At 43.5% G+C, this 132,993-nt stretch overlaps 1 protein-coding gene across 4 annotated transcripts; it reads right to left on the bottom strand.

Moving 5' to 3' along the window:
• Positions 1–16,060: 16,060 nt before the first annotated feature.
• TLK2 (tousled like kinase 2) lies at positions 16,061–101,161 on the bottom strand. 4 transcript variants are annotated; one of them, XM_073607664.1, is made up of 21 exons: positions 100,516–101,156; positions 78,109–78,194; positions 63,909–63,980; positions 61,370–61,442; positions 57,428–57,471; positions 56,422–56,523; positions 54,429–54,530; positions 49,395–49,487; positions 46,174–46,284; positions 39,205–39,341; positions 36,471–36,623; positions 36,191–36,257; positions 36,006–36,103; positions 31,803–31,884; positions 31,336–31,427; positions 29,135–29,224; positions 26,581–26,750; positions 25,951–26,089; positions 25,378–25,489; positions 20,906–21,013; positions 16,061–20,798 (listed from the first exon to the last, which is right to left on the bottom strand). In XM_073607664.1, exons 2-21 carry the CDS (start codon positions 78,187–78,189, stop codon positions 20,625–20,627), a joined length of 2,100 nt encoding a protein of 699 aa, XP_073463765.1. In that variant the 5' UTR covers positions 78,190–78,194; positions 100,516–101,156; the 3' UTR covers positions 16,061–20,624. The 4 variants fall into 4 exon arrangements, with proteins under 4 accessions (XP_073463765.1, XP_073463766.1, XP_073463767.1 ...); XM_073607665.1 differs by having other exon boundaries at positions 61,370–61,439; positions 100,516–101,150; XM_073607666.1 differs by lacking the exon at positions 56,422–56,523 and having other exon boundaries at positions 100,516–101,161.
• Positions 101,162–132,993: the final 31,832 nt, after the last annotated feature.

The raw sequence follows: 132,993 nt of genomic DNA, 5'->3' as shown, positions 1-132,993 counted from the left end.
TTGACACAAGTTGTGGGAAAGTGACACATTATTTATTTATTTTTTTGCACTAAGTTGTCACTAAATGATATATTGCTCACACAGGCCATGGGCATATGTGGAATTGCACCCCAAAATACATTTATCTGCTTCTCCTGAGTATGGGGATACCACAAGTGTGGGACTTTTTGGGAACCCAAGCGCGTACGGGGCCCCGAAAACCAATCACCGCCTTCAGGATTTCTAAGGGTGTAAATTTTTGATTTCACTCTTCACTGCCTATCACAGTTTCGGAGGCCATGGAATTCCCAGGTGGCACAAAACCCCCCCCAAATGACCCCATTTTTGAAAGTAGACACCCTAAACTATTTGCTGAGAGGCATGGTGAGTATTTTGCAGCTCTCATTTGTTTTTGAAAATGAAGAAAGACAAGAAAAAAAAATGTTTTTTTTCTTTTTTCAATTTTCAAAACTTTGTGACAAAAAGTGAGGTCTGCAAAATACTCACTATACCTCTCATTCCATGGCCTCCGAAACTGTGATAGGCAGTGAAGAGTGAAATAAAAAATGTGCTTGGCATTTAGGGTTCCGTGCGCGGCTAGGCTCCCAAAAAGTCTCACACGTGGTATCCCCGTACTCAGGAGAAGCAACAGAATGTATTTTGGGGTGTAATTTCACATATTCCCATGGCATGTTTGAGCAATATATCATTTAGTGACAACTTTGTGCAAAAAAAAAAAAAAAAAAATTGTCTTTTTCCTGCAAATTGTGTCACAATATAAAATATTCCATGAACTCGACATGCCTCTCAGCAAATAGCTTGGGGTGTCTACTTTCCAAAATAGGGTCATTTGGGGGGGGGGGGGGTTGAACTGTCCTGGCATTTTATGCACAACATTTAGAAGCTTATGTCACACATCACCCACTCTTCTAACCACTTGAAGACAAAGCCCTTTCTGACACTTTTTGTTTACATGAAAAATTTTTTTTTTTTTTTTTGCAAGAAAATTACTTTGAACCCCCAAACATTATATATATTTTTTAAAGCAAATGCCCTACAGATTAAAATGGTGGGTGTTTCATTTTTTTTCACACAGTATTTGCAATTTGCGATTTTTCAAAACGCATTTTTTTGGGAAAAAACACACTTTTTTAAATTTTAATGCACTAAAACACACTATATTGCCCAAATGTTTGATGAAATAAAAAAGATGATCTTAGGCCGAGTACATGGATACCAAACATGACATGCTTTAAAATTGCGCACAAACATGCAGTGGCAACAAAATAAATACATTTTTAAAAGCCTTTAAAAGCCTTTACAGGTTACCACTTTAGATTTACAGAGGAGATCTACTGCTAAAATTACTACCCTCGATCTGACCTTCGCGGTGATATCTCACATGCATGGTGCAATTGCTGTTTACATTTGACGCCAGACCGACGCTTGCGTTCGCTTTAGCGCGAGAGCAGGGGGGACAGGGGTGTTTTTTTTTTTTTCTTTATTATTTTTTTGCTTTTTTATCTTATTTTTAAACTGTTCCTTTCATTTTTTTTTTTTTTTAATCATTTTTATTGTTATCTCAGGAAATGTAAATATCCCCTGATAGCAATAGGTAGTGACAGGTACTCTTTTTTGAAAAAAATTGGGGTCTATTAGACCCTAGATCTCTCCTCTGCCCTCAAAGCATCTGACCACACCAAGATCAGTGTGATAAAATGCCTTCCCAATTTCCCAATGGCGCTGTTTACATCCGGCGAAATCTAAGTCATGAAATGCTCGTGTCTTCCGGTTTCTTAGGCCATAGAGATGTTTGGAGCCACTCTGGTCTCTGATCAGCTCTATGGTCAGCTGGCTGAATCACCGGCTGCATTCTCAGGTTCCCTGTTGGGACAGGAGAGCCAGAGAAAAACATGAAAGACGGGGGGCATTCGCTCCCACTGCTTGTAAAAGCAGTCTAGAGGCTAATTAGCCGCTAGGATTGCTTTTACATGAAAGCCGACCACTGGCTGAAAAGAATGATACCAAGATGATACCTAAACCTTCTGGCATCATTCTGGTATAACCACTCAAAGTCCAGCAACATACCAATACCCAATACGTTGCTGGTATTTGTTGGGCATATATTGTAATCTTTTTTTTTTCATGCAGCCTGTGGGCTGAACGAAAAAAAGATTGATCGGTGGGTATGCCCACCATTAGAATACCTCCCTTCATCCACCCACTTCTAATGATGGGCATACATGCACCATTTATACATGCCGAAGCAGGGGGGCATCCTCCCGCAAAAGGTAGGAGCAAATCGCTCCTCCGCCCCTGCTGCCCGGCATATATCACCTGTAACTTTTGTAACTGTAACCGGTTCCTGGTTCGGGTCTCTCAAAATGCGATGGCATCTTGGGAGACCCTGTGAAAGTGTGCCTAGTCTGTGCAATGCTGTACCCTACGCTAATACTCAACTAGTGAATGGTAGCGTTCAAAACATTCACCAATGCAAAGATCAGGATTGTCAGGACAGGAGGGACAATAATAGCGGGTGTCACACCTATATCCGCGCTTGCTGCAGACACAACATCTTTTTTCGGGGGGTTCGCTGGGTAGGGGTACTCGGGAGGACATAAAGAAAACGCCTCTCATGCACCCGACTGCATTTGGTTGGGGATGTGAATGGGGGAAGTACGGGTGCTGCAGAAGTGGTGGGTTCCCAATTAGGATTGGCGAATGCAGCAGGATGGGCACGATGGGCCTGTGTTTGTCTTCTTCTTGGTGGCAGCGGGACACTACTTGTGCTTGCCACCTCACCAGCTTGAACTGCACTTATGGGACTCGCCACGTCACCAAGTGTTACTGCAGTGCTGGTTTGACTACGACCGGGGTGTACTAGGCCGCTGGTGCTTTCCAGTTCACCAAAACGCTACCAAAAAAACTGTTAGCGATCGCAGGGATCAGGCCTGACTCTGCGAATGCTGCAGTTATGCGTTTAGTGTTTTGTAAGTGACAGTGATCGATGGATACTGCACTTGGGTGGGCTGGGCTGGGCTGGGCCGGGCGGAGGGGCAAAACGCAGGTGCTAGCAGGTATCTAGGCTGATCCCGCTAACACTGCATTTTTGGCAACCCTAAACTGCTGGGGACACTAGTATAGATCTGATCGGATCAGATATTGATCCGTTCAGATACTATTACCACTAAGGGAGGTGTATGCTGCGTGCGTGGGTGTTAGCGGTACTGGCGCTAACCTGACGCTGCCTGTGGCGACGCAGACCTTATCTGACCCTAAAACCTAAGTTATATCACCGCCGGGCGAACAGGGGGCTAAACCTTTATTTGGTAATAAACGGCGGGTGCCCTGACACTATAAAAAATAAACTAACTAACCAGCGTCACCCGTAACAGTTATACGGTGATCAATGGTAAAAGGGTTAACTAGGGGGCAATCAAGGGGTTAAAACCTTTATTAGGTAGTATATGGGGGTCTCTGACGCTATAAAACGCTGACGGCGAACCTATATATTTACCTCCCTAACTATCGTCACCTGTGACACTAATACAGCGATCAGAAAAATGATCGCTTAATGACACTGGCGACAGGGGGGTGATCAAGGGGTTAAAACTTTATTAGGGGGGTATCCAAGACCTAAAGGGGGCTAATACTAACTGCCCTACCACACTAACTGTCACAAACTGACACCAATGCAGTAATCAGAAAAAAAGAAAAATAACTGCTTGGTGTCAGTGTGACGGGGGGGGGGGGGGGGGGTGATTGGGGGGTGATCAGGGGATGATCGGGGGGTGATGGGGGGTGTAATGTATGCCTGGCGTGTTCTACTGTGTGTGTAGTGTTGTGCACTCACTCGGATGTCTTCTCTCCTCGGCGCCGGAACAGAAAATACCGAGCCGAGGAGAGATGACATAATTTCCTCTGCCTCTGTTTACTATACAGAGGCAGAAGAAGATTCTCATTGGCTGGGAGCGATCGCGAGGGGGGGGGGGCCACGAATGGATGGCCTCCCCCTCACCTCTCATCGCTCCCGGACACAAGCCGACTGCCCCGGGCACCGCGGGGGGGGTCCGATAGGACTCCCCGCCCGCGGGCAGGCAAGGACTTATATATAAGTCCTTATGCCTGCCCATGCCATTGTGCCGATGTACATCGTCGTGCGGCGGTTGGCAACTGGTTAAGGTGGAGCTTCTCTTTAAGGAACAATCTATATAAATTCTATGCCCCGTTGGGGGAGCACACTGCAATACGTACAGTAAGGGGAAAAAAGTATTTGATCACCTGCTGATTTTGCACACTGACAAAGAAATGATCAGTCTGTAATTTTTTTGGTAGGTTTATTTTAACAGTGAGAGACAAAATAACAACAAAAACGCATTTCAAAAAAGTTATAAATTGATTTGCATTTTAATGAGTGAAATAAGTATTTGATCCCCTATCAATCAGCACGATTTCTGGCTCCTACGTGTCTTCTATACGGGTAACGAGCTGAGATTAGGAGCACTCCCTTAAAGGGAGTGCTCCTAATTTCAGCTTGTTACGTGTATAAAAGACATCTGTCCACAGAAGCAATCAATCAGATTCCAATCTCTCCACCATCGCCAAGACCAAAGAGCTGTCCAAGGATGTCAGGGACAAGATTGTAGACCTACACAAGGCTGGAATGGGCTACAAGGCCATCGCCAAGCAACTTGGTGAAAGGGTGACAGCAGTTGATGCAATTATTCGCAAATGGAAGAAACACAAAATAACGGTCAATCTCCCTCGGTCTGGGGCTCCACGTAAGATCTCACCTTGTGGAGTTTCAATAATCACAAGAATGGTGAGGAATCTTGTCAATGATCTCAAGGCATCTGGGACCATAGTCACCAGTGGCGGTCCGTCCCTTAGGGGTGTCCGGGCGCCACCCCCTCTCTCCAGGCCACCCCCTATATGGTAATGGATAGAGTCATGCAATCTATTCATGGTCGCTGCGGCCACCCCCTATTCATGCGCCTGGCACCTTTCGGGGGACTGGGTGCATGAACTACAGCAGCAAGGGATTTTTTTTTAAGCACCTGATTAGAGCCAAAGGCTCTAATAGGCTGGGCTTGGGTCGCAGAGTATGCGACCAGAGCCCGCCCAGGTGTGTTACAACAGCAAATGAATATTCGCTGTTGAAACACTGATCCTCAATCCGGCCAATCAGAAGTGGGTGTGAGACCCGTTTTCCAATGGCCAAAGGAGAAGACTCCCGATTGGCCACCGAGGAGGAGGGAGTAAATGGAAGCCGCCGCTGTGGAGAACGGGAGGCCGCTGCCTCCGCCGACCAGGGGGAAACCACCGGAGATGGGGTAAGTGCCGCCCCCCAAAAAATGTTTCCACCAGCCTCCACTGATAGTAATCAAGAAAACAATTGGCAACGCACTACGCCATGAAGGACTGAAATCCTGCAGCGCCCGCAAGGTCTCCCTGCTCAAGAAAGCACATGTAAAGGCCCGTCTGAAGTTTGCTAATGAACATCTGAATGATTCAGAGGAGAACTGGGTGAAAGTGTTGTGGTCAGATGAGACCAAAATTGAGCTCTTTGGCATCAACTCAACTCGCCGTGTTTGGAGGAGAAGGAATGCTGCCTATGATCCCAAGAACACCATCCCCACCGTCAAACATGGAGGTGGAAACATTATGCTTTGGGGGTGTTTTTCTGCTAAGGGGACAGGACAACTTCACTGCATCAAAGAAATGTCTGACCTCTGTGATTGCCAACAAGAGTTTTGCCACCAAGTACTAAGTCGTGTTTTGCGACTTATTTCACTAATTAAAATGCAAATCAAATTATAACTTTTTGAAATACGTTTTTCTGGATATTTTTGTTGTTATTCTGTCTCTCACTGTTAAAGTAAACCTACCATTAAAAATTATAGACTGATCATTTCTTTGTCAGTGGGCAAACGTACAAAATCAGCAGGGGATCAAATACTTTTTCCCCTCACTGTATGTGTATATATATATATATATATATATATATATATATATATATTGCGACTTTTTGAAGTGATTATCAGCCATAACCTCAGTATTGGTTTTTACAGCCGGTGGCTGGTTTTCTCATGAAGGAGGCTCACCGGTGTTTCTCGGGCTTACCGTTTTCTCCAGCTCACCTGAGAAACAATCCAACGGGTAGAACCTCTTTGATCGCCTCTATTGCCTTGGAGGACCGGGAAGTCACTTTCGGGCAAGTAGACAATTGTAAAGGTAAAGTGGAGATTTAGGGTCTTCTTGACCCCGGATCTCCTCATAAAGAGGACCTGTCATCTTATTTCTTTTACAAGGGATGTTTACATTCCTTGTAATAGGAATAAACGTGATAAAAAAAAAAAGAAATTCAAGGGACAGTGTAAAAAAAAAAAAAAAGTAAACAAACGCATACATAAGTCGCACACACATATGTAAACGGTATTCGCACCACACATGTGATTTATCACTATGAACGTTAGAGCGAGAGCAATAATTCTAGTGCTGTAACTCTAAACAGGTAACCTGTAAAAGGCATTTAAAGAATTCCCTATGTAGATTTTTAATTACCGTAGTTTATCGCCAATCCACGAGTGTGCGCATTTTTAAAACATGGCATGTTAGGTATCTTTTTATTTGGCGTAACATCATCCATTACATTACAAAAACAATGGGATATATATATATATATATATATATATATATTTTTTTTTTTTTTATTAAAGTGTATTTTTTCCCCAAAAATTGCGTTTGCAAAACCGCTACGCAAATACCGTGTGACATAATAAATTGCAATGATCGCCATTTTATTCCCTAGGGTCTCTGCTAAAAAAATGTATAATGTTTGGGGGTTATAAGTAATTTTCCAGCAGAAAATATTGATTTAAACTTGAAAAAGCCAGAAAAAGCCCGGTCTTAAAGTGGTTAAACCCCCAAACATAATATATGTTCAGCAAGCTGAGACCCTGTAGAATAAAACAGTGGCGGTTGCACTTTTGTATGGTGTTAGAGCAATTGTTTCTTTATTTCCGGTAAAAATTACACTGAAGTTAATTGTAGTATACACAAACACAATACATTACTCGATTTTTGGGGGAAATTTACAATAACTGGCTGCAAACAGATCCCAAACATGCCTGCCCTAAAACTGCATGTGCCCGTGAAACCACAACAAACTGGGGGCAACTATTGATTTGTTAGGATTCTGTGGTGTATTGTTGTTGCTGAGGGTGAACCGATGAGGGGGAGGAACTTGTCCAACCTCCTCAGAAGGAGGTTCAAATCGGAGAGGTACAGAGCGCAGAGGGTGATCGCACGCCTGCTGGAATGCCAGCACCACTATACGCTACTGTGTGGGGGTTGACCAATACCAAGCTATAAAGATTATCCAAAAATGTGTGAGGTAACCCACCACCCCAGGGTTTTGTGTTAATTAGACAGGAGGAGGCACATCTCCCGGTAGAGTTAAGGGAAGGGGGAAGTTCAACTGAAAACTTAGATAGACTGGATAGGGGGAGGGAGGGGGTGAGCTAAAGAGCGGCCTGGTCTGGTACGGGTGTGAGGTGCACATATCACATTTAGTCTACTTGTATCTCTGTGGTGTGTGTCCCAATTTGTTGGAACACACATCATCTATTACCATGGGTAGTCCAGTAATGGGGACTGTGCGTCAGATGATTCTTGAAGTCATGAACCATACATCCATATTAAAGAAATATCTAAACAAACAGGTAACCATTAAAGAACTATGAGCGGTAAATCTAAGGAATAAAGAGCGACAGAGAATCATCTTAAACTCTATCAATTCTTGCCATACAGTTTATATACCTACTAAGAAAGTCTCTGCTCCAGTAACTGAAAGTCATTCAGCCTGCTTGTCATGAGACCTCCAATGAGAGGTGATTACCTAGCCGAAAAAAGGCGAGTGGTAGGAATATTGAGAGTCTTGTGAGGGAGAGGTTACGTCTCCGATTGATACAAAACAACTTTAGTGCATATCTGTGGTTGTTTCTGCCTTGCATTGTTCCTTCCGGATCGTGGGTGCATAGAGTCCCCCAAGGTGGGCGTCATGGATGTTAGTTTGCTCCGGTAACCATGCTGCAGGTAGATCTGGAGTGAGGGTGTCCTTTGCTGCATGTAGGTTGTACGTGGATGGAGGGGAGAAGGCAGTATTGTGGTTACTGATCATGAGGGTTTAGCCTTCAGAGCAAGTGAGTTTTGGGTGTATTTCCTTATCCTTGTCTTCCCCTTAGTGACAGTCAGGGAGACATGCACTCTGTCAGCAGGCAACTGGTACCGGAGGGAGGTATAGTGCCTTAAGTCTCTCACCTGTTCCGGGGGGGGTCCTTGCGCTGGTAATGGCTGTTCTGGTAACCGTTCTGTTCGTCAGGTCCGGGAGATGAGGGGCGTTGGGGCGGAGCGGTATCCGTCCTGTGCTGTGGCATTGTTGCGTAGCGTCGGCTGTTGATGACGGAGCCTTCGGTACGTTGCTTGACGTTCCCCAGGGGTCATAGCGAGAAGAGCGTTGTGACTCAAGTCATCCTTCAATCAGGCTCTGTTTGTGAACCGCAGGGAGGTATGGGTAATGTAGTTTTCCTTTGGAGACATGCGAGATCTGCGTTTACTGTCTGACAAGCAGGCTTGCATATTTCAGAGTACAGTTTTGCACAGTAGTAGTAAAATCAAAGGTTGTTAGGAGTGCAATTACAGTCCTCTGTAGGTATTGTGATGTATTAAACAAAAGTTATAAAACTGGGTTAATGGTACTCACGGGGAGAAAACTTATCTTTGCAATTGTTAACTGGGTTGGCGGTAACTGAGATGAGGAAGAACTTCAACAGGGTGATCAGCGGTCCCGGCGAGCTCTCCTGGATCTGGGTGAGATGGAAGGACTGTCATCCTGGTGAGGGTTGTGAGACATGGTGTGGTGCCTGGGTCCAGAGGGGGACCGTGCCCTGCGAAACCTGGTTTCCTGAGCCTCCATAGGTTCCTCTCGTGGTTTTTCTGTTCTGGTAACAGCATGTCTGAAATTAGCAAAAACCGATTGGGAACATCCACTTGTGGGATGCCTAGGGTCAGGGCTGGTGCAAGGATTTTTGACACCCTAGGCGAAACCTCATTTTGCCGCCCCCATTGGCTCCACCTATGATTCATCCCCCTTTGCCCTGCCCATGTGACAGAAGGCGCCGCTATACAGGAAGCACCGGCTCTGCTTCCTCTATCGCTGGCTCTAGTGCTGCGATGCACCTCTAATTACACTACCGGTCGGACTGGGTCAGTTACATACTGCAGCCTGCAGAGCATGCAGACACGGAGGGAAACCAGCAGCCGGGCGCCCCTAAGCAGTAGTGCGCCCTAGGCGGCTGCCTAGTTTGCCTAGTGGTAGCACCGGCCCTGCCTAGGGTATCACAAAAATGTGGTAGATCCTCTGGTACTTTGAGCAGTGCTGTGCGGCCATGAATTGTGGCGGACAGGCAGAAGGGGAATTTCCACCTGTAATGGATTCCTCTATTCCGAAGGGTATCCAACAGGGGTTTCAGGTCTCAGCGGTGTTGTAAGGTGATACCTGAGAGGTCTTGAAATATTTGAATTGTTGCCGTCTCATATGTGAGTTGCTGTCGCCCCCTTGCCTGTCGCAGGATCTCCTGCTTACACTTGTAATCCACTAAACAGCAAACTATGTCCCTGGGGGGATCCGTATCTCTACCCTTGGGTCTTAAGGCTCGGTGTATACGTTCTATTTCAATCGTTGTTTGTTATGGTCTGTTAAGCAAGCCATTAAAGAGGATAACAGCCGCCTGGGATATGTGATCCCCTTCAAAAGATTCCAGCATGTCCCTTATTCTCAAGTTATGGCGCCTTCCCCTGTTGTCCAGGTCCTCCATGTGGCGCTGCATAACCCTGAGCTGGAGAGTGTGGGCATCAATCGTTCTAGTGGCATGACGGATAACCGCATCTTGCCGTTCTATCACCTTCTCAACTGCATGTACTCTATTCACTAGAGCATGTATGTCTATTCAGAGTTCCGAAATGGCCACCGGTAGGGTGTCTTTAATGTCTGCGGCAATGGTCCGAGGATCTTGGATACTCAGGTGTGGCTGAGGGGGGGAATCCATTCCTCTAATACCCGTATTGCCCGGTGGGGAAGGAGCGGGTGATATTTCAGTCAGGGATATCCCTGTTGTAGGGAGGGATTGCACCTGAGAATGGCTCTGAGTGTGTACGTGGCGGGAAGACGCCATGTTTCCCCTATTGGTCCTGAACATCTCTGGGATGTTCTGGCTCAAACCCCTGTTCTGTTCGCGAGATCGGGTGCCGAAGATTGCCTGGGGGCAATCCCCATATTTTAAGCAAGATTTGGGGGTGAATGTACCTCTGTTATCGAGCAGTGTAATCCTGAGGTGGTGGGAGCCAAGAGCTCAAGCGTCCATCTTCCAGCTGGGTCAGGCCACGCCCCTGTTTTATAAATTTTTATATTTCCCATTTTTAAGTTTTTTAATATATATATGATTTCTTTTTTATCATGCGTTTATGATATTTATACTAAAAATACATTTTTTTTAGTGAGTTTCTATACCCACCTGTACTAATAAGCCTAGAAGGGACTAGGGACCATCTGGTCTGAGGTTTATACACCCACTAATGGAACCTGTCCCATTGGTGGAGTATTGATGCAGTATACAATTATGAGGTATCTCCCATTTAAGTTTAGAAACTTCGAGCGGTATTTTCATTTCTGAAGTTTTTAATTATTGCTGCTATATTTTATATATATTTACTCATATGTTTATATATGCATTGTACTATTATATGATGAAGCATCAGGTAGAGTATCTACTGATGCTGATCACCAGACGGGATGATATATTAATTCCTCCACGTTCATCCTGAATGCTATTTAAACTACCAAATTTGCGGCGGCTCAGGTGGATCATTTAGGACACCGTAGAGCTCAGGCATAATGGAGTAGATAGGTGATGAATGTGTACTGCCAATACCAGTAGATATATCCGGGCAGTAGAGTTCTATGCAGTACTCCCATTGAACACCATTGATACAGCACTAGGGTCCTTAGGCTACAACAAAATGGCCAAGGACGCTCCATATAAACTGACAGATTGACCATCCAAATAAAATTCCCCCTGAAGAAGATACGGAAATCCCTGTATTGATACGCGTTGGGGAGGGGACAGGACAGCACGTTAGGCAGGTGATCTGCTAAGGAGGAACTACATACCATCCCGATATCAGTCCGGTATTTTACCCGTTTTTTACTTGATGTAGAGTGGTGCACTGCCGCACCTGATCTGTGTGAGTACCCCAGATGGGGAGTTTTGCTTTCATTTAATAAAATCGTTTAAACTCTATTACACGATCAAGTTTTTATTTACTACTTACAGAGGTATTACACTGATGAGTCCAGGATTCTGCTATAGTTGCAAGAGCCCAAAGATGGTTCACAGGCATGTACTGACTGCGCTTAATTGCAAAGTCACACGCTCGGAGTTGAGCATTTAATACCTAAGGGGAACACCGGAGTGAGGAACACCACGGCATGCTAGGAACATCACCTAGCAGTTTCAGAATCACATGGACTTTAAGCACACTTAAATAGATTCAGCTGGATGTCACGCATATGCACAGGAGCACTTTTGATGCAGTAGCGGGGTCATTGTTAATGGATACATGGTCCTTTGTACACAGTCAGAAGTGGTATAATTTGTGAACCATTTGTATGCACACAAGCACTTTTTCATCACTTTTTTTTTTCATAATTTTTTTTTTTTTTTTTTTCCAGCTACCTGTTTTTTTATATTGTGGTGCACTAGTGTCACTTTTTACAGTCAATAGAGATGTATTGATTTACCACTGTAAGACATTCACATATACCTGTATGCACTTTGTTTTTCACATTGGTATTGTGTGTGGTCTATTGTGGAAGCATAACATATATATTTAATTTATCTACCTTTGCATGATTTTATGAGACATGTTTAATGCTTGCAGATGATTTATGGTAATTAGGCATTTTGGTTAGTGGAGGCTCACAGGACTCTATATAAATTTTGTTATTTTTTTTCTTTTCTGCAATCCCTAGTACATTTGATAGTTTCTAGAGGGCTGGCTTTCTTTTTCCTGGATGTCTAATGTATCATAAATAGCATCCAAAAGGTCATTAACATTCTAACATCCTCTAGAGACAACTTGAATCTGAACCCTTTACCAGCATCACTTTGAATGGAACTTCCGCTTTAACCACTTCAATACAGGGCACTTATACACCTTCCTGTTAAGACAAATTTTCAGCTTTCAGTGCTGTCGAAGTTTGAATGACAATTGCGCGGTCATACAACACTATACCCAAACTAAATTTTTATCAGTTTGTTTCCACAAATAGAGCTTTCTTTTGGTGGTATTTGATTACCACTGCGGTTTTTATTTTTTGCTAAACAAATTAAAAAAAAGACCGAAAATTTTGAAAAAATAAGTTTTGTTTCTGTTAAAAAAATTTTGTAAAAAAGTTTTCTCTTTCACTGATGGGCACTGATTAGGCAGCACCAATGAGCGGGCACTGATGGGCATTGATAGGCAGCACTGATGGGCGCTGAAAGGCTGCAAAGACAGGTTCCTATGGGTGGCACTGGTAGGCATTGTGAGAGGGCATCGATTGGCAGCTGCCTGGGCACAGATTAGTATTTCCCTGGTGGTCCAGTGTGAATGGCCAGCCTGGTGGTCCTGGGCCGCTTCCCTGGTGGTCCTGTGCTGATAAACAATCAGCACAGACACCCCCTGTCAGGAGAGCAGCCGATCGGCTCTCCTCTACTCGCGAGTGAGGAAAAGCAGATCACCGGCTCTTCCTATTTACATCGTGATCAGCCGTGACATGACACAGCTGATCACGTGGTAAAGGGTCTCCATCAGAGACTTTTTACCTAGATCAGAGTTGCGGTGTGTCACAACGATCGCCGCGATGTGGCTTAATATCCTGAGGACGTCATATGACACTCAGTCAGGGTATTGAAACCACTTTGCAGCCGTCATTTTGCTATATGGCGGGTGGCAAGTGGTTAAGGGAAGTGACCCCCTGACATGCCACTTCCTCCCCGCGGAACCGGAAGGGAGATCACCTCTCCCCACTCCCTCTCGGCAATCATTTGGGACACATCACATGTCCCAGATGATTGCCCGGCCCGTCACAGCACACGCATGCAGTTACAATGCCAGCACCACAAAGAGGAGGGGGAGACAAGCGGGGTTTTGTTCCCCTCGCATTGCTGGATCCTGGGACAGGTAAGTGTCTGATTATTAAGTCGGCAGCTGCTGCATTTGTAGCTGCTGACTTTTAATTTGTTTTTTTAAGCAGAACACCGCTTTAAGGTAAGATTGAAATACAGGGAACAGAGCGACTTGGAATAGTTATGGGACAGTCTGAAGCCATAACGTGAGCAATTCTTTTTAGGGGAAGGTTTTTCCTTAAATGCCTCCTTCGCATGCAAGAGAGAAAAGTCAGAATGTAGCCACTCAGCGATCCCAGCTGACCAGCCCGTACCTGACCACCAACAACTCTGGTCAAGTAGAGGTATGCAGGGATGTAAATTTCTCAATGAAGTACATGTATAATTCATATGAGCCTGTTCTGGAGAATGCAGATTGAGATATATGCCAGGCCTAGTCTTAAAATGGCATTATAGGCAACTTGGGAACAGCAATTTCCAGTAGGAAAAGTTACAAAGACAATTACAGAGTGAGCAGGATGTGTTTCAATGAAAATTTGTGTCCTCTGCATCTAGATGCAAAGCAACCGGTAAAAAGGGGACTGTACATTGAGAAAAGTGATATGAGAGGCTATAATTTGAAATAGTCTTCAATGCACTCCATAAAACCTTCAAGCCTGGGTCACTTCCATACTGCAAGGGGCACCATAACCGTCCAAGCAGTGGCACTTTCCAGAGTGCAAGTCTGCGCTCTACCCCTCAAGGCATTTTGGTGGAACTCCGCTTTATCTGCTTCCTCCCACCCCCAGGTGCCACATGTGGCATCTTTTATGGAGGGGGGGGAAGGGTTCCTGTTTTTGACAGATACCCTTCTCCACTTCCGGGAGACGGCGCCGTCTTTTAGAAGTTTGGCCCCCTCCTCCTTACCCTGCTGTCGGGCAAGTTAGAAAGTGCAATACTTCATGCATGCACAGTAGGGAACCCGCTGTGAAGCCAAAAGGCTTCACTGCCGGTTACCCTTACTAGGAACAGCGGCGGCAGCACCTGGGAGCTTATCTGAAGATTGGCTGGGGTGCTGACATCGTGGGCTCCCTGGCCTGGTAAGTGTCCATATATTAAAAGTCAGCAGCTACAGTATTTGCAGCTGCTGACTTATTTTTTTCTTCCTCAGGCTAGAACTCCTCTTTAAGATCCTTTCCACACAGGCATGCTGCTCCATTTTGCTCAGCAGGGGATCTGTAAGTAGATCCCCTACTAGTCCATTGGAGCAGAATGGACTAAGGTAACTTTCAGTATTTTTGTCTGCATTTTGACAGTGGACCTGTGTAGGATCTATGGGCTGCAAGATCTAAAAGGGACTTGGGTCTCTCTACATTAAAGGGGCTGTAAATCCTCATGGTTTTTCACCTTAATGCATTAAGGTGAAAAACCTTTTGTGATGCAGTAGCCCTCCTTTTACTTACCTGAACCTGATCGTTCCAGCAATCCAGCTGCTGGATTGGGTCCTCATTGGATAGATTGATAGCAGCGGGAGCCAATGGCCCAATGAAATCCAGTGACAAGAGAGCAGGGCCAAGTCCTGCTGTCTGTGTCAATGGAGGCAGCAGCAGGACTCGAGAGGACACCCGCATGGTTGCCCCCAGGGAAAGAGTCTCTTCATGGGGGCACTCGATAAGAGGAGCCAGGAGCGCCACGGGGGACCCACAAGAGGAGGATCGGGCCACTCTGTGCAAAATCACTGCACAGAGGAAGTATAGACAGGTTTATTTTTAAAAAACAAGACACAAAGGTTTACAATCATTCACTTTAAGGCTACCGCCAATCAGTCATATTTAGGTCTGGAAAAATGTAAAAAGGATTCAGACCTTTTCTGCATTTTATTTTCCCAGATTCCAGCGGACTCGGCGGTAGATCTGAAACTTACAATCAGGTCCGTCTGAAAAACTGACAAGTGGGCCTGATAGGAAAGACCACATGAAAAATGGCATTAGCCTACTTTTCATTTCCATCACACCACCTTGATATATTTTTCTTTAGGTGTCATGCAGACTTAATATTTAGCCTAGCTGGCACTATAAATATGTATATATGCACTTTTGTGCCTGCCGGGATCTTCCCAGTCTTTATTATACAGGATTTATATAACGCCAACAGTTTGGCGGCAGCGCTTAACAAAATGAAGGCAGACATTACAGTTACATTACAATTTAGCACAAGAGGAATCAGAGGGCCCTGCTCATGCAAACAGGCTGCCCATAAAGACCTGAAAACCAGAATAGTCAGCTGTGTCATGGCTGCTCTCAAGGAAATTAGAAAGGTCTGCCATACTCAGCATCTCTAGTACAGTAAGTGGACATCTCTTACTGGTTCTGCAAATCATCTATTGCTATACACACACAGCACCATCTAGTGGCTGGAAGATGATTCAGAGCTGTAAAGAACCAAGGATCGCAGAGGTGCTGACCTACAGAGGAATAGTAGCCATAAAGTTAAGCTGAATGTTTTATTTTCTGTTGGTGACTAATGAAGAAATATGTGGACCCAAAACACATCCTCTTAACAGACAGGGTAACTGTTGTGCTGAAAAACAGTTAAATCTTGTTTTAGGGAAGAGTTTAGACACCAATTCTGCTTCCTGCAACTCTTCTTTAGAGAACTTGTTCCAAACAATACCTTCTGTAAGAAAATTGTTCAAACTGCATATTAAAAAAAAAAAGGTACATCATAAAGCAGTCTTAACATTTCCAAATGTATTTTAATATCAGTATTTTTTTTTGTTTTTTGTTTTTTAATTCTTGGATGTTTCCGCCTAAACTTTCCAATATGAATTAATACACATTTGTCCTTCAAGTAAAAAATGAACAAAAAAAAAATAAAAATGAAAACAGTATTTTTATTATAATTATTCCTAGAGCAAAGTGAAACCCATATTAACAGAAACTAACTCAGGCAAAGATAATAAAAAAAAAAAAAAAGGAAGGAAGGGCAAGGTGGGAGTTAGACATTTACCAGATGAGGTTATTCTTTAAATCAGGTTTCATCAATGTTGCAGCACTGGTGTCACTACAAGTGATCATCCATTAAAAAGAGAAACATTTTAAAGACTTCGGTAAGCATACTAGCAGACACTACTTTCAAGACCACGTAGGAAGTTACACCCCATGTTGCAGTGTAGTAGTTTACATATAAAAAAGGTAGCGTACTACAAGGTCAAGGCTGCAGGTTTGTACTATATAAAGGCTTCTAGGGACTGTAGTCATGGGTGCTTCCATCATCACCCAGGGCCACGTGTGCATGGGAAAGTTTATTATGTTTAGTGGCAGTTCTTAATACATCCTTAAGAAAACAATACCTAGTCCATGGAATGAAAGTGTCAATGACCACTTGTATCTGCACAACATATTTTGCTCAGTCCAAGTAATGTCCAAAGCACAACCAGCATTTAAGGTGACCTTGTCTTTTTCCCATGCAGTGCAAAGCATAAGGTTATTGGATTTCTTCTCAACCCAGCAGCACACACTCCTTTTTCATTAGCACCTTTGCAGCATCAGTAGTAAGGAAAAACAGACCTGTGTACGCTTTAAAGCAGAAGTCTCTATCCTTTACAGCCATAATAGCTGCCATCTTTACCTCCGTTTGATCTGCAGTTGCCCTGGTGCTGCACACAGGTTAGTTATGGCTCCAGCCATTCAACGGCTTGACATTGCAGTCGAGAGCACAAGCAACTGAGACAGTTATCATTTATGGCATACCTGGAATCTATGTGTTTTGGGAAACAGCTAAATCAATGAGTTTAGTCCTACTTGAAGCTGTGTTAGTGCTTGCAGAGGGGCTGAGGTCTCTCTCTATGTCACAGCATTGGGCAACTCACCTGGCACCAGCGCTATCACATAGAGGAGAAGTACAACTGGCCATACATGGATCTAGACTGGGCCAGCAGGTAAAATTTCCATCTGTGTATGGCCGTTCTCATTCATGAGCAGTCAATCTCCATCTACCAACTTCTCATGATCCACCTGGTTGGAAAATTTTGCTTTGATCATCTCACGCAGCCAATCAACTGCAGCGCTCAGAGAATTCTGACAGCACTGTCAGAATACATTGACAAAGCAGAGAGGATTCTCTGATCCACCTTGAATGTATGATTGAGGGAGATGATTCAATTTTGTTTTGTTTAGCCAGCTGAAGGAAAAAAAACTGAACCATGTATGGCCAGGTTAGGTCACACATTCCAACATACACAAGTTTTGAGTATTTTATTACTCCAGGCAGCTGAACAGAGCAGAACAGTATATGCTGCTGGAGAAGTAATGGACAGTTATTAACACTTACATTTCACACAAAAGGATGTCTTCTATTGTGAACCACCATGTCCATACACACCAAGGCAGACCTAAGCTCTGCTGAAACCTCACTGCTATGGGGCCCTACCTGTAGGCTTCACCAGAATAACTGCTATAGGTGGAAATCTACATTTTGTTTTTATCGGTCTAGGAACCAAAGCATTCCCTGATGTCTGCTCCAGCTTTCAGGATTTGGACTGGTGGTCAGATTTCAAATGCAGTGCCATCCTCTACAACACAACCAAGCAAAAAGGCAAAGGTATCCAGCATTTGCATGGTAGGACTTTAGAATGCAAGAACGACCACTCGATTCAATAAACAGATAACTAAGCACTTTAGGAGAGAGTTTCTGCCAAATTTACATAGTTAAATGCAAATTATGTTTTATTTGAAACTGAAATAATGCAGGGTTAAGTACTGCTGCTGCACGATTTTCAGTATCAAATTAACTGTGTGAGGTTTTACAAATAAGGGCTTAGATTTGCGGTGTAGACATTAAAAATGTGCAGTGAAGACATTTTTTTAGCACTCTCCTTAAGCTGCAAAGGCAGTTGACAGGGGTGTTTACATGTTGTGGTCACAAAATTCTGTGCTATGTGCCCAAAACTACTACTTCTGTCGTGTTTGGTGGGTACTAAGCCACTGCCACCTATTCAAATGAATGGGGAAGCGCTGCAAACGCCCCACAACCATATGCAATACATGTAGCTGAAGTCAGAGTGGTAGTTACAGGGTTAAAATGTCACTGCCTCAACACCCATAGTAGCCGCTAGTGATAATCACAGGTAAAATCAGCCATGCTGGCTGTATCCAAGTTGATCGAAGGATCAACTTGGTACATTCAGCCTGCCCATACACGGTTTGACTCTCGGCCGGTTCCTGCTGAACCAGTCGAGATTCGAACCATGTATAGCCTGCCTTAGAAACCCTTTTGATGGACTGAAAACTACTAATAATCAAGACACCAATTATTAGCTGTGGCTCTGGAAAATAAACAATTATGCCCCACAAATACATGGCAGAGTAATCAAGTTATGCAAAAGACACAGTAATGAGCATTATATATGCAAAATGGGAAACAATTTTGGCCATGAAAAACCTTTTAGATGACCCTTTTCTGTTAGTCTAACCCTTCAACATCACTCAAAGACCAAGTTGGACAACCCTTAAGACCCAGGTCCTTTTGGTTAATAAATTTGTAAATACAGGTGTCAATGGATGCAGAAACACGTTACTTGGTACTAGGATTTGAATACCTCTACTTTTGTCCACTTCCCTTTAAAAAGGAAGAACACAAGCACCTTCCTGAACATATGTAACTGATGAAGGCCACAGATTTGCCTTGCCTTGATACAATGTGAAATATGCACTGCACTCCTACACTCATTTTAACCACAGATTAGAGACTATTTTGAATGATGCTGACACAGTTTAGGTACCGTTGTTTTTATATTGGACATACCACAGGAATGATCAGACATCTTGGGGTTGCAACACCTCCTACATGGTCTGTAAAGCCTCAACAACCTACTATCTGCAAGATCAAGATTAGTCACTACTGCTGTGACCCCAAACACAGATAGCCCATTTAGTAATAGTTGTTACTAAGGCATCTATATTATTTTGGCTAAGAGAAAAAATTTGTTGTTCATGATCAAAGCGCAAAAGGGAGAGTGAGCTTTTAAAACTCCTTTGGTTTCAGCCACTCACAATGTCTGTGAATGTATAGACTCAAATACCAACAGCATCGATGCCACAGCAGGCATTGTACAGAGGTGCAAGCAGGCAAGTTACACGCCAGCATTGTGTGAATGTCAGCATTTGCAAAGTTTTTTTTTTTTCTTAAGACATGTTTCAGCAAGATTCAGAAAAACCAGAAAGGCTAAAAGCAATTGCCACCAAATGTGAAGAGGTTTACAGTGAAATTAAATTTTTTTTTTTTTCTTTACAACAGTTTGCAAAAGCGTGGTATAACACACATGAACAATCGCCCGCACTATGTTCGCTGCAACTGAACCATAACCACGGGTCAGCCAAAATCATGGACTCTTCAGGTCAGCAGTTACTACAGCATGCAAGGTTGTCTGCTGCTGAAACAGACCAGATGTGAACCATGGTAAGGCTTCCTTCTCAGATCTGGATTACCATCTGTCTAGTATTTCAAACACAGCAAAACTCCAAAAAACAAATATTAAGACCCTTAATATTTAAAGCTTTTTTTTTTTTTTTTTTTTAAACTGCCTGGAAAAGTTGTACTGTGAAGATGAAAAGAAACGCTAACACTTTCCTCTGTCCCTAGTAATATGGATTTCACTTTAATAAAAACCTATGCTCTGCCAGATTAATCTTCAAAGTGGACCAATCGCCTACATAAAACTGAGGCAACTTTTTTTTTTTTGGTCTGAACCAATATTCTAGAACTAAAACTTAAACTTAAAGAATATCAGTCTAGACTAAAAAATAGATGTCCCCAGTCTCTGCAGGTGATGGATCGACTTTAAAAGGTAATAAAAGAGCTCCACTTCTAGGAAGGGCCTCTTGACTTCTTATTATGAACAAGGGAGGCTGCAGGAAATTGTACCTTTCTGGCAATCTCACTTGAATATTTCATTAAATGACGAAAGGGGTATCAGAACAGGTTTAAATATCAACAAGGAGGATGGGGAAGGGGTGACGGGGGCCCAAGTCCAGTCTACTAGGATCCGGCTCCTGAAAATCTTCTTAACAAAAAGTTTTTTCGTTTAACGGTTGTCAGCTGTGTAGAGGAATAAGAAGTTCACAGAAGGGGAAGGGAGAGGATGTATTGTCCAAGTTACAGATCCAAGTCTACTGCCTTGTCATCTTTTTTGAGGTCCTTGCCAACAAAGACTCAGGCTTCCACCCAACAGAGGTTGTGGATCTCTTGCAAGGCTCCATTTCAAATCCAGCTTTTTGTGGCTCCAATAAGCCAGTAATTGAAATGTTCCATGGAGCACTCGCTGCTCTCCGCCAAAAGGGAAGAATCATATTCCAAGGGAGCCGTGTAACACCTCTGCTGACATTAACACAATGTATAATGGAGCAGAGAATCAAATCTCATGCCTCATCCGTGCTCTCAGTTTGACAAGCTGTTGTTGGAGGAAGCAGAGGTTGATGCTACTGCAGCGGTGGCTGGGCTATTGGTGGAAACAGATTTACGAATGTGCGGCAGTAGGTAGGGGTCAGATGCTAGCTGGTGGACATCTATCCGATCCTCCTTCCTATAGGCAAGGCAACGGCGGATAAAAGCCTGTTAGAAGAAAAAGAGGGGAGATATTGTGAACAAGGCGGCAAAGAGCTACCTCCCATCCCTCTGAGTGGGCACACAAAAAATCAAGGGTGTAAGAGTATAGATACCTTGGCTTCTGGGGTCACAACTGGCTTTGGAGGAAACTGGACCTCTGTGGCTTTTAGGATGGTATTCTCTTGTAAGATGTCCTGCTGAGACTGGTTGTGACCAAATGGCTGCAAGATGAATCATAGCAAACATGTTTTAAGTCACTAATTTTTAATGCATGAAACAAAGATAATAAGAGTGTAATGTTTAGCCCAGTTCTGGATAGATTAGAACCCATTAAGATGAAAAAAAAAAAAAAAAAATTGTGTGTTCCCCACCTGGGGAAATTCACCCTGACTTGGTGATCATCGTTATTCAAAGTGATGGGGAATCCAAAAGTGTACTATTTGCAAAAAAAAAAAAAAAAAGCTATGGTTATAGCGAAACTTAAAAGGAGTTGTACAGGCAGAAGGTTTTTTTTTATCTTAATGCATTCGATGCATTCAAATAAAAAACCTTCTGTGTGTAGCAGCCCCATATCACCCCCCAATTACTTACCTGAGCCCCTTCTCTCTCCAGCGATGTCTACGATCCCCTCAGCCAACCAGTACACTCCTCCTGATTGGATGAGACAGAGCAGTGGTGCCATTGGCTCCCGCGGCTGTCGAAGTCAGTCAGCCAATCAGGGGACAGAGGGGCAGGGCCAGATCGGGGCTCTGTGTCTGAATATACGGAGCTTTGACTCTGCTTGTGTGCCCCCTGTAGCAAGCTGCTGACTGAGGGGGCACTCAAAAGGAGGGAGGGGCTAGGAGCAGCAAAGAGGGACCCAAGAAGAGGAGGATCCAGGCTGCTCTCTGCAAAACCAACTGCACAGAGGAGGTAAATATAACATGTTTGTTATTTAAAAAAAATAAATAAATAAATAAAAGAGCCTTTACACAATCACTTTAAAGCCCAACTCCAAGCAAAAAAAAATTTTTTTGTCCCCATGCAGTGTGGTGCACAGTCAACTGCTAGTTTTTTTTTCCTAGGGGTGAGCACAAAGATCCCTACACTAATTTGATCCGCCGATCCTCCAGAAAACCATGCTCCCCATGGTCCAGTGGTGGACTGTTTCTGTCTATGGAGTGTGCTGACGTTATGAACGGTCCACTTTCAGGAGTGAGGGGGTGCCAGACCACACCAGTCTTGTGCGAGGAGGATCGGCGGGTCAGGTAAGTACAGTGGGGAAAAAATCAATTAGATTCCCTGCAGATTTTGTAAGTTTGCCCACTTACAAAGAAATGAAGGGTCTATAATTTCTAGGTGTATTTTAAGTGAGATATAATATCAACCATAAATCCAGAAAAAAAAAAAACACAAAAAACAAATGCTTATAAACTAAGTTGCAGTTTAGTGAGTAAAATAAGTATTTGATCCTTAAGCAAAACATGATTTAATGCTTGGTAGAGAAACCCTTGTTGGCAAACAAAGAGATGTAAAATGTTTCTTGTAATTGGTTACCAGGTTTGCACACATCTCAGGAAGGATTTTGGTCCATTCTACTATACAGATCTTCTCTAAATACTTAAGGTGTCTTGGCTGTCGCTTGGCAACTCAAAGTTTAAGCTCTCTCCTTAAATTTTCTATAGGATTAAGGTCTGGAGACAGACTATGCCACTCCATGACCTTAACTTCTTGCCAACCAGCCGCAATCGTTATACAGCGGCAGGCTGGCTCTCTTGCATGAATACGGCGGCCGCTTTAAGGGGTACGGCGTGGAAGCCTATGCGCGTGGCTGTGATGTCCGCCGGCCACCCGCAATCGCTCCCCAGAGAGCCAGAACGGGGATATGTTAATGTAAGCAGACAGATCCCCATTCTGACAGGGGAGGAGAGAGAGAGATCTGCTGTTTCTAGTGATCAGGAACAGCGATCTCTCTCCTCCTCCTAGTCAGTACATTGCCCCTACAGTTAGAAAAATCTCCCTAGGGAACACTTAACCCCTTGATCACCCCCTAGTATTAACCCCTTCCCTGCCAGCGACATTTATACAGTTATCAGTGGCTATTTTTTGCTCTGGTCGCTGTATAAATGTCAATGATCCCAAAAAAAGTGTCAAAAGTGTCTGATCTGTCTGCTGCAGTCCCGCTAAAAATCGCTGATCACCGCCATTACTAGTAGAAAATTTTTTTTTTAATAAAAATGCCATAAATAGATCTTCTATTTTGGAGATGATATAACTTTTGCGCAAACCAATCAATATAAGCTTATTGTGATTTTTTTTTTTTACCAAAAATATGTAGAATACATATTGGCCTAAACTGATGAAGAAATTTGTGTTTTATTTTTGGGGGATATTTATTATAGCAAAAAGTAAAAAATATTGGGTTATTTTCAAAATTGTCAGTCTTTTTTGTTTATAACGCAAAAAATAAAAAACGCAGAGGTGAACAGATACCACCAAAAGAAAGCTCTATTTGTGGGGAAAAAGGATTTCAATTTTGTTTGGGTAAAGAGTTGCACGACCACGCAATTGTCAGTTAAAGCGATGCAGTGCCATAATCACAAAAAAATGGCTTGGTCATTGAGATAGCAAATCTTCCGGTCCTTAAGTGGTTAATGTTCTTCTTCTTGAGCCACCCCTTTGTTGCCTTGGTGGTATGTTTTGAGTCATTGTCATGCTGGAAGACCCATCCACGACCCATCTTCAGTGTTCTGGCTGAGGGAAGAAGGTTCTAATCCAAGATTTTACAATACAAGGCCCGGTCCATTGGCCCCTTAATGCGGCAAAGTCGGCCTGTACCTTTAGCAGAGAAACAGCCCCATAGCATAATGTTTACACCTCCGTGCTTAGCTTAAGGGTTGGTGTTCTTAGGGTCATAGTCAGCATTTTTCTTCCTTGGCGATAGCCAAGAAACCTTAAGGATTTAGAGAAGATCTAAAAGGATTAAAAAAAAATAAAATACGGCCAAGGCAACAAAGGATTGGCCCAAGAAGCATATTAAGGTCCTGGAGTGGCCTAGCCAGGCTCCAGACCTTAATCTCATAGAAAATATGTGGAGGGAGCTGAAGGTTCGAGTTACCAAACATCAGCCACGAAACCCAAATGGCTTGGAGAAGAATGACTCTGCAAAGAAGAGTGGACCAAAATTCCTTCTGAGAGGTGTACAAACCTGGTAACCAACTACAATTGTCTGACCTCTGATTGCAACAAGGGTTTCCCCACCAAGTCATGTTATGCTTGGGGATCAAATACTTATTTTACTCACTGAACTGCAACTCAATTTATAACATTTGTATCATGCGTTTTTTCTTGGATTTTTGGTTGATATTCTGTCTCTATCAATCAAATTATAGCTATGATAAAAAAATTAGAGACCCTTAATTTCTTTGTAAGTGGGCAAAATCTGCAGGGGGATCAAATAATTTTTTTCCCCCACTGTCCTCTAGCCTAGAACAAAACGAGCAAGTTAACATGTGCGGTGTGTGCATGTCTCCCCTCCTGCAAAGCAAGGTAAGGACTTGAAAAAAAAGTTGAGGCCTGCTTCAGCTTAGACCCACCCTCAACACAGGCCATAGTAATAGATTGGCAGAGGATTTCCTCCACAGTAAGCAGTGTTTAGAAACAGCTTACTTCCATAGATCAGAAGGAGCATGCACAGGGTGGTGAAAACAGTGCATAGGCTCTATGTGCCTGCAGATCATTGCCACCAACAACAAAGGACTACTAGTGACTGTCAGGTTGCCCAAGTAATTTATTTATAAAGCTGAACGAAGGATACAGAAGCATTATAATTATAAGGATGGGTTTCATTTTTCTTTTTTTTCTTGTGCAGTGTCACTTTGCACAGGAACATGGAGATCTTTACTGGTACATGACAAAACAGTGTAACATGATTTAATAGGATTTTTTTTTTTTTCTAAAAGCGCACTGAGTAGCGCACTGAGGGATGCGGCTCAAGAAGAATGGATCCTATGTACCCCAATGAACACAGAGAAATGTTTATATGTGATTCTTAATCCTATATAATCTATGAGAATATAGGACTGCACAAACAGCCAGTGACTCTGATATGATGCATGAGACTATTCTGCAAATGAATTACTTTGTACAGGACTCAAACAGCAGGCAAACTTCGCCAAATAATTTTCACTTTAAATCTCATGTTTTCTGTAAAATCTGAATGCTCTAAATCAGAAATTAAAAACAAAGCTTATCATCACGTCTGCAAGGGCTACCATATTTTAATATTTTACATTCCTGTCTGGGCGTGGTGGGGAATGTCACATCCATTTAAGGTCAGAACTGCAACAGCAGTTGCTGTGAACAGTGTATGCGTTTGCTTTGGAAACACATAGTGGCTACTTTGTGTGTAAGGGTTACCTGCAGAGGTAACTGTCCCTAGTGACAATCACTGTATGTTGGTGTCTAGATTGCTGCCCTGCAAGCAGGAAAACCTGTGCAGGGTGAGGCTGAAAGTGCAAACGTCAAAACACTGTTTTTTCCTCCGAAGGTATCTAGGTGAAAGGAGATCTCAGCAATTACATTGAGGGGTGCAAGCAAACATTACCTTCCGCCCATACAGACACTGGTAGAAAATGACTCCTACAGACCAAACATCGACCTTGTTTGAAATTTTTGGGGGCTCTTTACCAACCACAAAACATTCAGGAGGCAGGTACCTGGAGGAAAAAACACAAAAACAAACAGTCTTAGGTTTATAGAGTAAAGCCTTTTCAAACATAATACTCCACGTACCATTAACAACCATCATAGAATACCAATAGTAACACTGTCACATTACATTCACATGTCATCTTAAAAGACCAACAGTATTTATCGTCAATAAAGACATTCAATAAAGAGAATCTTAAGTCATTACACCTAAAATATATTTTAAGTCCCTCTATGCCATAGAAATACTATTCTAGGCAGTGCCATTTGACATGAAACTCCCTACTGAATTCTCCAATTCACTTGCCCTCAGAACACAACAAGAGATTGCACATTGACCCAAGGCCTGGAGGAGGGGTCACTCTGGGTTATGAATAAAATAAATTATGCCTAGGCTAGCAGTAAAAGATTTCTTAAATGCTAAATATATAGAAGAAAATCTAAAGCTGCACTCTTGCTTGTCACTTACCAGTAGGTTCCAGCCCCTTGTGACGTGAGCTCCATGCCATCCACTGAGTTATAGCTGTCATCATCCATTATTTTAGAGAGTCCAAAATCTGTGATTTTTATCTCTCCGCAGGCAGTACCATTAACCAAAAGGATATTACCTAGCATTTAGAAAGCATAGATTAAAAAAAAAATGTTCACATTTATTCCTAAAGAAATTATTTATTACAGCATGGAAAAGGCCGTAGTGTATCAGTTGCTCATTAGTAAACATTTCCTGAGCTGCCATGTGGCTTGGAGAACTATAAACCTGCTCAACATTTTTTCCATGCAAGATGGGAGAAAATCTTCAATATCCTAATTTAAATTTTTTTCTTATTCACCATCTCATGTACACCTACACAGGTTGAACCGGATGGACTATTGTCTTTATTCAACCTTACCTACTATGTAACAATCTGAGAGAGCAGTTTAACAGGTGTAAGACTGCAACTGACCACTAGGTGGGGGAACCTTCAAATGAAGGCGAACTAAATTCTATCTTTATGGCACAGTACACCTATTCTGAGTATGCCCGTCCCTACCGCGTCCAAAATTAATGCAACACCTATGTGTGTAAATTAAGCAAGCAGTGACAACACATAGTACCTACCTGGCTTTAAATCATAGTGTATTATTGGTGGCTTGATCTCATTCAAGTACTTGAGAGCATTTACAATCTGCATGATGATGGAGCGGGCCTCCTTCTCGGACATAAGCTTGTGCTGTTTCAAGTAGAAGTCGAGATCGTTGCCCTCGCAGTACTCCAGCACTGTGCAGAACCTGCATAAAATTAGAAACATTTTTTGTAGAAGAAGCCAACAGAAAATCAGGAGGATGCTGAAATCACCAATATAAACCTAATAACTATATATATTTCCCTATTTTTTTTTTTTGCAATTGTGGGAGTAGTTTATATATAATCCAGCGTTTGACACCTTCAACAAATGCGTGTACTACGCCATTTTGACTGCACAATTTACTGAATGAATTTAGATTCATCACTCAAAAATTGATTAAATATCCACTTCAATTATCCAATCACTTGAAAAGCATCTGCACATGATTGGGTGTTCAAAGTGAACAGGATTTTTTTTCCACACAATTGAATCATTTAAGAGAATAGTCGCATATTTTAATATATTTATCTACTTCTTTAGTAAATCAGTCATTATGTTGGAGCAAAGAACTGACCTCCATTGGAGTCCACTTCAAATTCAGTGCCATAGCCTGCCCAGCGTTCTGAGCATTATTAGGTATGTATTACTAGATATACTAGGTATCCTGGTGACATATAATAATCATAATGACACCTGTATTCTAACAATCAGCAGGGAGGTTGATATTTATTTATATGATCGGACATGCAACTGTGCAGCATCAATGGCTCCAAAAGAGGATAAGCTGCAACACCGTGAACTAGAATTAGTGTAAAACTCCATTTATTGAGGATCGATTTTGAGGGGGGTTAACTTGCTCATAAGGAAAGCTCTTTCTCAAGAATTTAGTTGCTCTCTTAAAAAATTCTCCTGTTGTAAAATACCTTTTATTATAGAAAGTCCGCCCCGCCTCCCCATGCAGGTCACTCGCCTTAGGTGAATTACGCGCACACTGCCCACTGTGCCTCCCGGCAGGGCCGCTAGTAGGGCAGTACAGCCAGCCCTCCTGTAGGGGGCCCGAGCTCTGTCACTTCAGAAGAGGGGCCCGGGGACCTGCAGAGCAGGAGAGCTGGCTGAACTGCCTTCTGACACTTGTAGATCGCCTTGCAGCGCTGCTAGCTTTCTCCCTCCGGCAGCTCTGCAGGGGGATCAGTACTACATACTGACAATTGGCAAAGTGTCCCAATCTGGAGCAGAAGACAGCTGCAGTCTCAGTCTGCCTGTGTCTCTGCTGGGTCCTGAAACTCCCCCTCGTCAGTGTTATCTCTGGTCAACGTGAGCAGAAAGCTTGCTTCACCACCTCCGAGTCCTGACCTCTGATCCCCCTCCCTCCAGATCGTGCTCTCACTGCTCTGTGTTCACTGAACACAGAGCAGTGCCCTGTCAGGTAGGTTGTAGGGGGCCCAGTGATTTCTAACCAAGATATGTATGTCACATAAACCAGAAGGCATAGCCGTTCATTCAGAAGGGGGGGACCGGTCATCGGGAGGCATTTCGGCTGAACCTGGAACAGCCGGCAGCCTAGCAATTGTGTCACCAGGAAACAAGGCAGCATGGAACCAAGCTTTGGTTTGGTGCTTAAAGTTTCGCTTTAAAGAACAGGGCTTTCAATAAATATATTATATGTATTTTTTTTTTTTTTTTTTTGAAGAACAAGAGGGCATTGATCTCTCCAATGGGAGCTCTGTGCTAAAAGCTACCACCAGTCTCCTGGTGCTGTGAGCCAAGTTATTTATACATATTACTGCTGGGAACACCAGGCCAAGCCAAAAGCAGTCATCTTCGGACCACATTTATCAGTATGACCAAACACTCATGCTCTTATTTTTGGAGAACCTATAAAAACCCTGTCCATTTTCAAGTCATGCATACCATTATAAAGCATGGCCACCAAACAATTTCAAGTCCACAATGTATCCTCAAGTCCTAACTTGAGGATAAAAGTGAACAAAGCATATTTTGCAAATGGAACACCAGGTTGCAAAAACCAAAATCAAACTTTTGGGAGGATGCAAACTAAGGAAAGGGGTCCCAAGTTGAGGATTGGTAGCCACAGGTGGTTCTCAACTACTAATGAAGTGGCCGGTTTTCCTGTAGCTGCACAGTAGCTATTTATATAAATACCTAGGACTTTATAAAGTGTTTGCTGTGCGATTCAGAATTTTACTTTGTCTAGTTTAGTATGTCTATTCTTTACAAAGAGGATTTGCCCTATTTGTCAAACAATCATTTTTAAAGAGGATTTACCCCCATCCAACCATATCCAGCATACAACCAAATAGAGAGATTCCAACAACAAACAAGATTCTCCAGTCATATTTAAATTCAAACAAGATCATTAACCTCTGAATTTCACATATAGTGCATTCTCCAAAAAGAGGATTGCAAAATCCTGTAAAACATCTTCATTTGACAGACATCACGTGGTACCGCAGCTGGCTCTGACATAACTAGATGCATGACTGTGTATAGTGCCACAGACACAAAAGCGCATGCATAGCTACTTACGAGTCTGTGTCGAGAGAAAAATAGTCATAAAGTTTGACTATCCTGGGATGATCAAGCTCCTTGTGAATACGATATTCCCTGCAGGCATGCCTAGAAGAAAAAAAATTGAAGCATATAAACAATGAAAACTTGAAAATTGGTAAGTAACAAGTCACAGACAGCTGCTGAAAAACAAGCAGATAAGCATCAGTAAAGTGCCCCTTTATAGGAAAATTACATTTGTGCTGACCTACCCGAACAATGAATTTCATTTACAGCCCTAGCCTAGAGGATAATGTGTTTTCAAAAAACCTAAGACGAGCGGGGTGGGGGGTCAAAAAATCCCAGTTCACACCATGAATCACACAGGAACGCGCTTGTGCATGCCTGTACGATTCACGTGTAATCCGGGTGCATTGCTGTTTCAGCCCACTCATAAATGGGCTGAAATCGCGCTGGACCACACCGAAATTAGAGCGTGCAGTAATCATGAGACAACTGTACCATGCGATACAGTGTAGGCACACACACTGCATTTGCGACCTGTGTTTGGGGTGTTTAACACTGACACCCGCTGCAGATCGCAAGTGCAGTGCATTCTGAACGCGGTGCGGGAAACACACATGGAACATGGGTTTCCCACAGCGTGTTCTGGTGTGAACTGAACCTAAGTGTGACTGCAAAGACCTTAATATGACAGACATGGCAAAACTAAACATGACATGAAATAGGCTGCCAGAGCCATTTTTGCACACGTTTAAAATTCCATTTTAGCCCTTTAGCCCGTGATGTTTCTACAATGCACGTGCCGTCGTGTCCCGCTCGTATACGTGGGAGTGACGTCATGCGACTCCGGCCAGTAACAGAGCCGAAGTCCACGGCCCCCGGAAGGAAGAGGGGTTGAAGATGGACACGGCCACACTGCGGGGACAGCGGTGATATCGCGATGCATACTAGCTCATTATGCTTTTACTTTGCAGGGAACAAAGAGGAAGTAAAACCCATCAGGGTTTACTTCCTCTAAGATTGCATAAACATTGCCCAAAACATTATATACTTTCTGAAAGCAGACACCCTAGAGAATAAAAGAGTGGTAGTTCCAAATTTCTGCGTTACACAATATAAGCGCAAAGGTCAAGGAAATGCAAAATTTCAGCAGAAAATACACTAAATTTTTTCTATCTTAATGCACATAATGCCTAATGCATGAAGATAAAAAAAAAAAAAAAAAAAAAAAACCTTTAATGTACAGCAGCCCCCTAATACTTACCCAAGCCCCATTTCGATCCAGCGATGTGCCTCGACTGTCCGGGACTCTCCCTTCTGATTGGCTGACACACAGCAGCAACGCCATTGCAGCTGTCAAGGTCAGTTCAATCAGGAGAGGGGGGCAGGTCCACACCGCCATCTCTGTGTCTGAATGGACACACAGAGCTGCAGCTCAGCTGCCCCATAGCAAGCTGTTTGCTGTGGGGGCACTCCACAGGAAGGAGAGGCCAAGAGCGCCGCTGAGGATGTGGGCTGCGCTATGCAAAACCACTGCACAGAGCAGGTATGTATACCATGTTTGTTATTTTTAAAGTAAATACTCAACTTGTCACACCTTAAAAATTGCATGTGCCTGTGAAATGTGGAAAAACTTCAGTATCTAGATTGCTGCCATCTGACAGCAATCAGCTTGTCAGTTATACACAGACACACAGTAATAAAAGGGTTAAAGTGTGTGTTTTTTTTTTTAAGACATGCAAGAGGTAGTTCATTGATTCTTCCGGTCAGTGTGAAACTGCCTATCTGTACAACGTATGGGCAGACAGCTCACACTGACAGTCTGCAGGAGACCGACATGGCATCAGTGACCTGCTGATCGCGGGTGCAACGGTTTACAGGCTCCTAATACAAAAAGTCGCAAATGCACATTTTTTTTACCTGCAAAAAAACGTGCAATTCATTTTTGCTAAAAGTTGAACGTATCCTTTAAGTGGCATCAAAAGCCATCGTGCTTAAACATTTGCCTTTGACAATTTAACATTCAAGTAGATCTCCATCGGCAGCAGGAATTTCTCACTTCTCCATACAGGGGAGAGGATAGTAAAAGTAGGCCTAATCTTTAACAGGTATTTGAGTTCACAAAATGTCACCAGTGTATTGATGTATTAATCCTCGTACGGTTACATTTAAGCTAAAGTTATGCATATAACAAGACTATGGTAAAACCCACTCACTTGTGGTAGTTTTCTTTCTTTTCATCCCTCCAGTTCTTATTTAACTGGTGGATTTTCACAGCTACGTATCTTTGCTCCGTTAGGTCAAATGCCTAAAGAATAGAAAGAAAGTGTTAGTGGACAGAATAGGCCAACTTTTCTGTGCTTTTATTTTAAATCCAACAACCTTAAGGCTGAAATGTCATCTTTATCATAGATTACCACCTGCATGTTAACAGACCTTTAAATGCACATGCAGCATGGTTCACATCTGTGAGTTATGTTGTGCTTAAATGCAATGACACCACAATGCACGGCATTTTGTGTTTTGTGAAAACCACAGGTTTTACACACTGGTGGGATCAGACAACTGAAAAAATTCTACATCTCATATGTAAAACAGCATTTAGTTTGGAACGTCAAGATAAAGCAACATCTTTTTTTGGTATCACATGTGGTGTTAGTGCACCCTAACAGCAATTACCTACCTTGTACACTTCACTGAAGCCTCCTCTACCCAAAAGATGTAGCAGTAGATACCTGTCATTTAGCGTGGGATGGTCTTTAAACCTATAATATTAAAAAGAAAATCAGATATTTCTAATTTAGGCCAATTTATTCATTTTGGCTACTAAAAAATGTTTTATAAGTGGCGAGCTCACAGAACACTTTCAATGCCTTGCCAATTCTTTATAAATAGACCCCCTATTACTGTACCTATATTAAAAGGAAGACAAGGTAGCAGTGACCAATCATAAGTGCATGTATCTATTATGTTTATACATGTTTGAATTTATTGCAGGGTTTTACCATGTACAAAAGTGTTTATCACTAATTTTGTGATACTTTTTATCTTTGTAATGAAATGTCCCACACTCCGAGTGCTTTCATCATATACCGATTCCTCCCAGTCTGAATATAGATATTGGATATTATTGTCGCATATGACAACCAGGAGCAAGGCAGGACTCGTTTGGCCGCAAGCTGGAACATGATCCATTTTATTTGAGATCTCACACAAATACATACACCAGGATGACAATACAAACTGCAACCATAAATCAAATTAACATGAGCTAATTATTAATCATTTAACCAGACTATGCGACTCAGAGATATGACCTTTCAGGTCAGCCTGGTTGTCTCCTAGCTCACTAACTACAATTACATTATCACAAAGATATCAGCTCAGAACTCCTTCACACAATAGCAGAGTTAATTAGCACAAACAATGGGTGAAAGTCCTTTTAGGCTTAATGTACACAGGACGCTGAGGCAACCTCATCTGAACAAATTTTTTTGACAGCTTGAAGCCAGTGTTTAAAAACGCCATTTCGCGGCTAGGAGCGTTTATTTAAGATATCATAGGACCCGCCCAAAACAGTATTATTTAACCATTTCAGCCATTCTGTGAGACCAGAGTGAGTAGCAACAGCTGAGAGCAGCAGTAGTGTACTTGTATCTACCTCAATTAAGGTGCTTTTACTATGGATCCCATAATGAGTATATGCGAGGAAAAAATGCTAATTTTTTTAATATAATTTTTAAATTGCGATTAGTATATATATATTTTTTTATAAGCTGTACATGTAATTTATTTTTATTAATTTATTTTGTCTTTTTTATGCAAAATGTAATTGCAATTTTTTAAATATATTTAATTTTTAAATTGCAATTGATTAGCATATTTTGTTTATTTTTTATTATAAGCTGAATATTTGTAATTTTATTTTTTTTTTGTCTTTATGCAAAATTGCAATTTTTCTTAATATGTTTAATTTTTAAATTGCAATTGATCAGAATTTTTTGTTTTTTTTTTTTTTTTTTTTTTAAAGCTGCATGTGAAATTTCATTTTTTAAATTAATTTATTTTGGCTTTTTCATGCAAATTTTAATTGCAATTTTTAAAATATTTTTAATTAACCCTATCCCTAATCAGAAACCCTAACTTGTTCTTCAAGGGGAAAACCCTAACCATAACCCCCTGACCCTAATGGGAAACCCTAACCGGAAACCTTAACCCTAACTTGTTCTTTAAGGGGAAAACCCTAACTATAACCCCCTAATCCTAATGGGAAACCCTAACCGGAAACCCTAACTTGTTCTTCAAGGGGAAAACCCTAACCCTAATGGAAACCCTTACCCGAAAACCTAACCCTAACTTGTTCTTCAAGGGGAAAACCCTTACCATAACCCCCTATAACCTCAATGGGAAACTCTAACCGGAAACCCTAACTTGTTCTTCAAGGGGAAAACCCTAACCATAACCCCTAACGGGAAACCATAACACTTACCATAACCGTAAACTTGTTCTTCAAGGGGAAAACCCTAACCGGAAACCATAACTCCCTATAACCTCAATGGGAAACCCTAACTTGTTCTTCAAGGGGAAAACCCTAACCATAACCCCTAACCCTAATGGGAAACCCTAACTGGAAACCCTAACAGGAAACCATAACACTTACCATAACCCTAAACTTGTTCTTCAAGGGGAAAACCCTAACCATAACCCCTAATCCTAATGGGAAACCCTAACCCTAGGCCTAACTAGAAACCCTAACGGGAAACCATAACACTAAACTTATTCTTCAAGGGGAAAACCCCATCCATAGCCCCCTAACCCTAATGGGAAACCCTAACACTATTAACATAGCAAGCAATTACAAGTTTTTAAAACATTTCTTTAGTGTTTTTTCATCATCTGCTATCATTTTTAAGTTTTGTAATGTTAAAAAATAGGGCACCTGTAAAAACGCTTATAAACGGCGGCGTTTTGCGTCTGAAACGTCAGGAACTTTGGCGTATGAACTAATTTTTTTGCCTTCAAAGAAAAGTCTATAAAACGCAACTGCCTAAAAACGACATTAAATGTACCTGTGTACATGTACACATAAGATAACATTGGATGAGTTTAGGGGCAGCTGAAAAAAGCAGCCAACTGCCTCTGAACGTCCGTTTACCAGCAGCAGTGTACATGAGGCCTTAGAAGCCACACTAGACTTATTTACAATGAACACATTATAGCAGACAACAGACAGGCGACTTGCTGATGACATCAACATCTGCTATGAGTCCCAACATTATGAAGCAGTCACTATTTCTAATATGACATATACAGGGCTCCCAGGGTTTACTTTAAGGGTCCCCAAGGCATACACCTCACAAAGAGTAGTGTTCCCTTAAAATCCAGGGCCCATAGTAGGCAAGAGGCTAGCATTCCATCCAGTTCAAAAGCCTCTGTCCATGGTGAGTATCACAATCTCTATGCGAATAATAATAAAATCTACATTTTTTTATTACGTTTTTTTGTTCTCATTTGGCATTTTTAAAGTCCCACTACTCTTTACCTTACAAATTATTCCCATTTACTTAGGGGATGATGCTAATGTGAACCCGAGATTGTTTTTTATGACATGTCAACTGTCCTATAACATACAAGACAAGGTAGCAGTCATTATGGAAAAGTCACGTAACTGTAGGTAAAAACGAGTAAGTTTTGTATCACAACTTGTTTCCACATTAAGGCAATATCTCTAATGGAGGTGGTTCTCAAAATCAGCGCTAGCAGAATTTGTTCTTTAGCCTAGGTTCACACTGTAGCGATGCGGGAACCAGCCCGATTCCATCGCCGATTCCTGCATCGCATCTCTCCTGCAGGCAGTTCACACTGCCCTCTGCGAACTGTCAATACAATGCTAATGACACCCCCAGATCGGTTCAAAGATTGCAGTGCAAACTGTGGATTCAGACAGGAATTGGATCGCATGGTTGAGAACACCTTTGGGATCCGATTTCAGTGCGTTAGGGGGGTGGGTGGGGGGTAGTCCCTGCATCTTTTTTTATGCAAATCCAATGCAAGTTCAGCCCGGGCTTAAGCTCCAAACAACTGATACACATTTTCTCTATTATCAGGCAGAGGCACAGCTGCATTAGTAACCTGTGCAGAACACCAACAAGTACTATGTCACAAATGTACAGCATATGCATTGCTATGGGGTTCTTCTTGCCCCACCCATGCTCTGCGTACCATGGTTCCTTCCACTATCCCTACATCCCTTTCTTCATTCTGTAGTGCCATAAGGTGCAATGGAAGTAAGCTCAGTGCACAGCCAGGAACCAGGCATCCACCACACTAGGAAGTGTGCTAGATGTAAAGAGGCCACTGCTCTGCAAGAGCAACATATTGGAGAACAGGTGGAGGACTAGGAGATTATAAAGCCTGGTCTTCTGCAGGTGGTGGTTTGCTTCATATTTTTAACCCTGCAACAGCACCCCCCCTGGAGACTGAAGGGGATCACTGTTGCTTTTCCAGACCAGGGCTTCATCATGAGTTTGCTTTTCTGGTACATCATTGAAGACAATTATACACTCCAAAACATGTGACATGACATTACAGAAAGTTTGTCACTTGCTAAACCAACATACCATTACACCAGGGGTAGGCAAGCTCGGCACTCCAGCTGTGGTGAAACTATAAATCCCATCATGACTGCCTCTAGGAGTCATGCCTGTGATTGTCAGGGTCTTGCAACGTCTCATGGGACTTGTAGTTTCACAACAGGTGAAGGGCCGAGGTTGCCTGCCCATATCCTACAGAGATAATACTGTGCATGGCATCAGTTCCACAGAAAGGGTTTAGCATTCGGGTGCCAATCCCAGAAAACCATCTCCTTTAAGTCTGGTGCACTTACTGTGAATTATCTTCATTATGTATTCTTTTCAACTCCCTAATGTGCAAATTTCTGACCCTTTCGAGTCTTTCTAGCTCCGCTTGTATCTCAGCTTCTTCCTGCAATACAAACACCATGAATTTGTTAGCGTTACCATGAAAATGAACACGGGTATTGAAAAGGGTAACTCGCACTTGGTTGCTTACTTTTTTAAGGTGACCTAATCGCAGTTTGAATATCTCCTCTTGTTCGTGATATTCAGCTAACGTTAACCTACAAAAAAGACAGACAAATAGTAACTTACAGCTGCTGATAAAGAAGACCAGGACACTAATCTGTGACAATATGGAAAGTCTGCAAACACTTGCTAAGAACAAGGACTTATCCTAAAAGGGAATCTGTCACTTTGCCCAAGGCCCCCCCCCCCCCCCCCCCCCCAACAGATTTTTGGGATTACAAAGAACAAACAGGCACCATCTTACTTACGCTTCATTCTCTGCACCATTGGTCTTATTTTTGCGCTGCTTTTGCTCATTGTTTGCCGGTGGTGCTTGCCCCATTGCTGGGGGCTTCCGTTTAGCCAGCAGCTTCCGTTGCCGTTCAATTTCTTCCCTTTGGGAGTTTATTCGTTCTTGTTGTCTAGAATGAAAAGGGAAAGATACAGTACATTAAAAAAAATGCAATAATAAGATTTATGGATACTGCACATACATAATGCTGCATAGCTAGAACAGAGAAATATTTCTGGGTATGGGATTGGGGGGGGGGGGGGGGGGGACATATGATATAATCACACAAACCTCCCCTGTAAGTGTTCCTGTTGGTATGCAATCCTAGGGGAAAAATTTAGGATATTTGGTTTACCTGTAAAAATCCTTCTGGAAAGGCAGGAATATTCATGACTACTTGGGATGTCCCAAAACACTGAACATGAGCAGAAGGCAACACATTAACAAGGCATTCTACAAACAAAAGGTGAGGGAACCCCCACTACAAAGCTGCATGAAAGGCCTATCCGCAACTGGAGTCAGCAGAGGAACATCACCTTGGTAGAACTTAGTAAACGTAAGAACGGAAGACTGGCTAGCAGCCTTCTAAACTTGAAAAACAGAAGCTTGATGCTGAATAGCTCAAGGAAGAACTGATACTCCCAATGGACCTTAACCAGGAAAGGAGGAACCTTGTCCTCAATCCCATATGCCTGAGAAATGAGCTGACAAACACACCTAGATATATGGGATTGACAAGCGAACTGAACCTTGCGAGGACCCTGGGACAGAACTTCAGGTAAATTGAACAGCTCGATCAACATCAAACAAGTGAAGCACCTTCTTAGGATGCCTAGGATAAGGAGAAAAGGATGGCAACACAATGACCAATTTAGGCGGAATGAAGAAACCACCTTAAGTAGAAAGATGCCTCAACACCAACCAAGCCTTGTGAAGAAGTAGGAGGTGTTCCATGCAGGAAAGCGCAGTCAGCTCAGAGACCCAGTAAGCCGTCAATTAACACAGTTAGTGTTGATGGGGGAAACCCTCCGGTAGTGATTGCATGAAAGAAATCCGACAGACTGGTGTTACTGAAGTCGATGGATGGATGTACTTTAGTACAGCCAGCCCATAGATGGATTGAATCTTGGCTGGTCTCTGCTGAACTGGCTGAGAATCAATACATCTATGCGGGGCTTTGGTAGCGAGCCATCTGGGTATCTGACAATGAGAATACCCTGGGTTCTCAACAACTACAAACTTTAAGCCAGTGATCTTCAAACTGCGGGCTGGGGACCAGATTCTCTCTTTTATCTGGCCTTTGGGCAACCATTTACACCAATGAAGGTTACAGTTCCTCCAAAAGACACCAGCGATGGGGACAATTCCAGCCAAGGACATCAATGATGGGGCACAGTTCCTCCCAATGACACCAACAATGGGGCCTAATGACACCAACGACGGGGCCCAATGACACCAACGACGGGGCCCAATGACACCAACGACGGGGCCCAATGACACCAACGACGGGGCCCAATGACACCAACGACGGGGCCCAATGACACCAACGACGGGGCCCAATGACACCAACGACGGGGCCCAATGACACCAACGACGGGGCCCAATGACACCAACGACGGGGCCCAATGACACCAACGACGGGGCACAATTGCTCCCAATGACGGGGCACAATTGCTCCCAATGACGGGGCACAATTGCTCCCAATGACGGGGCACAATTGCTCCCAATGACGGGGCACAATTGCTCCCAATGACGGGGCACAATTGCTTCCAATGACGGGGCACAATTGCTCCCAATGACGGGGCACAATTGCTCCCAATGACGGGGCACAATTGCTCCCAATGACGGGGCACAATTGCTCCCAATGACGGGGCACAATTGCTCCCAATGACGGGGCACAATTGCTCCCAATGACGGGGCACAATTGCTCCCAATGACACTAATGACAGGGCACTATTACTCCCAGTGACACCAATCATGCCCTGCGCAAACACAGAAATCGTTGGTGACGTCAGAAAATTGCCTACTTGAAGCAGAGCAATCACTAGCTGGGTGGACTTCATTTTGAATTTTTTCTCTTTTCAGAGACTTAAGACCTATGGGTACTGGTGAGCAAACCCCTTCTATGGATGAACCCAACTGGCATATATCTCTTCTAAGGGAGCTAGGGAGGGTGCGCCAGGAAGGAGCTGGGTCCAGGTGGAGCCTGCTGGCTGTAGTGGCCGATCCAGATAGAGCCCACCTCTGCTGTAGAAGGGTAGTAAGGAACAGGCTTGGAGATGTAAGAAGTCTCAAAAAGAAAAAGGTCTTCAGAGAGATGCATTAAATGGTAAATACCAAATTATCTAGAGGCTAGATGTACTGCCTTTGCCTATGGCCTTAATGGGTTCATAAATTTGTGAAATCAGTCATTTAGAATTTTACTGAAAAAATACATACAGTCCCCAAAACAATGGATAACGTATTCCTAGAGCCCCACAAGATGGTATAACGATACTTCAGATGACCACATAAAGCCTAAGGATCAATGATATACCGTCTAGTAGAGTTACAGCTCACCCAAAAGCAGCAGCTTTCAAATGCCTGGAGCTATATGCCCTCTCTCGGAGAACACGACATTTACACAATTAAGACCTATTCAGGTCATAGCGCTAGAAAAAGTAAATCAATATAGTTGATACATTTTAATCATATACAACAGCCCTCCTTACTTTATGAGGTTCTGAAAGGCATAACCATCGGTCCACTGCTCAGTGAAAGAGGCGCCGTGACGGACAGTAGTGAAATGGCCGAGCCGCAGGCGATCCTGCATGCTTTTATCCCGACATGCCATCTTTTCCTGTTTGGACTAATGAGAAAACACGAGATATATCAGATCCATATATTTCAAGAAAAATGTAAAAACACAGGGCATGCACCAACTGCACAGCAATAATAATGGGCAGAAAGCTCTGAAACTCAGGATGCCGTGCGCAAAGAGCTAACTTATGGTATAAAGAAGCTTTACGCAAAGCGGAACTAAACCCTACTAGCCTTTACAGCCAAAGAAGCTGCCACCTTAGCCTCCAATATGCAGCTGCCATGGTGCTGCATATGCCATCAGCTATGACGCCAGCCATTTGATGACTTGACAGTTTGGTCGAGAACCAACATTAGCATTCTAGTAACAGATAATATTCAAGGCAGCCTTCAGTCTGTTTTGGGAAACCATTAAATCTGTGGGTTTCATTCCTCTTTAAAATCATGTAAATTACCAAACAAGCTCCATCTCAATCTGCATTTCAAGTTTCATTATATTGTAACCTTGACAAAACACCTGTGTGTTGAAAACAAAAAGGAGAATTTGGATGTTCATCCCTGGATCACTAACTTAACCACTTGAGCCCCGGACCATTATGCTGCCTAAGGACCAGAGGTCTTTTTCCAATTTGGCACTGCGTCGCTTTAACTGCTAATTGCGCAGTCATGCAATGCTGTACCCAAACGAAATTTGCGTCCTTTTCTTCCCACAAATAGAGCTTTCTTTTGATGGTATTTGATCACCTCTGCGGTTTTTATTTTTTGCGCTATAAACGGAAAAAGACCGAAAATTTTGAAAAAAAATGATATTTTCTACTTTTTGTTATAAAAAAAATCCAATAAACTAAATTTTAGTCATACATTTAGGCCAAAATGTATTCGGCCACATGTCTTTGGTAAAAAAAATGTCAATAAGCGTATATTTATTGGTTTACGCAAAAGTTATAGCGTCTACAAACTAGGGTACATTTTCTGTAATTTACACAGCTTTTAGTTTATGACTGCCTATGTCATTTCTTGAGGTGCTAAAATGGCAGGGCAGTACAAAACCCCCCCAAGTGACCCCATTTTGGAAAGTAGACACCCCAAGGAAATTGCTGAGAGGCATGTTGAACCCATTGAATATTTATTTTTTTTGTCCCAAGTGATTGAATAATGACAAAAAAAAAAAAAAAAAAAAAAATATTTACAAAAAGTTGTCACTAAATGATATATTGCTCACACAGGCCATGGGCCTATGTGGAATTGCACCCCAAAATACATTCAGCTGCTTCTCCTGAGTATGGGGATACCACATGTGTGGGACTTTTTGGGAGCCTAGCCGCGTACGGGACCCCGAAAACCAATCACCGCCTTCAGGATTTCTAAGGGTGAAAATTTTTGATTTCACTCTTCACTGCCTATCACAGTTTCGGAGGCCATGGAATGCCCAGGTGGCACAAAACCCCCCCAAATGACCCCATTTTGGAAAGTAGACACCCCAATGCACTAAAACACACTATATTGCCCAAATGTTTGATGAAATAAAAAAAGATGATCTTAGGCCGAGTACATGGATACCAAACATGACATGCTTTAAAATTGCGCACAAACGTGCAGTGGCAACAAAATAAATACATTTTTAAAAGCCTTTAAAAGCCTTTACAGGTTACCACTTTAGATCTACAGAGGAGGTCTACTGCAAAAATTACTGCCCTCGATCTGACCTTCGCGGTGATACCTCACATGCATGGTGCAATTGCTGTTTACGTTTGACGACAGACCGCCGATTGCGTTCGCCTTAGCGCGAGAGCAGGGGGCGACAGGGGTGCTTTTTTTTTTTTTTTTTTTTTTCTTTATTATTTTTCTGCTTTTTTTATCTTATTTTTAAACTGTTCCTTTCATATTTTTTTTTTTTTAATCATTTTTATTGTTATCTCGGGGAATGTAAATATCCCCTATGATAGCAATAGGTAGTGACAGGTACTCTTTTTTGAAAAAATTGGGGTCTATTAGACCCTAGATCTCTCCTCTGCCCTCAAAGCATCTGACCACACCAAGATCGGTGTGATAAAATGCTTCCCCAATTTCCCAATGGCGCTATTTACATCCGGCGAAATCTAAGTCATAAAATGCTCGTAGCTTCCGGTTTCTTAGGCCATAGAGATGTTTGGAGCCACTCTGGTCTCTGATCAGCTCTATGGTCAGCTGGCTGAATCACCGGCTGCATTCTCAGGTTCCCTGTTGAGACAGGAGAGCCAGAGAAAAACACGGAAGACGGTGGGGGGGGGGGCATTCCCTCCCACGGCTTGTAAAAGCAGTCTAGAGGCTAATTAGCCGCTAGGATTGCTTTTACATGAAAGCCGACCGCTGGCTGAAAAGAATGATACCAAGATGATACCTAAACCTGCAGGCATCATTCTGGTATAACCACTCAAAGTCGTGAATGGCGTACCTGAAGACAAAAAAATGGTTAACAATAAAACACAGTAAACGGTAAAGTATAAAAAATTGCATACCTGAAAAAGCAAACATGATAAAACATAATAACAATAAAACATTGCAGAATAGAATACAGTAAAAAAGAGCAGAACAATAGAGAGAGAATAGAGAGAGAGAGAACAATAAAACGACAACTATTTTTTTTTATTTTATATATATATATATTTTTTTTGACACTTTTTTTGTAACTAACTTTTGTAACTGTAACCGGTTCCAGGTTCGGGTCTCTCAAAATGCGATGGCATCTTGGGAGACCCTGTGAAAGTGTGCCTAGTCTGTGCAATGCTGTACCCTACGCTAATACTCAACTAGTGAATGGTAGCGTTCAAAACATTCACCAATGCAAAGACCAGGATTGTCAGGACAGGAGGGACAATAATAGCGGGTGTCAGGCCTATATCCGTGCTTCCTGCAGACACAACATCTTTTTTGGGGGGGTTCGTTGGGTAGGGGTACTCGGGATGACATAAAGAAAATGCCTCTCATGCAGCCGACTGCATTTGGTTGGGGATGTGAATGGGGGAAGTACGGGCGCTGCAGAAGTGGTGGGTTCCCAATTAGGATTGGCGAATGCAGCAGGAAGGGCACTATGGGCACGACGGGCCTGTGTTTGTCTTCTTGGTGGCAGCGGGACACTACTTGTGCTTGCCACCTCACCAGCTTGAACTGCACTTATGGGACTCGCCACGTCACCAAGTGTTGCTGTAGTGCTGGTTTGACTACGACCGGGGTGTACTAGGCCGCTGGCGCTTGCCAGTTCACCAAAACGCTACCAAAAAAACTGTTAGCGATCGCAGGGATCAGGCCTGACTCTGCGAACGCTGCAGTTATGTGTTTAGTGTTTTGTAAGTGTCAGTGATCGATCGATACTGCACTTGGGTGGGCTGGGCTGGGCCGGGCGGAGGGGCAAAACACAGGTGCTAGCAGGTATCTGGGCTGATCCCGCTAACACTGCGTTTTTGGGAACCCTAAACTGCTGGGGACGCTAGTATAGATCTGATCGGATCAGATATTGATCCGTTCAGATACTATACCACTAAGGGAGGTGTATGCTGCGTGCGTGGGTGTTAGCGGTACTGGCGCTAACCTGACGCTGCCTGGGGCTGGTGCTTGCCAGTTCACCAAAACGCTACCAAAAAAACTGTTAGCGATCGCAGGGATCAGGCCTGACTCTGCGAATGCTGCAGTTATGCGTTTAGTGTTTTGTAAGTGACAGCGATCGATCGATACTGCACTTGGGTGGGCCGGGCGGAGGGGCAAAACGCAGGTGCTAGCGGGTATCTGGGCTGATCCCGCTAACACTGCGTTTTTGGGAACCCTAAACTGCTGGGGACACTAGTATAGATCTGATCGGATCAGATATTGATCCGATCAGATACTATACCACTAAGGGAGGCGTATGCTGCGTGCGTGGGTGTTAGCGGTACTGGCGCTAATCTGACGCTGCCTGGGGCGACGCATATCACCGCCGGGCGATCAGGGGGCTAAACCTTTATTCGGTAATAAACGGCGGGTGCCCTGACACTATAAAAAATAAACGAACTAACCAGCGTCAACCGTAACGTTTATACGGTGATCAGTGGTGAAAGGGTTAACTAGGGGGCCATCAAGGGGTTAAAACATTTATTAGATAGTATATGGGGGTCCCTGACACTATAAAACGCTGACGGCGAACCTAAATATTTACGTCCCTAACTAGCGTCACCAGTGACACTAATACAGCGATCAGAAAAATGATCGCTTAGCAACACTGGTGACAGGGGGTGATCAAGGGGTTAAAACTTTATTAGGGGGGGTTAGGGGGGTACCCTAGACCTAAAGGGGGGTAATACTAACTGTCCCAACACTGTAACTGTCACAAACTGACACTATGCAGTAATCAGAAAAAAAAAAAAAAAAAAACCTGCTGGTGTCAGTTTGTGACAGGGGGGGGGGTGATCGGGGGGCGATCGGGGGGGGATCGGGGTGTTTTGTATGCCTGGCATGTTCTACTGTGTGTGTAGTGTGTTGTGCACTTACATTGATGTCTTCTCCCCTCGGCGCTGGAACGGAATACCGAGCTGAGGGGAGATGACATCATTTCCTTTGCTGCTGTTTAGCATACAGCAGCAAAGGAATGTTCCCATTGGCCGGCGGCGATCGCGAGGGGGGGGCCACGAACGGATGGCCTCCCCCTCATCTCGGATCGCCGGGGAACAGAACGGGACCGCCTCGGGCGGCGGTCCGATCGGACCCCCCACCCGCGGAAGGCAAATCACGTACATGTACGTGATTTTGCCTGCCCGTGCCGCTTTGCCGACGTAAATCGGCGTTAGGCGGTCCTTAAGTGGTTAAAGGCCCTGTGCAAATCACTTCAATATCCACAAACTACTTGTATGTATAAAGGGAGGCTTTCCCCAAAGAGGTCTATGTGCTGTTTTACAATTTACGGGACATACATCAGAAATAATTTTTTGCAGAAATTTGTTGGATTTCCATAATCTTTGCAAGTCACAAAAACACCCAAATTTCCTCGAAATAAACCTTTTCCCTGTGGTCTCTCAAAAGCCTGAACAACTGGGGTTAGGTGAAAGTTATGTTTTATGTTTAAATCGTTTACATGGGTGAAAGAAGGGATGGCTTTCACTACCTAACCCCTTTCCGCCGCTGACTCCCAGTCCTTTAAGAGGTTCTAAATGCCGGGAGATGGAGGCAGGCATTTCGATCAAGTGAGCGCTGCGATTGGCACTCACAGCGGTCACAAGACCGGAAAGCTCCTGATCGCAAGTAGGCATCGGGAGCTATCCAGTGCCCACCGGTAACTGCTGGCAGCACAGAAATGTTTACATTTGGGACAGATATGCGGTCGCTCTGTATTATAGCCCACCCTAAAAACACACATATGAGAACGCAAATGCCTAGTGCACCACCGTAACCATTAAAAAAACACAAAGTTAAACTTACAAAAAAAAGGAATAAAATCAAGCTTTTCAAATACACAGCTCCAGCAGGTGAGATGAGTATCTACATCTGATGCCACATGTACAAGGACAAACTCCCCCTTCCTCAGAGCTAACCCAACCAAGTCTTGCCTTTGCTGGGTTAGTTCTGAGGAAGGGGGGGGGGTTCTGTCTCCCGAAATGCATAAGCTTCTCCATTGTGTAGCATCAGATGTAGAAACCCATCTCACCTGCTGGAGCTGTGTATTTGAAAGGCTTGAATGTATTCCTTTTTTGTGAGTATAACATTGTTGTGTCTTTTTTAATAAATGGTCATGATGGTAATGCACTAGGCGTATTCAGATGATCACCTAGTCTGAGGTGTGCATTGAAGAAACCATTTGTTTGCCATAGTCTTTTTGAGAAGTTCTTTGGACTGTACACTTTTTGGTCCTCGATTTGTTAAAGCCCACCCGCCTAGAGGCCGCATATGTGCGTATGGCTGGTGGGAAGAGGTTAGAAATATCATGGATTGCAACACCTTCCAAAGACTACCGCAGATGTTCCACATTCAATTGTATTTCAGAGAAGCAGCTAATGTGTGCCTGCACACTAATCTGTCAAAACACCAGAGGGGGGAAAAAAGTTTCTCTTTGCAGCTCCAAGGAGATCATATATGGCAGAAAACATATGAGAATACACACTACAAAGAAAAACACTGGGCACTGAAACTCACAACCCCAGAATGAAGTAATATGTTGCAATGGGATTTTATCTACAGTAATTTGTTATCTGCAAAGTCAGTCCTGGATGCACACAGTTTAGAACAGGCCTTGCCCATTGACCTTAGCGTATAATGGGCTCTTATAATTAATGAACTATTTTTTTATCTGAAGACACTGCTAAAAGCTATTCCTGTGTAAATGGGCAAGTGTTTTTTACGGAAATTACTGAAGTTCCTTAGCATACCTTAAAATATCTTACTAGGAACCTGACTTGGGTGCATAAGGGTTCTGCACTCCAAAAATCTCAGTTTTAGATTTTATGTTGAATGCTGAAGCCTCGTGGAGTCCCTTTTATCTCAGGTCCAGGCTGTAGAAGGGACTTTGACTTCTGCCCACTCTAAATAAATGACTCACCCTCTACTGACAGCAAGTCAAAAGCCAAAACTACAGTAAGCAAAAGCACTTTTCAACCTGACAGCTGGATTTCAAATGTAAACCACTGAAAGATGCAAATACAAGAAAGCTTCCTTTTTCCTCACTCTGCAGTCTAACAAGGTGTCGGATTAAGATTTGCGGCACATTGCAGGGCTAAGCAGAAGACAGATCAATATTACATGATCAGTAGAGGCTGGTTTCTCTACCAGACCACGGTTATTCTAATTCTCAATGAACGAGCAGCAAAGTAGGTTGAGCAAAATTGCTAAAACCAAATCAATGAAAAGAGATTAAAGTAAAATCTAAAAGTTGAAAAGGTCACCTTTTCTATAAGCAGTTTTTTGCTCATTGTCACACATCTGTTTAACCGTTCTTTGTATTTTTCCAACATTTTCTTCTGCTCATCCATTTGCCGTCGGAGGTCACAATTTACCTATAAAGATAATTATCACAAAAAAAAAAAAAAGGTAAAATTCAACTGTAAAATTAGGCTTTGCCACTCGATAATTTTCAGCCAACTATTAGGCCCCTTTCACACTTGTGCGACTTGGCACTGCAAAGTCACATGACAGGTCGTACCTCATTTCCAATGAGTACCATTCATATCTGTGCGACTTCAAGTCGCAACTTCAAAGTAGTTCCTGCACTACTTTGGTCAGACTTTGATGCGACTTGAGGTCAATAGACCTAAAGATTACAAAGGCATTGATTAAAGTTGCGCGACTTTTAGGTCGTACAAGTGTGAAAGGGGCCTTAAAGTGTAACTAAATCCACAACAGTAAAATCTGGCTGTATATGCAGCATAGCATGTTTGTTATACTCACTGTAGAACTTAAGGGGTTAATCCTCTGCATTGTGTAAAAAGGCCGTTTTATCCTGTATGCACAGATCCTCCCCCTCCTGCACTGTATATCTGGGGAAGGCCAGCTAACACAGGCAGAGTAGCCAACCAACATATGCTCAGTTGTCTCTTATGCTGGAGAGAATAATTACTTGTTCTCAGAGCTAGCCAGGTCACATGATATTGGCACCACACATGTGGGCATGTATATAGGCTGAAGTGGAAATCTCCTCCTACCTGAATTCTCAGCACTGGAGAAACTGTGCAGTTTATCACTGACCGTGGTATACAGATCTTCCAAAAAGGTATATTGTGGCAATATTTAAGAAGAATGACAAGCTGTAGGCACTGGGGGGGCAGAGGAACTATTTTCATATTACTGGGTTTAGTAACACTTTAAATCAGGGGTCTCGAACTGGCGGCCCTCCAGCTGTTGCAAAACTACAAGTCCCATCATGCCTCTGCCTGTGGGAGTCATGCTTGTAACTGTCAGCCTCGCAATGCCTCATGGGACTTGTAGTTTTGCAACAGCTGGAGGGCTGGCAATTTGAGACCACTGCTTTAACCACTTGCTTACCGGGCACTTAAACCCCCCTCCTATCCAGACCAATTTTCAGCTTTCGGCGCTGACGCACTTTGAATGACAATTGCGCGGTCATACAACACTGTACCCAAATGAAATTTTTATCATTTTTTCACCACAAATAGAGCTTTCTTTTGGTGGTATTTGATCACCTCTGCGGTTTTTACTTTTTATTAAAAAAATGTAAAAAACTGAATTTTTTTTAAAAAAAAAGTTTATTTTTTTATATTTTGTTTTAAAAAATTTTAAACGGGTAATTTTTCTCCTTCATTGATGTACGCTGATGAGGCGGCAGTGATGGGCACTGATAGGCGGCAGTAATGGGCACTGATGGGTGGCAGTGATGGGCAGCACTGGCAGGTGGCACTGATTGGCACTACAGGTGGGCATTGATAGGTGGTACTTGTGGGCACTGATAGGTGGTACTTGTGGGCACTGATAGGTGGTACTTGTGGGCACTGATAGGTGGTACTTGTGGGCACTGTTAGGTGGCACTGTGGGCACTGTTAGGTGGCACTGTGGGCACTATTAGGTGGCACTGTGGGCACTATTAGGTGGCACTGTGGGCACTATTAGGTGGCACTTTTATTGGGCACTGATGAGGCAGATGTGCCTCTTCCACTTGGGGACCGATGTCCCTCACATCCGATCCGGTGATCGGCTTTTTTTTCTACTCGCGCTGTCAGCGTGAGTAAAAAAAAAAACCGATTACCGATCTTTTGTTTACATCATGTGATCAGCTGTCATTGGCTGACAGCTGATCACATGGTAAGGGGCCGGGACCGGCCCCTTACACAGATCGGTGATCAGCCGAGTCTCAGTGACTCGGTGATCACAACGCGCCCGGCGCGCGCCCTGCAGGGCGCGCGCAGGGAGCGTGCACAGGGGAGGACGTCATATGACGTCCTCCCGGGAATGTAGGTCCGCGCTGTAGCCGTCATTCGGCTATAGCGCGGATGCCAAGCGGTTAAATTGATATTAAAAAGTCTTGTTTTTTTCTTTGCTTAAAAATAACAAACATGTTATACTTGCCTGCTCTGTGCAGTAGTTTTGCACAAAGCAGCCCAGATCCTACTCAGGTCCCTCGCCAGCACTTCTGGCCCCTCTCTCCTGCCAACACAGCAAGCTATGGGGGCACCCGTGCCGAGCCACTGCTGTGTGTCCATTCAGACACGGAGCCGCAGCTTGGCCCCGCACCCTCTCTCTCTCCTCATTGGCTCACTAACTGAGCCAATGGTGCCTGCTGCTGTGTCTTAGCCAAGGAGAAGGAGTCTCAGACAGCTGAGGCTCTCGTGCAACATCGTTGGATTGAGATGGGGCTCAGGTAAAGTATTAGGGTGGCTGCTGCACACTGAAGTTTTTTTTTCTCAATGCATAGAACGCATCAAGATTAAAAAAAAAAAACTTCTGCCTTTAGAACAACTTTAACTACACATACAGAAAGTAAAACAAAAACATCTGGGGCTGTTTAAAAAAAAAAAAATGCGTTGTATGCCTACCTTATGCCCAAGATATCTTGCCAATTTGTGAACCAGGATTTCCAAGTAAAGGCGACACAGACTGGGTAAAGGCTTTGAAGTTTTTGTCCACTATGAACGCATTTGATTATCAGAATACAGCAGAATGCTACAAAAAGTCAACTGGAATCTTCCTAAACCCTGAAAAACCCAGAACAGTGTAACCTTCAAAAATCTCAGGAAGGGTACTGGAAGGCTTAAAAACCCAAAAGTTGTTGCCATATTATTTTAGTTTTATCTCCAGATCGCCAATAAGTTTCCTTCAGTAATGCGGGCCTATTTATCTAAGTGGATATGACAAAGGCTTTATAAACTGGTGTTTTAAAAATGGAAAATAATCATCATACCGGAACCATAAAAAAAAAAAAAAAAAAAAAGTCATTAAAGTGGATCCCCAGCCAAAGCATGAAATGGTTTTGGATTTGCGGGGAAGGACTAGGAACACTATGAAGTTTTTATTTCCACCTGTGCCTGGCTTTTAGATTTTTTACATGTTTTGTCCAGTTACTTGTGCAGTATTATTAGCACTGAAAGGTAGACAGAGCAGTTTTGTAGTAACCTGAACAATGATTGATACTTTCACCCAAATCATTAGAACTCACCCTTAATAAGTCATCTATCCTCCCCTCCTTTTTCTCTAGGTCAGAGTTTTTGTTGTTTTCGAGAGCGGATATTTTATCCATCGTGAGGTCAGACTGAAGAGTAAAAAAAATTATAGAAGGAAAAAGAATGAAACAAAATGACATTTGGTAGTCTATACCATCACTCAAGCTCACCAAACAAATGCTCATGAATATGTAACAGTTCAACACTAAACAAAATCTTATTCAAACCTATTCATAAATAAGATTAAAAGAATGTAAAAACTGACTGAGCACCAAATTTCTTTGTAAACCCACAAATTACCTGGTACATGGAGCAGTGACATCACTGTGCTGTACACAACCTTGTGCAGAAAGAGCTGTGGGAGGGACTCGGCAGGCTCCACCTACTACAGGCTGCCTATAGAAAACTACAGAAGGGGGCAGAGACCAGACCAGTCACCCTACACAAGAAGAGAGCAGCAGTGACTGATCTTTATTACAGGAAGCTCCTGCACAGAGGCAGGAGGAGTTTCATGCTCCATCACTGCACAGATCTGAAAGAATTACAAAAAGAACACCACACGGCTCTTATAGATTTAAGGCTCCTTTCACACATGCGCCTCTGTTATAAGGATTCCGCTTGCTGATCCCCGATGAGGAGGCAGATGACAGATCTGTCTCCGCTCACTTTGCAGAGCGAATACGAACCCAGTACAGCGCTCTTCTATGGGGAAATCACGTAAAAGCAGACCACCTGTCCGTTTTCATCCAATCATATCCAATCGAAGGATGGAAAATAGGACCACCATCCGTCTGGATTTTGCAGCTAGGATTGGATGGCAGGGGATGTCAGTGGACATTTCAACGCTGACATCCGCTACTCCAAAGGGGAAACTATGATCAGGTCCGCCTGAAAAACTGACAGGCAGACCTGATTGGACAGCCCGTGTGAAAGGGACCTCAAGCTTTAAAGCTGCAATAGAATACAAATTCAAAATTTAAGAGCAGCCAGGCCAATAGAAGAGAACTGCTGGTTGGCTACTACTGTAGGATACTAACTTTAATCATTGCCATCTTTTGAAGTGAACGGCAGGAACCAAATATACATACACCAAGAGGATGCCCAGTTGCTGTTTTTGGGGGGTGAGCTCAACCTACTGCCATCATTTCTTCAGGTCATTAAGTGAAAGCCTTCCACATTCCAGGTGCAGATGGTAAATGTGCTTTAAGCTCAGCTTCACATTGAGGGCGGGTTTGAAATCGTGCGAGTTCAGCTGAACTCACAAGATTTCGAACCGGCGATACAGTCTGACTTCGGGGGACTTTTGACAGAAATCTGTGCGGGTTCATGCACAGATGTCTATTCAAATCGCCCTCGAAGTCAGCAAAAGTAGTGCAGAAACTACTTTTGGGAATCGGTGCGACGCCGTAAAGTCAGCTTCGCTCCTATTCAGACGGTGCCGTTGCCGGCATGTCAAATCGCATGCCAAAACGGCCAGATGTAAACGTGGGCTAAAGCAAACTGATAGAAGTAGAACTAAAACAAGAGCAGCAGGTATCCCACAGCAAATACCTTTAGCCTTAGTTCACACTGCTGCGATTTCCAATATGACTTGCTTGCGACTTGCATGTAACAGAGTTCATGGGACTCAGACACATTGGAGTAGCATCATGGTGCAGGATTTTTTTTAAAAGTCGCATTGATTTGAACAGCTGCGATTGAAATGAATGTGTTTTCACTTATGAGACTGTCACAAGTCGCACCAGTATGAACCAGGGCTTAATGTTAGAATTTGGGCCTCTTGTGTCACCTCAAGATCTTAACACAGCTTCTATACGTCCTAACTATGGCGATTAGACACAACCACACTGTCACAAGTCCCTACATGTATTTTTGAGACAGCTGATGCTGTCAGGTGCATGCAACTCCTGTTAGTTTATTTAGTACTTTATCCACTTTGCCTCTCCCACCAGTTCACCACCTATGGACCAGAGCAATCTTTACAATTCTGCTATGGACCTGTATGTTCAGCAATATCTCATTACTTTTCTTTTTTGCCATCCTTAGACACTAAAATATAACAAAAAACTAAACAAAACACACATTTTTTTGTTTTTTTAAGTAGTGTTAGTTTAAAAATAAAATGTTACTGCAGATAAAAAGTGTATATTTCATTCTGTAATGTGTCCTGCTTAAAATAACAATAAAATTATGATTATGGTACAAGGCATTGCAAAGTTATTTACAAATGAATTAAAGTGGTTGTTTTTTGTCAATTTTATACTTTTTAAACGTGTGAAAACGTATAACTGTATTAAAGGTGTAAAAATATTAACAAAACAAAGAAAAGTTTAAATATTAATCGTTCAGAACAAAAAAAATCATCAGGAAAACAGTGATTGAATGGGGAAAGAGAATAAGGATATAATTACGGCTACTAAGAGTAAACTAAGGGGTAATAAAAGTTTAAACAGAAATATATGATGTAAAAACACACTTTTTTCTCTCTTTTTTTTTTTTACTTGTCAGGTTGCTTGAACAGACATCATCGGCAAAATTGAAGTTAAAGTGGTTGTAAAGGCAGAAGGTTTTTTTATCTTAATACATATGCATTAAGATAAAAAGTCCTCTGTGTGTAGCAGCCACTCCAGCACCCCCTAATACTTACCCGAGCCCCCTCTCGATCCAGCGATGTCCACGAGTGCTTCAGCCGTCCGAGACTCTTCCTCCTCATTGGCTGAGACACAGCTGCAGCGCCACTGCTCCCGCTGGTGTCAAAGTCAGTTAGCCAATGAGAACAGACGAGACGGGGCCAAACCACGGCTCCGTGTCTGGATACACGGAGCTGCGGCTCGGCTCAGGTGCTTCCACAGCCAGCTGCTTGCTGTGGGGGCACTCAAAGGGAGGGAGGGGCCAGGAGCGTTGGCGGGGGACCCGAGAAGAGGAGGATATGGGCTTCCCTGTGCAAAACCACTGCACAGAGTAGGTAAGTATGACAGGTTTGTTATTTTTATAGCAAAAAAAACAAAAAAACAAAGGAGGACTTTAATATTACTTTAATCCCTTTGATCGGCATATGAACGAACAGAAAGATACAAAAGTAACAATATGTTGCTTGGTAAGTTTCTGTAGTGTCTGAACAAGTGTTATTTATAAACATTGTCAGACTGTTTACTAGAAGGGGGTCCTGGCAAACAGGCAGACAGACTGGACACGCTGCACATGTCCTGTGTACAAATGATGACTTTTTTGAGCATGTGTAGCACACCCAAAGTCTGCAACTAGTTAATTTTTCCCACAATTTTTCTTTAAATGGTGGTCACCAAGAGGCGGAATCAGTACAGACTTACAGTTACAAGAAGTGCAAGTTCTACCTCCCAGCATTTCAAAACAGGAGTGACATTACTGGAGAGATCCTCCTCAAGAGAACATTACCCAGCAACAGGACAAGGAATCAGTATGGGCTTACATGCCACAAGACGTAGTAGTGCTACATCTCTGGGCATTCCGGAACAGCCGTGATGTGAAAAACCTAAGCAGCATTGACACCAGAAACAAAACTGGTGCCAATTTTTGTACCGTCACCAGCTCAGCAAAGCCCAACTACTGGACGATACTGACCGCATGATTTCTCAGAGGAAGAAGCCAGAGACAGAATATGCAGGTAAAGGGAAACTTGTTACCTTGCAAATGCTTTTTAACCCCTTTGTGTCTAAAAGTTTAAAACAAAAATGAACCACTTCAGCCCCGGAAGGATTTACCCACTTCCCCATTTTTTGCGATACGGCACTGCGTTATTTTAACTGACAATTGCACAGGCGTGTGACGTTGCACCCAAACAAAATTTATGTCCGTTTTTTCCCACAAATAGAAAACATTTTTTTGGTGGTATTTGGCCACCTCTGCAATTTTTATTTTTTGCGCTATAATATTTAATATTTTTTGCGCTATATTTTGGGGGAAAAAAATTATTATAATATAAAAAAATGTAATCATAAGTTTAGGCCAATATGTATTTTGCTACATATTTTTGGTAAAAAAACACAACGCAATAAGCGTATATTGATTGGTTTGCGCAAAAGTTAGTGTCTACAAAATAGGGGGAAGATTTAGGGATTTTTTTTTTTTTAATTGTTTTTACTAGTAATGCCGGCAATCTGCGATTGTTAGCGGAACTGGGACATTGCGGCGAACATATCTGAGCCCAAGTGACACCAATACAGTGATCAGTGCTATAAAAATGCACTGATCACTGTATAAACGGCACTGGCAGGGAAGAGGTTAACACTAGGGGTAACCAAAGGGTTAAGTGTTCCCTAGGGAGGTGCTTTCTGTCAGGGGGATGGGCTCACTGGGAGTAGCGAGAGATCGCCATTTCTGTTGACTAAGAACGTCTCATCTCATCTCTCTCCCCTCCCTTTAGAACGTTTCTGACAGGGGAGGATCCCCGTTCTGACTCTCTTTCCTGCGATTGTGGATGGCCGGCGGACCCGCGCCTGCAAAAGCCAGTGCACGAACCAACGTACCAGTATGGTGATTCGCACAGCCGAGCCACCTGGTTAAAGCCCAATTTTGCAACGTTGACATGTGTTCGTAAAACAGTACCATGGGGCGCGTTCCGAGCACAAAGGGAGGAACGCAAATATGCGGTCCCACAGGAAAAAAAAAAAAAAGCCCAGTTTAGTGGGGCCGCATATTTATGCGACGTCTGCGCTAAGGGGTTAACTATGTTTAGAGTGTCCAATGGCTAAAACAGATGACCAAGTTAAAGGTTAAAGGTTAATAGCTATACAATTTATTTTGGTCACACTTGCGTTTCCTGTAAAGCCATCTCCTGAAGCTACATAACCAGCTAAAATGTTATTCTTGCAGTTTTATGAACGGCTGTATTATTCATGAAGATTGAGGTTGCTATCAAATGTATTATAGAACAATCTGACAGACATCTTTGTACTATTTTAACAGACAACTTAGATGATGGGAAACGATCGGCAGGTGTACAGAGACTCACTTCAGGATGCTTATTTAAAGCAGAAACAAGTGGTTCTAACCTGTATTTGTCTGTGCTGGACGGAAAATTGATGGGGTTTGTTGGGGACAGAGGAATGATCTAGGTTCAACGGTGTGGAGGAAGGAGGGCTGCTCTGCTGACTCTGCAAATAAAAGGAAACATCTATGTTAAAAGCAGAATTAAGATAATCCAATTTACAGGCATGTGTGCGAGAAGGCAAAATACAACATTAAAAAAAAAAAAAAAAAAAACCAACAGGAAAGAAAAAGGAAACACTGCACCAGTTAGTTACTCTGATAACCATGAATGTGAAGACTACAGACCGTTCTCCCCCATGTGCTGCACAGAGCTGTGCCAAGTTTACAAGATAAACTGAATCAAATGTTCACTAGATAAAATATCACTGAATGAAAATAACCAACACCTGCAAGGAAAACTACTAAAAACTAAGCAGATGTCAGCTACCTCATGAAGTAACATAAAATTAATTTACATCAGGCTTTCACAGCAGTTCTGAAAACTGCCCAGTATTCAGCCTCGTGCTTGTTTTGACAGAATCCCCACACCTAAAATGGCCCCAGAGTTGGCTGACAAACATGCCAAGCTTTCCCAGCAGAGGCACATGGTGAGGAATTTCCCTCAGACTGTACAGGCTATCTATAAGTAGGTTCCCGTTACCTTTAGGCCCCTTTCACACTACTGTGACTCCAAAGTCGTGTGATTTTGCCGCGATTCGCGGCCGCGATTTCAGGGAATGCCTGTGTAACTGGCATCAAAGTCGGACCAAAGCAGTGCAGGGACTACTTTAAAGTCGTACTAATATGAATGGTTGTCATTGGAAATCATGGGGAACGACTTTGTAGCATGACAAATCGTGAGAAAAGTTGTACAAGTGTGAAAAGGGCCTTGGGCTGCCTTACTGCACCAATCTATCCTAAGGCCCCTTTCACGCTTGTGTGACTTCAAATTCGCGTGATTTTACCGTGAATTTGCGCGATTTGGGATCAGTACTACTTTGTACAACTTTGCTATGAACAAATGAAAACATACATAGTGTGAGGCTTGTGCTTACAAAGTCGTACTGAAATCGTGTCTATATTATTAAGGTACGATTTGCATGCTACTTGAGGGTTAAACATTGAGGTCTATGGAGTACAAATCGCATGGAAGTTGGACCAAGGTAGTGCAGGGACTACTTTGAAGTCGGCACAACCTAAAGTCGTGCCAATATGAATGGTAGTCATTGAAAATCATGGAGAATGACTTGTCATATGATTATGCAGTACAAAATCATGGGACAAGTTGTATAAGTGTGAAAGGGACCTAAATAGTAACTTGCACTTTTTTTTATTTCAAGGAACCATAATGCACAGATGTTTCAATGATCAATAATTTACATACTGTCTAGCTTTAAAAGCTGGAGAAAAATGTTAACGAGCTGTATAGACTGTTCATCTATTGTTTTCACCCCATAACACTCCCCCAATCTCGCATATGCTAAACTGGTGCTGTCAAGACTACACTAAAGCCGGCCATACATGGATTGAAATCCGTCTGGTTCAGCAGGGATCGGCCGAGATTTGATCCATTTATAGGCAGGCTGATTGTACCCAAGTTGATCCATTGATTTCCTTGGGTACAACCAACCTGTTAGATTTTTTTTTTCTTACATACAATTACGCCCTAGGTGGAAGGAAAGAAAAATTGAATCATCTATGGCCTGCTTTATAGCATTGCCTTAATCTCTATAAACACATACTGTATACACTTTTTAGACTGGTTGGCTGCTATGGGTGTCGCAATGCTTTACCAAATAAGCTGAATCATCTTAAAAGAACAATTTTAATCTAGTAAACCCAAGCAAAATTAGAACAGTATTTTAGCCTTCTCTGTGGTTGTCAAAAAACATCCAGTGTATTAAAACATGAGAAAAATAAAAATAGTTTCATAATGAGTCAATGAGAATGCCACAAGAAAATAAAAAAAATTAGGTCAGAAAATTTCTGTGGGTGGATCAATAAAGAAAGATTTACCGTTAGGGGTAAAGGGTTTGATAAGGAATGTTGCGGTGAGGATCTGGCAACCGGTGGAACGCTTCTGCCAGGACTTGTCCCCGGGCCACTTCCCCCAGCAAACTGCATTAAAATATGAAATATACGTTACCATGTTACCTTTCAGAAAAAGTATCTGGCTTATATATTTTAAACCATATATCAGGGGTGCTCAATCTTTCGAAGAGCGAGGACCACTTAAGTGAATTGGTAACTGGTCGCGGGCCACAAGGAACTATGGTGTTTTAACGCCCCCCAAATTACAAATGTAAAAAAGCCCTTACTGTCTTGAGCCCCCTATATGGCTGCTTCCACACTGATGTGCTGCAGTTGACCCGCACCATGGGTGCAGTGCACCAGTAGATTTCCTGCAGGTTAGCTACACTGAGCCATAGACTTTTTACAACTTGCGGGTGTGGTGCATTTTCTGAAAGCACACGAAACAAAGGGAGGATATAATAGAAGTCTATGGCTCATTGCAGATAACGTGTAGGAAAGCCTGCGGATCAGTGTGAAAACAGCCTAATAACACTTTTTTTATAAGTTCTAATATGCCTATTGCAAAAGTGCAGAGCAAGCGATATTTACACTTACCTTTTCCTCTTCCAGCTTCTGCTCTCCAGGCTGCTAGAAAAGCCCCAGGCGAAGTGCAGTTGGCATCACTCCGCCTGGGACAGGAGCCGGAACTACAAAGAAAGCATTGGCTTATGTGTCTCCAGCTTCCTCCACCATGCACTCTGATGCTCCAGGATATGGGTCGGCAATCCATAGATCGCTATCTGGGCTTGCTGACCTGCCATCCCAAAGCATGGGCTCCCTGGTTTGTGGTCACAGGCCACATCAGAGGGCTCCGTGGGCCACATGCAGCCCACAGGTCATGGGTTGAGCACCCCTGATGCATAAAGTAAATCTTCCTTACATGGCTTCCAAACCCCAAACAAGCTGAGATATTTCAGGTTTCATATAAAGATCATTTTATAAAACTTACCTCAAAATAATCACTAATTTTATGTCCTCTAGGAGTGTTTTTCCCTAAAACAAACAGAAAAATTGGGGCTTTATTAAAATACAGCACATATGAAAGGTAAATTAACAATTGGTTCTATACATATTAAGACATAAAGGCTACCTAACACTTCTATGTTTTGGTGCAGGGTGTAAAAATCCTGCCTGCTGCATCTTTTACAGATTTTTCAGCAAAATACACCTTACATAGGTATGAGAAAAATGTGTATAAAATATGGTCGAAACACAGCACATGAAAAATGCAGAAGGTGCGAATGCAGTCCAAAGTATTCGACCTTCCAAACTGGACCCCCACTCTGCACTCCGGCGGATACGGAGGTAAGAATGAAATGTCACAACACGTTCATATCTACCTCCACAGTAATTCACAATTGCACTTCTGAAACATCATTAGACATCTACTGTGTGGGAAAATCACAGACAGCCCCCTTTTCCAGTTTGAAGAAGCAAATGCAGGAAGTCCTCCCACTACAACACAATGCGGGGGTAGAAGGTAACAGAAGGTAGGAAATCCAGTTCAGACATGTGGCCAAAATGTCACAAACATTTTCCAACAGTAGATCTATGTAGGTTATACAGCTTGGTGAATGTAACGCAAGGGATGGTGCCTTTAGCCTGTGGAGTGAACAGAACCAACTACCCCTTTCATAATAGAAACATTTCTGTGCATTTAAAGAAGTGTACCATGCAACATTTAAAGTGGATGTAAACCCGAATTTTTATTTTTTTTTAATATCATACTGTAGAGTATAAGGTTTCCTATCATTTGAGCCCAGTCTTGCCACACAGAGTTAATCCAGCTCTGAGCAATCCTCTTATTGCTCAGTGAGAAAAATCTTGACAAACTGAAAAAAACTTTGTCAAATACTCCCCCTTGCTGTGAGTGACAACCTAAGACATGCATTATTTTTTCATTCCCTCCCCCACTCCTTTCTTCAGCAGCTCTGCAAGGATTGGCTGTTCCACATCTCACCATGATTTGGCATGCTGAAGTCATGTGGTTACTTTCCTGTCTTTTCACTGGATGTTAGAGATCATAGCAGAAGTTCAGCAGAAGTTCAGTGTGAGAAATACACAGGACAAAATGCATATTGGCAAGGGGAGTGTAGAGGTGGGCGGGGAGTCTACTGACATCACGACTCCACCCACCGAGCTACAGACCCACCCACAGAATCTGCAGTTTTTTGGGTCTAATAACATACAGAGGGGAGACAATTGACAGGTAAAGATACATGCAAGAGGCATGTATATCCTTATAGATAACCCCTATGGCAGTAGTTTAGAAAGGATGACATTGGGTTTACATCCACTTTAAGTGGGTGTAAACTGCCCTCATTTGCAGACCGAAGTCAATTCCTTTGATCTAAAAGAACCAAATGATACAATGTTTCTTTTCATCTTGCTGAGCAATAATGTGATAAACATTGCCAGCTGCCTTTTTTCTTTTTTGACAGCTGTGAGCAGAGAATAGCTCTGCACTTGTTACATTAATTGTAGAAATGCTGGCTTAAGATCATAAGGGGGGTTGAATCGAGACTGATATTTTTTAACGATTAATCGTGCAGCTCTAGTGTGCATGAAAACACGTGAATACGGCGCATTATTTTTTTTTTGGTAGATTTTTTTTTTTCTCATAAAGACAAAAGCATATAAATGTACCAAACTAAAACAAAGAGAAGAGTAAAAAGTAAAATGAACTTGAGCCCACTCAATATATTACTGCCATACGGAGCAAGAATCCATGTCCTAGATTTCCAACAGCACATAGTATATAATCCAGTAAATCAGATATCAATGGGAGAGTCAAATTAACTCTTGTAGCTCATAGCATTACATAAACATGCACCAATACGGGCATTTACTATACCGCTCATCACAATTTCTATGGAAGAATTTTCTAAAAGGAATCGGATGTTCATAAATTAGAAGTCTGTGTGCAATTGCCCTAAAACAGTATATTCATGTCTGCTCTGCTTCAGTCTACAATCATGCCATTACACGATCATCCAATCAAGGTGGTCACAGGATAGGAGAAAAAAAAAAAAGTCTTTATGGTTGACAACTAGTCTGTGTCTAATGTTTTTTCCTCCAAGCTAAGTTAGCTTCAGAGAGAAAAAGTATACAGCTGCTTTAAGAATTCATCATTCAATAGATGAGAGTTCAGATTCAAAAAGATCCAAGGAAGTGTTTTTAGTTTTCGGAAACATACAGAATTATCTGTATAAGAAATTAGGGCGTGCCTCCATTGAATGTACACAAGTCAGTGGGAAATGGCATGTGGCATGAGCTCACTCCATTAAATCTAAGACAGGGGGAAGGACTGGGTTTCCTGCCCCAACTCCTGGAACATCAGACCTTAAAGCGGAGTTCCACACAAAAATGGAACTTCCGCTTTTCGGAACCCTCCCCCCCTCCGGTGTCACATTTGGCACCTTTCAGGGGGGAGGGGGGTGCAGATACCTGTCTAAGACAGGTATTTGCACCCACTTCCGGCATAGACTCCCATGGGAGTCTACACCTCTTCCCGTCCCCACCGCGCTGTCTCCTGGGAACACACAGCTCCCAGGAGAGAGCGGGGACCACTTGGGACGCGCAGCGCGACTCGCGCATGCGCAGTAGGGAACCGGGAAGTGAAGCCGCAACGCTTCACTTCCTGATTCCCTCTCCTAGGATGGCGGCGGCAGCTGCCGAGAACCGAGCGGGTTCTCGGCGTCCCCTGCCGACACCGCTGGACCCTGGGACAGGTAAGTGGCCATGTATTAAAAGTCAGCAGCTGCAGTATTTGTAGCTGCTGGCTTTTAATATTTTTTTTTTTTGGCGGTGTGGGTGAACCCCCGCTTTAAAAGGAGAACTTCACCCTAAAAGGGGAAGTTTTGCTTCTTGCACTCCTCCCCCCCCTTTTGTGTTTGGCACTTTTTTGGGGAGGTGGGAGTACCTGGTTTTGGACAAGTACCCACCCCCCTCTTCCAGTCAGATCGCTGCAGCCCAAACCCCCTCCAGCAACCTTCTGGGACCCATCAAGGTCCCAGAAAACTGCAAAAATATTCACAAAGTGCAGTGTGGCTCGTGCATGAGCAGTGGGGAGCCGGCTATGGAGCCGCAAGGAATCACAGCCAGCTGCCCACAGTAAACATGCTGGCATCAGGGACTCGAAGACCGGCAAAGAACTGGTTCAGGTGAGCCCGGCACTGGACCCCTGGACAGACAAAGGTCCATTTTTTAAGAATTAGCAGATACAGTATTTTTAGCTGCTGACTTATTTAACCACTTCCAGACCGCCCACCGTGTATATACATCCCTACTTTGTTATATAACGTTGTTATGGCAGCAGATAGCTACCATAACCCCGGTACATTTTTAAACAATGAGCGGTCCACTCTAAAACAGGGTAAAGAACCACTTTACTTTGAATACTTACCTGCCCTATCTTTTTCACAAACTTGCACTATATCAGGTTTACACTTATTAAAAGAAACTTTACTAAATGTGGTGATGAATTCTCCCATTTTTATGGACATCTTTTCCACAATTCAATGGTTTTAGATACTTGCACAGAATTGTTTTCTTTGTTTTATATTCTGCATGTATGCATAACAAATTCATCAAAGATTGAATCCTTTAATAATGTCTCCATTGTTACATGACTGTTTTATTGTCTACTTTGACGATGGATGGCATACATATGCAATAAAAGAAAAAAAAAAGGCGTAGTTCAAAAAGGCTTCTAATAAAAGGGACACTTGCTGCAGTCACTTTTTTTTGGGTATGCTTGACCATTGAATGTAATTTAATCTATTTCAAGTACCTCATGGAAGTTATTTGAGAGCATTTAAATGAAGAAGAGACCCCTTAACGAGCAACTGAAAAACATAACAAACATGAGAAACCAAGCCCACCAGCATACCTTGACTTGTTTCATACGGTTCTGCTTTTCTCTTGCGATTCCTCTGGTCATTCTGTTTTTTCTCTGGAGTCTGCTAAAAAAAGATCTTTTAGAATGACAGCAATATGCACATCTGCCCTACAGCACAGGGTGAAATCCTGCCCACATGTGATCAGCACACACATTTGTAAGAGGTTTGGGACATTGTTTTCAAGTCATCTCCTACTTTTTCAACAGATCACCGAGGATATGGTCTATAATGTCAATTCAAGTGAATGGCTGAACTATAAGGTCAGGTGTGTAATCAGGGAGGACCGACAGGGACAATTATGGCTTTATTCAGTCGTCAAGTAAACAGGTTTCAGCAAGCAAACATATAATTTTCCATGTTTCTAAGAGAAAAAAAAAAAATGAATGTATGCAGGTATGTATATATTTTTTTTTTTCAAGGGTGCCCACAAAAAGTATGGGCTTTTATGGGTCTAGATGTCATGATTAGCAGATTACTGGCATATATGTGAAGCTGTCTGGTGACTGGAAACCACTGGAGCAAATATTATACTAACCTTAACACCCCCCCAAAAATATAAAAACAAATCATATATTGCAGCTTATCACTCCTTAGATGTGGTGGTGACTATTAGTTTTTTTTTCAGACTTTTTTGTCTTCATGTACAGGCTTCATGTACACTGCTGCTGATAAACAGGCGTTTAGGAGCAGTTGGGTGTTTTTTCCAGCTGCCCCTAAACACTCCTCTATGTGATCTTATCAGTACATGTACACAGGGGCGTTTATAGTCATTTCTATGCAGTGGAGTTTAGAAGCATTTTTTGGAAAGCAAAAAATGCGTTCAGGACGGATGTTCAGAGGCATTCGAAACGCAAAACGCCTGTAACAGCTTGTAAACGCAGTAACTCGCATTTCATTTACAAGCTTTTTCATTTTTGACTATAAAAAAATCAAATTTAAAAACGCAAAAGCAGCTAAACACGGCATGTAAACACGGGAAAACGAACATTTTTAAACGTCAGTTACTATCTGTCAAGCTAAGTCGTTCTGGAGAGGTTTTTAAAACTCCTCGTGTACATTAAGCCTAATTCTGCGACTAGCACTTCCTGTCCCAGGGTGGCTACACTCATTACAGTGCATCTATGGAGGGAGCCATGGCTGTTACTAGATAAGTCAATGGTGCTCCAGGTGAGCAGAGAGCGAGAACGCTCTAAAAGAAAGTGTTCAGTTGTATGTATAGGGCCCCTTTCAGATGGGACGGACTCTGCTAGGAGTCCACTGCTCAGCAGACAATCTGTCCGCTGATCCCCGCTGAAAAGGCAGATGGCTTATCCGCGTCCACTCCGCTTACGCAGAGAGAACACAGCCCATTGTGTTGGGTGTAAACGGCGGTCCGTTTACACCCGACGGCCATCTGATCTGTTTTTGGCAGATAGGATCGGATGTTAGCGGATGTCAACGGACCCGCTGCTTGATAGAGGGCAATGGATAATCCAATTGGGTCTGGCTAAAGAACTGACAGGTGAACCCCATCAGTCCGCCCGTGTAAAAAGGGGCCTAAGGAATGTACACCAAAAAGTGTGAAAATTTCAGAAGGTTGCTGGATAACCATCCCAAGGTCAAGCAATCCATTTTAGCACACGTGGACAATATGGTCTCCATGCAGAATGTGGACAGTCAAACTATGCATGTCAGTCTTTTCTGGAGATTCCTGCACTACTCTAGGCTGGTTTAGGACTGGTGAACAATAGTAAAGGGGTTGAGGCTCTGAAATAGAACCAAATGTGTGGTTAGCAGTGGCACCCATTAAATAAAAAGGGGACTACAAGTGGAGTCTTCAGGAACGTTGGCATCTATTTATCATAAGAACAGTTTAAAACACACCATCAAACGCATTTCTTGGCTCTTTAGTGGCCTCTTCATCATGAAAAGGTGCACGGTACATTTTATTGGATCTGTGTGCATGCCCTCAGCCCAAAATATACTGCAACAGTATATGGGCGCTTCTGCTGACCACACGTTGGTTACATTTTTGGGGCCTCCTCCTTTACCATGGTTGTATCCTTTTGTTAATTTACAGAAGATAGCCGCGAAAACTGATAAGACTGTTCCATATATGTTGCACAAGATCAATAGGTTAGCCAGCACATCTAAAAACTGGTAATCTGTAATACATACATGTTTGCATCTGGATAAACTTTAAGGCTGCATTCACACCTAAGCATTTACAGGAACGTGCTAAAAACACGGCAAAATGAGAAACACGCTTGCGCTGCCATTATTTATTAATAGCACCCCAAGCTTGGGTAGAAGCAAATATACATTTACACAATTTCCATAACCAATTATACATGGCAACTTAAAATTTGGCATTTACAAAAAGCAAATGGTAAATATCGAGTAAAACTAACTTATACATTCCAGTGTTATTAATTTATTCCTAAAACATTTAAATTCCTCGGTTGTAGAATGTGGAGAGTGTCACTGAAACCCAAACTGACAGAGCAGGGACACAAAAACCAGCATATCACATTGGAATGAGCTTCTCACCTCAAGTTCTTTGTCGCTCAGAGAACCCAGACTACATAGACTTTGGTTAGAAGATTCACTGTTCAATTGTCCCTGAAAAAAAAAAAAAAAAAAAGGAAAATAAAGCTCAGTTTAAGTAAATGTATTGAATGTTACAATTAAATTAAATGAAGAAAATATGCTTTCACTGATTGAAACTGTCAATATCAGCACTCACATTAAGTTATATTTCACGATATTACTTGGGGCCGATACACAGACCAGCCATGACAATGAAATCAACATATCCAAAAAAACAAAATTTTGCATGTCGGGTGGGGGGAAGGGGCTCACTGCAAGGGTTTTTTGTGCCCAAGGTTGGACTTTAAGGACTTTGCTCTTAACTCCATCTTTGCAGATCTGCATTCTTGTTCCAGGTCATTGACTTTGAAAGCACTGCATGCAGTAGCTTGCCATAACAGCCAGGCAACTAGCATTTTTAGAAGGGAAGGTGGCCCCCTTATTTTACACTGAAACAACTTCCATATATTTAGCATGATTTTTAATAACCAAATAAAATGCTAAATATTTCTTGTATAAATGATGTCCCTTCATTGTTAACCAGAGAAAACAATTTAACCCCCCCCCAACTTATGAAGCGGATATCTTGGCAAAGACTATTTTGCAATGGTGTCAAACATCGGCCTTCCTATTAGCTGCCCTCCCACACTAAGAGGAGTTCAAGCGTTCATTGGTTCTCTTCAGAGATTTTACCAGCCGCTGATTTCAAAGCCATATCCTTCATTAATTAGATTGAAGCTCTTTAAGAATAGGGTCACGGGGGTGTAAACAATGAGAGCAATTATCCATTGCCAGAAGGAAGCTGTTTTTCTGACACAGAATTGTCAGTGGGAAGCGGCTCCTATGACATGCACTTTCTACCAGGCCTGTGAATTGCTCAATTTGGCGTAATGCTTTCAGAAACCGACTGGGTGAGCATGGCATGTGCCCTTTTCTTTTCATTATATCCCGTGAGGTAATCCTGTCTGCTGATCAAGAATACACTAAACAGCAACATCTAAATACTACATGGACAATGCAGAATCTCAACTCTCAGATGAAAGCAAGGTTCGGGCAGTTTCTGGATAAACAAGTTTAAAAAATTGTACGCGTAAAAAGATATATCTGCGCTAACCCAAAAAGATTACAAAAAAAAAAAAAACATAAGAAAGGGGCTGCTGCTATATAGAAAGAAAGCACGCATCCGCTGGTGAATGAAAATATATAACGATCAAAAATAAATCATAGGATTGACAATACTAATGAAGTTAGTATAAAAGTGATAACACAAAATCCATACAGTACTCCAAAGAGTGCAAGGTGATAAAAAACACGCAGTGGGGTTATTTACGAAAGGCAAATCCACTTTGCACTACAAGTGCACTGAAAATGCACTTGGAAGTGCAGTCGCTGTAGATCTGAGGGGGACATGCGAGGAAAATAAAAAAACAGCATTTTAGCTTGCACGATTGGATGATAAAATCAGCAGAGCTTCCCCTCATTTCAGATCTACCCCTCAGATTTACAGCGACTGCACTTCAAAGTGTACTTGTAGTGCAAAGTGGACTTGCCTTACGTAAATAACCCCCAGTGTGTTCATCCGGTGCTCTTGTTCATAAATTGATAAATCAGCGCCGCTTACCAGAACCATTGGATCTCAGGTTATAGAGATCAAACACGCTCAAGCAAATGCTTGCCAGTAGGGATAGTCTCCTCCCCGGATTCCTCCAGGGGAAAGCTACTTTTCCAATATAGCGGGCTATCCAATTAAGTGGAAGTCTCTGAGAAACGAATCACCAAATGAACACACTGGGGTTTATTTACTAAAGGCAAATCCACTTTGCACTGCAAGTGCAGTCGCTGTAGATATGAGGGGGACATGCAAGGAAAATAAAAAGCATTTTTTTTCTTGCACTTTATTGGATAAAAGAAATCAGCAGATCTTCCCCTCAGCTCTACAGTGACTGCACTACCAAGTGCACTTGTATTGCAAAGTGGATTTGCCTTTTGTAAATCAACCCCAGTTTTTTTTTTAAACACCTTGTACTCTTTGGAGTACTATATGGATTTTGTGTTATCACTTATATGAACTTCATTAGTATTTATTGGCAATCCTATGATTTAGGATTTATTTTTGATCACTGGATATTTTTGTTCACCAGTGGATGCGTGCTTTCTTTCTATATATACACACATATAGGTGGCACTGGAGGGCACATATAGGAGGCACTGGAGGGCAGCCTCCATCAGAGGCTCTTTACCTAGATCAGAGATGTGGTGTGTCAGACGGACACCACCAATCGCCACGCTGCATGTGATCACGGCTTATCCTGCTGGACGTCATATGACACCCAGTCAGGATAACTGAACCACTTCCCGGCTGTCATTCTGCTATAGGCTGGGCGGGAAGTGGTTAAAGTCCAGTACCCACTATAAGAAAATCAGACAAATGATACTATTGTATGAAAATTCTCGCACCACAAAGACCTTTTTTGTTTACGGTTTCTGATCAAACGCAGTCTTTTGTATCGGATTTTGTTCGTACGAAAACATTGCACATTACCACTTACGGATCGCCCGCCGTCGTTATACATTGGTACTTTGAAGAGGGATATAGTTGTTATGGCAGCAGCTAGCTGCCATAACCCCAGTATCCTCTTCAGCGGGCAGTCCGCTTTCAGATAAAAATGGTCTCTGCCGCGCTCCGGAGCAGTCGGTAGCAGCGGAGGCAATCAAGTCCTGTCACGTCTGTGGTATGGAGATGAGTGAGGGGAAGATGGCCTCCACCTGTCTCCATACCACTGCAGGGCAGAAGCGACGTCAAAACATTACTTCCGCCCATAGCTCTTAAAGACTTTTTTTTTTTTTTTTTATTACATTTAATTTTTTTATTGCATTTTTTTATTGCATTTTAGTGTAAATGAGATCTGAGGTCTTTTTGACCCCAGATCTCATATTTAAGAGGTCCTGTCATGCTTTTTCTCTATAACAATTTAACAAGGGATGTTTATATTTCTTGTAATAGGAATAAAAGTGACAATTTTTTTTTAAAGTGTAAAAATTAAAAAAAAAAAAATTTTTTTAAAGGCGCCCTGCCCCGCCGAGCTCGCATGCAGAAGCGAACGCATACGTGAACAGCGCCCACATATGAAAACTGTGTTCAAACCACACGTGAGATAGTGCCGTGATCGTTAGAGCGAGAGCAATATTTCTAGCCCTAGACCTCCCCTGTAACTCAGAACATTCAACCTGTAGAATTTTTTAAACGTTGCCTATGGAAATTTTTAAGGGTAAAAGTTTGTCGCCGTTCCACAAGCGGGCGCAATTTTGAAGCCTGACATGTTAGGTATCAATTTACTTGGTGCAACATTATCTTTCACAATATAAAAAAAAAAAAAAATTGGGCTAACTTTTCTGTTGTCTCATTTTTTTTAATGCAAAAAAGTATATTTTATCCAAAAAAAAGTGCGCTTGTAAGACCGCTGTGCAAATACGGTGTGACAGAAAGTATTGTAACGACTGCCATTTTATTCTCTAGGGTGTTAGAAAAAAAAAAATATATAATGTTGGGGGTTCCAAGTAATTTTCTAGCAAAAACAGTTTTTAACTTTTAAACACCAAATCTCAGAAAGAGGCTTGGTCCTTAACTGCTTCAGCCCCGGAAGATTTTACCCCCTTCCTGACCAGAGCACTTTTTGCGATACGGCACTGCGTCTTTTTAACTGACAATTGCACGGCCGTGCGACGTTACACCAAAACAAAATTGATGTCCTTTTTTTCCCACAAATAGAGCTTTCTTTTGGTGGCATTTGATCACCTCTGCGTTTTTTATTTTTTGCGCTACAAACAAAAGAGTGACAATTTTGAGAAAAAAAAAGCAATATTTTTCACTTTTTCCTATAAATATCCCCAAAAAATATATAAAAACGATTTTTTCCTCAGTTTAGGCCAATATGTATTCTTCTATACATTTTATGAAAAAAAAAAAAAAATGTAAGCGTAAATTGATTGGTTTGTGCAAAAGTTATAGCATCTACAAAATAGGGAATATATTTATGGCATTTTTTAAATTTTTTTTTTTTTTTTTTACTAGTAATGGCAGCAATCCGCGATTTTTATTGTGACTGCAACATTATGGCGGACACATCGGACACTTTTGACACTATTTTGGGACCATTGTCATTTATACAGTGATCAGTGCTATAAAAATGCACCGATTACTGTATAAATGACACTGGCAGGGAAGGGTTTAAACACTAGGTGTCCTAGGGAGTGATGGGCTACCACTGACATGACAGGGATCACTGCTCCCGATGACAGGGAGCAGTAGATCCCTGTCATGTCACTAGGCAGAACGGGGAAATGCCTTGTTTACATAGGCATCTCCCCATTCTGCAGCTCCATGACAGGATCGCGGGACACCGGCGGACAGAGTCTGCGGGACCCGTAAGCGCGCGCGCCCACTAGCCCCGCAAATTAAAGGGGACGTACAGGTACGCCCATTTGCCTACCGCTGCCATTGTGCCAACGTATGTCGGCAAGTGGTTAAACAAGCTGTTCACGTACGAGAAAAATTAAAGAGTTTGCTCCTTTGGAAATTATTTGGAAAGTCCAAAACCGAAATTTGTGTACACACTTTACAAAAATCAAATGATCATGCATCATACAGAATTTTTCTTCTGATTCTCTCATAGTGTGTATCCCACTTTAGAAGGGTTTGATGCAAAAATATTGATTATAAAAATAAGACATTTACGATGGGCATGGTAAGAGATCTCATAGCATTGCCAGTCCAATTGTTCAATGACATCATTCCAAGGTAGAGAACCGGTATAGAAAAGAGCTGGAAAGAATAAACAAGAGGGAGGGAAGGAAAGAGGGACCTAGGATAACTCATGGAGCCATCAAGGTCGGCCCTGAAGAAGGGGGTTAACTGAATATGCATATATTTATCCCAAGGGTCCCATGTTTTCTCAAATTGGTGGACCTTATTAATCTCACTGGCAATTTGTTCATGGACCATAATCCAAGTAGTCTTATGCTTCACTCTTCTCAGGGAAACCAAGGGTTTCTTCCATGCTCCTGCTATTGAAATTTTGACAGAAAGGTTAAAAAGAAAAAAAGGAACAGCTGTTGTGAGCTGCGAGGGATCCCAGAAAGAGGTTGGGGTTGCTGCGGTATGGAGACCCCTGTAACTTGGCGGAGCAGGGAAAAAACACCCTGAATTCTTGGACAATCCCACCAGATATGGAGCATAGTGCCCTGCATAGAACACCCTCTAAAACAATATGGGGATACATTTTAAACAAGATGGAAAGGGACTGGGTACCATCCAGTTAAAAGCTTAATATTAGCTTCTATCAGTAAAACTTTCAAAACACCCTGCAAAAAGGTTCGAAGACAAGGGCACCATGACTAACTGGGAGGTCCACAGAAAGATCTCAGTCCCATACACAATAGTTTATGGGATGGGGAGAGTAGGAGCCCATACATCAAAGAAATACCTCCCGTAGACCATCTTTAGCACACCAATTCTCAAATACTGTCAGAGAGGGAGGTTCTAATGATTATGGTATTAGGTTTTTCATAAAGTGGGAGATTTGATAAAAGTGAAAGATCTTGGATTGGGGCATCTTAAGAACTGTAAGGAAATGCTGTATGGCGATACGTCCCTTGCAAGTAAATAAGTGACCAATTCAGGCGTTTGATGAACCACCATCAAAAAGCTTTTGCATCCAGGTCCTTTTCCTTCCTAGATTCCCCCAGAGATTCTCCCCCTAGTGAGTAGATTGCATTCATATTTTTGCCACCCAAATGCATCATTTACATTTTTTCTACATTAAACCTCATTTGCCTTGTAGTTGACCACCCCATTAATTTGTGCAGTTCTTCCTGCAAGGTTTCCACATCCTGCGGAGACGTTACTGCCCTGCTTAGCATCGTCCGCAAACACAGAGATTGAGCCGTTTATGAATAAATGAAATAGGATTGGTCCCAGGGCAGAACCCTGGAGACCCCACTTTCCACCCTGGACCATTCAGTGTACTCCATTTATTACCACCCTCTGAACTCGCCCTTGTAGCCAGTTTTCAATCAATGGACCACGCCTTTCCAAGTCTGGATCCGCCAGCTGCCTTGATTGATGGCAGTCTCAGCAGTTTTCCTCTGGGAGATCTGTGCGAACCGAGCCATCGGCAATGTTCGGTGGCTCGGTTCTCAGTGCAGAGACAGCGGGGGGACAGCTGCAGCATCGGTCTGATGTGCCATCCACCAAGGTAAGAATGAATTAAAAAAAAAAAAAAACCCATACTTCTCTTTTAAGGTCATCTCAGAGGACTAGGGTCACTCCTTACACCTGGAGAAAAAGAGATTCCATCTGCAAATATGGAAAGATTTCTTCAGCAATAAGAGCTAGGAAATCTGGAATAGACTCTCAAGAGCTGCTTCTGGCCAGCTCAGTAGATTGCTTTAAAAAAGGCCTGGATTCTTCCCTAAATGTACATAATATAACTGGGTACTAAAATTTATAAGTAAAGTTGATCCAGGGAATATCCGATTGCCTCTTGTGGATTCAGGAAATCTTTTTTTTTTTTTTTGGATTATGCTTTGCTGGGGTTTTTGCCTTCCTCTAGATCAACTATTGGTATGGGATTGTGTATATAGGATTGTAAAAAAAGAAAAAGTACCCCCCCCCCACACCCCCCCTTTTATTGGTTGAACTTGTGTCTTTTTTTCAACCAGGCTAACTAGGCAATATGTATTTCCAAGAAACAGAATCCATGGCCTTCAGGAGGTCGATAGATAGCAGATCGAGACTGCAAGAGGATAATATTAATAGCTGTCTTTGAATTTGGTCTGGGCCTTGTCTACCTGGATTGACTACCACCTTATAAAACACAGGTTTCAATAAAGGAAGACAGTATGTTAGCTAAAATCTTGGTAAATAGCTTAAGATTTTTATTAATCAGAGAAATGGGGCAATAGATCCCTACTTCTCTGGGATCCTTATGGGGTTTAGGAACCACAGAATCGTGCTATTCTGTAGACATATTAACTGTCCCTTTTAAGCCCTGTGTGGCCTAAAATAGTTTTCAACCCAGAATAGGTTACACAACAAAAGGTGCCAAAATAGACATTATCCAACTCCTGTGTACACACAGGAGTTAGCTTTAATTCTTAAAGTGGCAGCATGAAAGTGGAAGTCCACCCTAACACTTAAATTCTCCCCTGCAATCAATGTGAGCGAAGTTCAGCCTTAGGTCTCAAAATAAAAGAATCCCAGTTTTTCTACCTTTAGGCCGCTTTCACACCGAGACGCTTTACAGGCCCTAGCGCCTGTAAAGCGCCTCTCCTCTCACTCCAGTTTGAAAGCCAGAGTGCTTTCACACTGGAGTGCTGCGCTGGCAGGATGCCAAAAAAAGTCCTGCAAGCCACATCTTTGAGGCGTGGTGTATACACCGCTCCTAAAGCGCCCCTGCCCATTGAAAACAATGGCCAGTGCTGCATTTAACCCTTTTTCGGCCATTAGCGAGGGTTAAAAGCCCCAGTGTGAAAGTAGCCTTATTTTTGCAGTAACCAGTGCCGTCATATGACTTTGAATCTACTTCCTTCTGAGACTAAAATCAGTCAGTGGGTGTGGTTGCTGAAAGCTAGCGACATCACTTCCTGGGAGGGACATTGTTCCTGTGTAGCCAGTGGGCGTATACAGGATGAGAGGAGCTGATCATACATTCCTGCCCAGTGTTCTCTCATTGTACATCCTAATTCATGAGAAAATTAAGAATTACAAAGCCCCATCCATACAGGTCGGGTGGGAGGTGCAGTGCACATATACAGTATAGCTGTGCACAGGAGAAGGGAGCTGGACACAGGGGGGGGGGGGGGGGGGACCTGTCAGTGTAGCTGGAAGTGCTCTGGGGTCTCAGTTCACAATGATCATAGTACAGGCAACCACACTAAGGCTCTGTTTCCACTAGTGCAACTTGTCATGCGACTTTGGACACAAAGTCACAGCCCATTAATTTCAATGGCACCCGTTATCTATGCGACTTTGAAAAAGTACCTGCAATGCTTTGATCCAAAGCTGCGCTCAGTTGCATCAAAGTCGCACTCTAAATTGTGCAACTTTGGTGTCGCAATAGTGGAAACGTAGACTAAGGCTCTGTTTCCACTAGTATGATTTTTCATGTGACTTTGGACACAGTCGCAATGACAAGTCACAGCCCATTGACTTCAATGGAACCTGTTCCCATGTATGCGACTTTGAAAAGGTACGTGCAATGCTTTGATGAGACTCTGATCCAGACAGTGTAAAGTTGGATCAAGGCTGCACTCAAAGTTGCATCAAAGTCACACTCTAAAGTTGCACTCCAGCCTTCGGCTACATTTCCACTAGTGTGAGGCCAAAGCTGTGCAATTTAAAGTGCGACTTTACACTCTGGATCAAAGTTGCATCAAAGTAGTGCAGGCACCTTTTGAAAGTCTCAGATGGACTGATTTGTCATGTGACTGTGTCCAAAATCGCATGAAAGGTCGCACTAGTGGAAACAGCCTTAAACTCATTACTCACATGTAGCTGGGTGTGTGCCACACCATGCACACAGTGCCCATCACAGTGCCATGCAAAAACAACCACGTGGTTGTATACTGTAGAAAATCTGCAGCATGTTGCATTGTAATCCTCTAGTTTCTAACAAACAGAACATACTTCCAAAGCCTGCCCTCCCCCCTCCCTCTCAGGAGAAACCGCTATCCAAAACGAGGCTATGAAGACAAGAGGAGATCTGAGAAGGGGTGGCGGGATGGGGGTGGGGCTGGGCAGGTCTAGGCATGTCTGTCTAAAAATGGAGGAGGGATGGGGGCGGGGCGTGTAGAAGAGAAGGAAGAAGCCGATTGTCTAGCTTTGATTAGACTTTCTAAGCGACACAAACCGCTATACAGAAAATATATAATGTCAAAGATAGATAATTTATATATAATTGATAGAATTTTAGGAAGAAAAAAAAAAAAAAAAAAAAGTTTAATATACATCTAAAAAGGTTATGTAGAAGACAAAAATAATCCCAACGCCTGTACTTAATTTACAAAGTATCACAGCAACAGGTATGAGCTAACCATCTATAAATACTGATCCAAATATACCTGCCATGCAAAGACAATTTAGTACACAGTCAAGTCACATGAAAAAGTGCATTTCATTCTTTGTCACCACATTAGTCTGTATGTGTGGAAAGGCGGTATCTAGAAGTACCTTGAAGGATGTACCAGAAGCGATAAAATCCAGGGTGCTTTGCTATGCAAATACACAGCATCTTATTACTGGTTTATTACCAAGATAGGTGACCCCAAGCGTGGGAGGCAAGAGGGTGTCAGAGCTGACTTTAATCACCTCCCGTGAAACTACGTACCTGTATGTCACTTTAAGGTGGTTATACTGGCGTGATGTCTGCAGCTGCAGGCTTCACCAGGTCAGCTTTCAGGTAACAACCGATTGGCTGTTAGCACAAGGAGTGGGATGGGGACATCCCCCGCCTTCCGCCGTGGTCTCCCGTCCCACCAGGAGACCAGCTGGCACATCCGCCGGATGGCCGGAGTCCCACACAAAGCTGGAATAGGCTTTGATCGGGTCTCTGATGTAGTAACCGGGAAGCTATATCATAACGTCACTATTTATATATATTTATTTATTTTTCAAAGCACCCCCCTTCTTCGTAAACCAAAGAAAAGACATACGTAAGTCGCGTCCGCAAATGTAAACAGTGTTCAAATCACACATGAGGTATCGCCTCTAACATCAGAGCAATAATTCTAGCAAAAGACCTCCTCTAACTTTAAAGTGAAGTGTATTTTTTCCCAAAAAATTTAACATGTTACCAAAGGTGAACTTATCCTTTAAGAACATTAATATAATACTACTTTATAACTGATGTGAATGTACATTTATATGTAGTGTACATTCACATCAGCCCCCCTCAAGAAGCTCACAATCCAAGGGCCAATTTAGGATCCAAATAACCCACCCTTTAGAAAGAGAGGAAACCCATGCAAGCACAGGGACAACTCCAGGCGGGTAGTATACTGGCTGGGATTCAAGGCGGAGGTGCTAGCCACTGTGCTGCCCCTTATTGGTTTAACCACTTCCCGCCTGGCCTATAGTAGAATGACGGCCGGACGGTGGTTCAGATATCCTGACTGGGTGTCATAGGACATCCAGCAGGATAACTGCCAGCGCGCACCCATGTGGCGATCGGTTGGGTGTCAGTCTGACACACCGCTACACCGATCTCCATAAAGAGCCTCCGACAGAGGCTCTTTACCACATGATCAGCAGTGTCCAATCACGATGTAAACAGGAAGAGCCCTTGATCGGCTTTTCCTCACGCGCATCTGTCTCTCCTGTCGGGGGGGGTCTGCGCTGATTGTTTATCAGTGCAGCCCCCCCATGGATGCCCACACTGGATCTCCAGGGATGCCACCAGGACCACCAGGGAAGCCCCTCAACACGTGGATGGCCAGGTATGTCCCCCATGGCCACCAGGGATGCCCCAGCATGCCTAATATATGCCAGTGCCCATAAATGGGCACTGACTGGCACCATTATGAATGCCTGCCAGATCAGTGATGCCCATCCGTGCCTGCCGCCTACCAGTGTCCATCAGTGCCGCCTTATCAGTGCCCATCAGTGCAGGAGAAAAAAAAAAAAAAACTTATTTACAAAATTTTATAACAGAAACAAAGAAAAATGTATTTTTTCTAAATTTTCGGTCTTTTTATTTGTTGCGCAAAAAATAAAAACCCCATTAGTGGGAACAAAATGATTAAAAATAAATAAAAAAAACTTTGTTTGGGTACAGTGTAGCATGACCTCGCAATTGTCATTCAAAGTGAGACAGCGCTGCAAGCTAAAAAAAATTGGCTTGAGCAGGAAGGGGATGTAAGTGCCTAGTATTGAAGTGTTTAAAAGGGGACTCCAGGTTTACTTAAAGTGTTTGTAAACCCCATTCATGAAATTTGACCTAGGCACTTATATCTGTAGTGTTTACTCATCTCTCTCCAAAGCTCTAAGTGCCACGTCTTTCTGCTGCTCCATTCCTCAGTTATCAGCAGAGTCACTTCTGACAAGTTCTCTGACACACGAGATAACAGCTGGCAATCAAAACTTTAGCCCAGCTTCACATTGGTGCGGCATTGAAATCGCGCTACTTTATCGTGATTTCAAAGCCGCACATCAGTGCAATTTGCACTGTCAATTTCATTGTGCCTTGCAACTTCATTTAACAGAAGTCTATACAAGTTGCAAAGAAATAGGTAAAAAGTAGTGCAGGAACCCTTTTTATAATTGTTGCGACATGAGCTGTGGCGATATGAACGATTCCATTGCCAGCAATGGGGTGCGACTTGACATGCGATTTGGAATTGTCAAATCACATGACAAGTTGCACCGGTGTGAACGTGGGCTAAATGCAGGTGAATCATCCAGGTGCAGGCGTTTAACATTACCAGGATTGACTCGGCACCGGTGAAGGTTATTGAAAATCACATTTACTGCTTTATAAATACACACACACACACAGTATCTCACAAAACTGAGTACACCACTCACATTTTATGTAAATATTTTATTCTATCTTTTCATCTGACAACACTGAAGAAATGACCCTTTGCTACAATGTAAAGTAGTGAGTGTACAGCTTGTATAACAGTGTACATTTGCTGTCCCCTCAAAATAACTCAACACACAGCCATTAATTTCTAAACCGCTGGCAACAAAAGTGAGTACACCCCTAAGTGAAGATGTCCAAATTGGGCCCAGAGTGTCAGTATTTTGTGTGGCCACCATTATTTTCCAGCACTGCCTTAACCCTCTTGGGCATGGAGTTCACCAGAGCTTCACAGGTTGCCACTGGAGTCCTCTTCCACTCCTCCATGACGACATCACAGAGCTGATGGATGTTGGAGACCTTGTGCTCCTCCACCTTCCGTTTGAGGATGCCCCACAGATGCTCAATAGGGTTTAGGTCTGGAGACATGCTTGGCCAGTCCATCACCTTTACCCTCAGCTTCTTGAGCAAGGCAGTGGTCTTCATGGAGGTGTGTTTAGGGTCGTTATGTTGGAATACTGCCCTGCAGCCCAGTCTCTGAAGGATCATGCTCTGCTTCAGTATGTCACAGTACATGTTGGCACTCATGGTTCCCTCAATGAATTGTAGCTCCCCAGTGTTGGCAGCACTCATGCAGCCCCAGACCATGACACTCCGACCACCATGCGTGACTGTAGGCCAGACACACTTGTCCTTGTACGCCTCACCTGGCTGCCGCCACACACGCTTGACACCATCTGATCCAAATGAGTTTATCTTGGTCTCATCAGACCACAGGACTTGGTTCCATAATCTATGTCCTTAGTCTGCTTGTCTTCAGCAAACTGTTTACAGGCATCATCTTCACAAGAGGCTTCTCTGGGATGACAACCATGCAGATCAATTTGATGCAGTGTGCGGCATATGGTCTGAGCACTGACAGGCTGACCCCCACCCCTTCAACCTCTGCAGCAATGCTGGTAGCACTCATACATCTATTTCCCAAAGACAACCTCTGGATATGATGCTGAGCAGGTGCACTTAATTTCTTTGGTCGACCATGGCAAGGCCTGTTCTGAGTGGACCCTGTCCTGTTAAACCGCTCCGTGCTGCAGCTCATTTTCAGGGTCTTGCCAATCTTCTTATAAACTAGGCCATCTTTATGCAGAGCAACAATTCTTTTTTTCAGATCCTCAGAAAGTTCTTTGCCATGAGGTGCCATGTTGAACTTCCAGTGACCAGTATGAGAGAGTGAGAGCGATAACACCAAATTTAACACACATGCTCCCCATTCAAACCTGAGACCTTGTCACATGACACTGGGGAGGGAAAATGGCTAATTGGACCCAATTTTCACTTAGGGGTGTACTCACTTTTGTTGCCAGAGGTTTAGACATTAATGGCTGTGTGTTGAGTTATTTTGAGGGGACAGCAAATTTACACTGTTATACAAGCTGTACACTCACTACTTTACATTGTAGCAAAGTGTCATTTCTTCAGTGTTGTCACATGAAAAGATATAATAAAATATTTACAAAAATGTGAGGGTAGTACACACAGTGTGTGTGTGTGTGTGTGTGTGTGTGTGTGTGTGTGTGTGTGTGTGTGTGTGTGTGTGTGTGTGTGTGTGTGTGTGTGTGTGTGTGTGTGTGTGTGTGTGTGTGTGTGTGTGTGTGTGTGTATATATATATATATATATATATATATATATATATATATATATATATATATATATATATATATATATATATATATATATATATATACACACATACACACATACACACACACACACACACACATATATACTTTCCACAAAGAAACCCAAATAGATCAGATCTGAGTGCATCTAAAAAAGGCAAATACTTTAAACCATCACTGTGCATAATAAGATAAATAAAAAGGTTAAAACACCCACTTCACAGAAAGTTAACAGCCTCTCACCAATCATCCCTACGACAATAATTAAACTCCATGTGCTGTATTTAGAACAAAAGAGAGTCAACCAAATCACACGTACTTGTCAGCTGGGACACAACCAACAAGGAGAGAGAAATGCTGGAGCCTATATATAATAAAATGGCGGTTGTCGCAATATTTTATGTCACACAGTACTTGAGCAGTGGTCTTTCAAAAAAATTTTGGGAAAAAATACACTTCACTTTAAAGTTAGAGGAGGTCTTTTGCTAGAATTATTGCTCTTGCTCCGACGTTTGCAGCGATACCTCACGTGTGATTTGAACACCGTTTACATTTGCGGACGCAACTTACGTATGTCTTTTCTTTAGTTTGGAAAGGGGGCTCTTTGAAAAATATTTTTCAGTCGCCAGTTTTAAACTTTAAAATACATCCCACAATTAAACAGCTCAGGTAGATATAATGCGCCATTTCACAACCTTAAGCTTGCTATAGTAAGAGCTCAACTCCTGTGCAAAGTGTAACACCCATTTGAATGACCCTTCAAAGTACAAACAGGGGCTATGCGAGTCTACTGGGCTTGCAACTATTGAAACTGCAAAAAGTAGCACTGAAACAGACATATTAAAAGCTACTATAGCACAACACCAAAATGCAATGTAAGCCAATAAGCTGTTAAAGCTTACCTTTGAAACCCCAGCTCCTGTAAATCGTGCTTCCAACAATTCCTGGCGCCGAGGGTCCAGGCTATGCAATTCTTCCATCATTTCCTCTACAAAATGATAAAATGCAGAAAATTAGATGTTATGGCCAATCAAAGCTTAGCAGACAGGTCATCATAAACAACTGCATAGACAATTATGGGATCAACCAACTTTCTGCCTACTGATTCTAGGCTTGTGTAACACTACAGTGCAAGAGGCACAGGTAAATGTCTGCTGCTAAAACAAAGTACTCACATTTACCTGAGAGACAGAGGCAGGTGATATAAACCCCCGAGCCTCATACAAAATGATTAATGGTACGCTTGGATGCTCAGTCCTCAGCTAACATCCCAGGTACCTTCAGCCTGAAGGTCAAGCTTTGCAACAAAGACTCAATGGCTACAACAACATTTCCCCATCACAAAATCTCAATTCTATTATCTTGAATAGAATTAGTAATGGAACAATTTGCATCAAATGGGTATATGGTGAACATTGTGCTCTTTATTTTATTATCTCTATTCTGCAAGGTCACCATGTCGCCTAGTCACACAAAAGCCATTAGCATTTAATAGGGTCAATTTTAATTACAACTGGCACCATAAGTGACAAATAAGCAGATAAATGCAAAACAAACAAGACCAGTCTGACTTAAAGCTGGCCAAAAATTATACAATTTTCTTGGACAATTTCCTTTAGATTTACCTTTAAAAAAGGGCAAGTTCACCTTTACAGAAAATCTGTAAGGTGAACTTTCCCTGGACCTCTAACCACCCCCCCCCCCCGCCCTCGTACTTGAAGCCGGCGATCACCCACTAGGAGACATCGGGTCGCCACTTCACACATCCGGGGGACGTCCGCGGCTTAATTTCCTAAACGTACGTATAGGAGGCATTCTAATTGTTCAGCGCTGACCAATCAGAACCCACCTAGCCGTCCTGTCAGTGGGGAAGAAGAGAAAAAGCCACAGGGATTTCAAATCCCCAGAACGATGAAGCGGCGTCCCAATGTCTCCTAGTGGGTGATCGCTGGCTTCAGGTATAGAGGAACTGGGGGGAAAGGGGAGCGGGTCCAGTGCAAGTTCACCTTACAGATTTTCTGTAAAGGTGAACTTACACTTTAACTATGTAGTGTAAGGGCTTGTCTGATTGCATACAAATTGAAAGTGTTTAGGGTTGACCTCATATTGTATAATTTTGGAAAATGTAAATGAAAAATGGTATAATGTATGGCCAGCCTTACTTTAAAAAGGATTTATATATTACAATGAACCTGGATGACATCAGTATGCCAAATCTGACTTCTAGGAAATGGAACCATCTATGGCCAGGCCGATTGTACCCAAGTCGACCCATCAATTGACCAGGGTACAACCAGCACGTTGGATGTTTACATCGCTAGCAATAATCACTGTGTTCCCCCCACCGGGAATACACAACACCTCCTGGGGAAGGAATCCCCATTCAACACAAAATTGCATCATCTATGGCCTGCCTAAAGCCTTATACACATTTCTTTTTTTCATGTTCATCCCAGCAGGTTGAATGGAAAAAAAAAAAAAAAATCATCAACTCCAGTCAGAGCCGCTGTACTAATGATCTGACATTAGTATAGTGATCTCCCCCGCTGAGCTGTTGTGTTCCAACAGGGGGACAGCCCCCCCCATCAGAACACTCCGGTTGATCGAGAGCCGGTCGGCTGCTGGTTTTTCAGCATGTTTGTCTGACAGAAGCCAAATGGCAGGCTTCTGTCAGACAGGCTGGCATAACACTAAACGAATGTCAGCCGTTTTATTAAACAGGTCGAACGGTTTTCATTGAACCGGACGATGGTGGACAGCAATAGGCCCGTGTGTACAGAGCTTAAGAAGGCAACAGAATGCAATGTGGAACCTCAACCAGTGTATGTATATATATTTCGAGGGTGCCCACAAAAAGTATAGGCTTTTATGGGTCTAGATGTCATGATTAGCAGATTACTGGCATATATGTGAAGCTGTCTGATAGATAGATAGATATATATATATATATATATATATATATATATCTATCTATCTATCTCTCTCTATATCTATCTCACACGCACAGTGGGATGTGATGGGGGGCCTTTCACTACTGAAGCAGAAGCTGCAGCCTGTAGTAACATGTTTTCGGGTGAATCAGAGAGGTGATAATTCTCAGGCCAGATGATAGGCCTTGTGCATTACATCCTGGGAGGAAGGGGAATGCTCTTCCCATACCAAGTTCTACTGAGTACTTTCAGCAGCTCCAATAGATGAATGGAATGGATGGGGAGTGGAGCAAAGCCAAGTATCATTAAGAGAACCTTTTAATTCTGCTTCTATAATGCAACCAAGATATGCAGAACAAGGCAGGAGAAGGTACATTTCTCCCACAACACCAACCTCTACACCCTTTTCTGTATAAAGACTGATCCCATAAAAAGTTATGACTATGCTTCAAACCAGAATTTACAAAGTTGCAAAATTTAACAGCCTTATTTAATATTACTAGAGGTCGACCGATATATCGGCCGGCCGATATATCGGCCGATATTTGGCGTTTTTTACTTAATCGGCATCGGCCGATTGTGCTGATAAAAAAGGCCGATTATAACTTCAGCCGTGACTTGCAAATGACTTCTGTAATAGAAGTTAATGCAAGTTTCCCTAAGTTATCTGTGGAGAGGATTCTCCCCTCCTCTGGGCAGCCTGCCAAGTACGATAAGAAGATACATTTGTATCTCTTTCAGGTTCTTTTTATCAATAGACTGAACTCCGCGTGTAGAAGTTTTCAGTTTAACCATTTAAAGACTAAATCTTTTCTGACACTTGTTGCTTACAAGTAAAAATCCTGTATTTTCTGCTATAAAATCACTTAGAACCCCCAAACATTATATATATTTTTTTAGCAGAGACCCTAGGGAATAAAATGGTGATTGTTGCAATATTTTATGTCACACGGTATTTGCGCAGCGGTCTTTCAAACGCAATTTAAAAAAAAAAATACAGTAATGAATTGAAAAAAAAAAAAATAAGCAGTAAAGTTAGCCCATTTTTTTTCGTCCAAAAGTTTTGATTACCTGTTTTTGTGTATTTATTATTTAAGATAGTTTTTTTTTTTTTTTTTTTTTTTAAGGTTTTTTTTCTAAATTATACATACAAGTGAACTGATTGAAGGTTTGTTTTGTTTAATGTTTAAATGAAAAAAAATTTCTGTATTACTTAAGGCTGCTTTCACACTGGAGCGGGCAGGCGTTGATGGTAAAACGCTGCTAGTTTTAGCGGCGCTTTACCGTCATTTTAGAGGCGCTATTCGGCTGCTAGCGGGGCGCTTATAACCCAGCTAGCGGCCGAGGAAGGGGTTAAATGCGCCCCTGAAGCGCCGCTGCCAAAACGCTTTGCAGGCGCTTCGGCAGCGGTGCGCATTCATTTCAATGGGCAGGAGTGGTGGAGCAGCGGTATACACCGCTCCAAAGATGCCGTTTGCAGGACTTTTTTTTACATCCTGCCAGCGCATCGCCTCAGTGTGAAAGCACTCGGGATATCACACTGAGACTGCAGGGGAGCCGTTTTACAGGCACTTTACAGGTGCTATTTTTAGCCCAAAAGCGCCTGAAAAACGCCCCAGTGTGAAAGGGGTCTAACTGTTAGATTTTATGAGATGAAGGGAAAAAAGAAAGGAAAAAAAAAATCGGCCAAATATATCGGCCCAAAAAAATCGGCATCACATATCGGCCATCGGCCACCGCGATTTCTAAATATCGGCATCGGCATCGGCCAGAGAAAAACCCATATCGGTCGACCTCTAAATATTACTGCAGTTGCTCTCAGTATCCGGTGTAAATGAGACTCTCCTCTGGCAAGCAATGCTACCTGGAATGTACAATAGAACTAATAAGGCAGAAAATTAAATGGAAGCAATGAAAATCGCAGGCTGTGCTCTAGGCAAGTCAGAGCCAAGATGTCTAAACAAGTCATTATTACTCTGAAACACAATCCACACTGTAGCGTCTACCCCCCCAAATACATAACTAAACAGTTATTTGGACTAAGGCTGCCAAATTAACATGTACCTGATCACAAGATAATGTCAGCTGAAACATGCTCGATTCTTAAGATATTTTTAGCGATAATCATAAAATATGCTATTGAGTTACAACATTGACAAGAGCACAGACATAATAAAACCCAGAGGTCAGATAAGTCAAAGCAACTCAAGCTATTTCTAGGTCGACCCTTGTAAAAGGACAAGTTCACATTACACCCATATTTGGGGGTTATGTGTAACATGCTCCAGAAGTCCCCCCCCCCCCCCCCAAAATTCTCCCCCTGTTAATGCCGTCACAATTTAAAAGTAGAGCAGCTGTGTGGAGCTCCACCCACAATGCTGTGCCAATTATTCACAGCAATCAGTGAATGAATGGAATACAAGTACTGTCTGCCACTGTGGTAGATGACTTGTAGACCTCAATGAATTGTGAGGGTGCTGGTGAGCGCTCTCATAGTTTAATAATCTACCGGTCTTCCTGTACGGGAGGTAGGGGCAGACAGATTTACTGAATCTGCAGGAGCCTGACATTCCATTTCCATCTACTGATCATGGGGGCAATGCTTCTCAGGCACCTGCGAGGAAAAATATAATAAATGCACATTTACAAAAATATGTGCATATATATATATATATATATATATATATATATATATATATATATATATATATATATATATATATATATATATATATAAAATAAATATACACACATATACATAGATATATCTATATATATCTCTATGTTACAGACAGCTATTATAACCTCAGGCTGCATTCGCACTTGGTCACACTGAAAACGCAGGCCAAATTGTGCATTTCTGCTCAGTTTCAGAATTGCAGCAAAACATGTGACGCACTTGCAGCACCATTATTTCCTAACGGCACCCCAAATGCAGTGTGATTTGGCGCATGTTGCCAAACACACCAGGCTCAGAGCCAAACGTTAGTATATGAGCTTTTTTTGGCACGCTTGTCACAAAAAACCTGACTGAGGTTGCAACACTTGCCCACTCTAATAAAAATGTTGTTACTGTTGTGCTACATCCATCGAATAGACAGGAAGGGAGCCAGGCTTAGCACAGGCAGTGGCAAAACTTGGGTATTCAGGCCTGTATCTATATATTGGCGTTATAATATTTTAGACTTTACACCCAAACTGTGAGTATTATTTTGGGATTAGCAAAGTGTCTCAATTACCAAAAAAAAAAAAAAAAAAAAAAAAAAAGGATTGGTCGCCGGACTCCCGCTTTAAAAGAGATTTTTTTTTTTTGTAGCTTTATACTTGCCTAGGTGGACACAGCATCAGACCGATGCTGCAACTGTCCCCCGCCGCCTTTGCACTGAGAACCGAGCCAAAGAATATCACCGATGACTCGGTTCTCTCACCTCACCAAGCGGAGAGCTGCTGACTGTCAATCAGCAGCTCTCCTGCTCTGCTCCTCCATGCTCACTGGAGCGCTGAACTGTGGAGGGGCGGGGAGCGGCCGTCTCTCAGTGGCTCGCTAAGAGGCTAAGACTGCCATCAGTCCAGGCAGCTGGCGGATCCAGACTTCCGAAGTCAGGATGACACGCTGCCTGGACCGATTCCAGTGACGTCAGAGGAGAGTGGACTTCAGACCGCTCTCCGCTGAAAACGGGTCACAGGAGTGCAAAACATATTGAAGTCCTGTGACCCATAGGAGAAGCCCAGCCTAAAAAGCTCAGGCTGGACTTCTCCTTTAAGAGAGTTGGACAGATCCATTTTAGCGTGTTGCAACACGTGTGTTAAAATGCAATATTAGGAGAAAAGAAAAAAGTGCTAAGTGTAGTAGAATATATGCAGTTTACTAAAGCCCCCCATAATGGGCTACTCACAGGATATAGGTAGTAAACAGACTCATCAATGTGGGTACACTTGGGGTGGTCTGTCCATCTGTATCTCAAGCGCTGAACAGTGGCGTTTGTCACTCTGCGAGGGAGACGGGTGCTGTGGCCGGAAGGAAGCCTTTGCGCCTATAACCTATTCTATTGAAAATGCAATATTGTAAATGGTCCTCCAAACGTTGAAATTCCATCTGCAATTTTGCAGAACTGCTTTGTATGTGAATTAAAAAGATGGAAGGCATTTTGATAAATGGCATCTAAGCCTACTTCAATATTCTGCAAGAATTACTTATATTCTTTACAGTGTCTCAAGACCTAAGAATATACAAATATTAGCCATCGATCTCAACTTTTCACAGTATAATATGGGTGTTCCTTAACAAGTATGTTCAGACCAGCACAGTTACTACCTGCAGAAAGATATAAAGCATGCCTCAGACATGCAGGCCTTAAACGGCTGACCTTTTCTCCTGCCTCAACAGTAAATCAAGGCGGACAAAGAGCCTTTTTCAGAAGAGGAAACCACATGTAAAAACACACGTTTCATGTAATTCATATGCACAGGCCTCTGCATTCCCTATTAGGAAAGTGTTTCATAAGCACCACACTCTGACCTCCCTCCCTCTATTTATTAAATGCTGTCTGTCTTTCTCCAGGAGCAGACTCCATTTTACCTCACTTGCCACATAACTTCAAAACAGCTGCTGCCAAAAGATGGAGAGGCCAAAAGGATTCATCTTAAAATAAGATTGGATTTCCTGCATCCCCCTCGCAACATGACAAGATCAACCAGCACACTTTTCAAGAACAGTCCGTTACCACCGCTGAAGAAAGTGTTGCAAGCATCAATAAAATTGAATTAACATATAAAAAGCACAGCGATCCTCGGATATTGCTTATGTCTGCAAGTCCAGCCAAACACCGTATTGGTAACCATACACATCAATGGGATTATTCGATAAAACAGCGGACAGAGCATTGATGAGCAAAGAGCAGCTTCGATCAGAAACCAGAGCTCTGTTTACTGTCAAATCTATTAGGCCCCATATACACCACTGAGTGTCCATATGGCAAGTCGTAGGTTTTCCAGATCAATACCTCACTGAATATGGACAAATGTTTACATAATCCATTTCTTCTGCTGTACAGATGTAATGAATAGGTTCATGGTAGGCCAACAGACCACGGCGTTACTACACCACATTACTACATAGCAAATAGGAAAATCAATGCTCATGTCCAAAGACTAAGAAATGTCAGACTTTTAAAGAGCCATTAAAAAAAATATATATATATATTTTTCATTAAAAACTTTATATCATTAGGTGCATTTTGTTTTACAACCTAATAGAGAGCCTCTGGACACTTTGGATTTTCTCTCTCTATACATATATATTTTTTATGCATTATATATAGATTTGGATGGTTATTTTGAGACTCACCTAGTTACTTACATACATAACTAGCTTTACCTGCTGTTGCTCTCCATCCTCTTGAATTATGTATTTTTCCCATTGTGCATGGCTTTGTTTTGGTCCGGAGCGTTTTTTGTTTAATACTGCTTTAAGTGCCAAAAGAGTTTTAATTTGTGTGTTCTTGGTTCCAGGATTTGTCCATCTCTGTGTTGGACCACAATCTATATCAACTCTTTTATTAATGGTTATACACATACTAAATCAGATCCATTGACTACAGGTTAAGCCAAACAAGGTGCATGCCACTTTGTGGACTTCTCTCATCTACTGATCAGTAAGGTTGAGCTCCGGCGTGTTCGCACAGCCCACGTGCAGAGCCCACCAGGAAGTCGGCACTGCGCTGCACTGATCACAGGCAGTGAGACATTTCCTGATCTCTGCAGCTGCACATCGGGACAATGTCTCACTGCCTGTGATTAGCGCAGTGCAGATTTTCTGGCGGGCTCTGCACGTGGTGTGTGCGAACACGCCGGAGCTCATCCTTAGTGATCAGTACACTCCCAGCACCTGACAGAAGAGACACTCCTGTCTCATACAGCAGCACCTCTGAAAATCCCACCCCTCTGACGTCCATTCACAGAAGGCTTTGTATTTTGTGAATGAGTTCACATAATACAAAGCGCTCTGACTGGGAGGGGGGGGGGGGGGGCTGCATATGACTCTGTAGCTTCAGGAGATGATACCAGACAACCATCTTCAGAGAGTCAGAAATATATTGATAGCTGCACTCCTGGCACACAGCAAAAAAAAATAAAAAAATTTAAAGGAGTTATAAATAAATGGCCATTTTTTGCAGGTATACAAAATAAACAATAAACGTGCATTTACTTTTTTTTGTTTTATTAGCCTGGAAAGCTTTGCACCCGCGATCAGCAGATCACTGATACCATGCAGGTCTCCTGAAGACTGTCAGTGTAAGTTTTGTCTGTACATCATACAGGCAAGCAGTTTCACACTGACAGGAAGAATTAATGGACTATGAGAGCGCTCAACAGCACCCTGGTAGTTCATTGAGAACTACAAGCCGACAGGCTGTTGGTGCTTGTAGTTTTCACGTTCACAGAATACCATGAATGAATGAATGGAGTGGGCGGAGCCCACGGTGCTACAGTAACATGTTACACCCTGAAGCTTACAAAAGAAGAAAAACAAAGGTATCCACCACATAAGTATTGAGAAGTTGCAAAATATAACATTTTGAGTTCAATACAGCTTTATTGACAACCTGTACTGACAAAAACTGTTGAGCACCTTCTTGAAATGATAGTTGCCCTGGCAACTGTACTAATCCGTTGACCGAAATATATCTGATTTACAGATCAGGAAAGAATGCAAAAAGTCAAGTAAAAACACCTGATCTGCTTCTTCTACTTGACTCCATAATTATCAAAGCCATTAGACTAGGATTAGTCAGTCAGTTTAAAAAAAGAAGTCAGGTTACTTATTTAGGTTTAAATTACACTTGCGATAGGGAAAAAAAAAAAAATTGGGAAAAAACAAACGTTCTCTGAAAAGTGATCCACCATGGATCACTCTTCAGAAGGTAACACTTGTGTAAACAAGTCCGAAAGATTTACTGTCGTTTTATTAGGCATTTTATAGCCTATCAATGAAAAAAAAATTAAACATGTACATGTAGCTGATGGCTATTTGAAATCCCTTGTTGGTTTATATGCAGGATTCATCAAAACCTTTTTTCTTTTACAGATCCACTAAAGTTGTGTACTCTCAAATATGGACAAAACAAATGTCATCTCTTGTTGAGGGAACACACAGTTCCTAAAATGTCTAAATAAAGGAAACCAGATCAGATTACTATATACTCTCTAGGTCAAAGAAGGGCAAGACATCTGGACCTAGCATCAATGCAAAAGAAAACAAATACCATGAGAATATTCACAGACTTAGCCCCCCCAAACAGGCCGAATGTCGGGAGACAGACCGTTAAAAAAAAAAAAAAAAGAAAAAAAGAAATGGCCAACATTCAGCCCATGTGTATGCCACCCCATCCGACAGAAGGCGGCCTTTTGGCCAACTTCTGTCAAACATGATGGAATACCAGCAGCCGACCGGCTCCCGATCAGAGCTCTCAGTCAATGGCGGAGAGCGCTGACCGGAGTGTCATGGCCGGGGGGCCGTCCCAACATCAGAACACAACAGCTCAGCGGTGGAGATCGCTATGCTAACTTGGCATAGTTAGTACAGCGGCTCTGACTGACAGTTTTTTCCATACAACCCGCAAAAACTCAGTGTGTACCAGGCCTAAAAGGCAGTTCCACCCAAAAGTGGAACTTCCACTTCTCTCCCCCCCCTTCTGTGCCACATTTGGCACCTTTCGGGAGGGGTGGGGGATGATAGCGCAGTGCACGTGCGCAGCAGGGAACCAGCTGTGAAGCCGAAAGGCTTCACTGACGGTCTCCCTGACCAAGAATCGCTGCAGTAGCACCCAACAGCCGACCTGAAAACCAGCTGGGGTGCCGACATCGCAAGAACCCTGGACAGGCAAGTTTCCTAATATTAAAAGTAAAAGTCAGCAGCTACAGTATTTGTAGCTGCCGACTTAATTTTTTCGTGTCGGGGGGGGGTGGGGGAAACGACGACAACACTTTACGGCTCAGTTCACCCTGCTGTGACCCCAAAGTTGTGCCACTTCCAGTATGACCTTGCATTGCGACTTGATGCAACGTCAATGTGACCTTCATGAGACTTCGGCAACTCACAACAATACAGTGCGACACATTACTGAACTTACAAAACCTCCCTGAAGTCGCAGCCAAAGTCACAAAGATAAGAAGAGAATGACTTCCTTGCAATATTTGTGATTTTAACATTGCAGTTTATGGCACTATCGTTGCAAGGAAGATGTAGAAAAGTAGTGCAGGAACTATTTTTTTTTTTTTTTGCTGTGACCTGTTGCAGCAATTAAGACGGCACCTATTGAAATGGATGTGATCTGACTTGTCATGCGACGTTGTGTTGCGTGCCGCAGCAAGCCATATGAGTAGTCACAGCAGTGTGAACCAGGACTAAAGCGGAACTTTATCCATTACCGTTCGATAACAATTTAACAAAAGAACATACATTCTACAATAAAAATTATGCTACCAAAATTAGTGTGTGCTGTAAATTGCCTCTAGCACTGCTCCTGTTTCTTCTTGCTGGAGGCTGCCATTTTGTTAGAAACTCTCCCCCTCTCCTTGGTCTCAAAAAACAATGTCACTTTCCTATTACAGGTACTTGTATAGCACAGTCAATTTATGCAGTGCTTTACATATACAGTATATTGTATACTTCTCTTCAGTTAAAATATGTATACATTTCCAGCCTTGATTGTATGTCCTGGCTCAGTTAGAGAGGAAGGCTGACAGAAGCTTTACAGTGCTGAGGTTCACAGGCTGCTGATGAGGGAGAAAGATGAGAAAATTGAGATAAGTTTAACTTTTGTTTCCCAGAAAGCAGAGTTTGTCCTGTCACCTCTGATCGGGCCTCTAGTGGCTCCGATTTCAGCAAAGTGCAGAGAATAAAGAGCAACAGAGCATGTGCAGAGCAGGATGAGCCACTGCATTATTGGATTTTAACCCCTTTGTGACCAGAGTCAAAACAAACCTTAAACACCCAAGCCCAATTTTGCAACTCTGACACGCGTTAGTATAACCGTACATATCGCAACTACTTAGTGTATCCAGTTAGATTATACCTTGTTTTTTTTCTTCAGGACAGACTGGGCTTACATTTGGTGGGACACGGTATTGGATTTATCTGTCTTTTGTTTTTTTAATCAAAGAAAAACTGGACCAAAATAGTAAAAAAAAAAAAAAAAAAAGTTTTTTTTTTCATTTTGTTGTATAGTTTGATGCCACTACGATGACCCATCACCACCATAAAAACTAAATTCTCCTATTCCTAACGATCGCAGCGATACCACATAGATGTGCGATTTGTTCTTTGTGCCCATTTGTCATACCTAAAAACACACTGACACTAAATCGAAAAACTTTTTTCTCCTACCTAAAAAACACACTGAAACCATCACTGCCATTTAACCCAGGTACACACTATAAGAAAATCGGGCAAACGATCGGACAGTTTTCCTCGATGTTTCACAGCAAGTCGGGACAGAGGATAGAAATAATGTATGAAAAGTCTCGTATGACAAGGGCTTTTTTGTTATTTATGGTTTCTGATCATGTGCAGCCTCTCTGATACTTATCGTCCGAAAACAGTACACGTTAAATAAAAATCGTTTGCTTTGTTCCCGTACTAGAAAAATTTGGGGGTTTGTCCATTCAGAAATATTTGCTTGGTATCGGCCGTCAAAAGTTGTATACACACTATCAGAAAGTTGTACGATCGTTCCTCGTGTGTACGAGCCATGAATAATATTTCACTGCCACCAACACCAACACTCACCAAGCTAGATAAAGCCTTATTGAGGGGATCTTCAAACTACGGCCCTCCAGCTGTTGCGGAACTACACATCCCTTGAGGCATTGTAAATCTGACATTCACAGACATGGCTAGGCATGATGGGAATTGTAGTTCCTGAACAACTGGAGGTCCATAGTTTGGAGACCCCTGCCTTATTGTGTTACTAAACCCAGGACCCTGCATTCACTATATCTGGTCTCCCATAGTACTGCAATCGTTTCAGTAAATAGAAACTGCTAAATACCTTTTTCATTAGGAGTATATAGCAATCTCAGTGTACAGCAGAGCACTGGTTAAAGCTTGTAGGAGGAGTTCTCATTCTCCCCTGATTGTCCTATGAGGCTGCATGACCCCTGACCCTCTGTCTGGACAGTGCATCTGATCAACACAGAGCCAAAAAAAAAAAACAAACAAACACACACACAAACACTTCTACCAATATACACCAAACTGAGCATATGCAGCTTGCCCCCAAGGCTCTGCTCTATCAGGAGATGGTTTTGGGACTGTGGAAGAATGGGAGGATCGGAGAAGACCGGATCAAACCGGCTTTTTACACAATGCACAGGATTAACCCTTTAGGTTCCACAGCAAGTATAACAAGCATGCTTTACTACATATACAAGCTGATTTTACTGTCTTGGGTTTAGTAACACTTAAAAGATTAAAGGGTAAGTTCACCTTTACAGAAAATCTGTAAGGTGAACTTAGACTGGACCCCCCCCCTCCCCTATTCCCCCCCCTCCCCATCCCCCCCCCCCCCCCCCCATCCCACTCTACCTAAGGCCAGTGCTCGACCGCTAGGAGACATCGGTTTGCCGCTTCACCGGCCGGGGGATATGAAATCCCCACGGCTTAACCTCCTAAATGTACCTCGAAAAATGTATGTATAGGAGGCATTTTAATTAGTCAGCACCGACCAATCAGAAAACGCCTAGCCCATTCTGTCAGTGGTGGAGAAGAGAAAGCCCCCCCTAATGTTCCACTTTAATATCTAATGGAGATCATCACAGGAAGCCATGTGGTTTTCTTTTTTTTTTTGCTTGCTTTAATAAAACCAATAAATTGCAACACAAACAAAAAAAAACAAAAAAAAAAAAAAACAAAAAACACAACCACACACAACTGACAGATATGCTAAGCTGTTGGCATAAAAGGAACGATGAATCCAAAACATGGTACAGAGGGTGACATAATTGTCTAACACCCTTCTGACATAATTGATATTAAAAACACACAGGAAGACGCAGGGTTTTACTGTGTGGGCAATTGCCAGTGTGAGGTCTGGTGTTTATCACAGTGTACTTTTTTTTGCCAACTTTATTGAAACGTCAAAATTACATTACATTGAATTTCTATTCACTGAATCTCAGCTATCTATAAATGGGTAGAGAATCCCCCAATAAAAGATATCCGTCTGGCAGTTATGCTGAACCTCTGGCTTCACTACTCTAAGTCACTGACCCATAACAAGTATGCAGATCAGGAAAGTCAGAAGTAACTATCTGTAAACTTGTTCAGGTCAGCGAGTACAGAAACCAGCAGGGCAAGGAGAACCACCTACTGTAGCCAGCAATTACAGATTGAGAGATCAGCGACAAACGCATCCATGCTACTCTCATGAGTAAATTCCTTGAAACTGCAAAAGTATTTACAATAAGAACGCACAACCTGTTGGATGACATTTACATGTCCACCTCCCCAAAACTTTAAGCACAAGAAAATGGTGGGAAATGTACAGGGAAATAAATAATTCACCTGTAAAAACAGCTCCGTACAGCTTTAGCCACATTATTTACCACTAGTGAAGTACGTCCATGTGGTGCAGGTGTTTTGTCAGATTAGACGACCCATCAGAATTTGTAAGAGAAGTGACGTTCCGTCACCGTCATCTTGCTACACCCCGCACTCCTCCACAGTAACGATAGTGAGAAAGCGGCCATCTTGTTACACCCACTGGAGTCTTGCATTTCACACTTATTTTTAACAGTAAATGGAGCCAGGTGGTGAAATACATTAGAAATCCGTCGGACTGTTTACATGTTGAATTTTAAAAGCAGCGGTGTTCTGTCAGATTTGCAAACCTGTGAGCTCAGCAGGTTTGCCGCTGCTTTTAAAATTCAACATCTAAACAGTACGTCGTATTTCTAAATACTGTATTTGACCATATAAGGTCCGGTTACTGTTAAAAATAAGTGTGAAATGCAAGACTCCGGTGGGTGTAACAAGATGTCTGCTTGGCGCCTTCTCACTGTATCAAGATGGCGGCAACGGAACATCACTTCCGTTACAAATTCTGCTGAGTCGCCTAATCTGACGAAACACAGGCAGCTGGATCCTGTAGAAATCTTCACTGCAAGGATGTCCTGTCCTCTTCCTGTCTTTGAACTTCCAGAACTGTATACAGCGCTCCCAACTCGCCCCAAAGACTTTTTCTAACGTCCCACAAGCGCTCCGCCCCAGTGTGAAAGCACCCATTGCAATGAATAGGAGGCAGTTTTCAGGCGCTTTACAGGTGCTATTTCTAGCGCTAAAATGCCTGAAAACTGCCTCAGTGTAAAAGTGGTCTTATGGCTACAAGAATCGGGAGAAATTTTAGCTGTGCATGGCCAATGTCATGAAATCCTGGAGGAACAGATGACAAAAGCAGACCACATATCTGTCTACTTGCAGCACTGTGTGTGAAAAGGGCAATGCAGGGTTATTACACTGGATGTAAAAATTAGGTTCATAATAAAATGCTGAAAGAAACATTTAATAAACGCTGATTTTTTGGGATAGTCAGGATAGGAACATGGGAAAAGCCATTGCTAACTAGGTTTTTTTCGAAATCTCCAGCAGTTCCCCATAGTGATGGAACTCACTGAGCCCCTAACGCACTCCTACTAGCACCTCCAGGTGCCTAATTTATACCTGCAAGCATAGATTCCCCCACCCCGAGGTATAGGGTCATTGTAGGGGGTCATTGTAATCTTGCTTTATTACATACTTGACGGGTTAATTGTAACTCAAAATGGGAACAAGAGCAGCTTTTAGGCCCCTTTCACACAGCCGGCTGACTGCGTCCAGACTCGGACATCTGTCACTAAACACAGCGAACTTGTGTGCAGCTACATGCGAACAGCAGTGGCTGCCGTCAGCTGCCATTAGTTTAAAAGGGTTGAACGGCTGCTGCTGATCGCATAACGCAGCAATAATTCCCCGATTCTTGTCACAGGAAGTCACTTGTCCAGCGGCTGCAGCTACCTGGCCATGTAAAAGGGGCCTTAAAAGGAGCTTAAGATTTTGCTGCCTTTTTGCTGGACAGCTTGGACTGCATGTTAGTGTGAAGAAATATATAAAGTTGCTTTAACATGTCTGTTTCGAGGTCAGTTATATGCCATGCACTGAAGAAACAGACCCAGTATCTTCACCTTTAAAACAAGCAAACTTCAGTTTATTATAGTCAGATCAGGGGAAAAAAAAAAAAAAATCAATAAATGAGTTGAAACTAAAACACATACTTTGCCTACACAAATAAATACCATACACATTTTTCAAGCATTTAGAACCAGCTTTCCAAAGCAAAAAGGATTAATAAATCAATATGACCGACCAACAGTTTTCTTTGCTTCACTAAAAAACCACTTGTGGCGAGTTACCCCAACCTACTCCTCATCTATGCAAATGAAAGCTGGTCAAAGGTGCCATGTGTATGGCCAGCATTTGTCTTCAGCTCAAAATTTCAGACAATTCCTATTGAATTGGCTACAATAGGAGCCACAGGTAGCCACGCTGGCACCACCTGACTCAACAAAATAGATTTAGAAATTGCAGGAGCCGGGTAGAAAATGGTCAGCTGAGCAGCGACTACATCCAATCAAATGCAGTCATTGTTCATGTATTCACACAGACATATGTGTGTGTCGCAGCTCCTAAATATAGTTACTGACAGCTCAGATTCCACCATTAATTCTGTTCAGGAAGGATGGAGGAAATTATTGGACTTCTTTTGTTCTCCTGAGTTGAACTAGAAAAATCTATGCGTGTATGGCTAGCCTTAAAGTGTGATCTTTCATTGATGATTAGGGTTATGGAGACCAATGAAGAGTCAGGAATGGCAAGTCACTCTATTTCTTTGGAACTTCAAGTGGCAAGATCTCCCTTTCACAGTCTCTGGTACTGTTACCACCGGCCTTGACTTTTTGGGTGCTTCTATTGTTTTTTGTTTTACGCTACATAAAGTGAACGCAACATCCAAAATGGTAAAAGTGGGAACAATTTTTAAATGTCACAGCAGGTATGAAGACCTGGGAACAAACTCATGGCTACAGCTGCACGATTCTGGCCAAAATGAGAATCACGATTTTTTTTTTGCTTAGAATAAAAAGATCACGATCCTCGCGGCGTAAAATCGTTCACATTATACAAAAAAAAAAAATTGTGCTAACTTTACTGGTTAGTTTTTTTGTTTTGTTTTAATTCATTAAAGTGTATTTGCATTTGAACGACTGCTGCGCAAATACAGTGCAACATAAAATATTCCACCATTTTATTCTTTAGGGTCTCTAATATATATATATATATATATATATATATATATATATATATATATATATATATATTTGGGGGTTCTAAGTAATTTTCTATAAAAAAAATATATATATTTTAACTTGAAACCAACAGATGTTAGAAAAAATGTTAATGTTTAAGTGGTTAAACTTCCCTCATTTACACACCAAAGTGTATTTCTTTGATCTAAAGGACAAATCGTTACAATGTTTATACTCAAGTTCCACTGCTGTGTAAAAAAAAAAAAAAAAAAAATCTAAAAGCACATTTGTTTTCTTGAAACAAAATATTATATATATAATTTTTTTTTTTTTTTTTTTTTATTCAAAGGGTTTGTAAACCATTTATTGAAAAACTGCCTATGCAGGTAAGAGGCATCTGTGGGTTAAAAAAAAAAACAAAAAAAAAAAACCGTGCAATACTGACCAAAGTTGAACAATGCCCTTACTATAGGTGAAGGCCACTTACATATCTTATGAAGCCTGACTAGCAAACTCCCAGGATGATGCTATGAGAGGCTCAGCTTTTACTGCTGACTTCCTCTATGAACAGGTAAGGATGAGCTCCGGTATGTTCGCACAGCCCACCAGGAAGTCAACACGGCGCTGCGCTAATCACAGGCAGTGAGACATTTACCCGATGTGCGGCTGCAGAGATCAGGAAATGTCTCACTGCCTGTGATTAGCGCAGTGAGACTTCCTGGCGGGCTCTACATGTGGGCTGTGCAAACGCGCCCGAGCTCATCCTTAATCACAGGAGTGAGCTCTCAAATGATGAGCTCCGTTACTGCATCAGGGGAAAGAAAGAGCATGTGAGGGGGGTTGAATCAGAGAAAGAGCACCCCCTCCTGTGATGGAGGAGGTGAACAGTAATGACTAGGCCTCACTTGGCATCATCCTGGGAGTATTCCAGTCAGGCTTTGGGAGGTATGCAATAGGCAGAGGCAGTTTTTTGGGGTTGTTTTTGGAAAAGTTGACCTAACCCTTTAACAATTAATCTAGCCTCTAAACCAGACCTTCACCCTTCCCGTTCACATTCTCCCAGCATCATCACAGTGACTGCTGGAAGATACAGTTGGTACTCCTGATGACATCAATAGATGGTGGTTTGGGATCATGCGTGTTCTGGATTGCTGGGCATACAAGCATGTTTTTAGTGCATAATTCAGCTATGAGGTAAAGTTTTTCATTAGAACAAAGCACAAGCTGCTATAGATTTTGCAAATAACAAAATGCAGGGCCTGCAAATGAACAAATTAGTACAATAGCTTTATTAACCAATATAATAATATGCATAACATCCATAAGACCTCCTTCACACTGAAGAGTTGCAAAAACTGCCGATAAAACGTTCGCTTTTGGAGGCGCTAGCGGTGCACTTTAAGGTCACGTGACCTTTAAAAAAAAAAAAAACGTTTTTTGCGTCGCATTTTAAGTGCTTTTAAGGCACTTTGGAAGCGCTGCTCATCATTTCAACGGGCAGGGGTGTTTTTGAGGCGCGTTTTAAAGCTTTCCAAACATGCCGCTTGCAGGACTTTTTTCACTGCCCCAGTGTGAAAACATCCATTGAAATGAATGGGAGTTAGTTTTAGGCGCTTTTCAGGTTTTATTTTTAGTGCAAAAGTGCCTGAAAACCACCTCAGTGTGAAAGGGGTCTAAAGACTGCACTCTCAGGTCTTTTTAAAAGCAGGGGAAATATACAATTAAATCGGAGTTCCACCCAGAAATGGAACTTCCACTTATCCAGTTCCTCTAAACCCCCCCACCCCCCCCCCCCACCGGTATGACATTTGGCACCTTTCAGGGGGGAGCAGATACCTCAATATAGGTATTTGCTCCCACTTCCGGCGAAAGATCGCCGTAGTATCCTCTGCGATTTACGCCATGTCCGGCCCCCCCTCTGTCCCCCAGGAAACATACAGGTCCCAGAAGACAGCAGGGACCAGTCAGGACGCGCAGCACGACTCGCGCATGCGCAGTAGGGAACAAGGCTGTGAAGCCGCAAGGCTTTACTTCCCCCGATTCCCTTAAGCTGCCAGCGCTATTCACCCGGAGCCAAGGGAGGGGTCGGATTCAAGTGAGGACATCGCGGGTGCCCTGGACAGGTAAGTGTCCTTATTTTAAGTCAGCAGCTGCAGTATTTGTAGCTGCTAACTTTTACTTTTTTTTTTTTTTTTTTTTTTTGGCAGGCAGAAAGAGGAGAAAATAAAAGTCAGTAGCTACAAATACAGTAGCTGCTCACTTAATATTAGGACACTTACCTGACCTGGAATCCAGCAATGACGACATCCCAGCTGATGTTTCCATCAGCTCTCGAGTGCTGCCACCGCCATTGCCTGTAAGGGAAACCGGCAGTGAAGGCGGTTCCCTACTGTGCATGCGCAAAGCGCTTTCTGAATGGCCCGACAGCGGGGGGGGGAGGAAGAGGGGGGCCCGAACTTCCGAGGAACCTCGCCACAGCCAGGTCTCTCAGAAGTGTGGACGGGTACCTGTCAAAACCAGATACCCGTTCCTCCCTCCCCCCTGAATGGTGCCAAATGTGGCACTGGAGAGAAAGGGGGGAAATCAGATAAGCAGAGCTTCCCCTCTTGGGTGGAGCTCCACTTTACATCGATAGGCAGATTTAAAACTTTATGAAATTTAATTATGGGAAATTAAATATTGCACAAGACACCTTTTTGGCAGGCCCTGGAGCGATCATCCTAGGTTTGTTCTAGTAAAGTGGGTATGAACCCATAACAAAAAATGGCAAGAGGACAATGCTAGTATGGTGTTCAAATGTATTATTAGAGCAGTATTAAACCAAAAAACGTAATATATTGTACCTTACCAATCCTTAGATGTGGTGGCCCATTCATTTCAATGGGCAGGTGCGATGTATACACCGCTCCTTCACCGCTCCAAAAGATGCTGCTAGCAGGACTTTTTTCAGCGTCCTGCCAGCGCACCGATCCAATGTGAAAGCCCTCGGGGCTTTCACACTGGAGTCACAGCAGCGGTTGTTTCAGGTCGGTTTGCAGGCGCTATTTTTAGCGCAATAGCGCCTACAAAACGATCCAGTGTGAAAGGGGTCTAGGGACTGGTAAACTGCAATATATAGACATATTTAATACTGCACTACAATGAAGATATTATTATGAAGCTTAAAATAGCGATTGGTGTGTGGAAGGTGCTTTTGTGAAGGTGAATATCAGTTGTTGGCAAGTGGATAAATCCGTAATAAAAAAAACTATGGTGTGAATGAAGTTGGTGCAAAAGTATATAACAAATCTGTCATTAACATAGGTATGAGGATCATACGTGAACAGGGGTATATAAATTATATATAGCACAGGGATGAGTAAATATTAATGGTTGGTATATTGAATTATACCCTTCTCTATCAACACAGAGAGCCCGTGTACAGATGAAGGAAAGAAAAGAATTATTCAGGAGCAGTTCCAGAAGATATAGATATGCATCTCTAGAGCAGGGGTAGGCAACCCGGGGCCCTCCAGCTGTTGCAGAACTACAAGTCCCATCATGCCTCTGGGAGTAATTGTAACTGCCAGCCTTGCAATGTCTCATGGGAAATGTAGTTCCACAACAGCTGGAGGGCCCCAGGTTGGCTACCCCTGCTCTAGAGTATACCTTAGTCGTTGATCTATGGCTGGTGAAAAACTGATCAGTGTGAAAGGTCCTTAGTCAACGCAGAGACATAAATAACTGATCAGTGTCAAAGCGGCCTAAATCAGTGGTTTATCTAGAAATGGTGATGGTATGGAGCTGTATACATTGGTGGTTGATCTATGGCTGGTGACGGTGTGGAGGTATATACATTGGTGGCTGATCTATGATTGGTGATGGTATGGAGGTGTAAACATTGGTGGTTGATCTATGACTAGTGATGGTATAGAGGAGTATACATTTGGTGGTTGTGATGGTATAAGGGAGTTTACATTGGTGGTAGATCTATGACTGGTGAGGGTATAGAGGAGTATACATTGGTGGTAGATCTATGACTGGTGATGGTATAGAGCAGTGGTCATCAACCCTGTCCTCAGGGCCCACTAACAGGCCAGGTTTTTTGTATTACCTCGGGGAAATACAGACTAGAATACTGCAACAGTATGAAAGGTATCTAATATCTCGACGCGTTTCATGGTTATGTTGCCACTCTTCAGGAGCAGATGCGATGTAAACGTCTATGAAAGGTAAATATTAGATTGGGTATTATATAGAGAGAATAGTACAGGAACAAATCCCCCTCTCATACTTAGACCAACCATGAGTCTGGGCACCGGCAGACGGGACATCTGTGTCATGGGGGTCACTGCCTCAGCTCTTGGGCTGATGATTCGCCCAGCCAGGACTTGTGCCATCTGCCTGTGCCCAGACTCATGGTTGGTCTAAGTATGAGCGGGGGATTTGTTCCTGTACCATTCTCTTTATATAATACCCAATCTAATATTTACCTTAATACCGTTAAAGAAACCTACATCACATATTCGCCTGAACAGTGGCAACATAGCCACGAAACGCATCCGCTCGGCCGGCCCTTGTCCCGTCTGCCTGTGCCCAGACTCATGGTTGGTCTGTAAGTATGATCGAGGGATTTAATCCTGTACTATTCTCTCTATATAATACCGTTACAGACATCTACATCGCACCTGCTCCTAAAGAGTGGCAACATAGCCACGAAACGCGTCGAGCTATTAGATGCCTTTCATACATTATTTGTAATATGCTCTTTTGGACTCTACCAATTTTTATCGTGTTGTTACTGCAGAGACACGCAACAATGATTGTGGCGTTTTCATTATTTTACCACTGTGATTATATTATGCTGCTATGCCACTTTGTGTTACTATGTTGTGGAATTAAAAAGTCTCCTTGTTTTACTAGATCATATTTTGTATGGATTTATCATATTTTGTACGTATATCTGGTATTATGCAAGATATATGGTCACAAATATGGTTTATCCACCAGACATCATATTATATATAGTCAGTTGAAAGAGACACAAGTCATTTACTAATATATATATATATTTTTTTATGTGTGTGTGTGTATGTATATATATATATAGGCCTTAGAATGCCTGGTATAGAAATTAATATATGGTATGTATATAGATCAGTGTGTGATGTAGAGATGTATTACAGATCGGTATAGAATGTTATACAAAATATATATATATATTTAAAAAAAAATGTATAAGTGGGTGAATTTGGGAAGCACAGATAAGATCTGGCACAACTTTCTGGTGTGATGTATTATATGTGGATCTGTATAGAATGTCTGACAAGTGTATGTGCGCGTGTGTGTGTATATATATATATTTATTGATGTTCATACATATGTCCAGTATGGATCTCTCTCTATATATATCTATACACACAGATCAGGGTGTGATGTATTAAATAATGTCTGACTATACAGAAGTGGGTGACGTTGGGATGAACATACACATATCTGGTATGGCTGTATACAGATGATGGGTGTGATATATTTCAGGTACTTATATAGCGCCATCAATTTACGCAGCGCTTTACATATACATTGTACATTCACATCGGTCCCTACCCCCAAGGAGCTTACAATCTAAGGTCCCTAACTCACATTCATATACTGGGGCCAATTTAGACAGAATCTGATTAACCTACCAGCATGTCTATACATTTATATTATAGATCAGGATGGAGGGGCCTGACACACACATTATATATATGGTATATATGGGGGTGATGGGCACACAATGGCCGGTATATAGGTGACTATAGATCCGGTAAGGTGTGTATACATATGATGGGGATTATAGTGCAATGTCTGTATGATGGGGGAGGGGGGTATCAGTGATAAAGGTGAGGATGATGATGATGGGGTGTACAGAGATGTTGGGTGTGATATAGATTGTCGGGTGATGATGATGGGGTGTATAAAGGGTCGGGTGATGATATGGAGCTGTCGGGTGTGCCGGGCCATGGGAAGGTATTTGGGGCCTACGTCTGTCTCTCAGGCCTGTCTGTAGTATCTTACCTCCGTCCTTCGGTGCGGGTGTCTCCCCCAGTCTCCGGGGTGTCTTGCTCCCCCCCGGCGGGGGTTCTTCTCCTCCGCCTCCCCTCCTCTCCCGGCCGTCGTGCTCCCCCGTCACACTCCGGACACTAGGCCGCAAATCCCCGATCTTTCCTAGGCGCGGCTCCCCGGGCCGCCCTTCCCCAGCGCGGACTAGCCGGTCATGAGGGGGCGGGGGAGGTGACCTCGGAGCGGCCCCCCCACCCCAGGGAGACCGTCTAAGGCCCCCGTCAGATGGTAGAAGCGATATTTTACGTCACAAATTACCGAAAAGAACCGATATTTTACGTCAGAGAGGGGCGGCCAGTGAGGTGGACTGATGGAGAGGGGGGTGTTGTAGGGTGACTGCTCTGCGGGCTCGGCTCCGGAACCACCAGGCCGACTTAATCCGATTGGCTCGGTTCGGATTATCGGGGGTAATGGGTTTAATTAGTGTAAACACGATAGTGAAACCGCTGGATTTCTCGCGAGATCCGGAGCACGGGGCGCGTCCACGAGGAGGGGAAAAACGCGCCAAAATCGGGTCGGCGGGGGGCGCGCGTCGGCTGCGGGAGCGCGCCGAGCTTTCCCGTCGCACGAGGGAGGAGAAAGGCAAAGGGCCATTGGCCGAGGCGAGACATGTGGGAGGATTGTGCGGGCCACGCCCTAAGAAGAGAAGTCTTGAGAAGGGGCGAGAGGCGATTCGGTAGCGCCTCCGTGCGTGGGTGGGGCGACTGCGTCAACGCCCTCCGTGTTACGGAGGAGAAAAGGGGAAGGATCAAGGGGTGATTGGCTGCGGGCAGACATGTGGGAGGCGATTGCCTGCTCTGTCTGCGAAGGGCGTCGTCGAGGGAGGTCCTTAGCTGAATTAAAGTTACCATTGGCTAATAAAGAATATTAGAGACTACGCCCACTTCTTCATTTTACAGTATTGGCCAACTTGCATTGGTGGGGTGAGAAAGGCATTTTGGGAAAGCTTTATAGACACGTGTGACCACATGACCTCATTGTGGTTGTGAATGACGCCCTACCACAGTCTATGTTATCTCCATCACTGAGCTTCACCATGTCAGTGCCACCTTAAAGTATTGGTTCTGACTGAATGAACTTGTGTCTTTTTTATCAAGCAGACTAATTATATCACTAAAAGTCATTTTCCATTTTATTTTTTACATGCGCAGCTTTTAACTACGTGCCTACTGGGCACTTTTACCCCCTTCCTGCCCAGGCCAATTTTCAGCTCTGTCACACTTTGAATGGCAATTGCGCGGTCATGCAACACTGTACCCGTATGACATTTTTTTTCATTGTTTTCACACACATGGGGCTTTCTTTTTCTGGCATTTAAGTGAACGACAGCTGATCACGGAAGTAAACAGAAGGCGGTTCTCGGCTTTTTTTTTTCTTTCTTCACACTGTTAGCATTAAGAAAAGAAGCAAGCCGTTAAATGTCTTCCCGACATCGGTCCCCTTAGTGATCTGCAAATCATTGCCCATCAGTACTGCTAATCTGTGCCACCTATCAGTGCTGCCAATCGGTGCCCATTAGTTAAAATTACCTGTTTGCAAAATTTTATAACAAAATATTTTATAACAAAATATGAAAAACGTTATTTTTTTTTTCTTTTCCCCAAATTTTCGGTCTTTTTTTGTTTCTTTAGCAGAGACTCGCCCCCCGCCCCCCTACCACAGCACCCTCGCTCTATTCGTGTGATTGAGCGGCCGCGCTTTCCCGCCTTTTGCTGTCAGAGTGTGCCTGGCAGCGATAAGCCCAGGCGGATGTCAGTCACTCGATTCTGGGCGCTGATTGGATGGAAGGCAGAAGGCGGTGCGGGCTGGCCGGTCACCTTGGAGGCGGGTGGGTTCATTTTTCTGTATTCATTATTTTATTGCACATTAGGGATGACACAGGCACATTTCATTCTTTTTGGATTAAATTGGGATTTGTTTTATTATTTGTTCCATTTTTTTATATTTTATTCTTGTGATCCCTCTGTGGAGATTTTTCCCTCACTTCCTATCTGTGTGACAACAGGAGGGGGGGTGAGAGTGGTTGTCACCAGGACCAGAAGTGATAAAAACATTGGAGAGTTAAAATCTAGAGAGTCACCCCACACCACACACAATTCTCCCAGAATTCCCCTCACCGGAGTCCAGGTCACTCCTCCCCTACCAAAATGGTGTCATTGTCTTATAAAATGCCCTCCGGGGTCACATCTCTGGATATAATTCCTTTCTCTGTCTGGAGAGAATTACCCTCACTTCCTGTCCTGACAGGAAACAACAGCAGATCTACCCAATGGGGACACATTAAAGTCTTTGACTATCTCCTGTACTATGTCTACAGTCTCTAACCATCTCCTGTAGTATGTCTGCAGTCTCTGACCATCTCTTGTATCATGTCTGCCATCTTTGACCATCTCCTATACTATGTCTGCAGTCTCCGACCATCTCCTGTACTATGTCTGCAGTCTCTGACCATCTCCTGTACTATGTCTGCAATCTCTGACCATCTCCTGTATTATGTCTGCAGTCTCTGACCATCTCCTGTACTACGTCTGCAATCTCTGACCATCTCCTGTATCATGTCTGCAGTCTCTGACCATCTCCTGTACTATGTCTGCAGTCTCCGACCATCTCCTGTACTATGTCTGCAGTCTCTGACCATCTCCTGTACTATGTCTGCAGTCTCCGACCATCTCCTGTAGTATGTCTGTAGTCTCTGACCATCTCTTGTATCATGTCTGCCATCTTTGACCATCTCCTGTACTATGTCTGCAGTCTCTGACCATCTCCTGTACTATGTCTGCAGTCTCTGACCATCTCCTGTACTATGTCTGCAGTCTCTGACCATCTCCTGTACTATGTCTGCAGTCTCTGACCATCTCCTGTAGAATGTCTGCAGTCTCTGACCATCTCCTGTAGAATGTTTGCAGTCTCTGACCATCTCCTGTAATATGTCTGCAGTCTCTGACCATCTCCTGTAGTATGTTTGCAGTCTCTGACCATCTCCTGTAGTACAGTGGCTTGAAAAAGTATTTATACCCCTTGAAATTTTCCACATTTTGTCATGTTACAGCCAAAAACATAAATGTATTTTATTGTGATTTTATGTGATAGACCAAAGTGGCACATAAATGTGAGGGGGAAGGAAGATGAAAAATGGTTGTCACAATTTTTTACAAATAAATATCTCAAAAGTGTGGAGTGCATTTGTATTCAGCCCCCTTTACTCTGATACCCCTAACTAAAATCAAGTGGAACCAATTGCCTACAGAAGTCCCCTAATTAGTAAATAGAGTCACCCTGTGTGTAATTTAATCTCAGTATAAATACAGCTGTTCTGTGAAGCCCTCAGAGGTTTGTTAGCGGACCTTAGTGACGAAAACAGCATCATGAAGGCCAAGGAACGTACCAGATAGGTCAGGGGTAAAGTTGTGGAGAAGTTTAAAGCAGGGTTAGGTTATGAAAAAATTTCCCATGCTTTGAACATCTCACGGAGCACTGTTCAATCCATCATCCAAAAATGGAAAGAGTATGGCACAACTGCAGGCCTACCAAAACATGGCTGTCCACCTAAACTGACAAGCCGGGCAAGGAGAGCATTAATCAGAGAAGCAGCCAAGAGGCCCATGGTAACTCTGGAGGAGCTGCAGAGATCCACAGCTCAGGTGGGAGAATCTGTCCACAGGACAACTGGACAACTATTAGTCCTATGGACAAACCTGGCCTTTATGGAAGAGTGGCAAGAAGAAAGCCATTGCTGAAAGAAAGCCATAAGAAGTCCCATTTGTAGTTTGCGAGACGCCATGTGGGGGACACAACAAACATGTAGAAGAAGGTGCTCTGGTCAGATGAGACCAAAATTGAACTTTTTAGCCTAATGCAGCGTACAAACGAGCGGAATTTCTTGGATCTTGGATGGTTTTTCCGACGGAATTCTGCTCAAGCTTGGCTTGCATACACACAAAAGTTCGCTGAACTTCCGACCGTCAAGAACGCGGTGACATACAACACTACGACGAGCCGAGAAAATGAAGTTCAATGCTTCCGAGCATGCGTCGAATTGTTTCCGAGCATGCGTAGGAATTTTGCACGTCGGAATTGGTACAGAGGATCGGAATTTCAGATCGGAACTTTTTCCGACCGAAAAATTGAGAACATGCTCTCAATCTTTTGCTGGCTGGAATTCCGCCAGCAAAAGTCTGATGGAGCATACACACGGTCACATTTGCAGACCAAAAGCTCTCATCGGACTTTTGCTGGCGGAATTTCCACTTGTGTGTACGGGGCATTTAAGCAAAACGCTATGTGTGATGGAAAACTGATACAGTACATCATTCTGAACACACTACCCCCACCGTGAAGCATGGTGGTGGCAGCATCATGTTGTGAGAATGCTTTTCTCCAGCAGGGACAGGGAAGCTGGTCAGAGTTGACGGGAAGATGGATGGAGCCAAATTGCTCAGCCCTTCCTTCTCTGAGTTGGCCGCTCAGCTGTCGGCTAATTGCCAGCTCCCATCTCTCTCCACAGTTACCCAGCTGTTGATCCTGCTTGTCAGTCCAGCCTAATTAAGCGGTCCAGTCCAGAGGAGCTCTGCCTTCGCCTTGGTCACATCACAAGAAACTATCTCCTGCGTTCCTGTTTAAAGACTGGCTTTGCTGACATCCCTTCAGGCTACAGATCCTGCTTGCTGTTCCACTACTTTGATCCTTGACTCCTGGCTTGGCTGACGATCCATTCCGGTTACTGAACTTTGGCTACGTTTTGACTACATTTGTTCTTTTTACGTTTATTATTAAACAAGTGTGATTTAACTGTACTTCTGTCTCGGTCTGATTTCATGGTATCTGACACAAATACAGGGCAATCTTAGAAGAAAACAAGACTTGACTGGGGCAGAGGTTCACCTTTCAGCATGAAAACTAACCTAAACATACAGCCAATGGAATGGTTTAGTTCAAAGCATATTCATGTGTTAGAATGGCCCAGTCAAAGTCCAGACCTAAATCCAATTGAGAATCTGTGGCAAGACTTGAAAATTGCTGTTCACAGACGCTCTCCATCCAATCTGACAGAGCTTGAGCTATTTTGCAGAGAAGAATGGGCAATAATTTCACTCTCTAGATGTGCAAAGCTGGTCATTTTGAAAACCATTTATCATTTTCCTTCCACTTCACAATTATGTGCCACTTTGTGTTGGTCTATCACATAAAATCCCAATAAAATACATTTGCGTTTTTTAGTTGTAACATGACAAAATGTGGAAAATTTCAAAGGGTGAGAATCCTAAAATCGAAATAGCGTCCACCTGTGTGTAATTTATTCTCAGTATGAATACAGCTGTTCTGTGAAGCCCTCAGAGGTTTGTTAGAGAACCTTAGCGAACAAACAGCATCGTGAAGGCTAGGGAACACTCCAGACAGGTCAGGAATAAAGTTGTGGAAAAGTTTAAAGCAGGGTTAGGTGATAAGAAAATATCCCAAGCTTTGAACATCTCACGGAGCACTGTTCAATCCATCATCCAAAAATGGAAAGAGTATGGCACAACTGCAAACCTACCAAGACATGGCCATCCACCTAAACTGACAGGCCAGGCAAAGGGAGCATTAATCAGAGAAGCAGCCAAGAGGCCCATGGTAACATGTGGAAGAAGGTGCTCTGATCAAATGAGACCAAAATTGAACTTTTTGGCCTAAAAGCAAAATGCTAGGTGTGGCTGGAAACTAACAGTGCACATCACCCTGAACACACCATCACCACTGTAAAACATAAGGGGAATACCAAGAAACTGAATTTCAAAAGAGCCAACTTCCCTAAACTACAAACTCTGCTAGAAGGCATAAACTGGGATAAAATTTTAGGAACAATGAACACGGAGGAGAGATGGGTTTGCTTTAAGAGCATATTAAATAAGGGCATTAGCCAATGCATGCCATTGCTAATAAATTTAAAAGAGCAAACAAAAGTCCTGGATGGCTTAACTCCAATGTAAAAATGCATATAAAAGCAAAGGAGAAGGCCTTCAAAAAATACAAGGTTGAGGGATCATTATCAGCATTCAAACTTTATAAGGAATGCAACAAGAAATGTAAGGGTGCAATTAGGGCGGCTAAGATAGAACATGAAAGACACATAGAGGAGGAAAGGAAAAAAAAATCCCAAGAAATTCTTTAAGTATGTAAACAGTAAAAAAGGGAGGACAGACCATATTGGCCCCATAAAGAATGAGGAAGGTCACCTGGTTACAAAGCAGTGGCGGAATTACCGAGGTCGCAACAGTTGCAGTTGCGATGGGGCCCGGCATTCCGCCACTGTGGGGAGGGCCCAGCGGGGTTGCTCTTCACACACGGCTCTGAGCGGAGATCGTGTGTCATATAACAATAGCACAGAGAGACACCGGCGGCAGCATTAATGTTCTATTTGTCGGTCCTCTCTGGCACGGATGAGAGAGGACACACAGCTGATCTCACTGCTCCCCCTTCTCCCCCCTCCCCTCTCCTCTGTGCTCCGCGGGCAGTCTAGTGTGAAGCTAAAGAGCTCACATTTCCCGTGGAGCACACAGGAGAGGGAGGAGGGAGAAGGGGGAGCAGTGAGATCAGCTGTGTGTCCTCTCTCATCCGTGCCAGAGAGGACCGACAAATAGAACATTAATGCCGCCGGTGGCTCACTGTGCTATTGTTATATGACACACGATCTCTGCTCAGAGCCGTGCTGTCCAGCACTGATGGGATCTAATAGCATTCACTGTGATGGGCACTGATAGCATTCACTGATGGGCACTGATAGAAGGCACTGATAGAAGGCACTGATGGGCACTGATGAACACTGATAGAAGGCATTGATGGGCACTGATGAGCACTGATAGAAGGTACTGATAGAAGGCACTGATGGGCACTGATAGAAGGCACTGATGGGCACTGATGAGTACTGATAAAAGGCACTGATGAGCACTGATAGAAGGCACTGACTGATGAGCACTAATAGAAGGCACTGATAAGCACTGATAGAAGGCACTGACTGATGAGCACTAATAGAAGGCACTGATGGGCACTGATGAGCACTGATAGAAGGTACTGATGAGCACTGATAGAAGGCACTGATGGGCACTGATAGAAGGCACTGATGGGCGCTGATAGAAGGCACTGATGGGCATTGATGAGCACTGATAGAAGGCACTGATAGAAGGCACTGATGAGCACTGATAGAAGGCACAGATGGGCACTGATGAGCACTGATAGAAGGCACTGATGGGCACTGATAGAAGGCACTGATGAGCACTGATAGAAGGCACTGATGAACACTGATAGAAGGCACTGATAGAAGGCACTGATGAGCATGGATAGACGGCACTGATGAGCACCAATAGAAGGCACTGATGGGCACTGATGAGCACTGATAGAAGGCACTGATGAGCACTGATAGACGCACTGATGAGCACTGATAGAAGGCACTGATGGGCATTGATGAGCACTGATAGAAGGCACTGATGGGCACTGATAGAAAGCACTGATGGGCACTGATAGAAGGCACTGATGAGCACTGATAGACGGCACTGATGAGCACTGATAGAAGGCACTGATGGGCACTGATGAGCACTGATAGAAGACACTGATGGGCACTGATAGAAGGCACTGATGAGCACTGATAGACGGCACTGATGAGCACTGATAGAAGGCACTGATGGGCACTGATGATCACTGATAGAAGGCACTGATGGGCACTGATGAGCACTGATAGAAAGCACTGATGGGCACTGATAAAAGGCACTGATGGGCACTGATGAGCACTGATAGAAGGCACTGATGAGCACTGATAGAAGGCACTGATGAACATTGATAGAAGGCACTGATGAGCACTGATAGAAGGCACTGATGAGCACTGATAGAAGGCACTGATGGCCACTGATAGGCAGCACTGATGGGCACTGATAGATGGCACTGTTGATTGGGGCACTGATTATCAGTGTAAACAATTTATTGACATTCTTGACAGTTAACGGCAGTCCTTTCCTCACACAGACACAGTGTGTGAGGAAAGGGCTGTGGATAACCGGCAAGTCTGTTTACATGTAATCAGCTGTTCACATGGTAAAGGGCCGATGTGATTGCGCTGGATGCACGTCCCAGCTGTCATGCAGGAAGCACGGTTTTGGGAGGATGTCCATGGACACTCTCCCAAAATTGGAAGCCCGGGGCTCGGATGGAAGGGGGGCCCATCATGGTTTCTTGCACCGGGGCCCTGAAGGTTCTAGTTACGCCTCTGTTACAAAGGATGAGGAGATGGCGAAGGTATTAAATTTATCCTTCTCCTCGGTCTTCACGAGGGAATCGGGGGGCTTCAGTAACCAAAACTGCAGTGTTTATCCTCATGACACAACACAGAAAGCATCTCCATGGTTAACAGAGGACAGAATTAAAATTAGACTTGAGAAACTTAACATTAATAAATCACCAAGACCGGATGGCTTGCACTCGAGGGTACTTAGGGAACTCAGTCAAATAATTGCCAGACCATTGTTCCTAATTTTTACTGACAGTCTAATGACTGGAATGGTACCAGCTGATTGGAGAAAAGCCAATGTAGCACCAATATTTAAAAAGGTCCCAAAATACATCCCTGGGAATTACAGACCAGTTAGCCTAACATCAATATTATGCGAGCTCTTGAAGGGGATGATAAGGGACTATATACAAGATTTTAGTAATGAAAATGGTATCATTAGCAGTAATCAGCATGGATTCATGAAGAATCATTCTTGCCAAACTAATCTAATAAACTTCCATGAGGAGGTGAGGTGCCATGTAGATAAAGGAAGGCCCGCAGACGTGGTGTATCTGGATTTTGCAAAAGCATTTGTCACAGTTCCCCATAAATGTTTACTGTACAAAATAGGGTCCGTTGGCATGGACCTTAGAGTGAGTACATGGATTGAAAACTGGCTAAAAGGGCGAGTTCAGAGGGTGGTGATACATGTGGGAGTACTCGGAATTGCCAGGGGTGGGTAGTGGGGTACCCCAGGGTTCTGTACTTGGACCAATGCTAATTAATTTGTTCATAAACGACCGGAAGGATAGGGTAAACAGTCCAATCTCTGTATTTGCGGAAGATACTAAGCTAAGCAGAGCAATAACTTATCTGCAGGATGTGGAAACCTTGCAAAAAGATCTGAACAAATTAATGGGGTGGGCAACTACATGGCACATGAGGTTTAATGTAGAAAAATGTAAAATAATGCATTTGAGTGGCAAAAATATGAATGCAATCTATACACTGGGGGGAGAACCTCTGGGGGAATCTAGGACGGAAAAGGACCTGGGGGTCCTAGTGCATAATAGGCTCAGCAATGGCATGCAATGCCAAGCTGCTGCTAACAAAGCAAACAGAATATTGGCATGCATTAAAAATGGGATCGCCTCCAGATATAAAACAATAATTCTCCCGCTCTACAAAACTCTGGTCCGGCCGCACCTAGAGTATGCTGTCCAGTTCTGGGCACCAGTCCTCAGGAAGGATGTACTGGAAATGGAGCGAGTACAAAGAAGGGCAACAAAGCTAATAAAGGGTCTGGAGGATGTTAGTTATGAGGAAAGGTTGCAAGCACTGAACTTATTCTCTCTGGAGAAGAGACACTTGAGAGGGGATATGATTTCAATTTACAAACACCGTACTGGTGACCCCACAATAGGGATAAAACTTTTTCGGGGAAGGGAGTTTAACAAGACACGTGGCCACTCATTAAAATTAGAAGAAAAGAAGTTTAACCTTAAACTACGTAGAGGGTTCTTTACTGTAAGAGCGGCGAGGATGTGGAATTCCCTTCCACGGGCGGTGGTATCAGTGGGGAGCACTGATAGTTTAAAAAAACTATTAGTTAAGCACTTGAACGGCCACAACATACAGGGGTATACAATGTAATACTGAGATATAATCACACACATAGGTTAGACTTGATGGTCTTTTTTCAACCTTACCTACTATGTAACTATGTTGTGGGGATGCTTTCCTTCAGCAGGGACAGGGAAGCTGGTTAGAGTTGATGGGAAGATGGATGGAGCCAAATAAAGGGCAATCTTAAAAGAAATGCTGTTATGCAGCGTACTCACGAGTGCACTTTTCTATCGGACTGGTCTGATGGACCGAGTCCGGCGGACAATCCGATCGTGTGTGGGCTTCATCGGACCTTCAGCGGACTTTTCCAGTCGAAAATCTGACGGACTTTAGATTTGGAATATGCTTCAAATCTTTACGTCGTAACTCCGCCGGACCCAGAAATCCACTCGTCTGTATGCTAGTCCGACGGACAAAAACCGACGCTAGGGCAGCTATTGGCTATCAACTTCCTTATTTTAGTCTGGTGTACGTCATCACGTACAAATCCGTCGGACTTTGGTGTGATCGTGTGTAGGCAAGTCCTTCGTTAAAAAGTCCGTCTCAAGTCCGCAGGAAAGTCCATCGGACCAGTCCGGTCGAAAAAAGTCCGCCCGTGTGTACGCGGCCTCGGAGTCTGCAAAAGACTTGAGACTGGGGCGGAGGTTCACCTTCCAGCAGGACAACAACCCTAAACATACAATGGAATGGTTTAGATCAAAGCATATTCATGTGTTAGAATGGCCCACTCAAAGTCCAGACCTAAGTCCAATTGAGAATCTGTGAGAATCTTGACAATTGCTGTTCACAGACGCTCTCCATCCAATCTGACAGGACTTGAGCTATTTTGCAGAGAAGAATGGGCAATAATTTCACTCTCTAGATGTGCAAAGCTGGTTGAGACATTCCCAAAAAGACTTGCAGCTGTAATTGCAGTGAAAGGTAGTTCTACAAAGTATTGACTCAGGGGGGCTGAATACAAATGCACGCCACACTTTTCAGATATTTATTTGTAAAAAATTTTGAAAACCATTCATAGTTTTCCTTCAACTTCACAATTATGTGTCACTTTGTTTTGGTCTATCACAAAAAATCCCAATAAAATACATTTACGTTTTTGGTTGTAACATGACATAATGTGGAAAAGGGGTATGAATACTTTTTCAATGTACTGTATGTCTGCAGTCCCTGGCCATCTCCTGTACTATATCTGCAGTCTCTAACTTTCTCCTGTAGTATGTCTGCAGCCACTGACCATTTCCTGTACCATGTCTGCAGTCTCTGACCATCTCCTGTACTATGTCTGCAGCCTCTGATCATCTTCTGTTCTATGTCTGCAGTCTCTGACCATCTCTTGTAGCACATTTGCAGTCTCTGACCGTCTACTGTAGTATGTCTGCAGTCTCTGAAATCTCCTGTACTACGTCTGCAGTCTCTGATTGTCTCCTGTAGTATGTCTGCAGCCTCTGACCATCTCCTGTACAATGTCTGCAGTCTCTGACCATCTCTTGTATCATGTCTGCACTGTCTCTGACCATCGTTTATATCATGTCTGCAGTCTCTGACCATCTCCTGTAATATGTCTGCAGTCTCTGACCCTCTCTTGTATCATGCCTGCATTCTCTGACCATCTCTCGTATCATGTCTGCAGTCTCTGAACATCTCTTGTATCATGACCACACAGTCTCTGACCATTTCCTGTATCATGTCCCCACAGTCTCTGACCATCTCTTGTACCATGTCCACGCAGTCTCTGACCATCTCTCATATCCTGTCCTCACAGTCTCTGATCTTTGACCAGGACATAGATAGAAAGATATCACACTATGGCCACTATGGGAGGTTCATAGTGATCTCTGACCACGACATAGCCAGGAAGGGATCACACAGCCCCTATGATAGGTTCATAGTGATCTCCGACCAGGACATAGATAGGAAGGGATCACATGGACCCTATGGTAGGTTCATAGTGATCTCCGACCAGAACATAGCCAGGAAGGGATCACATGGCCCCTATGGTAGGTTCATAGTAATCTCCGACCAGGACATATCCAGGAAGGGATCACATGGCCCCTATGGAAGGTTCTTAGTGATCTCTGACCAGGACATAGATAGGAAGGGATCACATGGCCCCGATGGTAGGTTCATAGTAATCTCCAACCAGGACATAGCCAGGAAGGGATCACATGGCCCCTATGGTAGGTTCATAGTGATCTCTGACCAGGACATAGATAGGAAGGGATCACATGGCCCCTATGGTAGGTTCATAGTGATCTCCGATCAGGACATAGCCAGGAAGGGATCACATGGTCCCTATGGTGGGTTCATAGTGATCTCTGACCAGGACATAGATAGGAAGGGATCACATGGACCCTATGGTAGGTTCAGGGCAAGTACAAATGGGGGGGTGCCCTGGGTGGAGAGTGGGAGGGGGTGGCGGGTTGTTAGCAGGCAGGAGTATCACTATTCTATGCTCCATGTTGCCACTACAGCCAGCAACAAAAGAGAGCAGAAGATGCGCCCTTCCTGTCGAACTCCTCTCTAAGGCAGCAGTCACACCCCTTTTTAGAAAAGGAAAACTCCCTCTCCATGAGTTCCTGTTAGTGTGGCTGACTGAGTCAGGGCTTTCACAGTAAGAGCTCCAGTACAGGTGGGCGGAGCAGGAAGAGGTCAGTACTCTGCAGTCCTGATTAATGCTTCATGGCCAGCACACACAGCAGCTCTCCCTGGTGCAGAAAGAAGATCTCAGAGGAGAAACGTCAGACTGCTTCTTCTACACATGTGAGTCCTGACCTTCTCTGCCTTCCACCCTGCACTATGCTGTCTGTAAACCTGCCCTGCAAGTCCACAATTGATTCTGCTCTTGTTCTTATTTTTCCAGAGTCTTAGTGGAGCAAAGATTGGCATGGTCTCTGGAGAATGGATGGAAGGACCATCATTGTCGTGTTGGCGATCCATCTGAGCCCTGTAACATCTCAAATTTATTCAGATGAACATTCAGGGGATGATATAGAAAGGGAAAATCCGGAGGACAAATATACATCCACTTCTGTTGTGTCATCAATATTGGACTTGTTAGGACAGATGGGGAGGCAAGGGGAATTGAGTGAAGGAGAAAGGTTAGGATTATATCAGAGGGTCCTAAGTTACCAGAGACTTACCAATGGGGTCACCATGGCAATTTGCAATACAAAGTTTCTTTTGCTTTTGGACGATTTAATCCTAACTCAACATCAGGAGGACTTGCGTATAAACAAGACTTGCAAAATATCATTCCGGAATCCCTCCAGTCATTTGTAGATGCAACTGTGGCATATATTGGCATAACCAAATTGATATGATGCAGATGCCAGGAGGCTGACACTTAGGCATAGTAAGGTGTCTGTTGGTCAAATTAGGGAGCTCCAGATGGCACATCAACGGGGTGAAAATTTCCTTGTGGGTGAGGTATCTCAGTCTTATCAGTCCTACAGAGAGGTTCTCGGTTACTGGACATGTAGGACACCAGAACTGGACATGGGGAGATATGCCTGGTTGATGTCTCACCTGAGAGGTTGGAACCCTGCCAGTGACTACACACAAAGGCATGCTCTGTTAGAGAAAGGGGAACCTCTACAAATAGGTCTGAGCTCTTCCCAAATGCTGGCTACCAGGGTACAGTATGCCTTCACCACATGGCACTTCAATTTTTCACAGTGGTTGATAAGATCCTATTATCTTATATGTGCAGAATATACACTCTTCGTACAAGTTATAGGCTTTGCTGCCAATTCAGAGTCCTGAAGTACCGCTAACATGCCAAAATTGCAGTAGAAAAGGTCATATTGAACAAGCCTGCCTAATACCGCCCTGTATATACAATGAAGGGTTATAGGAGATGGGGTGGGATGCTTAATTTGGCTCGAATATATATGTATATATTATGGTAATGGGTTGATTTGTGTGATGGTGTAGTTTGACATATGTGTATTTTGGGTTAGTAACATGGGTGAGTAAGGCCCTCCTCGAGGTTCTGTATCTGAAAGCTGGTTAATATGTGGCTCTGAATGTGTATTGGTGAATGGTGAGTGAATGAACACCCCTTGCCTGTATTGCACCATCGTGAAGATACCAAAAAGAAGAAGACACGGAATGGTGCTGTCGCTGAAGAATGGTGGTGGTGTGTTACTCAGGGGCAAAACAGCACATGTTGGGGAGCACAACACGTTAGGACAGTTATGGACTATTCTATAGGAGCTGTTTCTAAAGAAGGGTGATATGCGCCCTTCAGGTGCAAATGGATTTATGTTGGAAGGCAACATGGTTTAATATCATATTTCTGGAGTTTTATTTCCTGGTTGATACAGCCAGGTGGCCTAAGTTGGAAGTTGCAAGTTGACCCAGCAGGGTGTTCCTAACAAGGAGTCATGAATGGGAATTCATCACAGGCCTCTGGAGGTGAGGGATAGGAGTAGAGGAAGACCCCCCAGGAGAGGTGCGAAATCAAATGTCCTGTTACAAAACAATAAAAAGGCCACCTGTCACTGAAGATGACCCGGGTCAAATAGCGATGATTCATGGACGAATACTGCCCCTAGTGGACACTACAGCATGCTTCCTGGAGGATGGACAGATATTAAGAAGGACTGACTCTTATCGATTTGGATTTGTCAGAATCTGAGATGGGCTGGCAATGGGGTTGTGTAGGTGGGGTCTGAATGTCGTTTTAAAGTGCTCACCGGCTGAAATAAAATCCTCTACTCCATTGAACTCAGCCAAGACAGCATCTCGAGGATGACGTTACATAACATATCATTAACTTCTTCAGATCCACGCTCTAGCCGAATGACGGCTACAGTGCGGACCTACTTTGCCGGGAGTGCGTCAATAGTCCTTCTGTGCCCGAGTGGCCTGCACGCGCCCTGCAGGGGGCATCCAGTGACCAGCGAATCTATGAGACTCGGATGATCACAGATCGGGGTTAGGGGTTGATCCCGACTCCTTACCACGTGATCAGCTGTCAGCCAATGACAGCTGATCATGTGATGTAAACAGAGCCAGTAATCGGCTATTTTTTCTCCTCGCGCTGATAGCGTGAGGAGAAAAAAAAAAGCCGACCACTGACAGCTCTCAGAGGGACATCGGTCCCGATCAAGGAGAGCTCCCGCCAGCTCATCTGTGCCCACCTGTGCCACCTGCCAGTGCCACCTACCAGTGCATAACAATGCCACCTACCAGTGCCCACAGTGCCACCCATCAGTGCCCAGAGGGCCACTTATCAGTGTCACCAATCAGTACCTCATCAACAGTACTGCCCATCAGTGTCACCTACCAGTGCCCATCACTGTCACCTACCAGTGCCCATCAGTGCCACCTATCAGTGCCATCTATCAGTGGTACCTATCAGTGCCACCCATCAGGGCCAATCAGTGCCATCTTATCAGTGGCCATCAGTGCCGCTTTATCTGTGCCCATCAGTACCGCCTTATCTGTCCCCATCAGTGCTGCCTTATCTGTGCCCATCAGTGCAGCCTATCAGTGCCCACCAGTGCCGCCTCATCAGCACATAAGGAGGAGAAAAATTACCTGTTTGCAAAATTCTATAACAAACTATGAAACATGATTTATTTTTTTTAATTCTCCATATTTTTTGTTTGTTTAAAAAAAAAAAACAGCTGTGATTAAATACCACCAAAACAAAGCTCTATTTGTGTGAAAAAAATGATAAACATTTCATTTGGGTACAGTGTTGTATGACCGCGCAATTGTCATTCAAAGTGCATCAGTGCTGAAAGCTGAAAATTGGTCTGGGCAGGAGGGGGGTTTAAGTGGTTAATGTTCTTTTGTTTTATATGCTCTGTGATATTTTCTTTTAGTGTTTTATGTTAGCATTCCTATTTTCTTGGGAAATAAGACCCTTGTTTAATTAAGCAGTGTGTTTATTTTTAATAGCTAAGCTTATTATTGTACCATCACCATTAACTATAACAGAGCTCTGATAGTCTAGCTAATAATAGGAATAGACAAATTAATACATAGTTATAATAAATTGGGGGAATCCATAACCACCCAATATTTATTTCATTTACAAAGAGAGAAAGTAACTTTATTGAATAGGTTAGGAATATACTCAAATGTCTTTGAGAAAAAAAATACTGTCATGAATCAAAAAAACTAAGCAGTAAAGTTAGCCCAATTTTTTTGTATAATGTGAAAGAGGATGTTACGCTGAGTAAATAAGTACGTAACATGGCATGCTTTGAAATTGCGCACACTCGTGGAATGGCGACAAACTTTGGGACCTAAAAATCTCTATAGGCGACGCTTTAAAAAAATTTAACGGTTACCAGGTTAGAGTTACAGAGGAGATCTTTTGCTAGAATTTGTATTCTCACTCTGACGGTACCTCACGTATGTGATTTGAACACCGTTTACATATGCAGGCGCAACTTTTTGCTGTGTGGAGACGAGGGCGCTTTTAAAAGAATTTTATTTTTTCTTATTTATTTAATTTAATTTTAATTTTTTTTATTAAAAAAAAAAACTCTGATCACTTTTATTGCTGTCAGAAGGAATGTAAACATCCCTTGTGACAGTAATAGGTGGTGACAGATACTCTTTATGGAGGGATCGGGGGTCTAAAAGTCCCCAAATCCCTCCTTTGCACTTAAAAGTATTCAGATCCCCAAAAACGGCGATTCTGAATACTGTCATTTTTTTTTTAATTGACGCAATTGGCAGCCGATTAAACCGGAAGTGGCATTGTGAAGTTGCTTCTGTGTTTTTACAAAGGAGACTCGATCTAAGGGCACTTTCACTGGGGCGGGGGGGCCTTTGGTGGTAAAGCGCCGCTATTTTTTTAGCGGTGCTTTTCGGCCACTGGAGGGGCGCTTTTAACACCATTAGCGGCCAATGAAGGGGTTAATAGTGCCCGTTTCCTGCTTCGTTCCAGTCTCAGCATAGGCAGTGGGGTGGGAGGCCCGGGAAGAGTGGCAGAAGGTGGTGGGGGGGCATCCTCTCCTGCTCCTTTAGGGTAACAGCTGAGCGGCTTTTAGCCGCATCGGTTGTTATCATTAAAAAGCCAACCACTGCAAAAAAACGTGCAGGCATCACCCCGGTTGAACCCCTTCAAGCCACAAAAGCAAATTTGCGTATGGTCGGCGCTATGGGGTTAATAAGATTTAATGTGGAATTCATCTATGTAGCACCTCAGAAGTCCCAGTATATTCCTAACCTATTAAAAAATCTAAGTATAAACAGCAATGCATGTGATTGCGTAATAGATCCAACTCCGGTAAAGTAATAAAAAAAAAAGTCACTCATTTCAGTGTATGCGTTTCAGGGGGGGAAATAGTCTCTTTCCCTTACCTTATTCCATGTTTCAGCCAGCTCCAGTGCTCTCTTCCTCCACACAAAGCCTTGACATCATCACATACCATAGAGGGACATTAAAAGGTAAGTTCACATTTACAGAAAAATCTGTAAGGTGAACCTACACTGGACCCCTTCTTCAACCCCCCCCCCCCCCGGTCCCTCTGACTTGGAGCGCGGCGATCACCCGCTAGGAGACCCCATATAGCTGCCTCACCTTCCGGGGCTTAGAAATTCCCCCGCAGCTTAAGCTCCTAAACGTACCCTGTAAGGAAGTACGTATAGGAGCATTCTAATTGGTCGGCGCCGACCAATCAGAACCCGCTTAGCCCGGCCTGTTGCCACAGGCGAAGAGGAGAGAAAGCCACGGGGACTTCCCCCGACTGGTAAAGCGTCGATGCGATCGGTCAAAACGGGTGATCGCCGAACTGCAGGTTAGCAGGACCAGGTATGATGGGAAGGGGGTCCAGTGTAAGTTCACCTTACAGATTTTCTGTAAAGGTGAACTTACACTTTAATCCTGTATAATATGATGAGGAGGCTGGAGTGTGACCTCAGCCAGTAACTTACACAGAAGCTGAGGGGGAGCCCCCCAGTGATGTCGAATCTGACCCCAGACAGCCACCCGCAGCTCCCGGATGGCAACAGATTTGTGTGTGACTATCTTGGTTACTCGGGGAGTCACAGTCCGGTCTGAATAATGTGTCCGGGTTTCAGTCCGCCTGAAACCCGGACACAAGTTTCAAAACCCGGTGGCAACCCTAGTAGCCCTCCATGTTAGACAGAAGCCGATCATTAGATCAACTTTGGTTTCAGAGGGCTGCTGGAAAACCTTGTTCAATCAGCAGCTTGCAGCCAATACAGAATACATTAATCCGTGTATTCTGACAGTGGGGAGTCCCCACTGTCAGAATACAATGTCCCACCAGGGGGGATTCCTGCATCCAAATGCCTTGCGTAGATGCAATAACCTGTCAGCTAGCAATCTGAACAAAAAGGAAAACTGCACATGTACCAACTTAAAGCATAACTTCACTTTTTAGAACATGTTACATGTTACACCAGTATTCAGGGTGTAACATGTTCTAGTTGCCCCCCCCCACCTTCAAGCAGAGGTTCTTCTTCCCTCACCAGTTGTCACATTTTAAAAGCAACCTAACTGTGCAGGGCTCCACCGACCGCAGCAGACAGACTTGCAGTTTAAGGCTGGGTTCAGACTAGTGCGAATTGGATGCGGGGATTTGCACAGCAGGAGATTGTGACCGCCTCTCTATGGAGCCTGTTTACATATCTCCGAACCCCTGTGCGTCTTTTGGTCCAATTCAACCAAAAAATTTGGGCTGAAATCAGACCTGAAATGGTGAATGAGGACACACCAGACTCCTGCTGTGAGCCGCTGCGTGCTCATATGTGAACCCAGCTTTAATGAACTGTAAGCACACTAATCAGCACACCTGTAGTTCATTCACATTGACTAAAGCTGTGCAATGACTGCCTGTATGGAGGTATGGGCACAGAGCTTTAGGAAGTGTGTGCAGGAGCCTAAGACCCGTTTCACACTGAAGCGCCTGTGCCTTTAGCAATAAAGCGCTGCTTGTTTTGGCGGCGATTTAGCGCTGTTTTAGCTGCGCTTTTCGCCCTCTAGCGAGACGGTTTTTACCTTAAAAACAAGATAAAAAGTCCAATTTGCTGCGCTTTCAAAGCGCTTTGGAAGCACTGCCCATTCATTGCAAATGGGCAGGGCATTTTGGGAGCGCTATATACAGCGCTCCCAACCCACACCAAAGATGCTGCTTGCAGGACTTTTCATAACGTCCCGGAAGCGCACCACCCCAGTGTGAAAAGACACACTGCAATGAATAGGAGGCCCTTTTCAGACGCTTTTCTGAGGCTATTTCTAGCGCTAAAGCACCTGAAAAACGCCTCAGTGTGGAAGGGGTCTTACTCGGCACCTATGATCTGCTGATCACAGGTGCAATACTTTGTAGGTTCCTGTTTTAAAAAATAATAAATGCACATTTTTTACCGGCAAAAATATGTGCATTTTTTTTTTATTAAAGGTAAACCAGTGCTACTTCTTTGACGTTCACCTAAAAAGTATTTCTACTTTTGCAGCCATATTGGGATGACACCTACTTTATATCTGTTACAGGTTTTCTCATTCACAGAGAAAAACGTAAAAACAAAAATTGTAAAGTTTGCTGCTTACCTTTAAAGAGGGAATCGCATGCGAAAAATGAGCTATGCTAGACCACTTGGGGAGTGGACTTTGCAAAGGGAGGCACCCTTCCCCCCTGACAAGGCACCTCCCCATGTAGAGAACATGTGTCCTGGTATGGGCAAAGAGAAGAGGGCGGTGCATGCTTAGACCTCTCCCCCCATTTTCTGGCCTGCCAGGATGCGTGCTCAGGAGGGGGTCTGGGTTTTGGGTGGCCATGTTTTCTTTTCTTTTTTTTTCATTTTTTCCATGGGTTTCCGCCTTTAATGGTGAGCAGCAATTTTTACAATTTTATTAAAGCATATGAATGGGAACACGTACCAAATATAACGTAGTTGTAAAAAAATGTGTCTGAAAAATTGGAAATACCTTTTAGGTGTGCTCAGTACATGGACGAAGCATTGGTGCAGAGACCTGTCTTGGTACAGCCATACCTGGTCCCTGGGAGGGTTGATTACCATTTACTTCAGATAGCTGAGATGGCAGATGCCAATAGGTCATAGTTACATATATAGTTAAATATAGTTACATAGTAGGTGAGGTTGAAAAAAGACACAAGTCCATGAAGTCCAACCTATGTCAGTATTACATTGTATATCCCTGTATGTTGTGGTTGTTCAGATGCTCCTCTAATAGTTTTTTGAAACTATCGATGCCCCCCGCTGAAACCACTGCCTGTGGAAGGGAATTCTACATCCTTGCCACTCCTACAGTAAAAAATCCTCTACACAGTTTGAGATTAAACATTTTTTCTTCTAATTTGAATGAGTGGCCACATGTCTTATTAAACTCTCTTCCGTGAAAAAGTTTTATCCCTATTGTGGGGTCACCAGTATGGTATTGAAATCATATCCCCTCTCAAGCGTGTCTTCTCCAGAGAGAATAAGTTCAGTGCTCGTAACCTTTCTTCATAACTAATATCCTCCAGTCCCTTTATTAGCTTTGTTGCCCTTCTCTGAACTCGCTCCATTTCCAGTACATCCTTCCTGAGGACTGGTTCCCAGAACTGGACAGCATACTCCAGGTAAGACCCGGACCAGAGTCTTGTAGAGTGGAAGAATTATCGCTTTATCCCTGGGAGGGTTCCTCAGACTTTTTGTTGAGTCTTCTTCTAGGAACAGCCAATTGTCTTGTTTGTCCTATTAAATTGATAGTTGGTGATTCAGAAGCTGCAGGAAAGGAAAAAGAGGACTGATGGGAAGACTGAAGGCAGCCACCACCAGTATAGGGAACTTTGTTGGTACAGCCGTACCTGGCCACTGGGAGGGTTCCTCAGACTTTTTGTTGTCTTCTTCTAGGAACAGACAATTGTCTTGTTTGTCCAACTATATATATTTTTTTAAATCAAAAGGTTTTTATTGCAAAAGAAGAACAGATCAAATCAAAACATACATTACATTGCACTTCAATTTGTCAGTGATAGAACACTGAGATAACCATTAGTCGTTCCCTTCATTAACCGAGTAGCAATGAGTCTTCAGTGTGTGGCTTGTATATTGTTTATTTCTGTATGGTAATACTCTGCGATCCTCTGTCATGGTACTGGCAGCCTCAGCATCCCCACTTTTTTTTTTCCTACAACGTTACTTTTTGTTTAAAAAATTTAGCGCTTCCCTCGGTATCCATCAGGGGCGTTGCTAGGTTTACAAAAGATCTGGGGCTAGAGCCCATAGCAGCGTAGTAAAGAAAGTCATATGCTTGGGCGGGCATACATATGTATATACAATAATATACGTGTGTTTGTGTGTGTGTATATATCCCCAGAGAGCCCCCCACTTATTTCAGGGTCCCCAGAGAGCCCCCCACTTACGTCAGGGTTCCCAGAGAGCCCCCCTTACATTAGGGTCCCCAGAGAGCCTCCCCCCTAAATCAGGATCCCCAGATTGCCCCCCTTACATCAGGGTCCCCAGAGGGCCCCCCCCTTGCATCAGGGTGTCCAGAGAGCCCCCCTACTTACATCAGGGTCCCCAGAGAGCCTCCCCTCCCCTTGGGGACCCCTGCAGAGACTCTGGGCTATGGGCCCCAGATTCTGGGCTATAGCCCCAAAAGCCACCCCCTAGTGACGCCACTGGTATCCATTATGTTTATGGGCATTTAAGCAGCCTCATCTGTACCAGTTCCCTGAGACTAATCCCAGGTGTATCCAGCCACGTGGCCCATAATCTGTCAAATTTCTCAGGGTTCCCCCTATGCTGATATATGTATTTTTCCATGGTAAGGGTATTACCCATGTGCTGAATCCAGGATTTAACCGACGGCGGAATGGTGGATTTCCAGCTCATAAGTATTGTTTTCCTAGCATGGAATAGGGCTCTGGCGAAGGCCATCCTAGTCACTTCCTCTGGGATTACTCCCAGGAGGCAACATAGTGAATCAAGAGGGACATTAGTTTGGAAAACCTGGTTTAGCGTGGTCAGGACCGCCTTCCAATATCTATGGAGTTTGGGGCAATGCCAGAGGAGGTGTATCAGGTCACCCGGCACTTACACCTGCCACACATTGAGTTGGGTAGTTTGCCCATTTTATGAAGTTTTACTGGGTATAATGTGCCCGCAACAGGATATACAGTTGAGATACTTTTTGCGATACATTCAGCAAACAAGTGTTGACGGCTTGAAGGACCTCTTCCCACTGCTCTCCTGTAATAGGTCCTAAGTCTGCCTCCCACTGGGTTGCTGCTTTCATGGGGAATCACTCTAACGCCCCGGAAAATGTTCAATGGGAGCTTGTAGTCGGAGCTTGTTGTCGGAAATTCCAACCGTGTGTAGGCTCCATCGGACATTTTCCATCGGAGTTTCTGTCACAAAATTTGAGATCTGGATCTCAAATTTTCTGACAACAAAATCCGTTCTCGTAAATTCCGAATGCACAAAGTTCCACGCATGCTCGGAATCAAGCAGAAGAGCCGCACTTCTCGGCTCATCGTACGTGTTGTACGTCACCGCATTCTTGACGGAATTTCTGACAAGATTTGTGTGACCGTGTGTATGCAAGACAAGTTTGAGCCAACATCCGTCTGAAAAAAAACATGGATTTTGTTGTCGGAAAATGCGATCGTGTGTACAGGACATATAAGTGCGGATAGGAGCATAAGATAGCATTGGGATATTATACCTTTTGTGGCTGTTGGATTTTGTAGTATGTGGAAAACAGGAGTGGGTGACTGTACCCATTCCACTGCGGTACCTTGTGCTTTAACAGCGTGCTTTAGTTGTAGGTAGTAAAATAGCATGCTGGAGGGCAGTGCAAATTTAGATTGCAGGTCAGTGAAAGAGAGTAGTCTCCCATTGTGAAAGACATGCCTGAGGTGAGTTATTCCCATGGGGCACCACCTAGGTCCCTGTTGGAGCTTGGCCAGTTCCTCACACGATTTATTCCTCCATAATGGGCTGTAAGCTGTGTACCCCATTACTTGCTGCAATTGTTTGACTTTATTCCACACCTTCTGAAGGAGTGTGTATGTGGGCATTTGTTTATTGGGCCATTGGAACAGCTGTGCCTCCAGGCCCTCCAGTACAGACTCCGCCCCTGTGCCAGTAAGTAGGAGTTTGGCCGATGAGCCGGCAGCTCAAATCAAGTGCTGCAGCTGTGCAGCCAAATAGTGCATCCAAGGTTTGGGGAATGCCAAACCTCCCCCCTCCTTTGGATATTGTATTTCTTCCAGTTTGATCCTGGGGGGCTTGTTGTGCCAAAGGAGTAATCTGAATAGGGAGTTGACCACTCGAAAAATTTTAAGTGGAATAACTACAGGTGCATTGTGAAGCAGGTATAGAATTTGGAGCATAAGGATCATCCTTATAAGGTTTGTTTTCCCCGCCAAAGACATTTTAAGTCAGTTCCATATGTTTATTTTATCTCTGAAGCGAGTCAGTAAGGGGCATAGGCGTGCGCAGCCTATTGCATTAGGGTGTGCACCCGAAAGCTCAAGCACACATACATATATATATTGTCAAAAGTATTGGGACACCTGCCTTTACACGCACATGAACTTTAATGCCGTCTTAGTCCGTAGGGTTCAATATTGAGTTGGCCCGCCCTTTGCAGCTATAAAAGCTTCAACTCTTCTAGGAAGGCTGTCCACAAGGTTTAGGAGTGTGTCTATGGGAATGTTTGACCATTCTTCCAGAAGGGCATTTGTGAGGTCAGGCGCTGATGTTGGACAAGAAGATCTGGCTCGCAGTCTCCACTCGAATTCATCCCAAAGGTGTTCTATCGGGTTGAGGTCAGGACTCTTTGCAGGTCAGTCAAGTTCCTCCACCCCAAACTCGCTCATCCATGTGTTTATGGACCTTGCTTTCTGCACTGGTCCAAATCATTTGATGGAGGGGGGATTATGGTGTGGAGTTTTTTTTCAGGGGTTGGGTTTGGCCCCTTAGTTCCAGTAAAGGGAACTCTTAAGGTGTCAGCATACCAAGACATTTTGGACAATTTCATGCTCTCAACTTTGAGGGAACAGTTTGGGGATGACCCCTTCCAACATGACTGCGCACCAGTGCACAAAGCAAGGTCCATAAAGACATGGACTTAGCAGGGGTGGTGGGAAATTAACTTCAAGTGCAATAATTCACATTATAACTGTAACTAAAACATATACAATTAAGTGTAACACTCTAAAAAATAAAAAAACCCAAAGTGCTATAATGGTGTGAACCTTCCAACTAAAAAGTTGTTGCACTCAAAGGTAATTTGTATTGCAATTATCTGTAGAGGGGTTTCCACCATCCCTGCTAAGGCAGCACTGATGGGCACTGATAGGCAGCACTAATGGGCACTAATAGGCTGCACTGATTGGCAGCGTTGATGGGCACTAATTGGTAGCACTGATGTGCACTTATAGGTGGCACTGATAGGCAGCACTGATTGGCACTAATGGGCACTGATTGGCACTGATAGGTGGCACTGATGGGCACTGATATGCATCACTGATGGGCTCTTATTGGTAGCACTTATGGGCACTGATAGGCTCTGATTCACAGCACTGATTGGCAGCACTGATGGACACTGATTGGCACTGATGGGCACTGATAGGCTGCACTGATAGGCAGCACTGATGGGCACTGACTGGCAGCACTGATGGGCACTGGTAGGTGGCACTGATAGGCAGCACTGATGGGCACTAATTGTCAGCACTGATTGGCACTGATAGGCAGCACTGATGGGCACTAATTGTCAGCACTGTTTAGCACTGATAGGCTGAACTGATGGGCACTGATATGCAGCACTGATGGGCACTGATATGCAGAACTGATGTGCACTGATTGGCAGCACTGATGGGCAGCACTTATGGGCACTGATTGGCACTGATAGGCAGCACCGATGGGCACTAATTGTCAGCACTGATTGGCACTGATAGGCAGCACTGATGGGCACTAATTGTCAGCACTGATTGGCACTGATAGGCTGCACTGATGGGCACTGATATGCAGCACTGATGGGCACTGATATGCAGCACTGATGTGCACTGATTGGCAGCACTGATGGGCAGCACTTATGGGCACTGATTGGCACTGATAGGCAGCACCGATGGGCACTGATATGCAGCACTGATAGGCAGCATTGGTTGGCACTGATTTACAGCATTGGTTGGCACTGATAGGCAGCATTGGTTGGCACTGATAGGCAGCACTGTTTGCACTGATAGGCAGCACTGGTTGGCACTGATAGGCAGAATTGGTTGGCACTGATAAGCAGCACTGGCACAGATAGGCAGTACTGGTTGGCACTGATAGGCAGCATTGGTTGGCACTGATGAGCAGCACTGGCACTGATAGGCAGCATTGGTTGGCACTGATAGGCAGCACTGGTTGGCACTGATAGGCAGCACTGGTTTGCAATGGTTGGCACTGATAGGCAGAATTGGTTGGCACTGATAAGCAGCACTGGCACGGATAGGCAGTACTGGTTGGCACTGATTGGCAGCATTGGTTGGCACTGATTGGCAGCATTGGTTGGCACTGATTGGCAGCACTGATGGGCACTGATTGGCAGCACTGATGGGCACTAATTGTCAGCACTGATTGGCACTGATAGGCAGCACTGATGGGCACTGATATGCAGCACTGATGGGCACTGATTGGAAGCACTGATGGGCAGCACTTATGGGCACTGATAGGCAGCACTGATAGGCAGCATTGGTTGGCACTTATTGACAGCATTGGTTGGCAGTGATTTACAGCATTGATTGGCACTGATAGGCAGCATTGGTTGGCACTGATAGGCAGCATTGGTTGGCACTGATAGGCGGCACTGGTTTGCACTGATAGGCAGCACTGGTTGGCACTGATAGGCAGAATTGGTTGGCACTGATAAGCAGCACTGGCACAGATAGGCAGTACTGGTTGGCATTGATAGGCAACATTGGTTGGCACTGATAAGCAGCACTGGCACTGATAGGCAGCATTGGTTGGCACTGATAAGCAGCACTGGCACTGATAGGCAGCATTGGTTGGCACTGATAGGCGGCACTGGTTTGCACTGATAGGCAGCACTGGTTTAGAATGGTTGGCACTAATAGGCAGAATTGGTTGGCACTGATAAGCAGCACTGGCACAGATAGGCAGTACTGGTTGGCACTGATAGGCAGCATTGGTTGGCACTGATTGGCAGCATTGGTTGGCACTGATTGGCAGCATTGGTTTGCACTGATAGACAGCATTGGTTGGCACTGATTGGCAGCATTGGTTTGCACTGATTGGCAGCATTGGTTGGCACTGATAGGCAGCATTGGTTGGCACTGATTGACATCATTGGTTGGCACTGATAGGCAGCATTGGGTGGCACAGATAGGAGAGAGGGGGAGTTTCACATTCAGGAGATCATGAGAATTGCCAGAGCTGTTCAGTGTATAAAACTGTCAGATAATGACACTGCATGCAGGGAGAGACACCAGCTGTTAAAAGTCAGCGGTGATGTTGGTGGTGGGCGGGACTGAACAGTTACCAAACACCAGCCAATAGGATGGGTCTGGGCGGGCCGCTACATTTCTCTGGCTCCGCCCCCTCTCTGAAGCAGCCCAATCATTGGCTGGTGTTGGCGCTGGATCCCGCCCACCCCCGACATCGCGGCTGAGTTGTGATGACTTACAACTCAGCCGCGATGTCGGGAGTGGGCGGGACCAAGCGCTATAAACACCAGCCAATGTTTGAGCTGCTTCAGAGAGGGGGCGGGGCCACATAAATGTAGCGGCCTGCCCAGACCCCATCCCATTGGCTGGTATTCGATGGCTGTTCTGTCCCGCCCACCCCCGACATCACCCCGACATTTTGACAGCTGGTGTCTCTCCCTGCATGCAGTGTCATTATCTGACAGTTTCATACACTGAACAGCTCTGGCAATTCTCACAATCTGCTGCCTGTGAAACTGTTTCACAGGCAGCGCGGGCCAGACACTCTCTTGGATGCAGCATTTTGGGTCAAATCTCTGGACACAGCACGGGGTGATTAGGGTGTGCCCAGGCACACCCGGCACACCCCGTGCGCACGCCTATGGTAAGGGGTATATATTTTGGCTGTAGTAGTCAGTCAGCTTGGGTGTAACATGGATACCTAAAGCCCCATACACGCTATCAGATTTTCTGCTGATTTTTTTCCTTCAGATTTACCAAAACCATGTAGTGCAAGGGCCTGCCTGATTGCATACAAATTGAAACTCCTAAGGTTTGACCTCATATTATATGGTTTTGGTAAATCTGAAGGAAAAAATCAGCAGAAAATCTGATAGCGTGTTTGGGGTATGGGGCTTTAGTATTTAAAGGAAGTTACTACAGGGACAGGGCAAGGAAGCTCCACGTCCGACCCAGGTGCCCCATCCAAAAACTTCAGTGCAGATTTAGACCAATTAATGGGTAAGCCTGAGTAGTGGCCGAAATCTGTGATGAGCGACATTGCATGTGACAGAGATTCTTCCACGTCCTCCAAAAAGAGGAGCATGTTGTTGGCGTATAGCATTATTTTCTCATGCAAGTCACCATATTGAAATCCCCCGATCTGTGGATGATCCCGCATCTGGTCCACAAGAGGCTCAGGGGCCAGTGCAAAGAGCAGGGGGGACAAGGGGCAGCCCTGTCTAGTCCCCCTGCCCAGTGCAAAGGCATGAGACATCCTGTCTGACAAGCATATGGTAGCCTGTGGAGAGCCATACAGTAGCTGTGTCCACTTGATTAATCTAGGGCCAAATCCAAATTTGGACAGTACAGCCCAGAGATAGCGCCAGCTGGCACTGTTGAATGCCTTATTGGCGTCAAGAGACAACAGTGCCCTTTTGTCCACACTGCTGGGGTCTGCATCTTCAAAAAAGTATTCTAAGGTTAGTTGTGGTTGATTTGTGGGGCATGAAACCTGCCTGGTCCGAGTGGATAATGTTTAGAATAATCTTGTTAACCCTTATGGCTTGTATTTTAACTTTGCTTTGGAGCAGTGAAATGGGTCTGTATGAGCTAGGATCTAATGGGTCCTTGCCTGGTTTAAGTAACAGCATGATATTTGCCCTGGTCAAAGTGGTAGGTAGCAGTCCCGAGTTGAGCGCTGCATTAAATAATTCCAGTAGTTTGGGTAAAATGACTTCCCCGTATTGGGTATAGACTTCCATGGGAAGACCGTCATCCCCTGGTGCCTTGCAGGTAGGAAAGGAGGCAGCGGCAGGCTAGCTTGATGGGCTAGCTTGATGGGTCAAGGCCGGTAGGGATATTGTTTCTAGATAGTCCTGCAGTGCCTCATCTGTGTAATCGTCACTAGGCCTGTACAAGTCTGCGTAGAAAGATGCTAATTCCATAGTTATTAGCTTGGGGTCATTCACCAGCCGCCCATTGGTACAGCGAATGGCTCCTATGGCTGGGGAGGACTGTTGGGACCTAGTAATCCTAGCCAAAAATTGACCCGTTTTCTCACCTTCCTGATAGAAAGCCTGCTTAGTGAAGAAGTGCTTCCGCTCTGCAGCGGAGGATCTCAACCGGTCCAGGGAGTCCTGGCCCGATATCCACGCCTCCCTCGCAGAGTCAGATGGGTCAGTGACATAAGAGAGTTCCAACTACCATACCTGATCCTCCACCCATTCCTGGAGGGCTGAGGAATTTTGTTTTATGGCCTCAATTTCTGCTATAAACGTGCCTCTAAGGCATGACTTAAAGGTATCCCATTTCATAAACAGATTGGGGTATGATTGGTTATCCTAGAAAAATCCCTCTATTTGTTTGACCACCCGCTCTGGTGAAGAAAAGAGTTTTAGCCAGCGATATGGTCTGATATCCCTCTAGGAAAGTACTCCACCTTGGTAATCAGGTTAAGGATATGTGAGGAGCCTACACAGAGATCAATGCGGAAGAGAGAACCATGAGTTTTTGAGAAGCAGGAGAATTGCTAAGTTGTGGGATATTTCAACCGCCATACGTCCGTCCAACTCACCTCCGACAGCAGACGGCTTAAAATAGTGCCCCTGCCACCCGAGCGTGGTCGGACCAGAGGATGTCTGTCCAGTCTGGGATCCAGATAACAGTTGAAGTCTCCCATGATCATGGTGGGAACTTCAGGCTTGTCAATCAGGTACGGCAGAACTGCAGTATCTCTCTAGAAAATGGAGGGGGAATGTAAACAAAGGCAATAATCACATTCAAAGTAAACAGTTTACAGCAAAGAAACACATATCTTCCCATGGGGTCCACCACAGAGTCTAATTCCTGGTAAGCCAAGGACTTATGGACCAGTACAATCACTCCACGAGAATATGCGGAGTGCGTGGAGTGGTAGGCCTTGCCCACCCAGGAATATTGTAAATCTGTCACCGTGTCATTCGTGAGATGGGTTTCCTGTATGCCTATTATGGCCGGGTGGAATTTCTTGAGACAAGAGCTGATCATGGTGTGTTTTAGCGGGTCATGCATGCCCCCAACATTCCATGACACTATTAAAGCGGTAGCCATATATTACACCTAGTAGGTTAGCACAGCGCTGGTGTGGAAAGTTCCAGATCACACACCTGAGTGCAATAGTGTCACAATCTGCTGGATAATTGGTTAGTTTCTACAGGAGGCAAATGGATAAATACTGAAAAATTGTGAGGTGCGGGTCAAAAAAAAACATTAAAGTGTTGGTTTCAAAACAAGATGCAACTGCGCAGCTAGAGTGTGTATAGGAAATAACACGTAACCTGGTTGCCAAGCAGCCATCGCCCTCTTGGACGGGGTGGGAGCAATTCGCCACCATCCTCCCTCAGGCCAGGCACTGGTTGTAAAACATATGCCAACCGGGCACCAACAAAAGGGTACCTGCAACTGGGACATGGTGAAACACAGTAGGAGCGTGTGAGCTCGACACACACTGAGACATAGAATTGAACTTGGTGCTTACCCCTGCATCCAAAGCCATTTAAAGCGCTGGTTTAAGCATCCTGTAAAGTGTCCCACTATGTGTATAGTGAACTTCTAGTGTCAGAAGACAACATACCGGCCGTGCCATGTTTGGTCACCATGTATCAGTCTCCCCTGTTGGCGTCTTGGCGTCTCAAGAGGTCCTGCTCGTTGTGGTCCAGCCAGGCAGCTGCATCCGAGGCTGATTCAAAGAAAGTGGCTTGCCCTCTAACTGTGACTTGCAGTTTGGCTGCGAATAGCATGGAATAGGTCACTTGGATTTTTTGTAGGCGTTTCTTCACCTCTGCAAATTTAGCTCGCTTTTGTTGCACCTCAGCCGAAAAATCAGGATAGAAAGAGACCTTAGTCCCATTGAAATGAACAGAGCCTTTCTCCCTTGCAAGTCTAAGTATGATTTTTGTCCAACTATATTGATAGCTATACATGTGTACATTTGTGGGGGACCCCTCATCAATGTCAATGGCAATCCCTATACATGTGTACATATGGGAGGACCCCTCATCAATGTCCATGGCAATCCCTATACATGTATACATATGGGGGGAACCTGCCATAAATGTCTATAGCCATCCATATACATGTGGTCATATGGGGGGGTGACCCCTCAGCAATGTCCGTGGCACTCTCTATACATGTGTACATATGGGGGGAGGGACCTGCCATCAATGTATATAGCCACCCCTATACATGTGTACATATGGGAGGGTGTGACCCCTCATAAATAGTAAAGAAGGGTCCAATGAAAGGGTTTTATCTTGTATCTATTAATATTCACAATAATTACCAATCCTGGTGTCTCTATCCCGGTGCGTTCCATTGGTTTTACAGCCGGATCCAATACATCCAATGGCTCTGAAGCAGCCGCGCACAAAAGCCAGAGCCCTCTTCATTTTGGTGGTCTTCTTGGTATCTGCAGGCTGGTCACTGATAACTACTTCCATAGCTGGGCTATCTTTGGTGGGTTTCTCTCTTGATGTTTTTAAGAGAAACAAGTTGTTTACTTTAAATTGTTTTATTATTAAGAATAAGAAACACGAAATGTACAAAAATAGAAATCGTAATGAGATTGAATTGATTGAAATCAAATCCAATTAATTTGCAAGAAAACTCTCAGGAGAGATAAAAACACTCAGCTTCTGCCAAACCATCCTGCAATCCCTTATATTGGGTCAGCCAACAAAGAAAATAAATAAAAAGCTCTCCACTGTGACATCACACTTTTTTAATTATGATTTTTCTTAAAGGAGCCTCATCCTTGTTTGTGAGCTTTGTGAATTCAGCCTGTAGGCTCAGTATACAGATCTAATCGGGATATGACTACTGGAAAAACATTTTTCTTGAAGTTATTGTGAATGAGTTAACCCTTACAGGATCATGGCTGAAATAAAGATGATGTTATTCCTATGTTACCACTACGAATGGAGCCTTATCACTTTATATAAAGCCTCCCTGCAGATCAAATATTTTCATTTCTTTCCCGATTATGTTTTATTTTATCATTATTAAAAAACAAGAATGTTTCAACTTTTAACCCTTTCACTACCAAATCATAATGTTTTCCATTGTTAACCCTTTAACTGCCAAGTCAAATGTTTTTTTCCCCTTTCATTTATGAACCTTTTCTTTGCCAATCCAATCCCCCTTTTCATTTTTAACCCTTTCACCGACAAATCATATTTCCCCCATTTTTAACCCTTTAACTGCCAGGTCAAATGTTTTTCCTTTCATTTATGAACCCTTTCTTTGCCAACCCAATCCCCCCTTTCATTTTTAACCCTTTCACTACCAAATTATATTTTTCCATTTTTAACTCTTTTCATTAACCCTTGCTTTGCCAAACCAAGCTGTTTTTGTCTTTTCATTTTTTTAACCCTTTCACCGCCAACCAAATTATTTTCTTTTTTAACCCCCCCCTCCCCATTTTTAAGCCTTTCGACTCAGTCTAAAAGAGGATGCAGCATATTACAAATGAGGGAGGGGGTATAGTGTCTGCAGACACGAACAACTGCCATTGCTAGAGGTGGGGAGGGGTGAGCGCTCAGATAGTAATTTGAACCCTTTCACTGTTGTGAATGTGCTAATTGCTGATTTCTGCTCTCCCAGCATTCCATAGTTTGTGAAATGATGTAGGACCCTCTGACATACACCTGGATGGCAAACACCCAACAAGCAAAGAGCAGCCCATTGATTGCAGTGTGCTCCCCTATGCGGGACAAGTGTGGCAAAGTAGCCCATGGCGTGTTTGTTTTATTTCCCACGCATTTTCCCACATTTGTTGTATTGGCGTCTCATGTTTGCGGGGATATTTACAATAAATGGCACTACAAGTGCGAGGCATATTTTTTTTACATGTTCCAGGATTGCGTGGAAATGTGCATTTTTGTGCGCATTACCAGAACGCGCAGATGTAACCGGAGACTGATATGGTGGAAAGTGGTCACGGCAGCATGCAGTGTTCTGCCATATTTTCATTTTTTTTCTTTGTTTCCTGCTTCAATTGTTCCTTTTTCCCCAAGTATGGGGCATGAGAGATTATACATACAAAGCAGATCTATGGGGGGGAAGGATGTTCAGTAGATCAATAGAGCATATGACTAGAAGCAGGGCCAAGACAAGGGGGGGGGGGAAGGGTCACATGACCCAGGCACTATGCTCGGGGGCAGG

The sequence above is a fragment of the Aquarana catesbeiana genome, linkage group LG12 (assembly GCF_042186555.1).
Source record: "Aquarana catesbeiana isolate 2022-GZ linkage group LG12, ASM4218655v1, whole genome shotgun sequence".
NCBI classification, from domain to species: Eukaryota; Metazoa; Chordata; class Amphibia; order Anura; family Ranidae; genus Aquarana; species Aquarana catesbeiana.
This window is presented reverse-complemented; position numbering and strand designations above follow the sequence as displayed.

Excerpts from the sequence above, each read along its gene's own strand:
- TLK2 (XM_073607664.1), bottom strand. The coding sequence starts at position 78,189 with ATGATGGAAGAATTGCATAGCCTGGACCCTCGGCGCCAGGAATTGTTG. Across the intron at positions 36,258-36,470 it reads AATGGTGCAGAGAATGAAGC|GTTAACGTTAGCTGAATATC; the intron begins GTAAGTAAGATG and ends TCTTTTTTGTAG. Across the intron at positions 25,490-25,950 it reads CAAGGGGCTGGAACCTACTG|GTACCTGCCTCCTGAATGTT; the intron begins GTAAGTGACAAG and ends TTTTTCCTCCAG.